The following is a 121,881-nucleotide window of genomic DNA, read 5'->3' on the forward strand; positions in this document are numbered from 1 at the left end:
GTAACATATATACTGATATTTACACATCTGATCAAATCTCACATTTTTTTTTTTATTCTCACATCAAAATTATTAAAATAGACCTTGTAGTTACAGAATTACAGTCTCTTGAGTATGGGCATGCAATTTTCGAGAAAAGGCCTAAAAAAAGGCTTAGGGTCCAAGAGTTTATCTGGAGCCCTTTTCCTTTCTCCCTCCCTCAGTTGAATCATTTATAACCTTTTGTATTTTTTTTTTATGTGTACAGAGGCCTATTTATTTGCCTGCTAACATGAAGTGAATGCGGTTGTCATCTCCCTTCATGGATCTATTGGCTTTGACATATCAAAGGTGGAGTCAAGTGATCTGATTGGCTGCTGAGACTCCCTCAGCCCTTTGGGAGTTTTCTCCTGATGCATCAAACAGGCCAGATGGATCATCTGTCTGATTCACTTCCCACTGTCTGCATGTTCATGGAGGAGATATGTTGTACTGTTCCACTACCTGTTGGGCCTGGGATTCTGCAGGTTGCATTCATATGTCTAGCCTGCTGTAAATCACTACGACGCCGGTGGGAGGCTGGAAGACATCCAGTGAATTATACACACTCTTAGGGCCTTATGAGAGGTGATTTTAGGCTAGGCCTACCATTTAGGATCTGTTTGATCTCCGAGGAAAATGTATTTGTATTCCTTTGCTTTGCCCTCAAAGACCATTCATATGTAAGCACATCGCGTTCCTTTCCCTCTTGAAGCCATGTTAGGGGGCGTTTTCACTGAATTTTCCCTCTACTGATTTTTTCCCCTTTGCAGCATCAGTAGCACAGAGCCAGCCTCCAACCAGACTACGCTGTTCCTGCTCGCTCTGTGGGGGTTTCCTGAGGTTGGGAAGCTAGAGTGCGTACAAGGACAGCAAATAAAGCGAACCAAAACAAAGCGCGCCGTCTTCCACCGGGGGATTCGTCTGTCTTCCGTGCAGGAGCATCTCTGACACGCGCGAAAGAGGACAAAACAGGTAGAAACTTCGAAGGTTTGTCTTCATTTTTCCGTGCGGAGGCGCACAACCGGATTGACAGGAACGCTTTACTTTCCATGTCTGATGTGATTACACACATGCAGAGGATTAGGCTAGCTACATGAAAAGAAGGGGGCGGGGGGCTTGTTCGAAGAAATGGGCCGTTATGGTCAATGTCTATATGAGAGCACCACGCGAAAGTGACTCGTGGAATGTGTATCATTTTGTGAAGCCAAACGGTGATGACCTGGCGGAGCTAACATTCACCCTTGGCTTTATGGTCTCCCTCCCGGCTGACGTAGAGCAAATACATAAATTCAGCTCCCCGTTCAAGCTCGCGTCCCCGTGTCGGGCTTTTCTACTATCCAAATAACCGAGGAGTCGATATTAACGTCTGCGTAGCGACGTCGAAGGGGTGTTGCTCGCTCCACTGTAACGTTGGGTACAGTAACGCTAGCTAGCTTACATAGCCCCCGGTGACATTCCCGTCTTTTTTCCATTCGGCTCGTGCACCCCACGTCGCACGCACGCACGCACCATATCCGTCCACCTTAAACGCCAGCGGTGAGCTCCCCGTATTCATTATTGTCTACGTGTAAATCATGCGAGTTCCAGCGGCACTGCTGTAGGCCGCAGCCGCCCAGAGCGCTCACTGCTGGGACTTGTTTACATGGACACCTCGGGGGGAAATGTTGACCTCCCGTCGCAACATGCTACAAAATAAATACAATCCGACTGGCCTTCATTATGGCACCCACAGAGACAGATAGTGGACGTGACGTATGTTGTTTGTCCTCCAAGCACAACACTGACAGCCAGCCCCCCCCCCCCCTCTGTATCAGCTGTGGGTCGTCATGGTGATTAGGCTGATTCTCCTGACTGAGTTCATCATGTGTTACACTGCATATTGAGAGAGGCTGTGTGTACTATTTGACAGGTGAATAAAGATTTAAGAAAGACGGGGAAAGCATCGATTAAAGTCACAAGTTGTCACATTTTATTCAACCCTCGTAACTCATTTGTTAAAGCATATACGTATGCTTCAATGGAATTCATTCTGATGCAAAAACAAGTTAATTGTCCAAGCAGAAGGGTTTGTGGAAGAACTAGTTAATTTCCTTACTTTTTGGCAAATTTAAGCACTTTCAAATCCACTGATGCGGCACTGTGGTCGTGTCTATTGTAAAAGGCTCCGTTCACTTTCGCTACTGAGAGCTGGCTGGGAAATGTGCAAAGTGAGCTGCTGACATGACGTTTTGGTAATAATTGTTTAAGTTTTGAAATTTGAAAACCTAAAATTGAATCTACAGTTTTAGTCAAACTACTTTCAAAGATTTAAAAAGCCCGTCTGTTCTGTGGATTGTCCAAAGAGACCTGGGCCCTATTCCTCGTACGTGGCTAACTGAGTTAGCCGGATAATGTTCAGGATGAGATTATATAAGTGAGGCTTTTCGGTTCCTCGAAGCAAGTTTGGAAAAATCACCATAGCAACACATCCATAAGCCTGAACCTGCTCCAGAGCAGGCTTGAGCTAGATCCGCTGGATCAGCTGCCACTCCCCCGGAAAAACATGTCAGCTCCCTTCCTCAGAGATCCATCGATGAGGAAGCGATATTAGTTAGATCAGCGTTTTATAGGGAGAGAGTTCTTCGAGATCGCCAAGATCCGTTATCACATCATGACTTCCTGTACGAGCGCTATCGATTCTGCCGACAAGGAATCATTTATTTAAAGACCTTCTGGAGCCGTACATTGAACACCACACGCCATCTACTGTCTCACAGACTGATGCAGCCTCGCGCTGTGTAGCGATGGTTCATGTTTGTACAGTGTCGGTGATGTGGAGAACATCGGGAAAGCCACTACATGCCGTGTTGTTCATAAAGTTTATTTGGCGCTTAATAAACTTCTGGATGTGTTCATTACATCACCATGGCAACATGTTGTATTGACTCACCATTCTGGATAATGTGTGTGTGCTTAGTGTTTACTTGCTCCCGTGTCCTCTTGATGGCTGGTTGAACTACATGATGGTTGAAAGCACTCATAATGATGTGACAGTATTATTAGTACACCATAGATATCATTATTGTAGCACATGATGAAGGTGGACTCATGATAAGAAGAGAGAGAATTACACACAATTTATTTTCACTGCTTATTATGAATAATACACACACACTGATCCGCCCATACACAGATTCACACACATATTCAAACTCCTATTCTATATAATAATCTACACATACATGTATATACACATATATATATATAGTACATGATACATAAGTGCATACACCTACATATATCCTCATAAGTATCTATTAATTGGTATCAGTTAGATACTCTTTGGGCTTGTTTTTATCTACTTATTCTGAAAGAGTTGAGATAATTATTTTCGCTATAGATCTCATTTGATGATGCGTTCCATGAAGCCTACTACCAGCAGCACATTTAAAGAAATATCATCTGATTGATTGAGGTGATGAGGCTCTTAAAATTAACCTATACATTTTCCCAACACTTGCGCATTTGTCTGTGATGTGTCGCCATGCTTCTCGTCTAGCCCTCGCAGCGGTGGCGGTGTTAGATGTTGCCATGATTATGGTCTTGAATTCCTCATACGCGTTAAAAGAGGCTCTTTCTTTGACTTTATTTGCCGTTGTACTGTTAGAAAATCATGGGTTCGGTGATCGACGCTTCCCCCTTTTGAAGTAGGACGGGCACGCGCAACGATCCTGTTGACTGACGTCTGGTTCAAATTAACGAGACTGTTTGAGCGGATCAGCCTTTGAGGAACCGAGATAGCCTGACGTCAATCATCGAGTTAATTTAAGCTGCTAATAGGACATTTGATCGACTTAGTTGAACCACGTACGAGGAATAGGGCCCTGATACATTTTTAAAATGTAATCATTATATCGTGACCAATACAAACAAAACTCCATCCATCTCCACAGTATTATGGTGGAGGCAGAAATCCAAGAGACAGATGTCAAAACCTGGACAAATACATTCACAACTATACAGTATGTGGACTGATGCCACATTTTTGCTTTCTTTTTGCAATTTAGGAGAAGTAACCCTTCCACAATATGTATGTTGTTTGTGTGCTTAGCAGGATGTCAGCCAGAGGAGGAAAGAAGAAGGCCACCAAGCTGTCCCGTTCAGCCAGGGCAGGAGTCATCTTCCCTGTGGGAAGGATGATGCGGTATTTGCGCACCGGCACGCACAAATACCGCATCGGCATGGGGGCGCCCGTCTACATGGCAGCAGTCATCGAGTACCTGGCAGGTAGGGCGATCACATGATTCAAGCTTCATACTGTTACACACGGTACACATGTTCGCTGGACTGTTGCACGTGTTAACTATGTGTTGTATGTAAACTTTCTCCAGTTCTACTGAAAGCGTGCAAATAATTCTGTTACACTTGTTGTAAAGTCGCTTATTCAAATAATTGAAGTAGTTTAACATATAATGTGTCCCATTATCATGTTTTACTACTTTAAACCTTAAAGCCAGTAACACAAAGAGGATCGGAGAAAGAAAGCAACAAGGCAAGCTTTATTTAGTGTTTTTTTATGTCCACATGACTCCAAGTAGAGTTGAGTGTGAACGTCTTGCCCGTTATATTCTTGTTCTTGACGGACTGGGAGTCACACGGTGAAAAGTTAACAAGTTTGAATACCACAACAACCACTGTGTGTTTGATTTGTTTCCACACTGTGTTTTCTCTCGAAGCTGAGATCTTGGAATTGGCAGGAAACGCAGCGCGGGACAACAAGAAAGGCAGAATAACTCCCAGGCACATCAAGCTGGCTGTGGCCAATGACGAGGAGCTCAACCAGGTGAGAGTGCTCCACAAGTGGCTGATATTTGGGTGGAGACCGTCACTCTTCAGGTTATCCCAATGTGTTGTTGAGGAAGAATAGATCATCATATTCCTGCTAACCAGGTGTTTTTGTTTGTTTGTTTGTTGTCTTCTAAACGAATAAACCCGTGTTAAACAGATTTCTAACTCTGGGTCCTTGTGTATCAAAAGAAGACAATGTAGTTCTAACAGTACACAAGTCACTTCAGAATATGTCTCCAGAATAGTGAGGAGAGGCTGAAATGAGCTGCTGGTAATGTAAAAAAATGAGTGCTGAGCAAGTTAACGCATTAATTAATTAACGACGACAATTATACTATCACGCGTCAACGCTGTTTTTTAAATTGAATTATTATGCGGACATTTTTAATACAAGAGCCGGGCAGCGAGCGGTGAACAGCTGTTTGTGTGGCGTCACTTCCTTCTCTTCCTGTTGCTCTAACCCCCCCCCCCCCCCCCCCCCCGAGTGACACGCCCGGTCCGGAACCCCTCTTCACCCCGTCACCGTCGGTCCGTACACTACCTACTCACAGTACCCGAGCAGGTAGTGTACAGATTTTTCTGACGATATGCAATAAAAGCACAGGACATACACAACTTTTTCATGAATGATGCAGCAACAACAAATGGTGTCAAGGTTTGAATAGTGATAGTACGATAGAACTCACGATAATGTGAGTTACAGTCTTGTCCCTGGAGTTGAGGCACATGCGTGGTGATGGTGAAGGTGTCAGCTGACAGCAGATAATGTGTGTAGCCGCTGATATTTCAGCAGGCGCGAAGGATCCCAACACTGTGTTTAACCTCAGGTCACCGCTTCTCAAAGAGAGCAACACTCGTGTGTTGTTGTGTGTTGTTTGACCGTACATAGTCAAACTCTTTGTTTGGGGAACACTTCCTCCATCAGCTTCTACGGGGGGTGACCATATCAAATGGAGGCGTCCTGCCTCGGATACACCCAGAGCTGCTCTCCAAGAAGAGGGGGGGCAGGGTGAAAGTCGACAGCCAGGCGTCCATTCCCGAGAAGAAGGTAGAACGCTCGAAGAGCAAGAAACCCATCAAATCCTTCAAAAAGGTTAAAGGCAAACGAGGACGCAAGCCAAAGGTCAGTGGACTCAACAGAATGGAGATGGGGGACCATTCAGGCCTCAGTATGCTTCAAGTGAAATGCTTCTCAGATTGTTGAGCGCTGTCTGAACCCACCTCTCTAACAGTGGAATCATTTATTTAGCTTTCTGAAACAAATCGGAGTGCCTTGGTAGCGGATTAGTTACAGCACATACCGGGTTCCATGTCATACCCCTTCTCTCTTTACTGTCAACAGTCCAATAAAGGCTGAAATCCCCAAAATAATGAAATAAAGCAAAGCGATTGACCAGGCCACTTGTCGAGCCCCATTTGTTGACTTCATCAGAACAGGAAACAGCTTGGCTTTAGACATGGTTGGGCAACATGTGGTGAACTAGTTTGTTGGTAACATACAGAGACCATTAGTGGACTAAGCCACACATCTCAAGCTGACATGTCCCTATATATTTTAGTACCTGTAAAGTGTGACAAAACCAGTCAAGGTCCACTTATCAGCTGTTTGTGGAGCTTTCTACCACTTCTCATGGAAGGTCCAACACAAGACCGAGTCTGAGCAGCTCCGTGATCCAGTCGAGTTGAACTTGATTGTCTGTCGAATATATTTGCTTTAGAAAACCATAAGATATGGTGGAAAGCTACAGAAAGAGCTAGTAAGTGGACCTTGAGTTAAGATTATTTGATCAACTGCGTCCAGGAATGAACTATCATGCACAATGTGTTTAACCTTTATTTCATTTAAGGAGAAATGCCACACTGTCAACGAGTACTGAGGTGTGATGCTCAGCTGTCTTATTATCTGTTTTAATTGGTTTAAATCTGCCATTTTTCTCATCTGGCAAAGAGCACAGACAACGAGTCTGTACCGAACTCCACAGTGGAAGACGGTCCTGGAGATGGGTTCACCATCCTGTCAGCAAAGAGCCTGTTCCTTGGACAAAAGGTAATGTAGTGATATCTAATGAGCTGAAGCTGCTGATGGATAATAAAATGATCAACTGGAACTTATTCATGTTAAGGTCTTCTAGGTGACAATCTCGGTCTACTCTAGGACATTCACCACATAGACTAAGTTAGAGAACTACAGCAGCTGTTTCCTCTCTCTGTGTTGACGACCTTGTGAATCCACAGCTTTCACTAACGGAGAGTGAAATCAGCAAAATTGGAACAATCAAAGTGGAGGGGATAATTAACCCGACAAATTCGGAGATGGACCTCAAAGACGGAGTAGGTGAGGAGGACATGTTCATGTGTACTCTATTTCTTCTTCACAAGTGTCCACGCTTCCCTCTACCCAGCCGGCCTTGTGTTGACCTGCTGCTGTGCCATTTTCAGGCAACGCGCTGGAGAAGGCCGGAGGCCGAGAGTTCCTGGAGGCGGTCAAGGAGCTGCGGAAAGCACAGGGGCCTTTGGAGGTGGCATCAGGTACAGAATCTTCACACATGGAGCAAACTGTTTGAGATGCTGTTTCAGCTTGTTTTTAATGGAGCTGTAGAAATGTGCTCACCCATCCCTGTGCTACCGTCCAGTATTTCCATCTTTCTTCAACCTTGAAGGACCAACAGCTTTCACATAGATCTGGTTTGGTTCCTCTTTGAACTTTTGAAGACTTATAAGTAATGAGTCCAACGCTGTTCATGCTACAGCATTCTGATGGAGTCCTGATGCCAGAAATCAACAGAAACTCCTGACTGTGGCTCAGACGTTAGTGCGGGTTGTACCTCAATCAGAAGATTGGCGGTTCGATCCCGGTTCCTCCAGTCCATGTCATTGGCCAAAACCAAATTTCTCCCGAAGGCCGCTGTGCCATCGGTGTGTGAATGTTGTATGAATGTTAGTTAGTCCTGGTGGATGTATGAATGGGTGTGAATGAGTAACTCCACATAGGAGTGAGGCAACAGTGCTAACCACTACACCACCGCGCCGCCCTACTCAGTTTGTGTTGTATTATATTCTAAAGTGACTCTGTGCAGAAAGCTCTAGGCCCAAAAGCATCTTAAGGCTAAGATGATTGTACAAACCGTCTTCAGCTTAAAGCTAAATGAAGCTCCGCCCATCGACTGGAGCAAACCGTCTCATGTGTCTGCTGAACCTTTCACCAAAGTAAGTTTGGAGGAGAGAGAAAGGCAGTGCAGTAACAGACATTTTGATTCCTTTGATCAGCGCTGCTTAGTGTGATCGGAGCTCGCGAGCAATCATTTTCAACAGCTGCGACTGAATTATAAAAAAACAAATAGTTTGAGGAATGCAAGGGGCCCGAGGGCTCAAGTGAGTAAAATGAATGCATTAAACAGGGAGTCTAAGGGTTAAACTCTGTGTCTTTGCAGTGGCAGTGAGCCAGGCCACTGGGATGGCAGCCCGCTTCATCATCCACTGTAACGTCCCTCAGTGGGGCTCAGAGAAGTGTGAGGACCAGCTGGAGAAGACGGTGAAGAACTGCCTCTCGGCGGCAGAGGACAAGAAGCTCAAGTCCGTGGCTTTCCCTGCACTTCCTGCTGGACGGTGAGCTCTACTCTGACACACTGCTCACTTCAAACTAATCTATTAATCCACTGTGAGCTGACACGCAGGTCACCTGAGCTTATGCACTGAGTGGGAACATGAACGTCTCATTCAGGCTGTTTGACTGCTTAGTGTCCATGCACTGAAACAAAGAGGTGTTGTTAATGATTAGTACCATTAGACCCAGTATCATCTCCCAACTCTGAAGTGAAAGGCAGTCGGCTCAATGTTACGACCACAGCAGCAGGTACAACTATCTCTAAATCATCATCTCTTATGTACAGAGAAAATGTATCAGATTCTTCTCCATCAGAAAATGATTATATTTATTCTCATGATTTTGATGAATAAATGAATATCCAGCAAAACCAGAGCCCCAACTTAAATTATCATCATCCTCTGCTTTACAACCCAGAACCATTATAAAAAGATGATTATAAAAGATGAAATAAACTCTGTGGATGCACCGTAAGAAGTGGTGATCGATGGTCATTAATAAACCGAAAACACTCTTTTTCCAGCAGTGACACAGGAGGCCCACATGTGGAACGCCTTGTTACAGATGTGAACCCTCCCATTAACCAGACTGAAGACTAAAACACGTCACTTTAACAGATCGATGAAAGCACCAGTGTTGTGTACTGTTGCTGTGTTTTTGACCACACAATCAGTTATTTTGATGTGTGTACTGCCTGCTGGGGTTAAGGCCGTGTTCAGACCAACAGCGGGGGGGCTAATGCAGGGTCCCCCGGCGAAAGGTTGAACCAGCCTCAACTTCTGCTGCAAAACAATATGACGTCATCCAACAGGTGCTCTGGTGGATAATTGACATATGTGGTAGAACCCCATATTTCCACTTAACCTCGGGATCGTCCCAACAAAGCATGAAGCTACACTGCCTCGACAACTAAAGGCCTCAACACAGCAGTTGTAACATCCTGGGAGCCGTTACAGACCGCAGGTGTGACGAATAGACAACAGCAAATGCAAAATACTCACCTGCCAATAGTAAATGTCTTGGGCTTTTATTGTGAAAGGTAAGAAAGGAAAGGGTGGATCTGGTCTGAGCTGCTATGGTCAAGGTTTGGACCTCTGAGTTACATTAATTAAAAGGTGCAACTCAACCTGTTTCTCACAATGTGATTGGTTGATGCCTTTGTTTTCAAAAGCTCAGAAAAACCGACCTCATTGAGAAAAAGCAATGTTGCTTTTTTTGTCTTTTTTTATCCACGTTGTGTGAGACAAAAACAGTTGTATGTTGCCAGCGAATTAATCGCTTGAAAAAAAATATATTTAATATATATTTTCAATATATTTACGCAGCAAAACATTTATTTTGAGCTTTCGTTTCCCAAATAAAGGCATTGTAGACTAGATCCACTTCTTCTGTTCATACCTTTCACAATAAAAGCCCTAGATGTATAATATTCACAGGCCAGTATTTCCGTGTTGTTTGTTGGTAAAAGCATTTAGAGCTTTTGAAACTGCTGTGTAGTCTCATAATACTTCAGGCTCTGGTTATATTTCTTGTCAGTCCCACTCGGCCTCTGTGTTTCACTGCACTGCTGTTAACCCTTCCAAACTGAGTGATGTCTGATATGGAGATGATTAGTCTGATTGTCAACTCACATAAACAGACTTAACATATTTTGTTGGTTGTAATTGTCATTTTATCTGTATCAGCAGTAGCCTAGTGTCAGTCTTATAAATCAGTTTACTTCTATTTACGATGACATTTCTCAGCACTATGGTTTGATGCTTCAGATGCTATTCATCAGTCTCCAGCGGCCTCTACTGTTACTGTTCTACATGAAGTCTTGGTGCAGTGAGATTTATCTCACCACCTCAATCTTTCTCACAGGAACGGATTCCCCAAACAAACGGCCGCCCAGCTCATCCTCAAGGCCATCTCCAACCATTTTGTGTCGTCCAGCAGCTCCTCTCTGAAAAACATTTACTTTGTTCTGTTTGACAGCGAGAGCATCGGAATATACCTTCAGGAAATGGCCAAGCTGGACGCCAAGTGAGGAGCCTGGCTTAAAGGGGTTGTTTTTTAACTGTTGTTTGTTGCAGATGGTGTAGATAGTTGACAAGACCGTGTGTGTGTGTGTGTGTGTGTGTGTGTGTGTGTGTGTGTGTGTGTGTGTGTGTGTGTGTGTGTGTGTGTGTGTGTGTGTGTGTGTGTGTGTGTGTGTGTGTGTGTGTGTGTGTGTGTGTGTGTGTGTGTGTGGGGTGGGGTGGGGTGGGGTGGGGGGGTTGATGTGGAATCTGTGTTGGTTAGAGAGGAAAAAAAAAATCTGTGTGAGTGGAGTGCTGTTCACCTTTATGTCCCCTCATGAGATTGTATTCTTTATAGATTAGGTCCTTTCAATCCGTACAGTTTGACATTATGGTCCCTTGTTTCAATGATGTTTTTACATTCCATGTACAAATAGAACCGTTTTGCTGGCCTCTGTAGTTTCTGATACACTTAGTTTACTAAAGAACTGTGGTTCTCATTCTGCTTTGAAATAAAACCTCAGATGTTTTACACCAGAGATCGGCTGTTGTTTTCGGAATGTTAAAGTTCTACTTTCATTCAACAGACGTTATGTGCAGACTCTAACCAACTATGTGTCTCTCAGTACTTTGACTTCTCCACACTGTACAAATCACCATGTAGACGTTCCACATGAGAACATGTCACATTTAATGGGAAGATCTGAGGAGAATGCAGCTCCAGGTGTCACCAAACAGACGGAGCCTGAGCCCCACCAGGGAACCTGGAAGAGGACAGACGACACAAACACAAGGAGAAGCACAACTGAAGCACATCATTCACACAGATGCAAGAAGAGAGGACGGGGAGTGTATCCGGTTCATCGCTGTATTGACCTAGCTCTGGTGGAATGTGATCCTTTGGGTCCAATAACAACAAGAAGGTGTCGAAGAGCTGAAGAAGTTAGCAGAAGTCTCTGGTCGCATGCTCTATGGGCGCTTTACTGAGCGACTCATACAAACTCAAATCACAAGCTACCATCTCTACAGCACAGAGGGGAGAGAGGGACACAAAGCTATTACCTGTACACTTAAATGATACATTGAGGCTGAGACCAACATGAAACTAATTTGACTGAAGGCTGTCTGAAGTTGGTCCAGTATTGAAGGAGAACGCTGCAGACAGCAGCCGCTCAACGGCCTGCAGTGTAATCGCATCTGACAACTCCTCACTGTCTGTACGTCCACGAACACACTGACTGACACATTGTTAATCTAAGTATCTGGTAACATTATGGGATACACACTCTACAGAGGATACAAACCTTTTTCTTTACCTTCAACTTGATCTGGTCTGTTAGTCCCGCCCCCTGGTGGACCACCATGGGACTTTGTTTTGGAAACATTATGTACAGTTGTCAACGGCGACAGACAAATGATTTCTCGATCCCGTTTGAATTGTGCCATGAATTACACATTTGATGTTTGTTACTTTAAAAAAAGTCCAGAAAGTCGCGTTTTGTTGTAAAAGTGTTGAAGTCTTCATTAGAGTGTCTAGAAGGACTGCACACCAGAAGTCTCTGTGTGTGAACTCTCACACTGTTGCAATCAGACAAATATTCAGCCGGGACGTTGAAAACCTTTTAGAGAACACTGGGCTTCACTTTCTGTACTCCAACACAACAAACTGTGTCCAGCCCGGTTCTCGTCTCTCCAACTCATCACATGACACAATAACAAAGCCAGAAAGCAGAAAGATGAGTTTAGACTTTGGATTGAAAGGCATCAACAGAATCAGTCTGACGTCCGGAGGGAGGGAATGCCATACAAGGGGGGGCATGATGGGAAAAGGCTCTTTGTCCCCAGAGTGAACCCGGCTGTATGTTGAGAGCAGAGCATTCTGACGGTAATATGAGGGTTAAGGAGATCAGGTAGGAAGGGGCGTGTCCAATGATAACTTTGTAAGTCATCAGAAGCACCTCAAAGATTCACCTCACATGGTTTTAGTTCAGATTCTAGTCGCAGTGTTCTGAAGCATTTGAAGAAATCGAGTGTTAGCACGAGGCAGACCTGAAAACAAGCCCCGACAATAATCCAGACCTGGTCCATGTGATGCAAAGGTGAAAGATTTGGTGTGCTGGTGAAAAGAGAGGGTTGAATCAAACGGAACACCACTCGTGTGTCTGACGTTGGGGGATCACAGAGCTGTGACTGTTACAAGATCAAACTGGTGTGTATGTGGAGCAGAGCCAAAGACCAGCATCGCACATTTATCAGACTTTAGGAGCAAGAAAGCTTTTCACAGCAGACAAGCAGGACTTTAATTGAATACATTTAATAAATTAATAATTTGGCCAAGAGGTGACCTATAAAGAGAGAAGAGCAGAGGCCCAATATTGTTATGAGAACATATTGATGTCATTTTATTAAAGGGAACAAGACAGAAAGGATAGGTTAGATAGAACCACTCCAGAGTATACCGTGATCAATAGTGTCAACAGCTGCCCTGAGATCAGTAGATCATTTACCATTTTTGTCGGCACATTGTCGGTGGAGGGACGAGCTCTGAACACAGACTTTTTAAGAGATGGTGTGAGAGTTGTTGAGACACGACCTTTTCTGGTACTTTTGAAAATAACTGACAGTTAAAGACTGGATAGTTATCAAGGTCTGGTTATTGAAGAAAGGGTTTAACCACAGCAGTCGTAAAGCCGTCATAAGAGACAAGTTGACAATGTTCAGAAATTGCCAGAGATCTTGAAACTATTCAGCTTGTAAAAACATAATTTATATCATATCTCTTCTCTCGGTCTTTGTCTTTGTGATAAGATCCACGTGATAAAAAAACAACAAACAACACAATGAGCACTTTCTTTACATTATATTTATTACATAGTAAAAAGTACATTACCTTTCATTTATATATATACACATTATATTCATGTAATTTCCTGTTCAAGCAGGACTCCGCACCTGATAAGAGTCCCCTCCAACAAATAAACACAGCTTACAAAACGTCTCCTGTTGGCGGCTCTATAAGGCTGTAGTGTCACCTAACAGCTGTACTGCAGTGGAGAAGTCCTTCTTTCACAACTCAATAAATAACATGTCACATCACCGAGAGGATCCCAGGGCCACACTGAGCGGATGCTAAGCTGTCCACGTCTACACCTTACTCTACGTCATTTGGCATTAAAATGGTGAATTAGTCTCCATCAGCCGGTCAGGCTCCATGTCATTGCACACAAGGCACAATCAGCATGCGACAGCGGCCTGCAGCAGCTCCACACCTGCAACGTAACCACGACTGAATACCTAGGAAGGAAACGGTAGCACTTCAACATGTTCCTAAAACTATCTGAACTCATGGGGTCGAAATCCCACTCTGCTCAGAAGGCCGGACAAAGTGGTGCCACGGAAAAAGCTTGATTTGAAGTTTAAGTTTATGTTTTGTATTCAAGGTGCTCAAATGTTATCAGCCAAGCTCTGACGTACAGATCAAGTCCGGTCATGAAATCATATTCACAAATGTCATAAGTCATAAATAAACAAGGGAACAGTTACTGTGGTCACTGCTAAAACATCGTTTGGACTTTTATGATGATCTGGTCAAATCCCTGTACTCACATGCTAATATGTGTTTCCATGGTTACCAAATGATGACACACAACACAGCTCTCAGCAGGTGGACTTCCTGTGGTTAACAGCACTAACCCTCTGCACCAGAGCTCCACTGACAGCTTTCACACCCAAATAAAGAGTTTGTCTGAATCAGACTTCATGAACAAACAATGACCCTGAAAGAGGCGGAGCAGACCTCAGGTCAGTCACTTCACACAATGTCATTTGATCCGTCTAAACTTGGCAGACCAGATGTTCCCATCTCAACTCTCTCATTTGGAATTTCAGCACGAGTTTCTAGATCAAATTTGTGCAAAAAATGTATATATTCTTTAGTTTTCTATCTGAATGTGTTAACTCTGTTATTACGCACTTCATATATTTCAGTATTTACAAAAAGTGGATAGTATTATGTTGTCCTAAGTGTGTAATCTGATATGTAGCCTTTGGCCCCACTACAGGTGAAAGCTTACTGAACTCAAATCACTGAAGAAATGAAATGTATGGAGATGGCTGATTTTCAATGTTATAATGTTTGGTAATGATTACATGTATTAAGTTACTGCTGTTACCATTATGACCTCCGTGTGATACGAGTCTACATGAAGGCCCTGGGGATTAATCATGTGTGCACAAACATGATCAAATGACATCAATACGGAACTCTTTCATTATGTGTTCGACTGATCATAAAGCAGTGAAGTCTACATGGATCACTCGCTCTGCTCCATTCAGTGGACTGAGCTCACTGCACGCTCAGTATCTCCATTCTGGAATGTGGTAGATGTGACATCTCCGTCCATCATGTGCACACAGCCCCTCTTTGTGGGGTGGGAGAGGAACTCAGAAGGTGCCAGAAATCAAGGCTTGTGTTTAGTCGTTGGGGGCAAAGAGCTCATGCAGAGTTGAACAGAAAGAAACAGAGCGGGCCAGTGTGTCCGTCTTTAGCCTCTGTGAGGCACAAAGTGATTGCTAAATAAATATAGTCCTTTTCTGTACAGCTTTCAATCAGACACTGATCAAACAGTGGTGATACAACAGCTCTGGGAATCGTATTTAATAAACAACATGCAGTACCTCCAATCCCAATAACTTACTTCCTGTCCCCGCCTGAAGTCTCTAGATGAATATGAAGCACAGGTGTGTGAGCAAAGCCATGAGGGCAGCCTGGTCTATTCAAGTTCACATCTATGCAAGAGAGGGGGGGGGGGGGTGTAATGAGAAAACATGGGAGTGACGGTGCTAACTCTAGACTAAACCCCAGTTTGGATATACCGATCCTTTATATCACACTTTTATTCAACGTTTATCCTAAATACATCAACCCGATGGTGATCAGATCACAATATTCCCACACATGAACACCAGGGCTGTAGCCTCAACAGACCTGTAGAAGTCCTGAGACCATGTCCCCCAATGCTGGTGGTAGTTTCTATCTGTGTTACCACCAGCAGAGCCCCGCTGACACTTCCTAACAAGTCTAGTGTGTGTACCACAGCCTGATGTGTGTTCTTCATCAGTTCAACTGCTGCTCTGGATGGTCCTTCATCACCATCAACACACACACACTGCAGTGAATTTGGACCCACATTCAGATACTCACTAGAGCACCACATGTGGATTCATGGACTGCCTTACTAATGGTTAGCTTTGGGTCAGAGCTTTGGGAGATTTTAAAAGAACTGACACCTGCCTTACATTCCCAAGAATAAAACGGTGGTGGGAAAACAGAATCAGAATTTGTATTTTATTGTATTGGTCTAAAATATATATGATGCATTGAGTTTAAAAGACTGGAATCAGCCGATAAAATGCTCGCCATGTGTACAGCATAAAGTCTCTCATGGTAGCTACAGCCCTGGTTGTTATCGACAGGTATGGTCAACCCACTTAACCTCAATCATATTTTTACTTTTAATACTTTTCATAGAATGACTCTATCCTGCACGTTCTGTTCCCGGATATCTGCACATACAGGAATAAAACAATGTGCACCAGAAAACCTCACGTCTTTTCTCTTTGAATAAAATGTGGTATAATTGAGGTGGCACATCTATTTTGTCTTCTCGCACATGTTACATCATTTAAAGAACCTTGTGACAAGCTCTTGAAGCTGTAGTTGAAGTCTGTGGGATCCAGTAGTTTAAGGGGTGGTGGTCTGGAAAGAGGACAGAGTGTGTGTGTGTGGGGGGGGGAGCTCTCCTATTTGACCTCGTCAGAAGGGCTCGTAGGCCTGGGACCAGGAAGCAGCGGTACAGGGGACGTGGCCTCGATGAGAGCGGGGTTCAGGATGATTGGCAGGGACATGGGCGGGACTCCCACCTGCAGGGGGGAGGCGAGAGGCTGCAGGATGAGGGGGGACTGGCTCGAGGGTGAGGGAGCCTGGGCACTAGGGGACGTTGTTAATGGCACGGGGGGAATCAAGGGTGGCACCGGAGACGAGTGGTCCGATCCTAGAACACACAGAGGAGAAATGAGTGTTCCCCCACTGCAAAGCTGGGTTTCTATTAGACCTGGGCTCATAGTTATCACACTGCTAAAGTTAGCATGAAGTTATTCATCATATTTCTTTGAATAGATGTTCAGTCCTAGAAATGTCTTTGTTCCCATTATTGCCACTAGGCTATGATGTCATCCTCATGAATGTGGTTGGAGCATACTCCTTTATTTGATGGATGTTAATTCATATGAGAGATATGAAAGAATTCATATGTATAGAATCTGTTAATATATTGTATCAGGCTTCATGGAGTGAAGCAATAGATTCAAAGAATGAGCAAAGTTATCAGCAGTTTACTCACAAGTGTCCGTGCTCTGTAATAACAGACTCTGGCTCAGCGAGGGTTAAAGTGCTCCCACATTCACTCTCATTATGGAACGAGCGGTGCACAACATTTGCTCGTGCTCAATAGCCCCATAAAGAAACAAACTGATAACACAGTATGGTGGCGACCACTTCACCTGCAGATGAAGGACTGACCTAAAGTGAAATGATCTACCTTTATAAATATCTTTCATATGTTATTTATATGTACTTCTACTCTGACAAAGATCAAAGATATAATCTCTGGCCATGAAAACGCTGAGAACTGGCACCGTATCGGCTGTGTGCAACAGGAGTCCCATGCTGTGACTGTAATGCATGTGCATAAACGCCGTGGTGATCACAGAGTATGTGGTGAGATGTGACTGCTGGAAAGCGTCAGTGTTTTACCGTTGGCACCGGCTGGTTGGGGCTCCTGGGGTGATGCTGGCCTGCTGGGGGTCCGTGTCTCTGCAGGGTTAACTGGGACTGGGGAGGTTGGCTGAGCAGCTGGCAGAGACACTTGAGGGGATGAAGGCCGGCCTGCCGAGGGTGTCGGCTGCACAGGCTCTGCTGGAGGACTGGGCACTGGATCTAAAACAAAGATGATTCACGAGAAACATCATTGTCAAGTTCCTGGTACCACAACAAACTATTATGCAAATGTTGTGGAGGCATTGCATCGAGCTGTTCACCCTCTACATCCCTGCATGTCTGCTGAGTACCTTGTATGACGGTCTGTTTGAAGAGCTCCTCCCTCAGGTGAGGCAGGAAGCACACAATTCGTTCCCAGGTTATTTCCCACAGGTCTGAGTATCCTGTCCTGGAGTCAGCGCTGTGGAAGATCCCTGCTGTGTCCATCACCAGCAGCATGTTCTTCAGGGACTCAGGGATGGCCTCCAACTACACAACAGAAACCAGAGGCAGCCCATCAGCCAGGTCATTAAATACCAGACCTGAAACCCTGGCAACCCAGTCCTTCTTCTTCCACGTTTGGTGATCTTTACATTTCTGGAGAACTTGAAGGATTACATGCTGCTGCAGCCCTGATTCCCATCTTCAGACTACTCAGCGGCTACTGACATTTCTGATGTATGAATCATTTACCATATGTATGTGTCATTTTCTTTGATGCCAATCACTGAAGTTGAAGCATATTTTCTAATAATTTGCCATATTTCATGGTTTAAATTCACACTTGACTACTAATGCACCGATCCTTGTCTTACACGTTTAGGTACATGTATAGATGTCTGCTTGGGAGATATTTTGTGTTGCTAAGATTAATAAAAATGTACAAGCTAAATAAGCAATATAAGATTTTAGTTTTTTTTCTGTTCACATTTATTGGTCATGACAAAAAACGGAGAACTTTTAACTCAAAATCCATGAGGGTATTGTCTTTGCAAAAACGCATTTAATAAGTAGTGCCCAGGTTGTGGAACGAAAATCACTTTCTAGACACTTTTTCTGAGTTCACCCTTTGGCCTTCAAACTGCATCCCATCAGAGCAGAGAACACAGATGGGCTCATGTCCACAGGTGAATGAAGGCGTCAGCTATCAGTGAGATACGTCAGTGAGCTATAATCACATTACAGTACAGTATGTTAGTAGTAAGACTATTCTCACCAGCAGGTCACTGGATCCTGCGTGCATGTACTTGTCCATGAAATCCAGAATGGTGAGCCAGAGGGCAGCAAAGGTGGGCAGGGACAGCAGAGGAGAGAGGTGCTGGAGGAAAACCTGGACCGCCGGAAAACAAGCACACATGATCAGTCCACAGCTGCTGCCGGGAGACAGAGCTCATGTGCTGCATGTTCTCCACTTCAGTGGAAATGAGATCTATCCAGATTAAATAAAGATCTTCCTCTTGGTTCCATCTTCTTGTTTTAGAGTTAACTGGGAATTTAGCCAAGGAGAATAGGCGTGTATTTGTTGTATCCTTAACTTCATGCCAATCACATGTTGGCCAAAATCAAGTGCGCACACACACACACACACACACACACACACACACACACACACACACACACACACACACACACACACACACACACACACACACACACACACACACACACACACACACACACACACACACACAATTATCATAATATAATTAGTGTTCTCCTTCAGGACCACTACAACAGGTTATTGTATCAGTAATGTGTATATGTTATTATCACCTGTTACATGTACATAAACATCGAACAAAAATTTCAGAAATCTGTGTTTGGTAGATTATTTCTCTGTTGTAACGATGCTTCTTGGCAATAAATCCTATATCATTGGAAAGCCTGTTTAGTTCCCTTTTCAACGGTGCCCCATTTGTAAGGAACATGCATTTGTGGGGTGAGCAGCACAGCTGAGTATGTGGGTTGCACCCATGAAAAATGTGCCAAATCTTCTCTGCCAATGCAAACAGCTTATTCTGCTGTTGCTATTGACTCTTGTTTGGTGGATTGGATGATTGAAGTCTATCACTAACAAGGAAGAAACAAGATGTATTTGTGTCTTTGATAATGCAATCACACTGTAAGTTGAACATCTTTTAATAAAACAAGTCTTCACCACAAACAAGGAAATACAAAAACAGCACGGAGCTCCAAGAAGAAGGGTAACACAAGCTAAACACGTCCATGTGTCTGTGGTGAAATGTGTGACAGCTGGTGTGAATGCTCTGCTCCTGTGGGAACATGTGCTGGTTGTTGTGTGTGTGTGCTGCAGTGTGTATTGTTTAAACCTTTGACAGCAGGGTGCAGGCTCTCATTCTGGTCTCCTCCATACCGCCCACATCTGCTGGGCTTATATTGTCAAGCAGCTTAGTCAGCAGCGGGAAAAGCACCTGCAAACACACACACACACACACACACACACACTACATCAGGAAGTACAAACGGACCGAGTGAGGAAAGGGACTGCAGATAAAGGAGTTGGTTTATAAAATCCAACTTCATTAGCACATTTGTATCAACCTGCTCTGTTTAATAGAAGAGCAGATAGAGGATTTGAGAGCAGCAGACATGTAGCTCTCCTTCTTTCTGACCTTATTGAAGCAGGACTCCCACTCAGTTGCATCCAGTGTCTGCAGATCATGGACCAGCAGCGCCCTCTGGAGGTAGGTGAGGGCCTGCATACGGACCTGACGTCTGGCATCACAGCACAGCCAAGCAATGCCTGCAGTGGGCAACCATATGACAGACACGAGTTATTCTCCACCTCTCATCAATCCCTCTTGATCTCCTCAGAACCAGCTACAAGCATATTGTACACATGTATGGTGCACGGAGGTGTTACAGGCAAGAACAAAGTCAAGTATATTAACATCTTACTGTCCATGTTTGAGCCTCTAAAAAACATGATCCCCCTGGTTTCATAAATGGTCTAAAACCTGGTAAAGAGCTTGTACGTTACAACACACTGAAGTTGATGAAAGAGATCATACTGACAATTCCAATTAGAGGATATCTTGCTCACATACTGTATATTGGTCACACTTCTTTCAACAAAAATAATTTGAAGGAATGACTTCCAAACATGTTTTTGCTGAATGTGTGTGTGTTAAGAAATGAGTATCTGCTGATACATCAATGTCTCGTATGTTTTTAAACTCTGTCTCTAGCTATGGCCAGCGGTGGTGTCTCAAATGTCAGGTGTGAGTTTGAAAGGTCTGACCTCTGATTGAAGAGGTCTCCTGCTAAAATATGAAGTGATACGTTTCATGTGATGTGTGGAGCAGGATTCAGCCGATTCCATTTACTTTATTTGCTGTTAAACACCAGAATGCAGTTCATCATGAAGATGGTTTATGTATATGCTGATTGTGAAAGATATGTTTTGACCTCATTTCAAACAGGCACAATTTAAGGCCTTGTGTAAAAAATAGAAATGTATTCCCGAGTCGAAGGTACTTTGTACAGGACGCATTAGACGGTCCTCCTGCATGTTGTGACAGCGGCGTACCTTGCAGCAGCGGGCACCAGCAGCTGGTCCACAGGGTCTGGGAGTCGGCCTCGATCTTCCTTCCTGCAGCCTCCAGGTGGCGCTGCTCCTCTGCCCAGGAGCTGTAGATGCTGGCAGCCCGTGTGTGCAGAGTGTGCATCAGGTCTAACAGCTGCAAACACCAACACCAATGTTAACAATACCAGGATGTACGGCTTTATATCTGCAGTAGAAGTCTAAATGTCAAGTGAAAGTGAATACAGGGTGTGTACACTCAAATATTGGGATTTTGAGGTTTAAACCACATGAAGTCAATTACACAAGTCCTTAATACATCTATCTCTTTAAATTATTTGATACAATCAGTATCAATACTGTATATTATAGACATGAAATGTTATAGCTGTAACTAGGTGCTTGTCATTTATAACCTAAATGTGTTTTTGGAAAACAGTCGAAAAACTGTATTATAATATAATAACGGCATATTATCCTTTAACCCAACACTCCATCCAAACATCACACCAGAAACAGGAGGAGGAGGAAACCAACAGGGTGGGTGGACATGATTGGAAAAGCTACTTTGTTCCACATGACAGCTGTAAGGAAAGCTTCACTATGCAACACGGGGGGAGGGGCTAAGTGACTTTAAACAAATCATTTTAGTGCTGCATGGACTCAAATGCTCACCTACACTGAATGTGCCCATGTGTGGGTGAAAGAAGATGCTGGGCTCAAATCAGAATAAGGTAGAAGTGTAAAGAGTGCTGTTGTACTTACGTCCTGACTAACCTGTAATGACACCGTGTGGTAGCTGGCCGGGACACCCTCGTCCTCCTCCTCGTCGCTGTGAGAACGTGATGGACGCTGATTGGACGCCCGGTTGCCACCTCGCCTCGTTCCACTTCCGCCCTCCTTATCCCTTCCCCCTGCCTTCTTTCTCATCCGGGACTTGGAGGAGTCGTACTTGTGGCTCTTCTTCTTGTCATGGTTGCGGTAACCTGAGGAAGCAAATTATTCAAACAGAAAACTAGAATTACAGCTTTGCGGTTGTATGTCTGCCTCCGCTAACCAGTGAAGTTACAGCGTGTCTGTGCAAAATGTCATCACTTCATAAATTTATGCTATTAGACGTTTGTGTGAAATCGTCATAATAGGCATTTTAATTTGTGAATTATGTCCAAAATCCTGTTTTGTGGGGTCACAGTGACCTTTGACGATCCAAATCTTATCAATTCATGTAGACCAGGGGGAGGTCTGTGCCAAATGTGAAGAAAACCCCTCCAGGTGTTCCTGATGTACCATGTTCATGAGCCACGTCTGTCCCCGGAGCAGAGGAGTAAGATCAGTTCAAGTGAAGACTGGGAGACCCACCGCCCCAGAACAGCACTTGTCGTTTGTTCCAATGATGACCTCCAGTAACAGAGTGAATTATGACAGCTCTCTCTCAGAGGAAAAGGTGGAAGTAGTGGGAGTTCACTACACCCCGTTTTTACTGGCAGCCGTTGGCCACGCCCCTCTGTTATGTGGTATGGCCATTATGAAGCCTAAAGAGCTTGTCATGAACTAATCACACCCACGATGGCCCGGTCCTCAAAACAACCACAGAGCGTTGGGCCATTTCCAAAACTTCCCATTTATCTTGAAACTACCTTCAACAAAACAATATGAAGTCAGACCACGAACGCTCAATCGAGTAATGGCAGGTTCTGCACTTTCTAGTAGTATCTCAAAGAGATTAGCGCCGTGCCTCAGCCCAGTGCTTTGATCGACCCATCACTTTTGTTCATCTGTGTATGTTTCCAATGGCCTGAAGCACTGCTGTAGCAGGAAATGAATAGGTCATCAGCCATTCCAAAGCACAAGTGCACCACTGCCATATCTCCAGCTTAACCCCTGTCATTGTGTAGATCACACACAGCAGGAGGGATGAATGGAAAAAGAGGAGGAAGACGTTTTGTGGGCAGATGACAAGGAGGTGAAAGCACAGAGAGAGGAAAAGAATGTCGGGCATGAGGTGCAGACTGAAGGCACAGGGTTGCTGCTGTAGTTTGAATCAAACGTTTCTACACGCTGCTAGAACATTTGATTCATAAAACAGTCTTTTCTCAAATAGTCGTCCGTGCTGGAGTAACTCGGGCAAACCATGGCAAATATAGAAAATAGTAGATTTTTAGGAATTAGAGAGAGATTGATGGATTTGTGTAATATTTGCTTGGCATACTCCTCATGTATGCACAGAGATAGAAAATAACAGACTTGAAACATAAAGGGATGCTTTGGGTCGCAGCTACGCATGAATAGCACATGTGAACAGTGAGCCATTACTCCTGTGTAGAAAGTTCATTCAGAAGTGACAGAACTAACCAATATAAGGTGATTCAGTGCCCGAAAACAGGAGTTACAGATATACCATCCATCTTCATGGATAGCAACATCAGAATCCCAAAATAAGTGGAAGATATAAAGGTGTGAATAGGACACAGAGGGTCGGACCTCTGGAACTGGGAAGTATCACATTTTGTGTAAATCTATAAGTCTAGAGAATTAGAACAAAAATACCTCAAAATGATATGAAGTTCATTTTGTTATCACACACATAAGCCACGAGTTCTATGTAAATGAACAAATTCTACCTTTATCGAAATAACAGGAATTGTTTTGTTATTATTGCTATTGTATGTCCAAACCATGTCATCATGTCCAGGCAATAAAATCTGAATCTGAATGAAGGACCTGATAAAAAGGGCACTCTCTTGACATTACGCATCAGGTGTACATCGTTATGGATGACTTCCTGAGCAGAGAATGAAGTCTGTTAGTGCTGCTCTGCTGTTATCAGAGCTTCTCTTTCTTTGCTGACATAGCCGTCCGGCCTCCAGCCTTTTAGTGCATGTTAGTACATGTGAGCGTGCCCTACTGGTTAGCTCAAAGCCGCCACTCTGCACTGCTCGCATACGGCGGTTACAGCTGATAACACCGTACAGACAGCAGCAGAAGAGTAGAACCCACCCTCTGGTTCCCCCTCAGGTAAACACTGTTAGCTCTGATAGCACTTCCGCCGTACTCTGCACTGTTAGCACTGTGAGCTGCGTGCCTTCAGTTCGCCGTCGACATGTTGAGAAGCATTGGGAATTACCCCCAATTTCGGATCCTGCACCTTGACGTTCCTAGTATATCTAGATTTCTTAAAATAGCTCCTATGAAATTTTAAATGTCTCACCTCCATTGAGGCTGGCCTCCACAAACACTCGTATGGCTCTGACACACAGCTCAAAGTTGTCAGGGGTGACGTGGGCGGCATCACGGACGATGAACGAGAGCGTCTCTACACACTTGATGAGAGACTTGGTGTCGTGCTGGCCCAGGTCCTGACCCAGCGTCAGACTGTACTGGTTTACAAGGGGATGATTCAGCTGAGCTTTGGAGTTTACTGGCGAGCTCTTACTCGTCTCCAGGTCATCTTTACCAACCTGGACAAAAGTACAAAACACAGACACACAAATATGCATCAGAGTTTGATCAAACGAATATACAAATATCATTTATTTTGAAGGTTAGAAAATGTGATCCTAAACACGTGACTGAGGATGTTTCAGTGACTGTGCATGTACAATATACAGTATGTCTCGCTGCTCATCATTCAGGTATTTTGTAAGTGTGTGTGAGTGTGTGTGTGTGTGCGCACGCTGACCACGAGCCATCCACTGCTTGCTACATCCACATCTGTCGTGGAGCGAGGGATCCTGGTCTTGCTGTGCTCCGTGTAGATCCCTGAGTCAGACGTGTAGCCCCGGTCTAAATTCACTTCACTAACATGATGAGACGGCAGCTCGCTATCTGACTGGGCTCCTGGAGACACAAAGTACAGAATTATACTTTCATTTTCTTGACTGCATGACACAAGACAAAAATGTGGGTCAAAATCAGTTTTTGAAAGATGCCACTACTTTGTGTTTGGTGAATACTCAACTTTTATGAGTTCAAAAATAACTTTTGGGACAATCGCTGAACTGTTTCGAGGGATAACAAGCAACTAATTGTATATTCAAACAGTCCAAAAGAAATATGTGAATGCAAAAAAAGACATTCCTTGTAAAATATTAACAGCATTGCATTAACAAACAAGAGGAGCGTTAGGGAGCACGCACTTAAAAGTTTGAATGTCCACATTTCAATATCAAAGATTCTTTACCACCATTACACTGATTGAACTGCAGTTTGTATTTAGATATTAAAACCAACCTGTTCTCCTCAGTATCACCAGACACAAGAAGGAGATATATGTATTTCCATACTTTATTCTAACTGTTCAATAGTCATTTCTGGGGACTTTGTTATCTTTCCTACAGTGCTAGGAATATAATGCTGGTGGGGAGATAGAGAATTCCTCATTTGGCTTGAAAGTAGTCAAATATAAACTGTACAAAGTAAACTTTCTAAAGGAAATTTGAAGAAAGTGTTGAGATATCGCGTTCACAAGAACGGGACGGACGTAAATGGTAAATGTACTGCACTTGTATAGCGCTATTCTAGTCTTCTGACCACTCAAAGGGCTTTAACACTACATGTCATTCACCCATTTACACACTGAAAACAGGGCCTACCATGCAAGGTGCCACCTGCCCATCAGGACTAAATAACTCATTCTATTTCATCCTTACTGACCGCCAGAGGCAGTGTTTAACACTGGATATCTTCTGTCTCGCGCCTGCGCAGGTCGATTATTTATATCAACAAAGTCACCTGTGACCTCGGATGACCCCCCGTCGTCTATAAGTTCCGGTGTCATCCTGAGTTCAGTCCTTTTTCATCTTCTCGCTACGCAGGTTGGCTACCATGGTAGCATAAGCTTAAACAAAGATGTGTCTACGATCAAGACATATTGGAGCTTGTCGCTGTAGCCTTGTGACCACCGGTCGGAGTTGCGGATCTCGCCCTCCAAAGGCTGCGACAAGCTGTCCCTCTTAGGAGGGAGTGGCGTTTTGTCGCCGTTCGGACCATTGAGCCCCGGACTGGTGGACGCCCCTATCATCGGTCATCACCAGTCTGATAAGGGCCACCGAAGTCGTGAAGACAGCAATCGGTGAGATCGATTAACATTGTTCTCTATTACAGTTGTTCGTTTTCCATGGTTGGCAGAGCGCTTCCGCTCTAGCTAATCGAGTGGCATACCGACGAGAGCGTAGAATTACGCCGTCATTCCGCCCTTCACAGATACGGCTATCACAGTTAGCAGTGTCCTCGCTCAGGCTAACTTGATGAGATGCTAGTTCGACTAGATCGGCATTAGCATTGTGTACACTGATTTTGTAACATTACGGCTATCACAGTTAGCAGAGTGTTTCCGCTCAGGCAAACTGGGTGAGAGACTAGTTCCATTAGATCGACATTGACATTGTGTCCATTGGGATTTAATTTGACATCTGACAGATTTCACAGTTAGCAGCGTCCTCGCTCAGATGCTAGCTAGATAAAGCTGGTACTGGGACTGTGTCCATTAACTTTGTAACCTTACGGCTGTCACAGTTAGCAGAGTGTCCTCACTCAGGCTAACTTGGTGAGATGCTAGTTATACTAAATCAACACTGATGCTGTGTCCATTGATGCTTTTTATGCATTACGGCTGTCGCAGTTGGCAGTGTCCTCACTCAGGCTAACTGGTGGGACACTAACTAGACTAAGCTAATACTGGGATTGTGTCCATTGATTTTGTAACATTACGGCTATCACAGTTAGCGGAGTGTCCTCGCTCAGCCTAACTGGTGGGACACCACTAGTTATAGCGACTGTCCTAGTGAAGAGAGTGCCCTCGCTCCCCTCTCACTGTAAGGACTGTTTTTTTGGCCTGTTTCCACAGTGGCAGAGTGCTCTCGCTCAAGCTAACTGGTGGGTCACCAATATCTGCGACTGCCCAAGTGAAGAGAGTGTCCGTAGAGATCACTCCCCTCTCACTGCCCCCTGCCTGTTCTCTCAACATTCATCAGAGCGCTCCCGCTCAGACTGACTTGGAATTCCGCATCAACTAGTGGGACATGGGTTCCCCCAGAATCGCGGCCATGTTAAACTCTCCCGGCTGTAGGACCTGTATAGCTCCTCTTCAGCCTGGGGACGGCCATGACCTCTTGCCTTAGCCTCGAGTATCTGAGGGAGGGCCTCTCGGAGAACCCAGGCAGGACCTGCGGCATCATGCCTTGAGCAGTAAGGTCTGCTAGGCTGGCTGAAATGGAACACCTGATGCTTGAGTTTTACCTCCCCCTGTCAGGACAGCTGAATCCAGCTCAACCTACCCTGATCATTTTGCATGGCACTGGCACGCCTGCAGTGGAATACACAGCAGCCGGAACTTCCGCCTGCGAGTGCCTTCTTCAGGCGCCTTCCCGCCCTCACCACCTTTTTTGTTCCTCCCTTCGAGGAATATCTAAGGGAGTTGCATGCATGCTGGAGAGACACCAGGGCTCTCTCCTGCCTTACATCAGATGGCCGAACCTGACGGCCATGCAGGAGCTGGCAAAATTTGGCCTTGCATGTATGCCAGCCATTTAGCTGACTATTGTGTCCCTCATAGTTTTCCCCTGAGGAGAATCTGAGGCCCGGTGCCAGGTGCCCTCGATCCCAACATTGGGTCAAGGATGACCTGCTATCCAGGGCTTATGACACAGCAGCACTGTGGACTGTATCGGCAACTCCCTGTCCCACCTCATGCTTGCCCTCGCAGCTTCTCTGCAGCAGGCTACTTTCGACGCTTTCGCCTCCAGCCTAAGTGAGGCTTCATTACAGGCATTTGCGCTCATGGACTTGGATGTATGATGTCCACCCTGGTCCAGACTCTCCGCCAGGTTCAAACCTGGTGAGCTGTTCGGGTCAGCTGCTATACAGGCGCTTCAGCGAACTGCTAGCCAGACCAGGCAGCAGTTCTCTTGTCTTCACAGGGACATGCCTGTACCCCGCAGACCTAGGGGTCCCACTTGGTTCCCCAAGGCCGTTTTGTCAGCCTCCAGCTTACCCCAGTAGCCGCCACAGGCCTCAGCGTCTCGCTGAGAGGCCGGCCAGCTACCAATACAACCCTACCTAAGTCCCCGCCGGGCAATCTCCGAACTTGGGGACTGACAGTCACCTCCATAACCTCCAGAGGCAGGGGGGCCAGGAGACTGGGTCTCCGGGCCGGCTGTCGGTTTTTTTCTCCCAGCAGCAGATTCCCAAGGGAGAGTGGTTCACGTCTGTCGACGCCTATTCCCATGTTCCCGTGGTGCATCACCACAGGCAGCTTCTTCGTTTCGCCTTTGAGGCCGCCACTTTCAGTCCAGGGTGCTTCCATTCGGACTCTCCCTTCTTCCCACGGGTGTTCAGAAGGTGTGTTACTGCTGTCCTTTTCCCCTGCAATCACAGGGCGTGAAAGTACTGCTGTAATTAGACGACTGGCTGACCTGTGCGCCATCCCGGCTTCAGGCACCTCACGACACTGCTCGCCTTCTCTCACGTGGCCCGGTGGGGCTTCAAGGTGAACATGGAGAGGAGCTACCTGAGCCCTCTTCAGAGCATAACCTTCATTAGTGTGGCCCTATGAGGGCCTATCTGTTGCCCAAGCCTATGGACAAGATCCCCCACAACCTCTTCCGGGGGGCAGACAGTTGCCCTACATCCTTTTCTCCGCCTATTGGGTAAACTGACAGCTGTCTCGACTGTCGTTCCCTTGGGTTTGCTGATGGCTGAACAGCCTTCACTTGGATGCCAAGTGGCACAGACAGGGCAATAATAGTATCAAAACAGTGCCTACTCACTCTATCCCCATGGAGGGAGAGTGCATATCTGGCAAACAGTGGCCCCATGGGCTCGGTTCCATTCCGCCGGGAGATTGTCACAACAGATACCTGCCTCTCAAGGTGCAGTGTGACAGAACAGGACTGCTTGGGGGCAGTTGTCTGCTCAAAGACCTCAGGGGCAAGCCAATGTTCTAGAGCTAAGTGCTCAAACACTTCCTCCCATATTTGAAGGGAAAGCATGTACCTCTGCTGTGTTTTCACATAAACCATCAAGGGGGCACCAGATCTGCAGAAGTTGCTACAGGGATCACCGTGCCCTTCTGACTTGGGCGGCCCCTCGCCTGACCAGCCTTCGGGCAATGTACCCACCAGGAGAACGGAACCAGGTTGTGGTTTTCCTGTTCAGTCACATGCCTCCACCGGGAGAGTGGCGGCTACATCCAGACGTGATGTCGACCCACTGCCCCCACTGGTTCTCCCTGACGGAGAGGACCAGTCCTCTGGATCAAGATGCCCTGACTCACACGTGGCCAGAGGATCTTCTTTATGCCTTTCCACCATACCCTCTGATCTTGCCAATGCTTCTCAGAGTTCTTCCCCGACAGGAGGGACCTCCTGTTGCAACTAGAAGGTCGGACTTGGTATCCCAATCCCTGCCGCTTTAAACTATGGGTCTGGCCCGACCAGATGCTGAGTGGCTGCATAGAACCAGTCAGACTGACTATTCTGAATGCCAGGGCGCGATCTACCCATCTGCAGTACAAAAACAGGTGGAAGCTGTTTTCTGACTGGTGTGCCGCTCAGAACAATGTCCCAGTACAGTGCCCCGTGCCTGCTGTACTGAGTTTTTTACAGTCCCTTCTAGATAAGGGCCGGTCTCCCTCTAACCCTTGGAGGTATACGTGGCCGCTATCTCGGGGCAGCATACTAAGGTCGACAATGACACAGGAGAGAGCCACAGACTGGCGTTCCTCTTCCTAAGGGGCTCTGCAATTGCGTCCCCCGAAGGCCCCTGCATGGGACCTACCCTTGGTACTAAATACCCTATGCTTGTCTCCTTTTGAACCCCTGGCACAGGTGGAGCCGAGATGGCTATCGGCCAAAATGTTTTTTTCTCCGGTGAAAGAATCAGGTCTGAGGTGGAACTCAGATGGCTTGGGTGTCACTTTGTGGCCTAATGCAGCGTTTTCTCCCAAAGGTGTTGACACGCTCACATATCAACCAGCCTATCCAGCTCACGCAGTTTGACCCTCCCATCAGGAGGGGAGAGGTCAAGGCTGCTGTGCCCAGTGCGGGCTCTCAGAGCTTATGTGGAAGCCACCGCCGGCATACGGCGGTCGGAGCAGCTCTTTGTCAGTTATGGTGAGCCTAAGAAGGGCTGTGCTCCTTCTAAAAGAAAAACAGCGCCTATCCCACTGGATAGTGGAGGCCATTGCCTATACATACAAGGCGAGCGACCGTGCTCGGCCATCCAGGGTGAAGGGCCACTCTACCAAAGGTGTCTCCACGTCAGGGGCAACACTGAGAGGTGTGCCTGTGGAGGATCTATGTGCTGCGGCCTCATGGGCATCACCGAGCACATTCACCAAACACTACAGACTTAAGGTTGCCACCCCTCACCCACTGGGGAGGGTTCTTTGGCCAATTTCTCTGCCGGAGCTATACGAGGTAGTTATGGTGATTCCTCATGACTCTGTTGATATAAGTCATCCAGTGTTAAACACTGCCTCTGGCGGTCATCCAGGATTCATAGAACCGTAGTTACATTCGTAACTTTCGTTCATACACCACAGGCTCAGCCTACAGGTTAAGAGTCCTGCCCAAGGACCAAGGACACATCGACATGGACAAGGACAAGGACGACAGTCTTCAGTGGTCACCAAAATCGAATGAAGTCAACCTGATGATGTGGAGAGAAGTATTGCACCTGTGTCGTTGTCAGAAGTGGTGGAAGCGAGCTGGAAGGAGGCGGGTGGTTTCACTCCGGCTCCGATGCACTCCAGCAAGGAGAAGAGCGTGAACCAGTCGTTTGTGCTGTGGATGTTGGCTGCATTAGTCTTCAGCAGCTCATGGAGGCCAAAGGCCACCTCCCTACTGACCCGGGACAACACGGGAGGTTTCATCATCAGCAGGAGACGCAGGGAAAGGAGAACCTGTGGGTGTAGACATGGAGAGAGAAGATCAGGGCAGGAATAGAATCTGGTCAAATATCAAATTCAAACATTTTCATTCTTTCTTGTTTTTTCTTTATTACTTGCAAACATTACAAACACTCTTCTAAGTGAAAATGTATTTTGATAAATCAATCTGAAATATGCATGTAAAAAGGTGAAATACCATGTGACTAAATGGAAATGGTAGATCCCCACTTTTATGACTTTAATAATAACCTTTTTGTAAGCATTCTGTGAATTTGACTTTTATATAGGAATAAGATTTCAAACACAACAAAACACAAAAACAGTGTTGAGATGCAAAGCTGATTTCAGAGTATTAGATGATGGGTTTAAATGTAGGTCACCCTCCTAATATGAGGTCAGGTCAGCTCTAGATTACCTGCTTATCAGCACATATGTCTCAGTCTTTGTTTGGACCCAATGGAAGAGTTTTCATGATATCAGTGCTCAGACAGGATTCTATTTGGAACAGTAGGGTGGATACTAAACATCAACACCTGGATTATCTGGTGCAATCCAATAAAAATGAGTATGAAAGCCTCACTATATCATACTGTAGGTCATCAATGTTATCATGACAACATGACTGACCCGTATTGTCAGTGACCCCCTGACTTAATGACTGAATGCAACATTAGCTTAATGACCCTGGTGACAACCCACCTGAAACGTCTGACTGTGTCTCTTTTACGGTTGTTGTGTCATTGATGTAATCCTGTTAGAAGAAAAGGCTTGCTGTATCCCATCAACAGACCAAAACCAGCAGTGTCTCAGTCCTTCTCCCCGTGGTGCTCCAGTGAGTATTTGTGGCAGGACGATGTGTGTGGGATTGAGTTTAATGATCTACAGAGAGTGCGAGTGTGTGTGTGTGTGTGTGTGTGTGTTGAAATGTATCATATCATTCTTTTAGTTATAACTTATTATCGCTTAAACCTGCATTTTTGCAGACGCCGCCAACAATACTAATGTGCATATATACTCAGTTTTAACAATTCATTGTTGTTAGACCTCCGAACCATCTGGGGGGAAAGAGCTCTATCCATTCAGCTGAATTATTATTAGTGTCTGTTCAATAGATATGTTTTTATATTTAAGAGTTTTCTCATCTTGGTTATTTCTCACAGGGAAGCTAAAAAGATTATTTTCCACCACATGTGTGTGTATTCGGGGTAGGGAAGGAACATGTGCAACAGAGTGTCTGATTGATCAAACAGCCATGTAGACTTGAACAATAGCTTTATCAAGTGTGTACTGTTGCTTGTACTTCACAGAGGGCAGCAGCATAACTAACTCCTCTACTGTCCATGTGAACGCTGAGAACATCCTTCAAAAATCGTTTCCAGCTCAGGTGATGCACGCTTGGTTTAGTCTGTGCACATTGGGCTGCACAGTCACAGTCTTCCATTATGTCTAGTTCACACTACACGACTTTAGCCTTGATTTCCCGCTCGCCAATCAGAGAATCTGTGGTCGCACATCGTGCTCGAGCGCTACGTGTCAACTGTTGACAGACGTGAGCCGAGAGACTCGTCGACGCATCGATGGCACATTCTAGATACGTAGCAGACTCAGTATCTGGACCTGTTGGGGAGTCTGTCAGCTACAGCCAATGAGAGCGTGAGACACGGATGGAGGGGAGTCCTGGAGGAAGGGTCACCTGTACCTCGTTGTGCTATGTGTTGCATTTGCAACAAAGACCAAAGTTACTGTTGCAGCTAGTGTTGGATGTTTGCATGAACAAACATAACACAAGTCATTACTGATCTACATAGGGAAAATAGTAAAGACCTGTGGAAACAGGCTACTTTGTGAACATGTGCACGCCAACTATGACATCAACAAACCCAACTACGCTATAGCCTAATACCACAAATGTGTGATGTTGGGCTGTATAAATAAAATTGAATGGAATAGTGTGAAAACCACAATGAGCTCAAGAGATTACAAGAAAGTAAGTTTCAAAGTGAGACCAGTTCAGCGATCTGAACACTTTCAAAGTGGTGTTGGGTGAACTTGGCTTTTCTCAGAACTGCTCTGTCCTAAGACAGTCATTGGATAGCTTATTGAACATCATGCTCCACTTTGTTGACAGAAGGTCATTGTCAGAGCAGTTCTCCTGACCAATAGCAGAACAGGAGGTGGGCACCAATCAACGTACATGCTTACTCAAGAAGTCCGAGCATTGAAATGGAAGCAGTGTATTCAGCAGCATTTTGACATGAGTGTGTTTGGGAAATAATAAGAAATGAGATAAAAACCCACTGAATCAGCTGTGAATCAAAGCCAGACCAGAGTTGGTGTCCTCAGGCTGCAGAGACTGCCTGATTTAGACTTAAAAGATAGGCTTGAAGCAGACAATCAATCACAAAGTCAGAGTGTTGGTAAAGGAGATCAACAAGACCCGTCTGCGGACAAACACAACCTGCTGTTCGGATGTAAGCTGACCTTTCAGTCTGACCACTGTGACAGTCTGCTGACCTGAGATGATTATCTCATCCAGTAACATCACACCAACTCTGCTGCAGTGTTTGAGTCCAGGTGTGTGTGTGTGTGTGTGTACCTGAGAGCTGATGTCTTCTCGTCGTAGCAGGCGGATTGCGAGCCGAAGGAGTCCCACCACAGCCCTCTCCACTAGGAAGCAGCTCTCGTTGGGGTGGACACAAAGATGGCAGAGATGGTCTCGTACCATCTGCCACACACACGACACACGGTCTCTACACACACACACACACACACACGGAGAGACAGAGATGTTCAATGACTCAGACAACACCTGGGACTGTGCTGTGAATGGATTATTGACAGATTCCAATTCCTACCGGTTCTCCAGAATGATACGCAGCAACATCTCCAAGCAGAAGGCAGCATCCTCTTCATCATAAGTCTCTTCATCTGGGGTGACTGATATCAGAGCCTGCATAGGAGAATCTGGTTTGCTTTTATTGTCTTTATGACCTAACCATGATATAAATGCCATGTATCCATACTAGCCTGAACTCAAATCAAGACACACCCAGACAAGAGCTACATACATGTTGAAAGAAATGTTGGTAAGAACTAATAAAAACCTTCATTAGCTCCTGTAGAGACTCCAGCTGGAGAAATTTACTCTCTGTGATCAGCTTCTCTGGGTCACATTGCTAGAAGGAGAGACAGAAATATCAGTGATGATGACACAATCTTATACTATTGGAATGGGTGAAGTCATTGTACAAATAATGCAGTCATTTAACTAAATCACAAAATCGTTACAGTCGTTTATGTGCATGAAAGAAAAGTCATGTAGAAAAATATAAAATAATGACATTTTAATTTACAGTTCTATGAATTTCCCTGGAAAGAAGAAACATCCAGTTTCAGTCTTGTGGAGCAAGTCCTTCTGTCTCTCATAGACACAAATGATGTCTTTCCAATCAGTTCACGGTATTTCTGGCTTCAGCCAGAAGCTTCAGAACTGTGAATGAACTCCTTGGTTAGATCCAAGACGGTAAACTTCAACCTTGACAAAGGCAGCGCAGACCGGATCCACTCCTTCCCTTCTTACTTTCACAATAAAAACACCAACACTGTGTCACTGTTTACCAGAGGGAACTCAAATTCAGCTTTGGCTAAAAGGAAACTCAATACAATAGTTAACAGTAGCTCAGGTTATACATCCATTTAGCCAGACAGACTGCCAGAGGCTGCTCTGGGTCAGTAGGATCCTCGTCGTTGGTCCACAAATCTATTCTGACCTTTCATTGAATATTATTGGTGTGAATAGTTGTGATGCAAGATATAATCAGGCAAGGCTTTTGCATTTTCGTATGGTTTATTTATCACACCCCCTGTGTGGGACAGGCCTTAATAGTCAAGAACAATATTTGTAGTTGTGTCTAGTGAAGCAGATATGCACCTGGCTGTATACCTCAAACACTATTCTGCATTAATACAAGTGATCATGCAGCAAGAAAGCTGCAGTATCACAGACAAAACATGAGACTTCTAATTACTATCTATGGCATTTAACTACTCTTTTCTTTTGAAATGTATTTCTCAGATTTAACACAAATGTTTTATTATACATCATTCCTCCTCCTCGACTTTTGAATTTTGCACCGTGGACGTTTACGGGCACGACACATGTCCTAGTCTTTCTTTTTGATCATCTACTTTAAGGATCCAGCACTCAGTCTTCTATGTCTAATCAGGAGTTGTGCACGTTGTGTCTTCATTTTTCCTAAACATCATTAATCAGAACTTCAGATCGTGTCAAGTGTTTACTGAGTAGTACCTTTATGCAGAGGACAGCAGCCTGCTTGGCCTCCTGGTTTTCCGTGGACGGTCCTCTAAGTCCTGACTGCTCGGCTCCACTCAACGTCAACCAGTTAACAAAACTCAACACCGCCGACTCACCACTGACGTGCAACAAAGGAGACATTTAAGTTTTACTCTTGGCCCTTTCGGTCAGGATTGTTTTTTTTTAAATACATTTTTCGTATTATAGAAAGCTGGTCTCTTCTTCTCGGAATTAATGAAAACATTTTATTTTATGAAAAAACGAGAAAGGAACATGGCTGGAGGGATGCCACAAACACACAGCAATGTAGCTATATCTGGATAAACATCTCACTGTGACACCGTGACAACATTTTCCCATTAGCCTCTAATGTAAACATATGAACAGATGGCAGATGAGATTTGCACGTACCGATTAGAAGGCGTTTCCTCTCTTTGAAGAGAAATCTTCCCATTGGGCTCCACAAAATCCTCCACCTGAGGCAACAAGCATAGTGTTTGAGTAGTGAACAGTAGATGGCAGCAGAACATGTGGGATGCACCCTCTGCCTGCAAGCCACAGTATCTGCAGTGTTATCACAAAGCACTGACAGAGTGGGAAAAGAGTGTTTTGAGTTTGGTAGTCCTGACCTCCACCATGGCTTTGGGCAGGAGCTCGGCTCTGAACAGCTGTAGCATGGAGTCCATGATGTTCTTCCAGCCCTCCCTCAGGATGTTGCCGTGCCGATGGGAGAGGTCAAACACCGTTTTGGCTGCTGTCTGTGCTTTATTATTGCTGCCAAACACTGTAGGGAGGTTTTCCACAGACTGCACAGGGAGAAGACACACCAACACTCAGTCAACAGACATTCTGACACAGATACTGTCTTTATATATATTAACTAATAAAGCTTTAGTTACAAGAGAGGATTTTGTTTGTCATTACATTCATTCATTTACGGTAGGTGTTGATGAATACGTCGTCTTTATTGTCCCAGGAGGAGCCGGCACATTATCACGTCTAGACATGAAGTCTTTATTGCCATTACCGAGCCACATGTGTGTGTGTGTATGTGTCACTATAAACTAGCATTTCAAATGTAGCTCTTGCCTTCTACAGCTGAAAGGTGTTTGGTTGCGCCAAACACCTTTCAGGTTTTGACAAACTGATTCTTAATTACGAGCAACTTCTTATAAAATTTGATGAATTCATTCAAATAAAAAAAAAAAATGACATTCTCTGTTGCACTACATATTTGTATTTTACTATAACAAAAACACACACACACACACACACACACACACACACACACACACACACACACACACACACACACACACACACACACACACACACACACACACACACACACACACACACACACACACACACACGCGCACACGCACACAACCGTTCAAAAGTTTGGGGTCACCCAGACAATTTTGTGTCAATTTTCAGTTTCTTCGCAATTTCTCGCATGGAATAGCTTCATTTCTAAGAACAAGAATAGACTGGCGAGTTTCACATGAAAGTTCTCTTTTTCTGGCCATGTTGAGAGTATAATCCAACCCACAAATATGATGCTCCAGATACTCCTATGTAGATATTTCATTAAAACCAGACGTTTACACCTAGAATAGTCATTAACCACATTAACAATGTATAGAGTGTATTTCTGATTAATTTAATGTTATCTTCATTGAAAGAAACAGTGCTTTTCTTTGAGAAATAAGGACATTTCTAAGTGACCCCAAACATTTGAACGGTAGTGTACGTGTGTCTGTGTGCATTTGCAACCTGTGTGACTAAAACAAAACAATTAAATATATACCTTACTTTTTCTGTCTTGTCTGTGTTTCTGAGCCACATTAAGTACAGCATTGATCGATAATATTTAACCAAATCTAATTAAAGACAACATATCAGAAGGTCACCATACTTAGCTCAAATTATAATCAAAACAATTTATGATTGTTATCTCTGGAGCTCTTAAAATAACATTTCACTGCACTATGTTCCCATGTGAAAAATGTCAGCTTTAACTGCAACCGGAAGATTGATGTCCACATGACAACAACCCTGACCACATCAGCACAACAAGCTGTTGTGGACTGCTTTCTCACCTCGCTGCTCAGAGTGGTAAACTTGCAGAGGGAGATGATCAAATTGTCAAAAACATCACTGAAGCCATAGTGAGCTGCTATCATGGCACACTTCCTGCAATGAAAGAAAGACACAGAAAACCTAAAACACTGAATAACATTTTGCTTTATATTTCATTATTATGGATGTAAAATGATTCATGTTTTAACAACGACTAGATTTCTGTGGATACTTAAGTAAATATGAGACAATACTTCCAGTAGAGACAAACATCTCATCAGGCTGAGGAAGAGTTTGATTCTCAGCATCTACTCAGTAAACACGGTATGGTTGGTCAGACAATGTAGAAGATATGGAGGATGTTTATATGGCTGTACATAAAGCAGTACACGGGGAATGCACTGCACCTATATAGCGCTTTCTACCTTAAAGGACAAAGTGCTTTATAATTTGCCTCTCATTTACCTATTTGCACACACTCACACACAGATGGTGACGGAGCTGCCATACAAGGCGCTGGCCTGTATCTTGCAACTTGAGGTTCAGCGCATCGCCCCAAGGACACGCGGACATCAGGAGCCAGGGATCAAACCGCTCTACATGACCCTCAGTGGCCCCAGACTTTGAGGTCCTTATTCAAACTATCTCCCTGCTCCGCCACTATTTTAAACTTGTATACCTGAAGCCAGTGATGGCCTTCTGGATGATGTTGTCGTCCAGGCTCTTGTCAAAGACGTAAGAGAGGGCAGCGATGGTGGGACCCCAGGTCATGGTGAACAAGTCATGGTCGTAGCTGCCGGGTGGCAGGTGGAGGAAAACACCTTCAGGTGTGGCACCGCGGTGGAGCAGCACACTCCATACATAGTTGTCCTTCACTAACCCTGACTGCTCATCTGGCATCACAATCTCCTCATTCCTGCAGAGGACAAATATCTCAGCTCATGAATTACGAACCATTATGTCTCTGACCAGACATCCAATACCAGCTTTTGGTTAGAGCTGAAAAAATGTGACAATTAATGGATTTACACAAAGTGTATCTGCAAAATTTAGATAATCCATCAATTATTTGAGTCATATATTTAACAAAATTGACAAACATTGTCATTTCCAGATTCTCCAATAAGAAGATTATATATGGTTATAGAATGACTATCTTTGAGCTATGACATACATATATGATACATACAGTACATACAGTTGTGTGATGGCAGCTTACTTGATAGCATTGTAAAGATCCTCCAACATGTCCTGGTCAAAGTCTTTATTTCCATTTACTCCCTTCAGATTTTTCTTGAATTGCTATATAAAGAGAAAAAAAGTGCAGTTAGCTGTGGAACTAATCTGCTTTATTTCTCTGGCAGAAACTTAAATCAAACACCTCACATGATTCTAGGAGACAAATGGTCATTTCTCCACCATCAACATGTCAGTCAATGCATCTCAACACGGGAGCTTAGCTCAGACACCAAAGCCTCTGGCATTCAGTGCTTCGTTAACTGAGCATTCAGCAACACACAATTAAAGGGCTTTGTGTGGAAACACACTCGCTGTGTGTCACTTAATACGCTTTAGCTGCAGCGTTAAGAAAACAGGGATTAGAGCCAAGAGCCTCCTGTAAATAAACAGAACCACCCTGTGATGACTGACGACCTCAAGGCTCGATTTTATGCCTCGACAAGTCCGGGTTTGTCCTACTGGCAGGTAAGAGGAGAGGAAACAGGAGTTTCTCTGCAGGGAAATAAACACCGGCAGAGAGAGCCACAGACAGCAGGAGGCCTCCGAGGATCAGAGCTCTATTATCTATTTCTATCCGTTATGCTCATACAGTATCAGGGACTCGCACTGTCTCACACTCAGAGCAGCTCTTGGAGCAGCTGCTGGTACAAACAGGCTGCAAAAACCCAGCAGCGTGCTGTATTTTATGGACCAAATGAAGTTTAGAGACTGACCTTACCTGCACCTCACTGAACACATGCCATCTCTTTGTCAGATGCTCGGGAATAGGATCTGATTTACACAGTGATGCTGGGCATAGTTTTCCCATTTCAAAAATAACCCCACTGCCGACACATGCTCTGGTGAATACTACACATTGCAAGCTGCTAAGTAACTGCAGTGCTTGGCGCCACTTTTATTGGCCCTCACCAAACTATTGTGTGAAAGCCTCTGCCTGTTGTCTGAGCCTGGAGGTCAATGAGCCTTCTTCATCAAACCACAACTGACCTTTTAGGAATGTGTAGGGATCATTTAAACACCATACAACACCAGCTGCGTGATGAGGTATGACTCGACTCAAGACAGAGCATTTCTACAAAGTATGTGTACTTAAAAGAGAGCGAGACGGAGAGCAAAGCAAGTGCTTGCTATTGTTGGTCAGTGAGAGTGGCCCACCCACAAACTGTTCACAGGCTGCCCAGAGGCTCTGTTTAGTCTTCAGCCACCGTCAATCAAGGACAGAGAAAACAGAGACAGCAGATGAAGAGAGACCGAGAGAGAGACCACCCCCCCCGTTTAGGATGAGTTCTCCTATCAGACAGAACACCTCTGTCTACAGCTGTTGGCTTTCTGAGCAGAGGAATGCCCAGTGAGAGAAAACATACAAATATGAATTCAACACAGCTTTGATTCCTTTTCTGAATTTAATCTGCAAACTAACATTTGTTATAGACAAAGGTACAGTTGTATGCCATCCAAAGCTTAGTTTATACATGCCGTAGTGAAGCTTACGATGCCAGAAATGACGTAATCACAGCTGGAGGTAAGGGGTGGAGGCGCTTGCTCGTGCACCTCTGAATGTTTGTAACTTGGCGTGCGTGATTACATGACTGTCACAAATAGTTCACTGATAAAAACACTATTTACAAGTCTAGGGATTATACAGAGAAGACCAATTCACTTTTAAATGATTTAGAGACAGGAGGTCTTAAAAATCTACGTTTGAGGAAATATTTTCCAACCAAATCAAATTGTTTACAGGATATTAAACCGTTGCTTCTTTATAATACATGTGATACTTTACTTTTTCTTTACAGGGCTTGTACAAAGACAGTAAAGTAGTCCATGAATATGAGTTTACAGATATGGAGGTTGGTTTATATGGTTTTGCCGGTAGTCTATGGTCATATCTCTGAGTTACACTCGCTGTCTTTTTGATTCTTCACAGTACATTTTGTTTGTACACCCTCTGGTGTTTCGGAGAATAATGCAGCCTATAGAGTATAAACTCCTCCAGCTCGCTCACTGTCTGCAGAGGCCAAGCGCGAGCTGATGCAGCTTTGACAGGAACAAAAAGTCCTGCAGGACACGACCACATCAAATAAGAGTGACACTTTCATTACGATAGAAGACGACTCTAGCCCAGCCTCTATCTCACACCAGAGGTATTTCTAGTTGAACTATTCCCCAAAGTTCAGAGTATATTTCGCATGACTTAACAGAGCACATTGGCAGTGACTTTTCACAGCTCCTTCATCACCAGCATATTCTTACACTGAAACGTTCAACGCTTATTGACCAAAGGATTGGAAATGGAAATACGCAAGGCAAATTACCCAAATCAAACACAAACATGTTCTCACTTCTTCCTGAGTGACGTGAGACTGGATGCTTTTTGTACCCAGGTTTTGGAAGAAGCACCTCTGAAAGTTGGGCCGCAACATAATACAATGGAGGTCTGGTCAAAGATTTTTCCAAAAGCAATGTCGTAGTAGGTAGGTCTTCCACAGAAACCTGAGTGTGTGTGTGAGAGTGAGAGAGAGATCACTCACCTCTATAGTCATGGGGATATTCTGCTTGCGGACATTGTTGTTATGCTGGTCAGTGTTCAGCATTATGACAGCGTAGGCCAAGGCGAAGCCTGCATCGTTGGTCATGAAGGGAGAGCCGTTGACTTTCTACAAACACACACACACACACACACACACACACACACACACACACACACACACACACACACACACACACACACACACACACACACACACACACACACACACACACACACACACACGGGATAAACAGTGGGCTACATGTTTCACTGTCCATTACTTCAGGACAGACCACTTTGTTCCTAGACAGAATCTAACCTTGCACATGCTGCTGACATGATCACAGTGAGCCCATAGAGTGGAACATTCTTTTACAGAGTCGCCACCTAAAATGACTCATCAACTCTCTCAAGGCCACTTGTATGTAGTCAGCCTAAGAAAAGGACATTACTTGAAATAGTTTCCAAGTCACATGGCTCCTTCTGCTATTTTCAGAAGACAAATGTTCCCCCTTGTGGAGATGGCCCATCATTGTGTATATGTGTGTGTGCGCCTGTGTTAACACTTATGTCATCCTCCCACTATAACCTGCAGGGTCAATCATGTGTCAGTGTTTGATTCATATGTTCACCAACTTTACACAGCTGGAATTAACTGATGAAGGAGAAGTCCATTTGTAGACTTAGTGTTTGGAGTCCTGAACATGTGATAATGCAATTAGAAATGGCGGCAAAGTTCGGCTCCCTCTAAAGCTGGCCACCCATCGATGACACATTGTTGGTTCACATTCAGGCAACAGAATACTGAATGCAAAGATTTCGTTACCTCACTGAATGTGTTGGCCCATTGATTTTAAGTTTGCAAAAGTGAACTACTAAATGCTATATCTTAGCTAATGTTAGCTTAAGCCATAGCTGTGAAAAGACCATGAATGCTACATGCAAATAACCATTTCTGGAAGCCTTAAAAGGACAAACTCCTGCTGGTTTGATTTAAAGTCAGAATGTTGTGAGAGTGGTAATGAGCACAAACAGGACCAAACCAGGCCGCAAAGTCAAATCAGTACAGCAGGAAAAATCATAGGCACTGACCAAGAAATAGCCCCTAGCATGTACATCAAACCTTCACTCCAATTTTAGACACAGCAGCAACCTGAGCCGGGGAAAGAGACCTCTTCATTAAAAAATCGGAATAAGTAGACATACGAACTCCTTTACTCCTCAAACCATCAGCCTGTAAAACATGCACCTTCATCAACAGGCCTCTTACCTGGTCACTGGCACTTTTATATCATATACACTCACCGGCCACTTTATTAGGCACACCTGTTCAATTGCTTGATAACACAAATAGCTAATCAGCCAATCACATGGCAGCAACTCAATGCAGTGAAGACGGCTTGCTGAAGTTCAAAGCGAGCATCAGAATGGGGAAGAAAGGGGATTTAAGTGACTTTGAACGCACCATGGTTGTTGGTGCCAGACGGGCTGGTCTGAGTATTTCAAAAACTGCTGATCTGGGATTTTCACGCATAACCATCTCTAGGGTTTACAGAGAACGGTCCAAAAAAGAGAAAACATCCAGTGAGCAGCAGTTGTGTGGACGAAATGCCTTGTTGATGTCAGAGGTCAGAGAAGAATGGGCAGAGTTGTTGGAGATGATAGAAAGGCAACAGTAACTCAAATAACCACTCGTTACAACCAAAGTATGCAGAATCCCATCTCTGAACGCACAACACGTGGAACCTTGAAGCAGACGGGCTACAGCAGCAGAAGACCACACCGGGGGCCACTCCTGTCAGCTCAGAACAGGAAACTGAGGCTACAGGCTCACAGGCTCACCAACATGTGACAATAGAAGATTACAAACATTGCCTGGTCTGATGAGTCTTGATTTCAGCTGCGACATTCAGATGGTCGGGTCAGAATTTGGCGTAAACAACATGAAAGCATGGATCCATCCTGCCTTGTATCAACGGTTCAGGCTGCTGGTGGTGTAATGGTGGGGGGGATATCTTCTTGGCACACTTTGGGCCTCTTAGTACCAATTGAGCATCGTTTAAACACCACGGCCTACCTGAGTAATGTTGCTGACCATGTCCATCCCTTTATGACCACAGTGACCCATCTTCTGATGGCTACTTCCAGCAGGATAATGCAGCATGTCACAAAGCTCAAATCATCTCAAACTGGTTTCTTGAACATGACAATGAGTTCACTGTACTCCAATGGCCTCCACAGTTACCACATCTCAATCCAATAGAGCACCTTTGGAATATGGTGGAACGGGAGATTGGCATCATGGATGTGCAGCCGACAAATCTGCAGCAACTGCGTGATGCTATCATGTCAATATGGACCAAAATCTGTGAGGAATGCTTCCAACACCTTGTTGAATCTATGCTACGAAGAATTAAGGCAGTTTTGAAGGCAGAAGGGGTCCAACCCAGTACTAGCAAGGTGTACCTAATAAAGTGGTGAGTGAGTGATTGGTAATGTGGATTTTTTATGTTTTTTTTTTATTGTTTATTCTGTCTCCGTTTCAATGTGATCAAATACGTTCTGTATAGTAATGCTGTGGTCTCATGGTGTCTGGAGCACTGGACCAATCAATAAAGTTGAGAAACAATGATATAATTCAATGCACAGTTTTGGGTTTGGTCATTCCACGTCAGAAGTCCAAGTGAAGCCACTGGAGTAAATGTCAAAGTAGAGTTGCAAGTCCAGCTTGAGTCTGACTCAAAGCCAAGTCCTGTGACTTGAGTCCACATCTCCGTGTGTGCGTCACAAGACACAAGTCAACACAGGCAAATCCTAAATCAGCACACATTGGCTGGTGGTTGTTTCTCTAGTCTCATCCTGACTGGGTCCTGTAGATCACCCATCATGTTCTGATTATGCTGCCGTCAGTCAAGATTACTCTGATTCAGCTTTTGTAAGTTTGTTGTAACCTTTTTGTCCATAAAGCTCAAGTTTTGTATACAAGTCAGGTCTAATGTAATCCAATCCATTATCATCTCCACCAGGCATAAGCCTGGGGAGCGGTTATGTGTGGCTCTGTGTGACTCACTTTTATTGTTATTTTTGGACGCTGTGTTTGGCTAACCGCTAACCGCTAACAGCTAACAGCTAACAGCTAACCACTAACAGCTAACAGCTAACAGAACTACCAGTGCACACACTGCTGTGCCTCTCCACTACTCAGCTGCTGCTAAATGGACAGACAGCTCGGTGAGTTTCCCTTTGTGTTTTGGCTCGATTGTATTATATGATAATACGGATATGGAGTGATTGTGCAAGAGTTGTTACTGGCTTTATTTTCCACACTAATTTCCACAATCTACAAAACTAAACTAAAGCCATACGTGGTAATATTTAAAAAGGTTTGACAGTCTGTTCTGCAAGTCTTTGACACTTTATAACGTTATCTCCACAGCTGAAGATACAGTAAGTGTTGGTGATTCGGCCCTGTCCTCTCCTCTGAGGAGAGCAGAAAGCGCTGATGAAATATTGAGTTGGTTTATATCTTTTACAATTGAATGGTGCGCACTGAATAGTTATAGCTCATTAATACATTACATACTGTTTATGATAAAGAGGAGTTATAAGTGCAAAGTACACATGAGGTATGAAGTGACATGTGTGAGAGGCGTCATTATACGTATAATGACGCCTCTCACATTTCATTTCTACTGTCTGGCTTCATTTCACCACGTCACCTGCGTCTCTAAAATGTTCGTACACATTGGTCAAAGTTTCAGGTGTGCACATTCTCCTGTCAAGTTTGTTTTTATAGATCACAACTTTTGTGTGGGAAGTGGACTACGCCTCTTTCAGGTTTGGTTTTGTGCGTACGCAACGATGATAAATGAGAGACATGCACTCTACTGAGTTCACCTTGGAAGTTAAAATCTGACTTGAGTCAGAAGTATAACAGGTCCACAGCTCTGGACAGTTGGGCTACGAATCTTGTTCTCTAATAATCTGAATGTGCTAATAGATTGTAATAAAGTCTGTAAAATTAAGTTGAGCAAATGTGCCTTACATGCCAGTTGTCTGTGAACGTTTCCAGGAGTCTCTGGATGACAGGAGCCTCCCCAGGGAGTCTAAAGGCCTCCAGGTAGAGCCGCAGGGCCTCATCGATACGAAGCCCCTGGAAAGCGAACGTGCTGCAAAAACAGATCGACATTATCAAAACCTAACATCTTTTAGCACTTTATTAACATGAAACACACCAATGTTCATAGAAACCAAAATCTTCAAACCAGATTGGAAAATCACACTTGAATGATAAACAAATGGGCAATAATCCCTGGAACTTCACCATACTTGACAAAGCTGTCCAGGAGCTCCATGTTCTTGCGATCGCTGACGTACTCGCCGATCATCTTTTTGTCCAGTCGGGGGTTTTCTCTGAGCCACTGGGCCACCTGGTTGTTGTCTAAAGGACTGCTGAGCAGACCTTTGTCCTGCAGAAACTGGATTCCCTTCTTGGGCTTCTGGTTAAACTGCTCTGTGCCAGTGATCAGCAGCTGGAAACACGATAGAAAGAGGCGGTTTGAAGGTGTAGTAACAGAGTTTATAACTAATTGTCGTTGTGTAATGTTACAACAAATCTAAATCAATCGATATCGCTCACCTTTTTCTTCGTTCTAATGTCCACCAACTCTTGGGAATTGGGTAAACATGACGAGAAACGTTGAGGCTTTTTCAGGGCTCTCTTCTCAGCTGGACGGAACCAAAATGTAAACATTTAAATCAGCTTCCATCTCAATGCTGAGGAAGAGTTTTAAGAAAAACTGTCCATAAGATCAAAGTCTCACCAGAGTCATTGTCCCCTTGATCCTGTCTACCCAGTCTCATCTTCTCTGCCATCAGATGTCCACTGGTTGGTGGACACACTGGTGCATTCTCAGCTGGTGGAAGACTCAGATCATTGGTACTGCCCAGTCTATTTAGATCTGTAGACGAAAACAAAATTCATTCGTAAAAAATAAAAAAAGCAGAACTATCAAGGGCAACACTCTCTAACATTCAAGTTGTTATTTTAGTATTTTGACCTTAAAGATGTAGTAATAATCATTAGTATTAGTAGTAAATAGTAGTGTGTGTGTGTGTATACCAGCTGTAGTGTCTGTTCCGTTGATGGTGGAAGCTTCTCCCTCTTCCAGCAGTGTTTCTGACTGTTGAGCAGAGCTGTTGAGCACCTTGGCCTGGCAGTGGGCTTCAGTGCTGTCGATCACTGTGAGCAGAGCCTCCAGTGACAGGAGGTGGGTGGTGTAGAGCTGTCCCGACACCGGAAACGCATTCTGATGGCAAAAAATGACTTTTTAATGACACATAAAATACAATGTAGTGTTTTTTGCAAGTCATACAGGTCAAAGAATAGAAAAGCAGATAAAAAGTCAAATAAAAAGTTGATTTACGTTCTGATGGAGCTGACTGAAAAAAAAACGGACTAAAATAAAGGCTAAAATAGCTTCCAGCGTGCACAATCCACTATAACCAGCTGATTCCAGATCAAAGTTCCGAATCAGCTCGTACAGTAATGTAATTCATTAAATAACTATTTCAACAGAGACAAAAATCTTTTATTTACACATGAAATGTGTCCTATTCTATCTGAAGAGACTTTCTACAAGATAAAAGCATCAGAGCCATTCAGACATAATCCAGTAGTCCTCTCACACACCTGACTGGACACAGTCAGGTCTTTTGGCAGAAGATTCCAAACTTTTCAAAGACAGTGTATAACAAATGTTACCTTCTACAGCAGGAAAGAAAGAATAGACCTTCGTAAACTAAAAAGTTAAGACTTAATAAAACCTGCAGATAACCTAAAAATGTAATGTCTTTAAATCCATCACATCAGTGGTGAAGAACACTAACTTTTAAAATGACAGAAGATAAAGTGGACAGCAAAACTGTTCACCACCCACAGATTTTGCTTTAGTTCTTGTACTGCGAAATGTAGTTAAAGATTCATGAATAAAAGCTTTAAAAAAAAAGAAAGGAAGCACTTGGATTGAAGTTTGGCCTATCCAAGAAGGACTTCCACATTCTTCTGTACAACAAAGTATTCGTGAAATAGTAAGACGCTAAAAGTGATCTTATAAGGATGTTACCTTGGACAGCAGCTTGGTGAGGTCCTCAAACAGATTGGAGAAGTAGAAGTCACAGTCATAGTTGATGTACAGCTCAGTGACGAAGCTGGGAATCCTCCACAGCTGGACCAGTGCCTCCAGAGCCATCTCCTTCATCTCATAGGGCATCTTAATGTTCTCTGACGTGATGATGTCCATCAGTTTCTTTAGGTACATCTGCCAGGTCAGCACAAATGGCGATGATGATTATTAGCTCCTCAGGATCACTATTACCATTTATATGGATGGCAGTTAACTGACAAAACAAAAAGATCATTTGATGAATAAAAAGCAAGACGATCAACAAACTAGTTACATATTTACCTCAAGCTGAAACTTAAGGTGCACTCTCATGCTTTCAAAGAGCAAGAAGCAAACTCGTACGGAGGAAGCGTACAGGTTCATACGGTCCACATTCAGCAACTGCAACACAGACACAATTATCAGAAAAGATACATTCAAATAATAATATCAAAAATCAGTGCAGTTTTCTCCAAATACAACTTTTGGTTTTTATCTTGATGCTAGTTAAACCATTCGCTGTCATTACCGCATTGTTCCTACTTTGACTTGGAATATAAGACTGAAGGCAAAATGATTGTCTGAATGGATTCAACAAACCTCTTTCAGCTTATTGCTTGACAAACATGTAATAGATGGAGAGGTGAGGGTGTCAGTCCTCCTGGTATGTAACCAGGACCAAATCATTTAGCTTGTAAGTAGCCAACACACCCCATCATATCATGGTTAAAATAGTAAGCAGAATTCCAAGGTAGACAAAACACAAAGCAGAGGCGATGAATTTTAACTTATATCTGCTTTGGATTCCAACAAAACAGATCCCACAAGTTTCAGCTTAGAGTCAACCAATGCAAAGAGGCGCTGCAAGTTCCTTAGTCACAAGTCAAGTGCTCACAGTTTCTGATTCAGATAAAACTGTTCAAAAAGCTTTTAGAAAAAAAAGGTATTTCTCATAGTAACTGTCACCAATGCAGGGAAAATATCTTACTATTACCAATGTGAAAACAAAAAACACAGGTACATTCAAACACTACGAGCATTGGTTTCTACATTGTACTTCACCTGGAAGAGATGTCTGCAGAGCTCATCTTTGACCAGTCCGAGTAATGACTGGTAGTTAGTGATGCGTGCTGACTCAAGTGCTACAGTCAGCAGCTGCAGGCCCATGTGCATCATGGCGTCAGTGTTGTGGCGGTCGTGTGGGTTGGTCAGTGAGATCAGGAAGCGAAAAAGCTCCCTTAGACATGGCAGGCCATAAGGGATAATGGACGCTCCTTTAGGAGAGACAAGAGGACAGAGGTTATGAAAGGACTTCGACTAGATCCACACTACTACGTTTCCATTTAAAAAGGCATATCTTTTGCTATGTTTACATCTAGCATCCACACTACTCCGGAGTTTTAACCCCCCAAAAACGCCTGTTTAGTTTGAAGACTCTGAGATTGAGTCGTAGTGTGGACGGCAGAAATGTGGACCTTTGGAAACGAATGATGTAGACGTGGCGACTGTGGCTAAGTGGAGAGCAGGGTCGTCCTTTAATCAGAGAATCGGCGGTTCGATCCCCAGCTCCGCTAGTCGATGTGTCCTTGAGCAAGAGCTGTAGCTGTGCCTACGGTGTATGAATGTGGATAGTCTGATAGGCAGGTGGTGCCTAGCCCCTTCCATCAGTGGGTAAATGATGACAAGTAGTGTGAAAGTGCTTTGAGTGTTTGGAAAGACTAGAAAAGCGCAGTCCATCTACCATTTACACTCGCTCATTTTACGTTTGCTACTTAATTGGGTCTTAGCAGTCATGACTAGTCCTACCCTGATTCGTCACACCGCCAGAAGAAAACAAACAGCAGCATTGATTATCGATCGACTACCAGGTTAATTCAACATGGATAACATATTACAGGTGTTGCTGTTCTTGTTGTCTTTACTAGCAGCTGTTGTGCAGTTATATTCTGCATTTTATAACTCTACTACTGCCGACATGCGGAGGAAGCAGCTGTTATTAGAGCGATCAGTGAGCGGAGTGTCTAGCGGCGTTAACAGCCCTACGGAGTGGACGTCTGAAGTCATGGTTTGCAGCTTTGAGGAGGACGGACACAAAACGGAGGACTTTCCTTTTCTTATTAATGCTTGTTTTGTTCTGCACAACTATTGTGAAGTTCACAAAGAAACTGTAAACGAAATGCTCTCCAGTGCAACAGGGACTTCAGCCACCAGCAGAGCTACGAGTGTGAGCACAGACAACAACGAAACGGAGGAAACGAGTGGGAGACTTATGTGGACATGGATCGTTTTTGTTTTAAAACCCCGGTTTTAAACGGAAACATATTAGTGTAGATATAGTCTTCATGTCTCAAGACAATGTTCTCAGTGTGTAAAGAAAACACCAAGAGCTCTCAAAGTCAACTTGTATGCACTGATTTTTGTAAACTGTGTATCAAGAGTGCCAACTTTTCATGCAAGGAAACAGTGGAATGCAGCAATACAAAACAAACAGACGTGAGATTAAAAGAAGAAGAGAGAATTCAGAGTTTTAAAATCCCTCATCATCCTTACCGTCTCTTTGTGTGGACTGTGTGAAACGCACTCCTCTGGGATTGACATAGTCCATGTCATGGATAGAGGTGCCATCTGATTGCTCTGTAACGGAGTCTTTGTCCTCCAGAACCTCAGGGATGGACTCCACTGAGGCCGAATGAGCCGGTTCAACCTGCCTGTCCTCAGACTAGACGCAAATGGAAACAGAACACAAATCATTGGTCGTCATAAAAGTTAAAGTCACATATTAGTTCCAAAGAAATGGTAGAGGATCATTAGAGCTACTAGAATGCACACAGAGTCACCAACAATAGACACCATTCCATAAAGTGAACATGGAGATACGGAAAAACTGAACATATATTCATCAAATAAATACAATGTTTGTGATGCAAGAACCGATCCACACCTGTGCATCCGGAGAGCCGGGCTCAGGCCCAGTGCAAGGGGTGGTGGCAGATGAGTTACACTGTTCCAGGTCAGAAAGGTCTTCCCTGGAGGTGGCTTTGGAACAGGTGTCCAGGCCACTGTCTGTGGTAGGGCTGGAAACGGACGAAGCAGCGCTGTCTGAAGCTGCTAGGCACAAGGTGGACAAGCCTTGCTCAATGAACGGGACGCCACCTGACGGGAAAGAGATGCGGTCATAGCATGGTATAACAGGATGTGTTTTCACCAAATCAGCAGCAACATGTACAGAAAGGTCCACCACAGATTCCTTATGCACTGACAGAAAATGGGGCCAACATTAGACAATGCTCCATTACAAGGTGCACGTCATCCTTGTCTACGTTTGACCCCACCAAGACTTTTAAAAGAAGAGAATAGGCAACTGTAGAATTTGATAAGACCTGAAAGCTGAGGATGGGTGTACTATCACAATAGTCTGTCTCTTACCTAAAAGGTTGTTGTTGCTGAGGGTGCTGGACTGGGTTGAGTCCATCTGACCGGAGGGACTTCGGACCATGTGGCGAGGCGGCCTTGGCGAGCGTTTCTGCTTCTTCCATTTGGATGACTCACTCATCCCACCGGCACGCATCTTCAACTAGAGGAAACAGAGTGGATCACTGAGTAGGGCTTCTCCAAACTCGCTGTACGACTGGACCATCATTACAGATTAAGGCCATGATCAGAGAGGATGATTTGTTTCTCTGAAGATGCTTCTTTTCTTCTCAGAAAATGTGAGCAGCTTAAAGGGTGCAATCACAATAAATGCCATGTAGTCCAACAATGTTTAAGCTACTTGTTTAGCTTTTTCTTAGCTTTGCCAAAACATGAAGGGGTATTCTCCAAAACTGTACAGCAAAGTGTGTTTCCAGGTGTTGGCGAGTAAGTCAGCTGTAAAAAGCCCTCTGTGGCTCCAGAGGGAGATGTGTGAAGTCACTTGGGTCTGAAGACTACAAGGAGATTTTGAAAAGGAAGAAGAATGCATGGAATAAAAGAAGACATCTGTACTTGTGTTGACTTTTTTGTCAACACAAGTCAAATGTCCTTCCTGAGCCTGATCATGTTATAGGAGTGCAATGCTAAATAGGTGGAGTACTGTTTGAAATGAAAGACATTGTCAAATAAACAGCTGCATATTTTCAATCCAACAGCATTACTGAAGCTACATACTGAACTGTCCCAGGGCTGCTTCAAACTAAATCTGGAATTTGCTACATTCGGATTTATTACACTGTTTCCCTTGTACTACATGATAGTTAATCAAACAAAAAAAGCTAATTTAAATATCTGAAGCAAAAATACACCAGTCATAATCATTGTGTATAACATAACTGGGACCTAAAGGGTAGATGCACATGGAAATCCCTCTGGTTATCAGTGGAACCCTGAGTGGTGGGTTTCAAAAAACGAACATCCTATTTGATCATGGCCTAAAACCAGCCCAGCTTCAGCTGTGGATTAAGCAGTAGGTCATTTCAGAAGAAAATACACGGAGACAAAAAACAGCTCTGTATGTTCATGCACACAATTACTGTAAGCTAAGAAGAGCCACTGCCACTCCCTCTGCTTTGGTGTGATGTGCTGTCTTTTTAAAGGTTCTGCTTCAGTGAGAGTGTTGATGTTCATTTATTCAAACCATTCACAGTTTTAGACTCTTTTTTTTATCTGCTTATGTTGATTTAAAAACTACTGAGACATGCTCAATCCTGCAACAGCTGAGAAGGTACATGGGTAGCATGATACACAGCAGCTGAAACATGTGCATGAGGGTGTAAGCCAAAAAGAAGATACAATCAAAAACTAAATATTAAATAATAATATTAAAGTAATGTGAGCATTCACAAGCACAGACATGTCATAGTCAACTATGTTGACTTGACAACGATTCGTCTACATCAGTTGATTTGTTAACATCTCTTAAATACAGCATATTGCTCCTTCTAATCAAGTTGAAAAAATTGGGAAGTTAGTGCGGTCTATAAAAAAGGACACGGGAAAGGTTACAGGGAGAGATTGTCCAGCCTAATTACTGAAAGTCATCTTCCTTACCTGCACTCGTTTGTTTTTCCACAAGATATTGTAAGCCTCAGAAGAGAAGGGGAGCGAGCAGGTGCCCGTGATTAGTGATGGGTAACATGTCAGCAGTGGGACAAATACAAAACACACCGGAACATACACTGTGCATGGTGGGAGGGGGTGGGATCCACAGACACAGCCGCTATGGGCTCCAACCACTAGAGAATGTGCAGCCAGCTAATGAGCAGTGTGAGTGGACGGGCAGACAGACCATGCAAAAAGCTAAAACTGCTGGAACAACTGCCTCCAGCTCGATATTCAGGTCTGATATAAATTTGACACGTATAACTGCAAAACAACAGCCATTCAAACAAAACGATAAAAAGGGGAAAGTTGACTTAGTGTGAATTTATACAGTATGTAGCTTGTTTTCATTATCAGCCAACAATAGTAGAAAAGTTGAAAGAAATAAAACAGACAGAAACCTTAGAAAAGGCACAATGACAATGAGCAAAACCCACACAGTAAAACTAGAAAAGGAGCACACAAACATTCAACATTTCAGAGCTTTTACCTTCTTCATGTTGGCACCCACTAAACTCTTGGCCTCCTCTTTGAACTGTGGAAGTCTGGAAGTAAAAGAAAAAAAAAGAACCAGAGAATTTAGTTAGGACAGTCTTTTGGGGAAAAGACTTCTGACATAACTCTATTGTCAAGACATCATCCTTATAGGTACAGGCAAATCTAAATAATGAATTTGTTGTGTCTCCATGAATAAAAGTCAGCAGGGCTGTCACTATGATTAATCAACCATTTTAATAAGTAAGCATTTGTTCCATAAAAGCAAAACGAATAGTGAATAAAACATCATCATAATAGTACAACATGACGTCTTCAAATGTCCAAAAACCCAAATAGATTCACTTTACGGTCATAACGATCGACTGATTGATTAATTGACCAATCATTTCAGTTCTAAAAGTCAGTATCTCTCTAACTCTAATTTTGTTTTTATTCTATAAATTAGAGTAGATTAGCCTTTATGGTCCCCCGACTCAATGGAAGTGCAATACTGAATTGCCAGAGTACCTTTAATGTGTTTTGTTTTTTTATAACCCCAAACAGAAGAAATACAAAAGGAATATACAACATGTGCTAAGATGAGAGGCTGCTTTACAGCCAATATCCTGGTGGGAATCTCAACATTTTAAACCTGAGCCATAAATAAACCTTTCCAGCATTTGATGAGCAATACTGGCTGCTGTTCGTGTGCGTGTGCGTGCGTGCGTGTGTGCGTGCGTGTGTGCACGCACCACTAGGTTTCTGTGGAACCTAAAGCTTTGCCGGAAAATGAGATGTCACCACCAGTCACGCACACGCACACGCACACGCACACGCACAAACAAAAGGATCTGGCAGCCCCCCTCCTGACATTAACTCAGCGTTAATAGAGCGTTGTCTTGCCAGCACGGTTATTGGATGATCTGTAGGTCCAACAGATTAACATGTCTAATACTATCAGCAGGCAATCTAAGACTGCTTCTGAGGAGCTGAAGAGAGCTGCTGTTCATCATTCTCTGATGGGAGTATGGTGGGGGGGTTGAGACCCTCTCACATCTATATTATCCAGGGTCTGTGGACAAGTGGGGGGCTGGGGGTTGAACATGAGCAAAATGAGATGTGGGGTGTGTGAGTGTGAGCAGAATCAGAAGGATGCAATAAAAAGCCCAAACTAAATGTACATCTCCTGCTCACGTGCAGCGATGCCTCTGTTTACGACTGTTTCTATATTTCCATGCTCGCACAGTAAATTCTTCTGAGAAGAAATGACAACAAGGTGCCATACAAGAGTAAGCCAGTAAATAAAAACAGGCCAAGAATGTTTGGAGGGAGCGTCGGTAAATGGTGACAAGCTTGGCAAAATCCACCACTGGACTTCACCGGAGGGAAGGTAACCCATCACTTTGTGACAAATCCTGCGTCAAATAATCCTGTTGGAGACAAACAGGCCTTCACAGAGTAGGTGGATGACACCAGAACTTTAAATCAAGCTCTATTTGTTTTGCAGGTTTGCTTCACATTCAGATGAGCAGAAAGATTTTTTTTTGATTTTCATGATTGCTTGATGTCTGGAGTCACTGGCAAAGCTAATTCTGTATGTGTGCCTGTGTGTGCGTGTCTGTGCCTGTGTTGGTGTGCGCACGTGTGTGTGTATAGGTCTGCGTCTCGGTATTTATGGGGCTGGGAGCTTTGCTGTTGAAGCAGAGACCGGCTTCATCTATATGCAGATCATGTGGTGTGCAGCTCAATTGGCTCATCCCCTCGTCTGTGACTGAATGTGACTGGCACTCTGATGCATCTGGACGGGGTGGTTTGTGTGGAGGGGTGATGTGGAGAGAGGAGCTCTTATGCTAAATGGCAAAGGAGAAATCATGTTATGGCATTAGTAAATCAGTGGCCCATTGACCCTGTGCACAGTGCAAAATGAAATTCATGAGCTTGAAGGGGAATAATGAGGCCTGAGAGACAGATGTATGCAGAAAACCAACAATCTCTAATCCAGAGGAGATAAAGGAGTGCAGCAGCAGTCCGGCCTGGTTCTTCTGTGGACAGACAACTAAGATTTGAGGTTTGAAACGGCTCTTTATTTTCCTGTTCTTCATAAAAAAATCACTTTTTAAAAATATAACATACAGCAGGTAAAATAAGTATTGAACACGTCACCATTTTTCTCAGTAAATATATTTCTAAAGGTGCTATTGACATGAACATGTCTGTAACAACCCAAGTAATCCATACATACAAAGAAAACCAAACAAATACGTTCAGAAATGAAGTTATGGGTAATAAGATGGAATGACACAGGGAAAAAGTGTTGAACGCTTACTGAAATATATTTAATACTTCGTACAAAAGCCTTTGCTGGTAATGACGGCTTCAAAACGCCTCCTGTGTGGAGAAACTAGTCGCATGCATTGCTCGGTGTGATTTTGGCCCATTCTTCCACACAAACAGTCTTCAAATCTTCAAGGTTTGTGGGCCTCTTCTATGAACTCTGATCTTTAGTCTTTCCATAGATGTTCCACTGGATTCAAGTCAGCTGATTGGCTGGGCCATTCTAGAAGCTTTCTTTTATTTCTCTGAAACCAGCTGAGCGTTTCCTTGGCTGTGTGTTTGGGATCATTGTCTTGCTGAAATGTCCACCCTCGTTTCATCTTCATCATCCTGGTAGATGGCAGCAGATTTTTATCAAGAATGCCTTGGTACATTTTTCCATTCATCCTTCCTTCAATTATATGAAGTTTGCCAGCATGCTGAAAAACAGCCCCACACCATGATGTTCCCACCTCCAAACTTCACTGTTGGTTTGGTGTTTTTGGGGTAATGTGCAGTGCCATTTGACCTCCAAACATGATGTGTATTATGGCACCCAAAGAGTTCAATTTTGGTCTCATCTGACCAGACTATATTCTCCCAGTATTTCACAGACTTGTCTAAATGTTGTGCAGCAAACTTTAAACGAGCTTCAACATGCTTTTTCTTCAGCAATGGAGTCTTGCGTGGTTGAGTGCATTACTTCTTGTTTTTTTTTGTAAACAATTGTACCATTGTAAATGATGTTCTTTCCACTTCCGGATTATGGCCCCAACAGTGCTCACTGGAACATTCAGAAGTTTAGAAATCCTTCTGTAACCAATGCCATCAGTATGTTTTGCAACAATAAGGTTGCAAAGGTCTTGAGAGAGCTCTTTGCTTTTACCCACCATGAGGCCCACAAACCTTGAAGATTTGAAGACTGTTTGTGTGGAAGAATGGGCCAAAATCACACCGAGCAATGCATGCTACTAGTTTCTCCACACAGGAGGCGTTTTGAAGCCGTCATTACCAGCAAAGGCTTTTGTACGAAGTATTAAATATATTTCAGTAAGCGTTCAACACTTTTTCCCTGTGTCATTCCATCTTATTACCCATAACTTCATTTCTGAACGTATTTGTTTGGTTTTCTTTGTATGTATGGATTACTTGGGTTGTTACAGACATGTTCATGTCAATAGCACCTTTAGAAATATATTTACTGAGAAAAATGGTGACGTGTTCAATACTTATTTTACCTGCTGTATGTGTATATATACACTCACCGGCCACTTTATTAGGTACACCTTGCTCGTACCGGGTTGGACCCCTTTTGCCTTCAGAACTGCCTTAATTCTTCGTAGCATAGATTCAACAAGGTGTTGGAAACATTCCTCACATATTTTGGTCCACATTGACGTGATAGCATCATGATTGAATCTTGGGTGCTGCTTCAAACTACAATTACCGCCTTTGTTCTGTCAACCAGAACACAAAGAAGTCCCATTTCAAGCTCAGCCACTGGTTTGAAATGGCAAACACTTCCTGTCTGCTTAGTGGGCGTGGTCCGCCTCTCCATCCCCGCACCTCGTCTGGAAGTGTTGTGAACGTCGTGTGGATGGATGTAAGCAGATTGGGTTATATACTGTATTTAATTCTTCTTTTGCTAACATAAAGTATTAACACAGCCAACAGCCATGAAAATTAGTGATTTGGGGAGTTCGCCAATGTTATTTGCAAGAGAGAGAGTGTGTTAATAACACAAAGAAGGTCTCTGATGGAAGTGGACGTATGTGCCAAATTTGAAAAAATGAGCTCCAAGCGTTCCTGAGACATCACGTTTAGAAGAATGTGATGGACGTGAGGTCACAGTGTCCGTGACATAACCCGGAAACATAATGCCTCCAGCCACGCCCGTTACCAGCGTGGAGGCATAATAAACGTACTGTTAACGTACTGATTCCTAACCATTTCAGGAGTATTAAATATTATATACATATTAAGGTATAGCTGAACAAAAGTCTAACTAACACTGCACCCATCTCCATCCACCACTGTCCCATTCATTTACCTAGAGAACAGTAGCTGCACCATGTCAACCAGTGTATGTTCAGCTGATTTCCTAAGGAGTTCTGCAAACACAGGAGAAAAACAGACATTAGAACCAAACACAATGAAATAGAGAAGCAGGTTCAGCCGAGACAAATACATTTCAACTAACTAACTAGTCTGTACAAGCTAGAGCTATAAGAGCAGAAGAGAGAGAAGTGCCAACTCTGGAAGAGAGTTTAAACTGGAAGTGGGCTTATGCAGGCTGTTTGGGATATTTGTAATTTGTGTATTGTCAATCATTCATTATTAGACCATTTTAATGCAAAGAAGACTACATGCATCCAAACCTAAGGGAAGCCAGTGTGCCGGTTAATGAAACAGAGTAAATAAGATGTTGTATAAGATGTAAAGGCAAATTCCGTTCTTATTGACCAAGACCCTTTGGCTTGTGTCCACTTCAAATGAAGCAATTCATTTGACCCTTTGTCAAAGGTCTACTAGATTGAGCATTGACTAAGGGATTTTTCCTTCTTAGATTGTTATATTTGAGTAAAAGGTATTAGTATTTCATATTAAATAATTAAATAAATTAGAAATGATTGTATACAAGTCTGAAAATCATTGTGTGTCACACAGGCTTGTTAAATCCAATCAGTCATGAACCTTCAGCCTGTGAACCACTGTCTATGCACGCAACCCATACTTGTTGCTTCAATACTTTGTAGTATGAGTTGATTTGAATGGAAGTGAAGTAAAACAACCCAACATCAGCTTGATAGTCTTCATAGAAATGACTATCCCATCAGAAATAGAGGTTGATGACTCACCACTTAGGCGCATCTCAAAGCAGATCCTGAAGCAGGACTGCATGATCTCACAAACGGACTCGTTGGTCAGATGGGCTCCAACGGGTGTCAGCAGCAGAGTCCTCAGGACCTGAAACAATGTAGAATATGGCTGTCCTTACATCTAAGAAGTAATTATGATAAGGAGATTAAAACTAGTAATTGGCGAGTGGAATCCTACTACAAATACTTGTTCTGCAACATGCATATTTTATCAAAAGGAGCTTAAAAAATGTGCAGTTTACTTCCCCAAGCTGTGGGATGAACTCTGAACAGGAAGGGAAACTATGCACACCTCTGCCGGATCTGTGCCCAGGTAGACAAACATTTACAGAAGCTCGTCACCCTCATGGCAAAGTAGTGAACTCAGCATTCTCTTCCCACAACTTGTGCCCGGTGATAACTTTATGAAAGATTGTCGGAGGTAGAACCGACACTACCATTAAGAATGCCCTTCATGTATTATTTGGTCATTTGTGGTATAGTACAGGTATAGGACTGCATCAAATTAAAAGGTTCATTGACTTGTTAATCCATTACATGAGAGCTAGTTTTTTTATTTAATTTAGTCGAAAAATATTGACAAACACAATATAAATAAACACTGTATGTGTTGTGCGTGCCTCTGCAAACTGAATGATATTTTTTTTAAAGAGACATATTGTTTGAATTTACATGTTCAATCTTATATGTTCTACATGAAAATGTTTCCACGCTTAATGTTCAAAAACACATTATTTCTCTCATACTGTCTGACTGTATACACCTGTAGTCAACCAAGCTGTGATTAGTCAGAGTCTCTGGTTTTAAGTGTCTGCTGTCAGCATCATCGCATTGATCCGTAAAACTGAGTTTGTCCACAAAGAATCACACAAAAGCACCACTTCAACCTTGTGTTTACCAGAGAGGTGCTCATGACTTTCTAGGAAATGAGTCATTCAGCATGAAAAAAACACAAAAACATGAAGAGTATTATACATAAAGTAATAACATTTCTTTTTTTTTGAATAAAATGCCGGAAATAATCAAATGTAGCCTTTTTTTCTTTTTATTCGATTAATGATCGATTCATCAAAGTAAAAATCTTTTTTTAATAATCGGATTAATTGATTATCAAAATAGCTGTTAATGGCAGCTCTACAGGGGACATATTTATGTTGATAAGCTATGAAAAAGTGCATTTTTTTACAATATGTCACATTAATAGGAACATATGTAGGACTTATGGAGAATTATTGGCAGAAATGCAATATAATATTCATAACAATGTTTTCTTTGGTGTATAATGTGTTATAGGGAGCAGGTCCTCTGCACTGAGTCCGTCGTGTTGCACCGTCATGTTTCTACAGTAGCCCAGAACGGACAAACCAAACACTGGCTCTATGAGCCTTTTGGGTTTTTATGTTACCTCAAGGCCACCGTAGTTCTCTACACGCTTGGGTGAGCGGAGGGGTATGCAGTTATAATAATCAGATAGAATCTCAACCTCACCACTAGATGCAGCTAAATATGACGCACTGCTCCTGCTGTTCTCATAGTAAAAAATCATTTGCACTGATATTTCTGAACAAAACATGTATCAATATCAAAATATGCATTATAGTCAGAAGGCTGAAAAACAGAGATATTATGTTGTGGCCGTCTCGTCTAGCTCTTGAGACCTGGACCTCAGAAAAGTGTTGTTCCAACTACATGTTCATTTGAGAGTCCAGAAATTACAATAAATGACCATGAGCTTAATTTACAGCTCAATACACTTAATACACTTCACTGTTTCAGTCTCAACAAGACATCAGCTATACGTCTACAAAGGTCTCACTGTGCTGGATGAACTTGTCCAGGTATGGAGACAACATGAACCCTATTGGTCAGGTCTATCCGGTCAGTGCCAGGCCTCTGTGGTTACTACTAGTAAACGTGTTTTACCTGTAGAATCTTCATGAGGACCACTTCATCGCTGGCAGGGTCTGTTCCCACAAACCTAGCGTGTGTGACTGCATCTGCCATGTTCTCAATGGCTTCTGCTGCTGCTTCATGGTTAGCATCTGCAAACAGACAACAAACAAGGTTTTCTCAAAAGGCTGACTCAGAACATGTAAACTTGATAACGAGAGCTGTTATCAGTAAAGAGCACTGAAAGGACACCATGTAGCTGCAGCTGCAGTCCGAGAGTTGAGATGGATTATGATTGTGGAAAATGTGACAAATTATTTGTATTCATTCATCTTTAGTTCATGTTTTATTCAACAATTCAAAAAGTGAAAGGTGTAGCAAAAATATACAAACATTAACATGGAACCTATGAAAGAGATATTATGTGAATATGGTACCCATTTTTGGTTGCTCCTGTTAGTGGGAGGATTGTAAGTGCTTATATGCATGTATGAAAGTGTGTTGTTTAAGTGCGTATTATTCATATATTCCTGCTGTATGTGAATAGTTGTGACCAGAGGTTTTATGTCCGAGGAGGCGCAGGACAAAGAGAAGAGGAGGAGAGAGAAACAAATATATTTTTATTCTAATTTTGTTGAGAGTAAGTGATATGATGATACTAATGTTATTCTTATTATTATTATTTATTAATTCATTATTGTTAACTGTTATCTTTTCTTTAACCTTAGAATTATCATTAGTGATGATAATTAAGTGGAAATAAATCAATCAATGAATTGGGTGTTCAGTGCAGAAAAACTATCCTGTGGCAGATATGACAGAAATCTGGATGCGTCACCATTCCAGCAGTAAACCTAGGCTGTGATTGTTAGTAAACTCAGCAGCCAAGAACACAGCACGAAGGGCTCAACACATAAACATAAGGGGACAAATATGGTACGGCCCGTCCACATTGTCCTTCAGACCCTGGGATCTAATGACCAGATGTGGCCTTTTGTTGGGGGCAGGCTGGGACAAATTGGCTGTCAGAGCAACAGCAGTCAGTGTTTTTGAAACCCGAGCGGCTGGCCAGCTCTCTGCCTGGAGCCAGCCTGTTTTCCTTTCCCATCGCCCTCAGGGACAGCAATTCATTAACTAATAAGCACAGGGGAGAGAGAGAGAGAAGAGCGGAAGGGTGGAGGGAGGGACGAAGAAAGGGAATCCAAGAACAATGCAGCCGGTCAACGTGGAGAAGATGAGCAGCTCAGGGTGTAAAGGGAGACTGAGCATGTGACTACTAGTAGACATTAGGTCAATGACGTTACTTCTTAGGAAACTACGGAGCAACTGTTCAGGACATTTTGTTAATTGGCAGCTGTTGTGACAAGCTGAAGTGCAGACAGTATACCGGTCAGAAGTTAATGGCTCAGAACTAGTGTATGCGTGGTTGGGGCCATTGAGACGGAGCAATGCCAACATCCCTCCAGAGGCGAGGGCGACAACAAGTGTGGAAGCTGTGCTGAAATCAGCCAATGTCCAGACACAGAAACTGGAGCCACAGGGGGATCCGGCAGAATGTCAGAAGTGATATAAAACACTAATCCTTCTCTTGGCACACAGTCTATACAAGCGGCATCCAAAGGAAGGGTTGGGGGGGCATTGTTAAAATAACACTGCGGAAAGGAGAGGCTCAATATGTGTGTGTGTGTGTGTGTGTGTGTGTGCCTGAGGGTATGTGGGCAAAGTCAATAGGGGTTTAAACCAGCTGCCACATAAAGCAGTTTAAGTACTATCAAACTCTGGTCACATAAATTCAAAGACGTGGCGTGAGTGAGAGCAAGCAGAAAGAGCAGAGTGGCTGCTTTCTGAGGGCGACACACAAAAAGCTCTCAGGCTGCACTCTGCATGAGGGCCAATGCATCTTTAGAAAGCAAACAAAGGGACCGCTGCTTTTTCCATCGCCAGAGGAGAACATGAGTTTGTTCACCTGTTCATTTTCTGAATAGCAAAAGATCACCTTTCAGCCAGGCTGCTCTGCTCTCATCTTCAGCTACAGCCAGTGTGCACAATAGTAAATGAATGCAGATATTTAAAAGAGTCTGTGGTCTTGATGGTGTTTTTGCATTTACTTTTCCAAAGAGTGTTTGGTTCCCCAGGACAAATCCATGAAAAAGCAACTATGAAGTTCTGAAGAAAGATAGAAATAGATGAACAGCTAAAGACAAGAACAACATGGCTGACATAACTAGATCAATCACAGACATAGAACTAGAACGCTGTGACCGCCCACTTTTACAACAGCTCCGGTTCCAGAAGGGGAATTCCCATTTATTCACTCCATGACGTTCATTTTGTAATGAAATCCTTATACACAGAGTTTAAAGCGTGGAACTGAGAAAACAACTAGAAGCTGTCTCGTGACCATAAAACATTTCATTCGGAGCAAATAAAAACTTCTAAAACGAAAATGAATGAAGAATGAAGGAACTGCTCCTCCCATAAACCATTGCAAATGGCAACTCGCCACCTCGGGAAACCCTTGAAAAACTTTAAGCTAACTGCTGTTGAATACAGATTGAGCGGTTTCACCTCGGATATTTTCAGAAACACGTTTCAGAGAACCGTTTCTGAAATATAAGAATAGTCTCCAAACGAGCCGCCATGTCGTTCCGCTTTGAAATCCAGGAGCAGACCAGACGAGCATGTACATTCACTAGCAAACATTTCCATGGTAACAGCGAGGTCCGCCAATCGGAGACGTCGCTGTGACACTTTAGGATTGTGGGTAGTGTAGTACTTCTCACTTTAGCCATGGTTCTTTCCATCCCTAATAGTTTAGCTTCTGCAGGAGCGCTGAGCTCGGCTCACAGCAGCCATGACATCATCAGCACGATAGATTTACTGAACGTCTGTTCAAGGGGAGCGTTCAATTCCAATATGATGCTGGATAGTTTCATAATTAATAATCATCATCATATTTAAAATTGTTGAGTCAAATCTGAATCTGCAACGTAACCAGTAACATTTCTGTCAGGTAAATGGAGTTCAATGGTTTCCTCTGAAGTAGAAGTACACAGTAGTCTTCAGTTAAGTTGTATATTTCTTACGTGCTTTGGGGGGCTTTTGTAAGTTATGTTAAGGTACAATAAGTTTCAATATTTTTCATATCAGAATACATCTATATCTTTGGGGCCCTTTTAGTTGGGGCCCTGGTGGTTTTCTCTGAACCGGAGTGTATGAGCCGTGACTCATCTATGACGTGTCAGGTGTGTTGCTGAGGACCAGAGGATCAGCAGTGATCAGTATGAACTTGTTTGTATGAGCAACACCACAGGCCAAACGTTCACATTCACATATGCACCAGTGTGCATAAAGTAACTTCATACAGTACCCATTTTCAAATTTCAACTAAAGACCAAACAAAAAGAAAACTTAAGTACAAATCTCTTCATACAAATCCACAATCAGAGTTAAGAACACAGACAAGCTAGACAAATATTGTTATTAAAGTGTGCTGGTTTTGAACAGGTTATTACTCATTTCCCAAAACTTCAACTTGTAAAAAAAGAAAGTCTGTATAGACGGACTAAATATTATGGCCAAGTATTGTTTAAATTCCTTCAAATGTAAACTTCTTCTGTAATGTCATGTTGTGGACATCTCACTCTCTCTGGAGGCTTCTCAATGTAGACCCTGTAGATTATGATCCATTTCTCCTTCTCATTCTTTATTTGACATGAAAGAGGAACTTAGTATTGTATTGTTTTTAGTATTGTTAAGGGGTAACAAGGTTAAGGGACCTGCAAAGAGGGAAACCTAAAAAGGACATCACTGAAGTATTTTCTCAGACTTTTGCACCACTTTAGTCAGTAGTATTTCTTTTACAAATGTGTATTATCATTCTTTTTTCTTTCACTTTGACTGTGAAGTCTTCTTCTCAGATTTTTCATCCATGGAGTTTGAGTAGGAGGGCTTTCTCTTTCATTTGTTGAAATACATAGGTTTCTGCTTATGCTAATTATGTACCTTTTTCTTCTATTAAAATAATCAGGAATTACAATGTATTCAGGCCTAAAATCAGAGGCAGAATACAGCTGTACTCTAAGCTGAATCTCTTCTGGCAGTGACTGCAGGTAAAGCCTGCTGAACCTCGCTCTGAGCCCTGTGTGGGCTAGTGACCACGCGGCCGCGAGCAGCACAGTGGGCTTTGCTGACTCTGCTGGGCCGGAGAAAAAGAGGGAGAAGGAACGAGGAGCAGGGGAAGAGAGAGGATAGAGCAGAGATCTGGAGATCTGTCAGCACCGAGGCTTAGTTTACTGCTCCCTCCATGCCAGTAGACTTCGGGCCACAGATTGAGAGGAATTACCTCAAACTAAATGAAATGGCTTAGGGCAATGAGTGGGTGTGTGTGAGAGACCATTTTATTTTATTTTCTCTCGGGCCCTGGACAAGCAGAACATTTAAAAAGAGGACGGGGCAGAGGACATGCTGGAGGTACACAGGGGACATGTCCGGGGTGACCCACTGAAGGAGAGGATCATATTCTACACAACACTCGAGATAAATTGGAACACACTGCAGGCTTAGAGAGGCGTGATAGTGTGATGTGTGCAGACCTAAACGGACCGCGGACGTCAACACACACTCCATCTATCGCTGAAAGCTTACAAGACATCGAATGGTGACATGAATCATTCAGCAAGTATCACAATGAAGGAGCGACATCGTGTCTGCTAGCAGAAGCACACCCAACAGCTTCTGTCTCACTGCAGGTACAAACCAAAGACAGATCGGAGGACGATTACCCTCACATGAAAACCCAATGCTGAGTGACATTGTTTAATGAAATCTAGAAGAGATGGTCATGAAAAGTGTTCACATCAGACTTGGTTTTTAGATTTGTTCTGGCCAGGAGATGGCAGTACTTGACAAGACCAGTGTTGTTGTACTCTCATTTCTCTCACTCTCTCTCTCTCTCTCTCTCTCTCTCTCTCTCTCTCTCTCTCTCTCTCTCTCTCACACACACACTCTCACACACACACACACACACACACACACACACACACACACACACACACACACACACACACACACACACTTGCTTGATAACACAAATAGCTAATCAGCCAATCACATGGCAGCAACTCAATGCATTTAGGCATCTAGACGTGGTGAAGACGGCTTGCTGAAGTTCAAAGCGAGCATCAGAATGGGGAAGAAAGGAGATTTAAGTGACTTTGAACGCACCATGGTTGTTGGTGCCAGACGGGCTGGTCTGAGTATTTCAAAAACTGCTGATCTGGGATTTTCACGCACAGAGAAAAGAGAAAACATCCAGTGAGCAGCAGTTGTGTGGACGAAATGCCTTGTTGATGTCAGAGGTCAGAGGAGAATGGGCAGAGTTGTTGGAGATGATAGAAAGGCAACAGTAACTCAAATAACCACTCGTTACAACCAAAGTATGCAGAATCCCATCTCTGAACGCACAACACGTGGAACCTTGAAGCAGACGGGCTACAGCAGCAGAAGACCACACCGGGGGCCACTCCTGTCAGCTCAGAACAGGAAACTGAGGCTACAGGCTCACAGGCTCACCAACATGTGACAATAGAAGATTACAAACATTGCCTGGTCTGATGAGTCTTGATTTCAGCTGCGACATTCAGATGGTCGGGTCAGAATTTGGCGTAAACAACATGAAAGCATGGATCCATCCTGCCTTGTATCAACGGTTCAGGCTGCTGGTGGTGTAATGGTGGGGGGGATATCTTCTTGGCACACTTTGGGCCTCTTAGTACCAATTGAGCATCGTTTAAACACCACGGCCTACCTGAGTAATGTTGCTGACCATGTCCATCCCTTTATGACCACAGTGACCCATCTTCTGATGGCTACTTCCAGCAGGATAATGCAGCATGTCACAAAGCTCAAATCATCTCAAACTGGTTTCTTGAACATGACAATGAGTTCACTGTACTCCAATGGCCTCCACAGTCACCACATCTCAATCCAATAGAGCACCTTTGGAATATGGTGGAACGGGAGATTGGCATCATGGATGTGCAGCCGACAAATCTGCAGCAACTGCGTGATGCTATCGTGTAGGGCTGCACGATTATGGCCAAAATCATAATCACGATTATTTTTGATCAATATTGAGATCACGATTATTCATTAATTTTAGTGACATCTTTTTATTGCACTTTCACGTTTAAATGAACAAGAACACTGCTTCCACTTCCATTGTTGTGCTACATTCTGGCTAATGTACACATCTTTGCATCAGACTGGTCCTTATCACAGTGCATCTCGTAGAAGGAAAATATAAATGAAATAGTATCAACACTTTTTACCCAAAATTAAATCAACAGAGCACTGCTTTCACTTCCATGTTGTGCTACATTCCAGCTAATGTACAAGTCTTTGCATCAAAATAAAACTTATACAGTTCTTATTCACCTGAAGCAAAATACAAATACAATTTTTACCCAAAATAAAGGACTAACTGTTGTCTGTCTCTCTACTCTTCTACTAATACCGGAGTCGACTGCAGACAGAACCTTTTTTGAGGCTGCCGCGCACCGCATGACACCTCCCATCTCGTTCTCCCCCTGGTGGTTGGCTGACTGTTAGTTGAGGAAGCGCTTGATTTGATATGTAGCAGAGCATTTTAAACGTCAATATCGCAGACGATCATGCTCATTTAATTGTGGCAGCCAAAATCGTGATCACGATTAAAATTTGATTAATTGTGCAGCCCTACTATCACGTCAATGTGGACCAAAATATGTGAGGAATGTTTCCAACACCTTGTTGAATCTATGCTACGAAGAATTAAGGCAGTTCTGAAGGCAAAAGGGGTCCAACCCGGTACGAGCAAGGTGTACCTAATAAAGTGGCCGGTGAGTGTATATATACACATACAGCAGGTAAAATAAGTATTGAACACGTCACCATTTTTCTCAGTAAATATATTTCTAAAGGTGCTATTGACATGAACATGTCTGTAACAACCCAAGTAATCCATACATACAAAGAAAACCAAACAAATACGTTCAGAAATGAAGTTATGGGTAATAAGATGGAATGACACAGGGAAAAAGTGTTGAACGCTTACTGAAATATATTTAATACTTCGTACAAAAGCCTTTGCTGGTAATGACGGCTTCAAAACGCCTCCTGTGTGGAGAAACTAGTCGCATGCATTGCTCGGTGTGATTTTGGCCCATTCTTCCACACAAACAGTCTTCAAATCTTCAAGGTTTGTGGGCCTCTTCTATGAACTCTGATCTTTAGTCTTTCCATAGATGTTCTACTGGATTCAAGTCAGCTGATTGGCTGGGCCATTCTAGAAGCTTTCTTTTATTTCTCTGAAACCAGCTGAGCGTTTCCTTGGCTGTGTGTTTGGGATCATTGTCTTGCTGAAATGTCCACCCTCGTTTCATCTTCATCATCCTGGTAGATGGCAGCAGATTTTTATCAAGAATGCCTTGGTACATTTTTCCATTCATCCTTCCTTCAATTATATGAAGTTTGCCAGCATGCTGAAAAACAGCCCCACACCATGATGTTCCCACCTCCAAACTTCACTGTTGGTTTGGTGTTTTTGGGGTAATGTGCAGTGCCATTTGACCTCCAAACATGATGTGTATTATGGCACCCAAAGAGTTCAATTTTGGTCTCATCTGACCAGACTATATTCTCCCAGTATTTCACAGACTTGTCTAAATGTTGTGCAGCAAACTTTAAACGAGCTTCAACATGCTTTTTCTTCAGCAATGGAGTCTTGCGTGGTTGAGTGCATTACTTCTTGTTTTTTTTTGTAAACAATTGTACCATTGTAAATGATGTTCTTTCCACTTCCGGATTATGGCCCCAACAGTGCTCACTGGAACATTCAGAAGTTTAGAAATCCTTCTGCAACCAATGCCATCAGTATGTTTTGCATCAATATGATTGTGAAGGTCTTTAGAGAGCTCTTTGCTTTTACCCACCATGAGATGTTTTTTGTGTGACACCTTGGTAATGAGACACCTTTTTATAGGCCATCAGTTGGGACTGAACCAGCTGATATTCATTTGCACTGACAAGGGGCAGGATTGCTTTCTAATTACTGATAGATTTCAGCTGGTGTCTTGGCTTTGCCTTTTTAAACCTCCCTTTCTTCATGTGTTCAATACTTTTTCCCTGTGTCATTCCATTTTATTACACATAACTTCATTTCTGAACTTATTTGTTTTGGTTTTTGATTACTTGGGTTGTTACCGACATCTGGTGAACATTTCATGTCAATAGCATCTTTAGAAATATATTTCCTAAGAAAAATGGTGACGTGTTCAATACTTATTTTACCCGCTGTATATATATTATATACATACAGTATATATTTAACAATCTGCTGATGAATGACCTTAGTACCGTCTTCAGACAGATATGTTTGTTATGAATGTTCTCATTAATAGTATTATGAAACGATTTCCATGATTTGCTTTATACTAGAATTATGGGAACACAAGGAAATTAAAACAACAACCCAACTTTTGTGTTTTAAGGGTTCCGTTTTCCTACTGTATGGATTATGGTTTTGCCTGAATGGATGTTACAATATCTAGTGGACTTGCAATACCAGAGTACAGTATATTATAGGCTACTATACTACCAATACAGTTAGTTAGGGATTGGTCCTAGTGTTAACCTTTAGTCTGTCTGTCCATCCATCCATCTTATCTATCTTCCTATCTAACCTTAATTTAGGAAATGAAATGTATTTTCCATTTTGAGTTGCAACTGGCAAACATGATAACACTCAGATACATTGTGTTGACTGTCAGCGACACAATTCAGAAGAGAAAATGTAGCAATCAAATATGTCATGTGTTTGACAATTCTGCAAAAACAAAATATAAAATCACTGTGGTTACTTAAAATTAAAAAATGAAAATGGACATTAAAACATAACAAAATGAGCACTTTTTTAAAAACTCATTGGAAAGCTATGTGATATTTTGCAGACTTGACTTTCTACAGTGCAGCTCTCCTTGAAAATCTATATCTTAGACAGTCTCTGTACACTTTCATGAGAAATGATGTCTTAAATGTTGTCTGGGAGTCTACTACACATTCTTCAGATCGGGTTTCAATACTCTTTGAACTCGCATTCAATATCACATGCTCGTAGCCCTACCCCACCCGCACCACCGGGACAAATGGAAGCATGGCTGGGTAAAACGAGGAGAAGCCAGCTTTGTGCTGTTTGAGGAACAAAAGCCAAACTGAGATGCGACGGCGTTTATAAAGTTGTGGAACTCTTGTCATATTTCTTCTCTGTCATCTCTACAACAACTGGAGAGTGAGCGCCGTACGTGTGCTGCGTCAGCACAGTTGTACTGCCCTTAGAACAATGCTGGTGACACGCTGGTGGAGCGATGGCGTCGGGGTGGGGGTGGGGGGGATTAGGGGAGCTGGTGTCGGGTCTGGAGCGACAGAGCGATCTGTGAACAGATACTGTGAGTACATCTATGTGAGCTTTGGCAGACAGGATTTCTGTTCCACAGAACATTTCACATAAACATGCATGACGTTTTTGTTTTTAAGAGATTTCAGTTCCAACATGAACATAGTAACATATACAGTAAAAAAAAAACTTCATGTTATTCAAAGGGCCCGTTAATGAAAGGTATAACCCCAGAAGCTCTGACTGCAGACTGCTCAGACTGCAGCTTCTGTGAGCTCTTATCTAGCTAAGCAACGGCTGCAGCTGTTTTGACAGCAATGTATCATTGACTCAACCCCTGCTGTTTAGACCAACATCTGGTGATGCATGCTCATTTCACAGTTAACTAAACAACTGGCAGACACGGCGCCACATTTCCAAAATCCGAGAGCGCAAATGAGATCCATGCGTGCGCGGAAATCAAACAGCCGCGCGCGTATTTTACTTTGACGAGCGCTTTTACATCACTCCGCGAGCAAAAGTCGCTTGCGAAGCTTAAACCTTAAATCTTTTTAAACTTCGCGAGCGACTTTTTCTCGTGCGAGAGTGAATTTTGCTCGCGGAGTGGTAAAAGTGCTCGTCAAAGTAAAATGTGCGCGCGGCTGTTTGATTTCCGCGTGCGTATGGATCTCATTTGCGCTCTCGGATTTTGACAGTGATTTGCCTTCATAATCACTCATCTGGTTAAAAAAACATGGTTTCTACAGGTAGGTCTCTGTGTGACCATCCCCAACACCTTGTCTATGAGAAGTCTGTAATTGGTTGTGTGTGGTAAGACTTCATTGGACATTCACAGATTATTGCCAGGTAAATTAAACCGATATTTGGACCAGGTACCTGGAAAAAGAACCTGGTTTATTTTCCATTTTTACCATGAAACCATGCTGGTTCTCAGCCATTAGTACGACCAGTGTCTCCAGCTTTTCACTGGTACTGTAGTTACATATCCATAAAGATGATGGTTAAAACTGATACTACCAACAATTAATCCACCTATCAAAATGTTTGACGGCCCAGTGCTTTTAAAAACAGATGTTGGTATACTTTTAAGGTAAAACTTGACCACAGGCATCCTAGCACCAAACATACAAGCATCCTAGCACCAAACACACAGGCATCCTAGCACCAAACACACAGGCATCCTAGCACCAAACACAGGCATCCTAGCACCAAACACACAGACATCCTAGCACCAAACACACAGGCATCCTAGCACCAAACATACAGTCATCCTAGCACCAAACATACAAGCATCCTAGCACCAAACATACAGTCATCCTAGCACCAAACATACAGGCATCCTAGCACCAAACACACAGGCATCCTAGCACCAAACATACAAGCATCCTAGCACCAAACACACAGGCATCCTAGCACCAAACACACAGGCATCCTAGCACCAAACACACAGGCATCCTAGCACCAAACATACAAGCATCCTAGCACCAAACACACAGGCATCCTAGCACCAAACACACAGGCATCCTAGCACCAAACATACAAGCATCCTAGCACCAAACACACAGGCATCCTAGCACCAAACACACAGGCATCCTAGCACCAAACATACAAGCATCCTAGCACCAAACACACAGTCATCCTAGCACCAAACACACAGGCATCCTAGCACCAAACACACAGGCATCCTAGCACCAAACATACAAGCATCCTAGCACCAAACACAGGCATCCTAGCACCAAACATACAAGCATCCTAGCACCAAACACACAGTCATCCTAGCACCAAACATACAAGCATCCTAGCACCAAACACAGGCATCCTAGCACCAAACATACAAGCATCCTAGCACCAAACACACAGGCATCCTAGCACCAAACACACAGTCATCCTAGCACCAAACATACAAGCATCCTAGCACCAAACACACAGGCATCCTAGCACCAAACACACAGTCATCCTAGCACCAAACATACAAGCATCCTAGCACCAAACACACAGGCATCCTAGCACCAAACACACAGGCATCCTAGCACCAAACACACAGGCATCCTAGCACCAAACACACAGGCATCCTATATATATATATATATATATATATCTTGTGTAATTCATGGCACAATTCAAACAGGATCAAGTAATTATTTGGTGCCAGCCATTGACTACTGTACATATTTTATCAGAAATAAGGTCCCATGGTGGTCCACCAGAAGAGGCGGGACTTTGCCTCTATTGCTGATTTCTTACCTATAAGGCCATAGGAAAGGAACTTGTTGACAGAAGTGAGGGCGAGCCCTGTGATTGGTCCAGTAGTGTCCTCGGAGCGGACCACTTCTAGGAAGGGCCTCAGAAAAACGTTTGGCTCAACATCAGAAAGCTCTGTGGCAAGAGAAAGACACACAACACACACAATATGAGATCTCTGAAATCTGTTTTGATATACATGTGCTTATTTACCAATTACTAATAATAAATCAAATCATATATACAATTTGATGATATATATACACAGCAGTCTTTAAAGAACACCCATAAGCCTGAGACATTCATGGGATGACGAGTCAGACGTGTCTGTAACAACAGCATGACGTTTATCGACAGCAGCAAAGTAGATCATTTACTTTAGAAGAGCGTTTGGTGACACGGACCAAACCAAGTGACAGTGATGGAAGTGCTTGCACTGCTGCATTTGTTGTTTTTTCATGAGCGCTGTAGCTTTTACTGTGCTCACAAAGTAATCGTTGTGTTACTTTTAATCACAACTGCTTTAATTAGCTGATTTTAAGGAAAAGTTCACTTTCTCACTTCAAGACAATACTTTTATAAAGCATTTTCGATATAGAGATGAGAAGACAAATAAACATGCATTTTTACAGCACCTTACTAGTTGAGTGACCACTCAAAGCACTGTACACAACATGTCAATATTCTCTCTCACACACACACACACACACACACACACACACACACACACACACACACACACACACACACACACACACACACACACACACACACACACACACACACACACTCTGATGGCACCATTGCCCATTCTCACACACACACCATCACACACACACACACACTGATGGCATGGCCTTCAGCAGCAGTCTGGAGTTCAGCATCTGGCTGTAGGACACTTGGACATGCGGCCAGTGTGGCCCAAGGAAATGCGGACTGGAGGAGCCGAGGTCAACTCGCTGATTTATTGAAGTTCCTTTTCAAAGAATGACTGACTGTCAAACTAGAAAATAAATTAAAGTTCTATGGCCTTCACTGTATGTATTTGTTCATGTTTTACAAAGGGTTTAACCTGATCCAGGCCATACAGTAGTGACTGCAATCAACTCACATCCTTACAGGGTGAGTAGCATATAGCTGTTAATAATATATTTATGTTTTTTAGACACACTGGTATCGGCCGATACGTAGGTATTGCTCCAAAAAGTATTACAATTGGCCGATCTGCCAGTGTTATCCACTGTTGTCATGGTAAACTACCTAACTGCTGCTGACTTGTCCTCGAGAAGCAATGTGATGTGTCGGAGTACGATGTTTTCCTCTTAATGACTTGCTATAACATTTCATTCAGACGTTCATGCTCAACATTGGTGATTCGTAACTTTTCATCCTGCCTATTCCTCAGGTCAAAGGTTGAATGTCCAAATACTTTAGTTAATGAGCAAATAACTGCAACTTCCATCAGCCTAAACTAGACTTTTGTCAGTGCTAGTAGAGCAAATTAGTGCTGGGCGGTATACAGGTTTTAATTTCCCATATGATGTGAATTGTGCATAGCCGAAACAACTGCTGTCCCTCTTCAACAGGCAGCAAAATACATTGTTTGCCAGAGATTACCGGAGATGCACCGATAGAGTCTGTGCCCAAGAGAGGAGCTGGGTCTGCTGTTTAGAAGTGTTTTGGTTTTAAAAAACCGGAGTCCAAAAGACTATAGTTTATCGAGCCGCTGGTGGTAACACGAGCAACTTTCTCCATCACCTCAGCAGAAAACATGTGTTGGAATACCAAGAGTGTGATGACGGCCGTCAACCGGTAACGTTAACGCGAGTGAAACAGTGAAGCCAAAGGGTCACACATCGCTTGAAGAGGCATTTGCTCGAGGCGCTGCATATGACAAGAAAATCAAGCGGTGGAGCGACATTACGAACGCAACAACGATCCAGCTATGCAAGGACATGGTCCCGCTACAGTCGAGTAAGACTCAGAGCAACGATTAAAACACTGGATTCAAGGTATGTCTTATATGGTAGGTATGCGACAATACTTCAGCCAAACTGCTATCCCAACATTATACTAACAAACGAGCAAACCCTCTAGTAAGCAAAGCCTTTATACATGATGACATTAAAAAGTTGTTATATTCTATGTACTCCTGACAGTAGAGTAAGCCACTATAAGCCTATATAAAAACACAGTCAAGGCAAAAAAAAAATGCCGCCAGAATCTTAAAAAATACCGTGATACACATTTTTGGTCATACCGCCCAGCACTAGAGCAAATATTAGCATGCTAACACACTAAACTAAACGGTAAACATGTTAACATTACCATGTCATTGAGAGTAGGTTAGCATGCTCATGTTAACTCAAGCTTAGTTTATACTCGTCATAGTGAAGCCGGCGTGCGCGATCACATGACAAATAGTTCACGGATAAAAACACTGGTTTTTATTTCTAAGGATTATACAAAGAAGACCAATTTGTTGTGACTTGCTTTAGAAACAGGAGATCTTCAAAATCTATGTTTGAGTAAATATTTTGCAGCTAAATCAAATTGTTTACAGGATATTCAACCTTTATTTCTTCATAATGAATTTAATAATTAACTTGTTTCTTTACAGGTTGCTTGTAATAAGGCAATAAAGTAGTCCATGAATATGAGATACGAGTTTACAGATAATCACAATCCCTCTCCTATATAATGACCCATTAGATAATTGGCCCGGTAAAAGGTAATCTATCCGAAGCAAACCATAATAATCAACATTAGTGTCTACAAGCTGACCAATAGAATAATAGGATCCAACAGATCTTCCTCTGGAATCAGTTCCCAGAGGAGGGAGCTTCGCTGAGCATTCCTCTCTGGGAAACCACCACTTCAATAGTGCCTCTCTTTCTCTGGAGAATTCAGGGCAAAAGGGGGTCAAGAGGGAGGGGGGCAAAAATACAAAACAGGTAAAACAACAACGGGGAAAATTAGTGGAGTCACGCATGGCGCTGTGAAATGTTGAGCCCGGAGTGCTCGCCGCAGCAATACCATGAGGATTATGGCTTTCTTAAGAGCACCTTCACTCCAGACAAGAAAAAACAACTTGGACTTCAAACGCGAGTGTCCAACCATTTTCCAAAAGTGCACATGTGACCGTCGTGCATTAGTGTGTGGTATCCAATACCCCTGCAGCTTGTTTAGAAATCAAATATGGAATAATTTGGAAATTTAGTCTTCGTATCTGCCGCCAGGTCACTTTCAGTACTCGCTTTCAAAAGCAAATCTATTACTTGCTGCTATATTGCATATTTTCCCTTCTGGTGTTTAATTTAGTTATTGTTAAAGTTGAGAGCTTTTTTTCTGAGTGTAAATTTAGCAACAACTGCACAAAAACAAACACTTGTTCCCCTGCAAGATATAATAGAAACATAGACTTATGAATGAAGCACAATAAATATCAGTGATAACTTCTGAGGGAGTGAGACAGTGTTGGTTTGACCGGTCCATCAGCTGCCAGAAAACTTTTTAAAGAGGCTTTTTGTGTGCCATTACTTTACAGTGTGGTGGGGGGGGAGCAGGGTGCTCAAATGAATCTGTCAATAGATCCTGATGAAGACTTCATCAGAGGCGATCACCCTGTAAGTGCTACGGCTGCGTTCCCAAAGACCACAGATTGGAAAACTCAATTGTGTTGTATTGATCCAGCCGGCCATCGGTGAACAGGAGCGGTCTGTCGGTGGCCACCACCAATCTTCTTAAATAAAGTCTAAATACAGGCTCAGTACTGCGACTCAATCTACGGAGCTTGTGGAGTGGCGTGAAATAAATAACGCCAGCTGCAGGCGTGGTGAGGCAATCATTCTATAACCAGGTTAACCTCTGGCTGACATTGACCAAAATAAAAACTGAGAAAGAAAAAAACCGCAGGATTAAACGGGCTCAACCAGGCGTGCATGTTGCCATCTAAGGGCCGAGTCTGCTGGGTACAAGTCCTCATATAAGAGTGCATACAAGTCAAACTCCAGGTCAGCTTAATTGGTAAAAAAGGAAAAAAAGAGGTTTGTGAAATGAGCGCATTACGATTCACCATGAACCTAATCCTATGTACCTTCACCATGCTGGAGCTCCATCTCTGTGTTAGAGCTGTAGTGACAGTATCCAGCCATGTGTGGATTACCTCTCCAAATGACCCCAGCAATGAGAGAGAGGAGAGGGGGGTGGACCTTTGCCCCAGGAGAGCACCATCTTTAACACATGCACATCTATTGGCACTGGAGCAGAAAAGGCTTAGAACACAGGGAGCACCAGCAGGAGATGAATCTGAGCTGCAGATGCTCCGTATTGTCCAGAAAACAAGAGGAGAAACAATGAAACACAAACAATACCTGCAGCCAACCAGCATCTCAAATGAAAACATACAAACATTTCAATGTGAGGGCCACAAAGATCTTTGCAGGGCTTTTTAAGAGTCCAGGGTTGTGCAAACAGAGTCACAGTGTGGAGGAGCAGAGCACTAGAAACCGAAGCAGAGGAAGATTACATCGAGGGCTCTGGCATCGCAAGAAAGCAAGTTAAACAAAGAACATGCTGAATGTTGTCCAAATAGTATGAGAATGTTGCAAAGCTTATATGACTTTGCATATGCTAGTAATATTCAGGCTGGGCCAAATGATTTATATGCACCTGTGAGCTGACGCCCAGGTAGCAAAATACGTTTTAATCTTTATCCTCCTAGCTCTGTAATAATGTAGTCACAGGTGTGCACCTTAATCAGACTGCCATTCAAAATTATTGATATAGTTTTGAGTTTTGTTATGTATATTACTATACAAAGTGATGGTGATAAATGTTATTCGTTTAAATGGTTGAACTTAAACTGTGCCCTTAAAAAGACACTAATAATATGAGTTAAGTGGTCTGAATTTACTCTGCATTTTCAACACTGAAGAAGCTGAGAGAGCCTCTCTGTGTCTGATGCTACACAAACAGAAAGAGGAGCACACTGGAGGAGCTGACCGTCCTTTTGGTGGAGCAACAGGCAAAGACAAAGAAACAGCAAAACGCAAAAGACTCTTGAAATAAAAGGAGCACACATTCATTAGAAAAAAACACTCTCAGTGCGTTTTGCCGTCGTTTGTGGTGGGAGCATTGTGTGTGAGTGGAGTCAGAGCGCTGAAGGCCGCTGCACTTGTTGCGTTGCTGTGCATGAAAGCTTTGCGAGGACAAACACGTGTGCGACAGCTGAATGAAATACAAAGGAAGGTCGGGTTGTAAAACGGCGCTGTAGGGTTTTAGACTACTAAACAGACATGCGATAGCGATGGTGACATAGCCGGACGTATAAAGTCGATGCATCTATACGTGCAGACAGCAGCAGAAGAAATGTGTGGAGAAAGCACTGTAGCAGACACCTGTGTGCTCTCAAGCTTTCAGTGAAAATGGACAAAACTACATGACACCTTCTATGAAAGGTGTACCAGAGGCAGAGGGAGGGGAGCAGCAGATGAGGGAGGGGTGAACCCCCCCCTTTGACCGACGCAGCGGCCCAAAACCAAACACTGATGGTTATTGATCTGGACCTCTTCAGCTGCTAAAATTAAGAGTCAGGGTCCTTGGTTGCGATGCTGAGGAGAAAGGCAACACTCTAACAAGAGCAGCAAGGCTAAATGAAATCCAGGGAGAATCTTTCTGTTCATCTGCCGAACAAAGTCCTGCACGACAGTATTCTGATCCATCTGTCAGGAGAAGTTTGATGAATGTCGGCTTTCCTTGGCCCTTGGCCCCCACCCCCCTTTCATTCAGTCTTCTTCCCTACCCTCGGCCCCTATATTCCACTGAATGAAATTGACACTTGTGGATGGGGGCAATTAGGATGAAACAATGCTATGGTGCTCCATACGGTCATTTCATTGGGCCACAGTGGTATTTTATAGATGCTTGGAACAATGCCTCTGCACAACCTAAACAGGCAATTTGAAAGCCCTGGAGAAATTAAAACTTTCTAAAATGCTTGGGAGGACGGCTGTAATGGCTACTGCAGGGGAGCATTTCCTAAAGGGCTACATGGACTATAGTTTGCATTTGTATTTACAAGAACACGGTTACTGGAGTGTTCAAGAAGCAGAGAACCAACAGCCTTCCAAGCACTCATAAGCTCCTGAAGTCAATCAAAAGACGTCTTCACATCGCTTCTTCAGAAAAGTAACAAACGTAACAGCTGCTGCTTCTTTTATCTCAGTGAACACATTCAAACTCAACCTGTGTGGTTCTGGTTCTGTTATTCTAATGCTGGTGTTTGAGTTTTAGTTGTTGAATAAAAAGCATTTCCCAAAATGTTTGGTGTGTTTTATGCACGTTTGTAATCCCGAGCCGGAAAAAAAACGGAATTCTCGCCAAACAAACAAATAAGCGCAGTGTACGAATATTAGCGGTGTAATTAGTAATAACAGCTTTAAGATGGACAAGTTGGTAAGACTAATTCAAAGAACGTCAGCCTGCTACGGGAATTGTTAATTTTCCAAACAAAACGAAAATTTTGTGACAATATTAACATGTCACAAAACGTCTAAATTAGACAATTACACTGTTAAAAGACTCCACGTCGCCCTTTAATGCCGGGCCATCATCCACACACTGTTACTGCAATCCCCTAAAAACCTATTTAGACACAATTTGAAATGACTGAACTAAAAACAAATTATTTCTGAATATGGAGCTTTAATGAACAGCTCTAAGTTTCACCTGCATTGTCATTGGAGAAAGAGTATGCATCTTTCAATGACATGTTTTACAAAATCACAGAACTCCCACCATTCCATCCTTTGCCACAACTGTTAAAGACGACTCCACTGAAGACACACAGCGCTGGTTACAACCTCTGACCCAGAGGGCTCTGTTCAAATTGTCCTTTGGGCTTCATGCTGATCATTAACACAAACTGGAGCTCCTGCCACTGGAATGAGAGAGAGAGCGCGTGTATGTGCGTGCGTGCGTGCGTGTGTGTGTGTGTGTGGATAAATGCGGTAGATGGGGCTGCTGCACAGAGTTAAGGAATGTAGGCAAAAAAAATAAACTACAACGTTGAAGTCTCTCCCTCTGTGTGAGTTGTTATCACAGCTTCTGCTCTCTTTGTTCACATAAATGACTGGCCGCGTGTCTTTTAGTGCATGTGAGCGTGCCCCACTGGTTAGCTCACAGTCCCAGCTCTGCACTGCTCTCATACAACAGTGACAGCATGGAAGCATAGAACCCACGTTCCGGTAAACACCGTTAGCATCGTTAGCTGCGAGCCGTCGGCTCAGGCGTCGCCATGTTGAGAGGCTAGTTAGCTATATGTGCACCTATGGCACTGTGAGGGACTGTTGTAACTAATGCTGGCTAGCTGGTTCCGTCTATCTTGTAGTGGATCGTTGCTTTGCTTCCGTGTTTTCGGTGAGATGTTATCTCAGCTCAGCAGAGGTGAAGCTCTGGAAGTCAGATGAACAGAGTGGAGATTCTCTTTTGTTCAGTCTGCCCGTGACGCCATATAACCACGTAGCTAATGCTAACAACAGCTGCCTGGAGGTATCAGGTTGATGGGAGCAAATGAATGAGTGGGCTGATTTAGTTTCTACTGAAACTGATTATTGAATGGTAGGTCGCCCCCTTCCTGTTGGGGGAGAGAGCCTCTGGAATGACTAAAGGTTTTACCAAAATGCTTTCTTATGTTCAAAGACGCTTCTTTTCAGCAGCATTGTGTTTCACCGCAGAAAAAAAGCAGAAGCAGTAAAAATAAGTAGGTGCAGTGAAACAGCATGACTTCACCACCAAACCCTGCCTGGGTCAGAGCCTGCCAGCCACTGTGCTGCTTTGCACCTGTTATCCTGTACATAAAATGTATTTTCTATGCTGCATACTTTGCACAGAGGCCACATTATTCCACTTAATGTGTTCCACAGCCTGCTGTCCCCTCATGATGGATGGACATACTTTACGCTCAGTGTACTTATAAATAACGGATGTTTTATCATAGTGAATTCAAACCTGAGGAAGTGCACATGAACACCAATGTGTGCTGTATAGGAGGGAAATGTGTTGTAGCACTATGAGCTCAAAGAAGTAATTCATCAGGATTTCATTCATGTCAAATAAGTAACAGTCCTCACATGAATTCTCTTTCATGGTTAAATATATTTGTCCTTCATTGAAACTGACAAAACATCAACTCTTTAAACACTTCTTCAAATGACCTGCCTTGCCATGAGTGCAGCCATCCAATCCAAATCATTCCATTTCATATTGATGCATAAGTGTTTGCTTGTAGTGTCACAGTGACGTGCCCTTCAGATGAGGCAGGCTCGTATTATCACCTCTATTTCCAGAAAAACAAACAGTGGAGAGCAAGACACACAATTTCCATCCCATCCTCTAACCATGTACCCTTGCCAATGTCAGCATGTGTCTTGGTTAAGATGATGGGCGGGGAGAAAGGAAGGGGGGTGAGGACAGGATCAGGAGGCGGGAAGGAGGGAGGAGGCGCACATTGGGGTAATGAGGTTTGGAGGGCTAGAGGTTGGGTACAGTAGAGGGTTAAGTTGCAGATGGCATCCATACGGCAGGATAACCCAGCACACATGCTCGGGGCTCCGACTGGATTTCACACCCCTCTTGATGAGAACCGCCATCCACAAGTGCAGAAAGAATAAGAGACGGAGCGCCGGACACGTATGGTGAGGTCGCAGAGCAACTACTAGGTAGAATTTGCCAAGTAAAACTGGAGAATGCCGTTACAATAATTCACACAAATGCGTGGAATATGGTCATTTTGGCTGACATGAGCCCCAGATATTAGCAAAGGCCTTTGAACTGGACACAGAAATGACAAATTAACCCACTTTTAAAGCAAAACATGCAGACCGCTGAGAAACTGAAAACCACTGTTTGCCAACCAGAGAGCAATTACTGAAGCTGATTTTGTAACTGTAAAATGTCCCGCTCAGCTTATCTTGGTCACAAGAAAAACAGGAATCTAAAGGATCAGTAGTTGTTTGGCTGGGCTATGTTTTAAACCAAATAACAGATGGTCATGCAGTGGGGCTTTTGTCTGTAACAATAGGGAAACAACCTTGTAACTAGCTGGTCAAAGAGTTTTTCTGTTTCTCATTTTTTAAATAAAGGATGGTCAGTGGAGTCTATAATGTCAATTACTGGATAGTATAAATGTTCATCTGGTGTCAGTGCAAGTTGTTCTTGAAGCAGCGTATCACATGATGTGCTGGATGAGCTTCATTTGAGTCAATAGTTGAGGACCGTGTGAAGCCTCTGAGGAGATTAAAGCATTAAGCTTGGTTTATGCTCGATGCATTGTCCCTGGAACACGTATCAAAAGTGATATCATTGGGCCTCCGAAATGAAGGAGTGAAATTATGAACGGATTTTTAGAAAGCTGGCTCAATCATTTTGTAACGCCTCAAAAACAGGAGAACATAAAAATCAACATATGAGTAAATCAATCAAATTGTTAAGATATTCAACCTTTACTTCATTAGAATACGTATGTTGTTCAATTCCTCCTTGCTTTTGAGCAGCAGTATAGCAGAGGTTTGTCTACGGCGTTCTTCTGGTAACACTCGTTGACTTCCTGCTTCTTCACTGAATGTTTTGTTTGAACGCCACCTGGCGTTTCGGAGAATACTGCAACAGATAACGCGCTCATAGCTCACCACGGTGTCTCCTTCAGCATGAACCAAGCTTCACTAAGGACTGTTGCTCTTATTCATTTTGACAGAGCTATGGCCAACGGGGAAACTCCAACACTTGAATGACCAACGGTGTGACTTCATCACTCACTCAGGAAGTCGGGGCCAGACTTTCGTGTTAGTAGTCCAGCCCATCATTTCCACAACAAGGATACAAAGAGGCATCAAAGAAAAACAGAATGTAGACGGACACAAGGTGATGAGAGAAAGCAGGCAAGAATACGTCAGATGTGGGGAGAGAGAGAGGAACAGGCAGCGAACAAAGAGACAAAGCTGTGGTGTGAGGGTGTGTGGAGTTATCGTCCTTATTTGTTTCACCTGCTGCACTCCTTCAGCTCCCACTAATGGCATTCCCACGGGGCCGGAGGGATTCCAGAAAGCACACACTGTACAGGCCCAGTGTGCTGTGTTCACACAGGACACAATGCACCACTGCCAGAGGCTCGCACTGCAACTTCACTCTGCCGGGTCTAACACACAGCCACCATGAACAAGCTGATAGTGTTTATTATTATTTACATTAACTGGGTTTTTAGACTCGCACAGCTGCTTTCTACATCTATATTAAAGTCAGCATGACACATACGTTCAATTCTAGGAAATGTACCGACATCTGAAACAACAACAATCCTTGGTTCTTTGCGTTGCCGAAAAATGACACAAGTTGGAAAGGGCAAAACTGGTGACATTCTTGATATTTCAGCCAGTAATTATTATCAATGGTTATGCCAAAGTTTTAAGACATCCACAGTACCAACTTTATGTACTTAATTGTCAACACAGAAACAGCCGCCCTCCTGGGACCTTTGTGCAGAACGGGGTCTTCAGTTTATACCAAAAAACATTACATCAGCAACAATTCTTGTTAATGACCCAAATCACGGAAGAATGGCCAAACTCGGTCAAGCAATGAATTTCAAAATAAAAAAACTCTGAGAAGGTTGATGATGTCTTGTGTCACTCCTGTCTGCAAAGAACCAGAAGATGAGGCTACAATGACACGATCACATAAACTGGACAGCAGGTAAGTGTTGGCTTTTCATTCCATTTTGGAGCAAAAGACCCAAAATGATTGACTCAAGATAACTAATCTCTTATCAGACCTTTTGTTTCTTCTCCCTATTTTTAAGAGCAAAAAGCAACATAGAAAACATTCAGATACCTCTCATTTTTACACACTTTCACAAGTTGAAATGACAAACTTCCCTGATGGCCGTTAATGCCAGAAGTGACTTGACGACAGGCCAACACTAAACTTGGGTGTTGTCTGGTCTTTGTACTCTCCAAAGTAAAGGGGAAGAGAAACATCACTTTAATAAGCAAGTGTCCATCCTGGGAGAAGGATTCCTCCTCTGTTGCTCCACCTGAAGCTTCTTCCTTTTTTCCCCATTGAAGGGGATTTTAGGGGAGTTTTTAAATGTTCCGATGTGAGGGTCCTGGGACAGAGGACGTCGTATGTTGTATACATTGTAAAGCCCTCTGAGGCAAATTTGTGATATTGGGCTTTATAAATGCCATTGAATTAAATAGTAGAGTTAGTAGAAATGTGACTATGATGCAACATGACTCATGTGATCAGACAATATTACTCTAATAATATCCTAGTTGATACCTGCTTCCATATATCTATATAAGTAAGCAAGTAAGTAAAATGTATTTATAAAGCGTGTTTTTTACCGACATATGTCACAAAGTGCTTAACAGGGCAGAATTACAAACATAAAAAACACAATGTGACCATAGGGCCAATAATTTACATACACAAAAAATACAAAATGAAAACATGGTTTAAAAGCAGGTCTAGGACATGGGTTTTACCCAAACGGCAGTCTAAAGAGGTGAGTTTTGAGCTGATTTCTGAATGCGTTCACAGAATCTGCAAAGTGTAGGGGTGCAGGCAGAGCATTCCATAGCCTTGGTGCTACTGCCTCAAAAGCTCGGTCACCACAAGTTTTAAGGCAAGTGCGTGGGACAGACAGAAGACAGATGAACTTGTACCAGAATGATGGGAAGAGTGGAGAAGGAAAGGAACGGCTCATGATCTGAAACAAACCACATCATCTGTCTAACATGGTGGAGGCAGTGTTATGACATGGGCACCTATGGCTGCCAATGGAACTGGGTCACTGGTGTTCATTGGTGATGTCACAGCTGATAGAAGCAGCAGCATGACTTCTGAGGTGTGTAGGGCTAAACTATCTGCTCAGATTCAGCATAATGCTACAAAACTGATTGGATGGTGCTTCACAGTGCAGATGGATTATGACCCCAAAGATAATGTGAACACAACCCAAGAGCTTCTCGAGGCAAAGAAATGGAATATTCTTCAATTGGCGAAGTCAGTCCCCTGATCTCAACCCGAGTGAGCAAGCTTTTCACTTTCTGAAGATAAAACTGAAGGCAGAAAGACCCACAAACTGAAGGAGGCTGCATTAAAAAGGTCTGGCAAAGCATCTCCAGGGGAAAAAACTCACCGTTTTTGGTGATGTCTATGGGTGCCAGACTTCAGGCAGTCACTGACTGCAAATGATTTTCCTCCAAGTATTACAAATAATGATTATATTCACAATTATGTTAGTTTGTCCAATTACTTTTGAGCCTCTGAAAATGTTCCTAAACGGTTATTGTGATTTTTTGTTTTATCCATTGAATTAAAGCTGAAAGTCCACAATTCAACCACATATTGATTTGTTTCAAATCCATTGGAGTTGTGTAAAGAGGCAAAATTAGAAAAATTGTGTCACAGTCCAAATACCTTTGGCCCTGACTATATGTTGGCCAACTCAAACAGGTACCATGACATGACTGTACCGCTCCACCAGCCGCAGCACCAAGCAGTTGATACAAATCACATCAAGAGTTCCAAAATTCTGTTCCTCCTCCAGACTGAAAGCCTTTCAAACTTCTACTGAGCTATCTGAGGGCCATGGTCCATGCCCCTCACATCACAGTCACAGCCAGCTGTAACATCACTGGTGGGCTTGAACTGCTCTTGAGGCTGGGTGAGGATGACAATAAGCAACAGATAAGTAACATCAACAGATAAGCCCTGAAGTTAAGAGGCGTCCCTGTGTGCTCTGAAGTCTAGGAAGCCTGTTTGATGGCCTTTCAGATTTAGGACAGAGTGAGGAACTAACCATAAAAAGGTAGTTTAGCTTCTTGAAAGCTCTAAACTCTGGATGGAGATGTAGTTGGATTTGACATGTAGTTTATTTTACACAGGTCTATGTTACAGAAAAATAAGATATGTGAGGTTCTTGAGGACTTTCAACAACATGCAGGTAAGCAAGATTCAGTGGAGAGCCTGGTCAACTCTGCCTCAGTGTACAAACCTTCACATGAATGTAACCACAGCTCATCTCATCAGCACCAACAGGCTGATACTACTGTATTTAGACATGAAGCTCGCTTTATACCCACCCAGCACTGACAGCAAATCCTCTGTGTGTGTTTAATAAATGGCAGCAGTTAGGTACGATGGCTTAGTCTAAAGTCACCTAATGACTATATTATGAGCCGCAGCATTAAGAGGGATTAATACTAATCTTGGCTGTTCCAGTTTACCTTGGGCTGAGGGGGTGGCTGCTTTTAAGGGTTCCCCTGGCCAGTAGCTAGTCAGCCACTTCCCAAACAAGGCAAACTTACATTACAATGTTGCTTTTGCATGCTGATCACTGCCAAAGGCCTGGCCGATGATCCATCTCCAGGACTACCTGCTGTTTAGCTGGTCCGGAGCACATACACATTAATAAAGAGCCTCCCCGACATATAGCACCTCAGCCTGTGCTCTGTATGGCTGGGATCAACACCCAAATAAACAGAATGCGAGGCTGAGCATACACAGCTGAAAGCCTCAAGGTCCACTCGGTGACCACTCCTGAGCCACACGAGCTATCCTCATTCTACCAGCAGAATGAAAGCTGATACCAACTACAGAGTAGCAAGTAAATGTAGGAACGTAAAAATTTATATTATAATAAAAATATTAATAATAAAAAAAACAGGGGAAAAACGGCAGTACAGTAGAGTCCTTTTTGTCCCACAATTGATGTCACAAGACACATTTGTATTAAATTCATACAAACTGCTGATAGTGACCACGTCTGTCCCGGTCAAATTGATTGATTATTTTGGACAAATTCTTTTGTTTTTCATGACAATAAATAGTATTAATTTCACTGAGTCCATTTCAGTATTTGTCGTGGCGTAGGAGCCGGGTTAGGACACATTTGGGGCTCGTGCCTCTTGTTCCTCTTTGTGCTGGGACTTCTAGGTAAGATTGGAGAATGTGTACTTCTGTGCTTCAGATTGAGCTCTGGCACGCGTGTGTCAATGCACTGGATCTTTTTTTTTTTTATGTCACATGCATTTCACAACAGCTCTTTCCAGAGAACACACGCATGCGCAAGCCTTAGTGTCACGTAAGCTCTCCATATGAAACAGGTCGCCCTCTCCATGGCAACACATGGTGACTTTCAAACAACATAGGCTTACGGGGGACATTTCTGACGACTGATGCCACACAGGCTCCATGGCGGGGTGACATTAAAGCCTATCAGGTTTATCCCCACTGGGGCACTGAATTGCCCCGCTCAGGAGTGGTTGGAGATGTCCCGGGCTGGCTTAGCAGACCAAGGCGACAAATGTCATAAATGACTCCCCTGTGTGCCTGCATGTCTGCCATACTAGAAACAGCTTTAGGGAAACTTGGGGGCCACAGGCCTGGATCTAATCAAGCATAGTGCCAGAGGTCTGTCCGTCCGGCCGGTCACCCCCCCCCCCCCCCCTCCCCTAACAGTCATACCTATAGATAAAGGAGGTGTCAGCAAGAAATTGACCAGGCATTTTGTTTCGTTTGCTTTTTTCATTTGTACATCTACATACAAATTCTAACAACATTGGTAGATAAGTTACTAACAAGCTTTCCGACAGTGCAGCCTTCTCCTTTGCGAGATCCAAGTTTCCTCGTTCTTCTCAGCGTGTCAACTCGAGGAGGAGGCTGAGTGCTTGAAGAGGGGGGAAAAATGAGCCACTTCACTGCTGTTCACATGGCAGCTCACTTTCACTGACGTATAAAGTGCACTTCCCCAGGGCTTGCTGTTTGTCATAAAACATCTCTCAGCACATAATTTAACCAAACTTGAGAGGCAAAAAGGAAAAAAATGGAATACAAACATCATTTAGTAAAGGGGTGTTGGAGTCTAATACTGAGGCTGTTTGCCAGGAGTGCAGTAATTCTAAACCATCCTGCAGTAAGTGGCTCCTCACAGACACTGTGGGGTAATGTTAGACAGCTGAGCAAATGGGATGGGATCCAGGGAGTGCATTATCTTTATGAATTCAGGACTCAATTTTACACTGAAAGTGACAGGGACGTAGGTGTTCGTAAACACATTGTCTCGTGGTCCGCTCTCACAAAAGAATGTTGAAGAGCATAAAATGAACAGTGTACAGCAGGCTTCACTGCGCCTTCATGTGTTCTCATTTAACCTCTGCCTGCAGTATCACGGAGTGAAAAGAGAAACTCAGCGGCATCGCTACTTCACTAAATCATTGGTGTCGTATAAAAAAAACTTTAGAGTGAACAGATACCCAACAGTATTTGGTTTCCAGTTATTTTGGCATACACTACAGACTTCCAAGGATTAGATCCAAACCACAAAATGGTGGGCCTCACACTCTTCAATGGCCTACACTACAAAAAGTGTCAACATCATAAATGTCCGAGAATTACACTGGATTGGGATAAAGACTCAAAATAATGTGTAATACAAAACTGGCAAATGTGCAACGCTCATGCTATTCCTGTTATTTTTGTTTGCCGTTAGCGCTTTCAAAACATGTAGACAAGTTATTTTCCATAAAGTTGGTTTCTGCAGTGCAATGTGTCTCCCTCACAGCGAGCTCGTTCTGCACACGCAAGGCTGCGCCTATCCAATCCGACTGGCATCACGGCCATGGAATGCTGAAGTCCACATTTTTCCCATTCAGCAAGGAAAAACGGCCTTTCAAAGCCAATCAGCTAGAAATGTTGCTTTGTTTTTATTTTCGACTGAACTTCCTGGAACCTATTATGGAGCTGTCAGGGATGTATATTTAGCTATGGCAACACAGGGCCTCCTCGCCCCCTTGCGCCACTGGTCATGTCACCTCTGATAAACAGAAAAACAATTGGTTATCCCTTTTGTCACCTTTAAAGAAAATGGCATGGGTAGTGTGTCTGTGGGCGTAAGTGACAAATGCCGTCTGTGTGGCTAAACACAGTCGATGGATGTAGGATATATATTGCATATACGTACTATAATCACACCTTGACTTAATCCACTGGATTCTTCAGAAATGACTTTCTTCTAATTCACAGATACCGTGATAATATAACAAAACTATCACATCTGATGAGATTCTCTTACAATCTGTCCAACAATGGCCACATAGATCCATTCAGAGGCAACCGGCTCGACTGATTTAGCATCTATACAGCTGTAGCCTATATCGGGGGTCCACTGGCAGTACAGGGGTGGGGAATAGTCACAATAGCTCATAGCCTAACAACTTCTAGCAAAGAAATGGTCATGTTGGCACCTGTGATGCTGTAATAGCCTTTGGAAAGAAAACCAAACTGAAGGTGGAAATGAAAATGGTTATGGTTGTTACAGGCTCACAATGGCAATGTTCACCATGTGGACCATGTTAGTTTAGTGTATTAGTACATTTGCTGACATGTGAGTTGGCAGTAAACACACTACAGCTGAAGCTGATGGTAATGTCACTAAGTTAGAGTACACGGCTAAAAGGTGAAGAGCTCACCACAAGCCACCAACAACAGTGTTGGGCTGTGAGGAAATGTAGTCACCAATGACTTCCTGCTGGCCACCGACGCAGGTCTCTCATCCATCTTAAATCTCCTCGACCTTAGCTCCGCCTTCAACAGAGTGGACCACAATGTCAGCCTTATGAAACACTATGTTGACGTTCATTCGGCTCTGCATTGGTTCAGCTCTTATCTGTCCCTTCTCTGTTTTGCTCGGAGATGCCTCCTCCTCTCATGCTCCTCTCTTTTGTGGGGTCCCCCAGGGATCTATTTTGGGTCCCCTCCTATGCTACCCCTAGGGCAAATCATATACACATCATATCAATTTTATGCAACTTAGTGTCTCAATAAAGCCTGATACACCAGTGTATCCTGTATTATGTCCGATCTCTCTGAAATGACTTGGATGTGCAAACATGTCCTGCAGTTGAACTAGCAGCATTAACATTATCTCATCTTACCTAATGATGTTAAAAAAAGAGGCCAGAAACCTTGGTGTACTTTTTCCTCAACTTGTCACTAAAGGTGACAGCTGTGGAACTCCCTCTTTTAAATCTCTTATTAAAACTCAATTAGTTGTAATATTTATAATTATTTTATCTTCTTATATATCTTGGTTTTGGATTCTACTTCCTTTTATTATTTGTTTTTACTATAAAGAACTTCATAACTTTGTTTTGAAAGGTGCTGTATGTGGGTATTTGAAACTGGCCTAAAACTACTTTTTCCATACACAAACCCTGTGAAATCCTAAAGCTTGGTATTTGGGCCAATCCTTACATAATTAAAATGGATCCATATTGGCCAAAATAAAGCTGATCAAAGTGTTTCAGCACTGCTCTCCTTTACGACAGCCAGCCTCGATTTTCGAGTCAGACTTTTTTTTCAGCACTGACGGCTATGCCATCGATAGACTACCGAGTCTTGATTCCTAAAGATTAACGTAAGAAATACGGTTCCGTTTTCTCTAAATGTACTGCAGCCAACATACCGGTATTTTTGGACAGCAATGCATTCGTTGTTTACATAATGTACAGAGAAAATATGACATACCGGTGTCTTTGGGAAAGCAGGATTATGTTACAGTTCTATTCTTTCCCCGTCATCTCAGACTCGGCAGTGGCCATGGTGTCTCAGAGTGCAGCTGCAGTTTACTGGGAAGTTAAGCAATGTTTTTCTTTATGTTTTTGTCTTTGCGGGGCTGGAGAAAATTCCAAGCCTACTGACTTCGAAGGTCAAAATCAAAATCAGATCAATTTAGTGGATTCCATTTCGAATTGAAACTGTGACAACCCTATTGCTAATAAATCTCTCCTCTCTCTATATAGGAAAGAGCAGTGCGCAACACATTCAGATAGCTGGTCTCATGTTTAGGCAGCGCTGACTGTCACTTTCACTGGTTAAAATGACAAACATCACTGGAGGCAGATCACATCAGCGGTCAGTAATAATGTTAAAAAATAATGATAATTCACTGAGTAACCCTTGTTAGCTGTCTGCAAGCCAGTATCTGTGCTCATCAAAGTTCATTTGTGAGGAATGAACCTCTTTAACACCACTTTGTGGTTCACAGACCTTCAACAGACTGATACTTCTTCCCTTTAGCGGATTAACTCAATTTTGGGAGTCAGAATCTAAGCTTATCATTTTGGAACTAGGACCTTCAGTATTTGGATAAGGTAGCTCGTGAAAAGTAAGCTGAGAAAGATGTAGTAGTCCACAGCTGTTATGTGGCAGATCAACATTTAGGTAAATAGAAGTATTGGATCGGACAGATTTGCATTTACCCAATATCAAAGGACTCACATTTGGATCGGTCTATCCTAATAAAGTAGAATAAAAGATTTTTTTTTTTGTATCATTACAATTGAACCCATTAGGTTCATTACAATTCAAAAGGTCTCAAAAAGCTGAATCAGTGGACTATCTAGGGGTCATGAATGTTTATTTTTAGATATTCCACTCAGGACGGAAGTGGTGTATGGGCTGACTAAGTGAGAAAAGACACTCAGATGATTCTGACTGTCACCATCTTATGCATATTCATTTTATGTTCACTGTAATATTGCAAGATTATAATATTATATAGATGGAGGCTTCAAATAAGCCCAGTTGGCTTTTTGTCTCTTCCTGCAGTGTGATATTATTTAACTGTGTTAGGTTTGTTTATTTTGATTCTATTGTTTAAATTGTGCAAAATAAATAAACTAAACGAAACTGGCTTTTATAGACCAGCTTGGGCTCTCTTTTGGCCTAGCTGTAGTGCACCACAGTGTAGTTTTCTTTTCTTTAACCTGCCTTTGGAGTTGCTAAGGACAGACACAATGCTCTGCAACAGAATTTGTTTTCTATGGGAAACATCCATTACTTCATGTATGTTGATATCAGTGTGGGAACCATCCAAATATGTCCAGTCCGAATACTTGATAGTCAATGAGCAAACTGTTCTCACTACTTCAACTGTGTAACATTAAATCACAATTCCTTCCTTTATTATGTCAATAAATTACTGACTTATCCTTTTCTGAAAATGAACAGCCGCTGTATGAAAGAGTACAGACGTTACAGTATCAGAAGTCGTTGTGTACTCTGTTTTCTCAGAGTAAACACAGTATGAAGCCCAGACCAATACATCTGTCTTGTTGAGTTGAGAGGAATCTGTGCTTTGAGCCCTGGATTAGTTTGACCTATCATTGACTTCAACATTGATGCCCAGAAGTTCAGAAGTTCATTCTCCCTTGACCTCTGCGTCTGCCTGCCTGCCTGCCCCCCCCCCCCCCCCCCGCCCCCTTTGATCACTCATAACCTGCCCAGCTCCTGCCAGTTTAAGAGGAATACTTAGAGTTAAAAACCAACATAGACATATGTGCATAGCTGGGATGGCTGCTAGCTGCCTCATGCACACAGGCGCTGGACAGACTTGGAGTGTGGCCGTCTCACACAGGGATCATCAAGCACAATGGACAAATCTGATATTCACTACATTGTTATCGGCGCTTTCTGTAGCTCTAGTCTAGCGTCTTGATTTTTTAATTAGAATATTATTTTCAATACAAATTCTAATCTTAATATTAAAATGAAGGTAGAGCCTGTAGTGCCTTTTTGTATTTGCATCAGGAAGAATGTAAACAGTAGTGAACAATTCTCTGGGTAACATGGCCGACATCCAAGCATCAAAATAAATGAAAATGTAATTCAACATCAGCGATGTCCATCACCTGTGAGTGACTATGTTTGAGCACTAAGCATGATTGAAAATAGAGTCCTGTGATCTTGGATACATTTATCAATGGTACCATTTTACCATTGATAAATGTATTCATATCGAAACAGTAGCCTAATGTTGATATTTAGCCTTTCTAAAGCTATCACCAGGACACTGCTCCTATGGACCTGGATATTTAGATTTAGTCTACATGTTATCACTCACACTAAAGAGATTAGCAGAAGAGTTATTTTCAAATTCCTATAAACAGTATTATTAATAGGCTGATAATTAATCCAAAATAGGCTGGATCATGATATATTGGGAGAGAACCAAGCAACTCTATGTAAAATCAGACATTCAGCACCCCCATATAGCCAGAATGGAACGATTCTGTGATTCAGAATTCATTTTGCCACCAATGGGATAATTCAACTGTGTCGAGTCAGGCTCATTCCATTGAAACTTAAAATCTTTGAAATAATAATTATTCCATTTTAAAATGTAATAATGATTCAAATGTGATGAGCAGATACAGTGCAAAGTTGTGATTATCTGAGGCATTAGCATCATTAGATAGAGATGGTTTCCTGTTGTCTGCTATATGAGATGTTGTGCCAAACAGTAGACGGATAGGATTTTGTGTTTAGGGTCTTACAAATGGGAACTCTATTGTGAAAATTGAGCCAAAGCATCATGACCTACGTTTGCTCTGGTTTATGCTTGTTTAGCAAAGGAGATGCACTTATGACTTCTGGTGACTAGCAGTTCTCTTGAATACCGATGTTGAATACACTTATTGTAAGTCGCTTTGGATAGAAGCGTCTGCTAAATGACTGTAATGTAATGTACGTGCCGAATATACACTCACCACTTTATTAGGTACACCTTGCTAGTACTGGGTTGGACCCCTTTTGCCTTCAAAACTGCCTTAATTCTTCGTAGCATAGATTCAACAAGGTGTTGGAAGCATTCCTCACAGATTTTGGTCCATATTGACACGATAGCATCACGCAGTTGCTGCAGATTTGTCGGCTGCACATCCATGATGCCAATCTCCCGTTCCACCATATTCCAAAGGTGCTCTATTGGATTGAGATGTGGTGACTGTGGAGGCCATTGGAGTACAGTGAACTCATTGTCATGTTCAAGAAACCAGTTTGAGATGATTTGAGCTTTGTGACATGCTGCATTATCCTGCTGGAAGTAGCCATCAGAAGATGGGTCACTGTGGTCATAAAGGGATGGACATGGTCAGCAACATTACTCAGGTAGGCCGTGGTGTTTAAACGATGCTCAATTGGTACTAAGAGGCCCAAAGTGTGCCAAGAAGATATCCCCCCCACCATTACACCACCAGCAGCCTGAACCGTTGATACAAGGCAGGATGGATCCATGCTTTCATGTTGTTTACGCCAAATTCTGACCCGACCATCTGAATGTCGCAGCTGAAATCAAGACTCATCAGACCAGGCAATGTTTGTAATCTTCTATTGTCACATGTTGGTGAGCCTGTGAGCCTGTAGCCTCAGTTTCCTGTTCTGAGCTGACAGGAGTGGCCCCCGGTGTGGTCTTCTGCTGCTGTAGCCCGTCTGCTTCAAGGTTCCACGTGTTGTGCGTTCAGAGATGGGATTCTGCATACTTTGGTTGTAACGAGTGGTTATTTGAGTTACTGTTGCCTTTCTATCATCTCCAACAACTCTGCCCATTCTTCTCTGACCTCTGACATCAACAAGGCATTTCGTCCACACAACTGCTGCTCACTGGATGTTTTCTCTTTTTTGGACCGTTCTCTGTAAACCCTAGAGATGGTTATGCGTGAAAATCCCAGATCAGCAGTTTTTGAAATACTCAGACCAGCCCGTCTGGCACCAACAACCATGGTGCGTTCAAAGTCACTTAAATCTCTTTTCTTCCCCATTCTGATGCTCGCTTTGAACTTCAGCAAGCCGTCTTCACCACGTCTAGATGCCTAAATGCATTGAGTTGCTGCCATGTGATTGGCTGATTAGCTATTTGTGTTATCAAGCAATTGAACAGGTGTGCCTAATAAAGTGGCCGGTGAGTATATGGTGTTTATATCAAAGGGTAATGGCCGAGAGAGGCAGTGGGTCCAAAGTTGGTCAGACCTCAAAGCTCACTGCTGTTTAGGAAACACTTTGAGTTTCACTGCTACCATATGAACAAAGCTTCCTACTGGTGTTCATACTCAACAGAAAGTCTTCAGCTGTGCACTTATTAAGACGGGCTGACTACTGAAACTTGGGCTGATAAAAACAACATGTGTTTCTACATAACATCTTGCTGAGTAACAAGAATGAATTCCCTGCACATAAAATGAACAAACTGATTTGTGAATAAAATATTCATAATCTTCTCCAGTCTGAGCACATACACAAAGCAAAAATAATTCATATTTCAACTGGAAATCCTTTGACCTCAGATTTCTACAACCCTTGTCTCTGTGAAGTCCAAAGCTGTGAAACAACAGTGGGCCAGCGAACAGGGAGTGAACATGGTCATACATATCGGCGGGTCTATTTTGCTTGCAGAGCAATCAACACCTTCTTTTTGTCCCAGGTTGTTAGCATGTCTCGTCGTCAGCTGCACTGGGCCACACCGGCCGGCTCGGCTCCCTCCCCTGATCCCACCCTATTTAAGAAGGGGTGCATCAACAGGTTTAAAGCACTCCTGCTGAATGTGTCACCTCTTTTTCATTCAATATTTGTGCTGTGAAATATGGCCAGTTGTTTAATCGCCCCTCAAACATGGCCATCAGCAGGACTGTCCTCCTCTACCCGCCAGTCACCCTCCCACCATCCTTCAACAAGACATTTCTGACCCATGTCACCTTTACGGCACACACTCATTTCAAAGCCCCAGCTGCAGCCCAGAAATAGGACGGCTTTTTTTAATTCTGGGTGTTCACTCAAGAGGCGAGTGCTTTGTGCCAGTGTCCTGTTCCAAACTCCAACAGGAGGGGGATGACAACCCAATGGATGTTGTGCAGAGTTTGTCAAGTGACTTCACTCGAATCAGCCTAGCCATGTTCAGTAAGCCTGCATGTCGTCAGTGTTCATTTCAGCAACTAAAACTATGCCGGAAAATATTTGACAACCTTTTTCTAGAATAAAATGTACCTTTGATCATAAAAACTATGGCTATATGTATTACTATTTTTCATTATTATTTCAGTCAATGAAGGGAAACTGAATAACAATTTGAAAGACAAAAATGATCGGGTTGACACCCTCTGGTCGGTTGTCAGTCAAATATCTCATTGGTCGGACAATTGCTGGTGTTACTTCAATAAGAAGAAAAGTGCTTCTTGATCCATTATCTCTTTAATGACGGGGTGATGGTTTTGCTGCTATTCAACAATAAGGAATTATATTACTATTAGGCTACATCTTCGAGCGCTGCACATTTAAGAGAGGGTCGCAACGCTCAGTGTCCTTGTCTCTCAGTCCTCTATGATGCTTATAGTTGGAGGAGCAGAATCCGATGAATAACACACATTCTGTACTGTTTGGCTCTCAAAGCAGGTCGACTGGGTGCGGCGGATATTTATAAAAGCCGGACCCACACATCACTTCATGATAGGCTTTGAACATATCAGAATCCGCATATTTCAATGTTTGGTTTAATGAATAGCCTCATTGTTTTGTTTATGATGTAACTTCAGGTGCGTGCAGGTCAGCTTAGATTGTTGCTAACATTTCAGTACAAAACAATTAGGTTAGAAATACTTGAATATGTGGCAAAATGCTTTTTGTTTTTTTATGAATCATTTTGGCTACCAGTTAAAATGTCAATCCTGCAGATTTTCTATCAATGTAGTAGTGAACAACACATCTTTGTAGACATCAATGAACACGTCATATTGATCCACCTTGGACCTCCTTGGAAATGAGATTCAAAATGTCATTGGGATTAAATAAAAGGCTAAATAAAGGCTAAATAAAAATAAATAAATAAAACATACAAAACATAAACAACAACATGAAGTAACAAGATAAACAGAAAAAATGCCTGGAAGAAACAGCTACAATCTGCTAAAATAAATGATACAACTACACTGAGCGAAATTCTGCTCCAAATAAAAAGCACTACTTAGTGATGAGAAACTAACATGAAATACATTGGAAGTCCAGCACAAGAGAACATGTATGGAACTGTGAGAATCCCAGCTTGAGAGCAATGCGCGATGCAATGCTTAGCTAATTGGATATGTGTATTACAATGTCCGTGGTCACAGCACCCTTATGGGGCATGAAATAACAAGCAGCTGTGTGTGTCAAGAGACTCCACATGTGTGTGTGCTCGGTGTGTCTGCCTGTGTGTGTGGGAGGGATGGTTGCTGAGAGGTTTATTAACCCAGTCCATCAAGGCAGTGTGGGATTCACACTGAGACACCGAAGGCTTAAGCATGTGAGCGCCACACAAGCAAGACGGTGCCTCTCCAAAATACTAATATGGGCCCTTATTTTCTACCACAACAACCACCACACACACACACACACACACACACACACACACACACACACACACACACACACACACACACACACACACACACACACACACACACACACACACACACTGGACTGTGTGCTTTGATCTGACCAGCTTTGCTGTTCTACTCTGGAGATTATAAATGGCATCCTCGATTCTTTAGCATTGACTGTGATTCACACTGCAGAACATTGTATGTTTATGGTAATGATCAGCAGGGTGGTGTGAAGCCCACTTTACAGGACTTTACCCTGTATAACTGTCAATATGGAATTACAGGAATACGGATTTAAAAGACCTATTTTAGTCCGTTCTCACAAACATATTGTACAACCACCAGCATGACGACATACCAGACATCAGAATGGTCGCGACGCCATTAACTAGCCATGACTTATGCACTGTCCACATAATACAGCTCCCTGACAAGTCAAACCACAGCTCTGTGACATTAGCATGCCTAGCCATATGTATTGGGTTGTGTTCCAGCAATACACTGCTACGCTAAGCTACACAAACAAAGTGGCTTACACGCTAGCATGGCTAGCAAGATTCAAGTTTTTTTTTCAATACCAAAATTAAATGTACAGCATGAACCTTTGTTAAGTCCAAAGACTGGCAACTCAAGCTAGTTTTAGCTTGTATCACGATACTGTTATTTCAATTCTGTTTCCAAAATTGTTAATAAAGGTAAAACATTTTAGCCTACTGGTTTACAGCAAGATGGGGGATGTACAATGTTGTTTGTACTTGTTCCTGTTGTGGGGACAATGTACAAGATGGACGGACAGACGGACATAGTCGTCTAGTCCTTGAGAATATAAGGACATTTTCTGTCACCATATGTCCCGTATGCTCACAATCCACGGATTGAAAACATTGAATTGGGAAACAATGAAACTTGGACTCCATACAAAATCAAGCAAACAGCAGTGAGCCAACGTCTCACTTTAAAGGAAAACAATGCTAGAGCAGCAGACGGATATTGCTGAATTGTCATGTTACTGATAACTCTTGAAAAACAGTGACGACGACCTGAATTACCACAGAGGCTTAGATTAAAAATAATGTCAAAATAATTATTTCACCAACTGCAAAATGCGTATACTACTCAAACAAGGCACACAAAAAAGAAATAATAATAATAATCAAAATAATCCAGATGCTCACTAACTGTCTTCATTGGAGGCTAAACTTAGAGACGCACTCATTTGTACATTGAAAACGGACACTTGGCATCTTCAGCGATTGTCAATACCAGCTTGTAGTCGATCTTGTGCGGCCAATCACTATGTCACCACGTGCAGACCACCAGCCTGTTTTTAGAGCAGACCTCCGGTGATGAGCGGGGGCTAGCGGTGTTGATGCATCTCAGACCCTTCATCAATACCCCCTGCTACATAAACGCTCAGAGCTCAGTGTGAGTAATTAAAGCAACAGTTAACTCAAAGCTCCCTAGCACTGCAGTAAGCTGCAGTGAGGTGGGTGTGGGTTGGGCTGTTTCGTGCTGAACCCCAATTACCACCTCATAAGAATATGCTTAACAGAACATTAAAACAGAATCCACGCTGTGCAGAGGAACACACTAAATCTTCACCATCGAGTCACAGCTGACAGCACAGAGAAGGTCTAGACCTGAACTGATTCGTGACTCAGTGGGCCAGGCCTGGAAAAGAGAAATGGCCAGCTAAACACAAGTCCAAAGGGGTCTGAATATGTAGCTAGAAGGTAAAACTACGACAAGTGCGGTGGTCAAAGTTGAAGCGTGAATGATAACAGGCAGTTTAGTGTGTTTTCTCTTCCGTGGAACCAAATCTAACAAGTGAGAGTTCTGCCTGGAAACTTGTAGCGGTGCTATCCAGCAATATTTGATAGATTGGCATGAGAGTCGGTCACATTATGGTGAGCTCAAATTAAATGATGGATCTGTAAGACCCACCCGATGTTTCAAATCAGCTGCAACAGCAAGAGAGACAGAGTTGTGTGTAAGACGAGGACGGTGTGTCGGCACTGCTCCACCATTGTAGCAGAATGTGAATGAAACACATCAAACATGCGAATACATCACTCAGATGTGCCCATCATGTGGAGGAGGAAGAAGCAACCAGTATTTAGTATTTTCAAGTTTCATAGCATTAGAGATGCTATCCAGTTTTATAGCCTGTTGTGAACCGTTGCTTTTTGGGAATGTGTTTGTACAGTGTAATACACAAGTGTTGCTTATTCTTATGATGAAAATGTTCTGCTAAAGTTGCCAGTGGGCTCAATGTTACTTCCATGCTACTCCACCATCCAGCAGGAGGACTGTGTCCGTCTTTGACACTTGCATAATAAATTAAAGGGAACATATCCTTTTTATTATATCCCTCATTTTTATTGACTGTACCAAACTCCCACCAACCCGTGACTCCTCTACGGTACTGAAGCCTCTGAGTGGGTTTTGTACAATCACAAGTTGAGCAGTAAATTGTGTCGATGCAACTAGGTTAAATAGTTTCACCAGTGACTTAGTTTAGATGGTGACAAGAACCACTGGGGATTGACTGACCAATCAAATATCCTAAATAAAAAAATGTAAAATGGCGAGGAAACTGGTGTTTGGTTGCTGGAGGCTTTAGTGTGTGTGTCCATGCCCTGGCCCAGCCTGCCCTCCCCCTCCTCTCTCAGTGCTCATGGGGGCTAGTTTGTTTTGCTCACATCTTGCCCACTGTTCCTGTCAGCACATCCATATCCTCCGCGGCACCCTGGACCCTCTCTTCCATCTAGCCCTCAGCTCTCTGTCCGTGCCTGAGCCCGATCCCCCTCCCACCCAACAGACACCCCAGCCGGCATGATTAATAGCCCTCTGCTGGGACGCTCCATCCACTCAGCACATTGTTGAGAGCCTCTGAAACAGTACAACAGTTGCATCCCCTCTTCACACTGGGCCTAAGCCCTGCCTGTCAGTCCCCGGTTAGGGCACTGTTAACTGGCCAGATTTACAGCTACTAACCAGTACTAGGTGGCAGCCTGTCTGGGGAGGGGGAGATACTCCTATTAATCATAGCTCTTTTGATGGGGGCTGTTACAGCCGGTAGGCCGAAGGCTTGCACTGTATAACACCTGTATAATCCACGGCGCCTCCATCAACCATCAATCAAAACTGCACACCAATGCAGCTAGTATTTATATTCTCTGTGATGTGATACCATGCCATGGCATTTAGCTTGATTCATTAAAGAGTAACAGGTGACCTGAATCCTGCTCAGGTGACTCTGCAGTCAGTCCAATTCACTAGAACATCTCCAATAACAGTGATTTAAAAAGGTTTGCTTTTCATTTAATAACAGTGCTACATTTTTAGTCAAATCAATTAGTCAGTCGACCGAAAATGAATCACCAACATTTCCGATAGTTAAATGATTCATTCTTTCAGTAATCAACATTTGGTGCTAGTTCCCTCCTAAATGTGAGGCGCTGCTGCTTTTCCTTGTTTCATATGGTCACCTTGAGCTCTGAGAACTTTAGACGGGAATGGTGATGATTTTTTTTCACAACTTTCCTACATTTTATAGACAAAACAAGAAAAAATAATCGTTAAATGAATTATTAGCCAAATTAATCATTGGTTGAGGCCTATTTCATAACAGTGGAAAAATCATGCAGTCCAAGATTAATATCATTTAGTAATAGATAAAACAAACATTGGCACATCACTAGAGCAACAGTAAAACAGACTAAAACAGACTCCCATAATGGGTACAATAGTTTCAAGGCATACTGACATCTTGTAAACTCAAGTGCAACAAATTTAAAATGAAAAGCTAAGCATGTGCAAAATGCTTGCCTTTCATACCTGATGGTGATTGTAATCAAGTCCTTTAATGTTGACAGTTTTTAGGTTTTGCAACATTCTCACTGTGTACCAGGCTTCTTACACTAGACTAAACTGGGACACACTCAGGTCTACCATCAGCATGAATGAGACACTGACAGAACGGTCCTCAGACAATGTGATGAAGCATAACTGTCAATTCATCTGAAATGAGAAAGAGCCTATAGAAAAAAAGAAGAGCAAGCAGCACATCTTTAGCCACTATGACTAAATTGAGGTCAAACATGAATGACTTCAGGGAGATTTATTTCTTAAAACTGGCATCACCAGGGTAAAATCAGACAATCTGTAAGACAAAACTACACATAGGAAGACCAGTCTGCACAATAACTCAAAGCCTTGACAATGACATAACTTGGCTAACGTTATACTATGTTAAAATAAATATTTTTTTTAATTATTGTCATTGACTAAGCTTTATTTTAGAGCTCAAACAATTAATCGGTCCCTAAATTGACAGAAATTCCAATAACCAATGAAGCATTCAAGTAATTCTTCCAAGCAAAAATACGGGCAGTTCAAGGCTTTTAAATGCAACGGAAGAATTGCTGCTTTTCTTTGTCTTCTAAGATAAGACGCTGAACATCTTTGGCATTTAGACAATTTGCAATTTTGCAATTTGAAGCCATCAACAGGAAGCGTGAACAGCATGTTTCATTATTTTATGAACCCAATGAATAATCAAGAAGATGAAACCAAGCAGATTACGCAATATTGTAAAGAAATCATCAGTTGCATATTTTCCTCTGTGCATTCACAAATGTTATAGCATGAATGTATGTAGGTGCTATGCCAAGCCAACGTGAAGCCGAGGTAGATCTGACAAGACATTGAAGTGACAGTTTATTGTCTTCTGACCATGTCATAAAAATAACAGACAGCAGGACACAGAATTTAACCCGTGATCTCATGCTTAAAGCTACGGGACACCGGGGCCACGCGGCCGACATGTGAAGAATTGCCGTGAGGCAGATTCTCCTTGCTCAGAATGCCTTCATGAGTAAACATATTTGCATAAGTGGCTGAGCGACATGAATTATGGTTCCTCTTCTTCAGCTTTTGCCAGCTGCCTTCTGCTGGTTCAATTGGGAGTGATATATGTGTGAAGATCAGGTGGCCGTGAAGAGGAAGGGAGGGGTGAGAGGGTAAAAGGCCACAACCAGATCCCAAATGCTGGGGCCGCAACCCCCGGAGGCCCGCCAGCGCCCGCCTGCCCACAGCTGGGGACCAAGACGACACACACTCAGGCTTGACCTTGAAATAACACCGACATAGACGGCATGTGTGCATTCCCTCTCGATGACTGACATGACGGTAAAATGTGATGAATTAGTGAGGTTGTCAGTAATGGATGGATTAGGCTGTGTGAAAACAAAAGGAAACATGTATCATTATACTGGTGCCACTGAGCACCTTCACTTCATTGCAACAGATTAAATCAACCAATGAGTTCATACAATGGCCGTCACATGTTGGGGCCTCAAACTACGTGGTTACAAATAGATTCTTTTTGTCAGAATTTTACTATTCCATGCCAATTGAGCTCTGTTTCTACTTTGCTTTGGAGAAAGCAGGATAATTGTTGTAAAGGTCAGCTGGAGAGTAATCAAATCATCCTCCACAATGTTCTTTCTGCAAATCCACGGCCATGCCCCCTGATATCTACCTCTGGTGCTGTGCTGGTGATTCGAGTCAATTAGAGGTGTGCTTGTGAATTTCGTTAGTGTTTGGATGAAAAGAAGAAAGCTGTCAGTCAAAAGGCCACTCTGGCTTTGTATCTGGGGGGCTGCAAGGGGCTCTAAACCTGTATTTGTATGAATAAAAATGAAGGGATTTAGGAGAAGACTGTTTCTTCTGCAGACTTGTCAAAAATCTGACCTTCGCTGCAGCAGAGGGGGTTGATGGGAGAGGAGGGTTGAAGGAAAGAATGGAAGCTTTTTGAAAAAAGCTGAGGCTCAGTGACTCCTGGATAAAAAGGTGCAACTGAAAAAAGAAATAGGTGAGCAGGAGAGGAAATCAAATGTATGTCATACTGAAAGGCTGTTCTCCAGGCTCTCTACTCTCTGAGGTATAGCCCAGCAATGGAATAAAGCCACAGAATTATTCAACAAGAGATTGAGACAGATTTGTCTGTGTGATGACAATCCTGTACGGGAGAGACCTCCTGTCAATGTCACATAAGAGACAAAGACTCAATCTGCAGCTCAAAACAATGTGGCAGATGTTAGAACGCCAAACACAATAATACTCTCTGTATTTCTGTCTTCTTTTATTTGGTAGTTGATAATGGGAGTTCATGCTATGCAAAGACAAATCAAATCCGTCACTATCAGATGCTTGTTTGAAATTCCAGTGTAGTGCCTGGACCAGACAACACAAGCGACAAGCTAACTATTCATTACTCATGAGGTCATATCACACCACAAGGCTTCTTAGATTTAGGTGATCAAAATAATAATAATCAAACTAATATGAAATTATGAACAGTATATAGACACAACATATGGACTTAAGTAACAAGGCGTAATTATTGATCAATCACGTTGTCTATGTTCAATCGTACGCACAAAAGGTCAGGTACCTAGCTTCATTTAGTGGTGTACATTTTTAAGAGTTCTTGTCGTTCCTCGTTTGGAAAGTTTGAGCGTAAAAATTGTGACACTCAAACTTTGTAATGTATGGTCAGCTAAAAAAAAAAGACAAAAGGAGGACCAGCTTCGGAGACAGACCGTCCCGGCTGGAGCAACTCAAATTCAGCCAGAGCTAACCCTGGAGCTAAATCTCCTAGCGGTGGGGAGCAGGGACCCGTCCTGCCAGCACACCGTTTCTCTCATTCTCTGTAACCAGTGTAACGAAACAAGGTGGAATTAGCACGCTAACGTTAGCTAGCTCACTAGCCAGCCGCTAAATGAGTCAAGTTAAAAGACTTAATGCTTCATCTACACACTGTTGTCACAGCGTAGAAAAGCACATTGGTATCACCAGATAATAAGTCATTTACACTGATTCAGCAGATGTTTCAATGTGCTAATAGTACATTTAATGTCCACAGAAAGGAGAGAGCAGCCTTGTGCTGTTGTGATTGTAATGCTACACAGTGGTTACAGAAAAAGTCAAAATAATAGATGCAGTGTGGAGAGGGCTTTAACATTCTTTTATTTCATTACGTAGACTATCTCAGAATTGGCCTTGAAGATTAGGACTGATTTAAAACAATAGATGGCATTTTAAGAACATATTCAACCATGAAAAACAGATTGTTTATGAATTTGTTAAGAAATGTCAATATTAACACCAGCATTGATGCGTTTCATCAAATTCGTCATATTGTTTAGTTTACAGCTTAAAAAGCACATTTAGTTTTGCAGTTACTCTTTACAGACATGTGGAAAGCACTCAATTCTCTGGGTCTAATGAGGTTAGGGATGGGGCATTAGATATCAGGCTCCATCCAAACCGTCAGAGTTTACCGATTACCCCGACTGACTGAACAAGGTGGAGCTGAAGCATCACAACACATGGCCCACCGTCGGCCCAGCTTCTTCAACTGTGCTCTCATTGTTCAGGAGTCCAGAGCAGAGGACCTTACATTTTTTTCTGCTTCCAGAAAAGAGAGACAAGACTTCCTTTCCCAGAACAATTTATCTCTTTGCTTGACAGGACTCCCCGCTATATTTACCCAACTAAAATTGCAGATGATATACTTCCAGCTGCACTAGTCTCCAGCTCTGTGGCACATGGTCCTGTCAATCACAGTAGTTACAACAGAACAGGAGCGCCAGCACAGTGAGAGCCTCAGCTAGACAGAGAGCGACAGAGGAATATGGAGAGAAGAAATAAGAGGAGAGAGACAGACGGACTGGGAAACCTTGTGGGGACTAATTCATATTTCTTTTGCTGGTTGGCTTTAGTTGTTAGAGACAGCGGAGGAACACACCAGAGTGAATGGAATTACTGGGCTTTCATTAAGCAGACAGCTGGGCCTCAGTGAAGCCTCAAAGCAGCAGCAAAACACAGCCCACCCACAACATGTCCTAACAAAATACTGCTGTGTTTCTGTATGAGAGCTCTATTAGGTTGTTATGCTGCTGCAAAAACAAAACAAATTGATCAGTCTGTCAAGCACAGAATTGAGCTCTTCTGTGGTTATTTAAACTCCATTTTGTCTTTCATCAGGGCATGGATGTAACATTTCAGAGACTGGGTGCACGGGGGATTTGGGCTTAAGGATGCAACAAGGCTTTCAAACATCCTTGACATGGACTCATTACTTCATGCAAATGCCCTAAAAAAGCTGGGGTAAAGAATTGAAATTGATATTCGACTTCCATTCTGGTCAAATACAGTAACTGTAATGGAATCAGTTTAAGTAAAGGTAACAGAGGAACATGGGCCTTTGGTGATATGAGGGCTAAAGGGAAAGGGTTATAGGAGAGGAAAAGGCCAGAGGAGGGTTCACCAGTCCGGTGGATTCCTCCTCAGCCAGCAGTGCCTGTCCATCTCACAGTGGCAGCGACATTCCCTGGAGGAAGGCAGCAGCGGGGGGGGCTCAGGCTGTTCAGCTCCATGTGCTGCATCTTTCCCATTGCTCACAACTTCTACAACTGGAGCTGTGGGAGCTGCCAGGACTCTCATTGCAAAGGCATGACAACATGCAGGATTGTACTCAGAGCCAGCTTGGCTCTCTCAGCAGAACGGGTGCTGTCAGACACCACCGCTGCATATATACACTGTTTCTTCACCCTCATTTCTGTTCACCCCACTTAAGCGCTCAGGGCTGAATACTAGACTACTCCTGAATAGATAAATGAATAAAACCTGGAGTATTGATAAGGTCCGGAGTTAACGGTTCTGCTATCGCTTAAGTTACAGAGCGAGTTGTCCTCGTCTCAAACCTCTTCTCTCTGCTTTACACACACACACACACACACACACACACACACACACACACACACACACACACACACACACACACACACACACACACACACACACACACACACACACACACACACACACACACGATCCAAAGTGTGGCTACGTTCTATATTTCAGTAGATACTGAGAACGCTCGTTGTCACACATGCAATAACACCCTCACAAGTAAGTGAAGTAACACCAGCAGTTTATCACAACATTTGGCCAACAAGCAGAATATAAATGTGCAGAAATGTTCAGTTTTCTACTGTTTGTGGAGCAGCCGTCTATCCTCGTCCACTGCAGCAAGCGTTAGCGATACCATACGGAGTTTGAGCATAACAACAGGCTAATCAATGAAAGCTAATCACTCAGCTAATTGTATTGCTGCTCAAGAAACACTATTTGTTTACATACAATAATAATAATAAAGCCGTGTCGCTTCTTTTCTTAATCAATTTTCACTAAATAACCAAAAACAACCAATAAGAGTATCCGTAAGGAACCGAACCCATAAGCAGCATCGATAAGAGCACTAGTGTTGATAACATCCTAAGGACACCCATCCCTAGTCCTGACCCAGACCCTGGTATAAACTTCCTTTATTGCATCCAATGTGATGAATACATCAGCTAACAGCACTGTCAAAGCCGTTATAGGAGAGTAATACTGTGAGGATCGATTAGGATTAGGACTACGGCTGAAACTAACAATTATTTTCATCATGGATTAATCTGCCAATTATTTTCTTGATTCATTTAATAAGCATTTTGTTTTTAAAAAAGTCAGAAAACAGTAAAATGTCCATCAGAATGTCTAGTTTCGTCCTACTCTTAGCTGAAACAATGTAAAGTGTCATGACTTACCTAAATCTGTGATATATAACATCATAAAGCATAATGACTTAAAGAAACAACGTTGACTCAACATTAGCTGGACCGGGCGGCAACCTCCAGATGTGAAAAGTGAAGCCAATGCAGAAGAGCCTTAAAGCTGCATTCTCTCTCATGGCAGGGCTATTGAGAGGAAGTCCCCATCACGGACACAATGAAAGAGTGTGTGCCATGAACGGATCGGGGAGGTTTCACTTCAGACATTTCATCTTGCTGGATATGGTATTGCATCATTAATGAATTAGACTGAAGATAACTGCTGCTCTGTAGAAAGCATGCCATCTCTGTTTAGCTAGCAAGCATGGTCGTTATCATTTGGCTAGCCGTAAGTGCAAGCCTAGCACAACTATAGGCCATATCTCATTTCTGTTGAAATATTTGTGTGCATATGATTCAAGTCCTGATATCTGCCGATTAATTGGCTATCAGCTTTTTCCTGCTCCAAACTATCTTTATTATATCGGCCTTTACTCATGTATCGACCTCTAACACTGTGTGAAGTATCCCTGAAATCACAGTCTTAAGTCGCTGAGGTTTATTCGAATTATGTGTCACAAGGAAAATTGGAAGACAGTCAGTTTCTACTGTGCAATCTTTGATTAAAAGTGACAGAATCCAACTTAATGTATGTTCTGTATTTTTGCAGATTGAGGGTGCTTTCAAACCTGACCTCCTTTGTGCTGTTGGGTTCATTTTGTCTCGGCTGGTGTGAAAGCTATCAGTCAAACTGCTCAAACCGTCCCATCACCTTACACCCACCTACATCAGCCCCACGTACCTTTTATGTTGTTGAGTATTTCCTTGAGATGGCCAAAGCTGTTCAGTAATGGGTCCTGTTCTTCATCCTGGGAAGAGAGAAAAACATGATAAGAACATGATGGGGGTGTGGAATGACATCTCAGACTGCTGTCTGTTCAATCTAGTTCATTACTTTAATGCTCAGTCAGAGGACGTATTGAGAGTGAATGTATGGTAATACCTACAGCACTTTGTTAAAGTGTAAACTCTGATAGTCGGGTTGAAACGGTTAACTTTCACTTCAAATTATAGCAGCCTCTGAAAATTTTGACGTAACAAAGAAATAGTTTTAAAAAAATGAGCAGCATCTCATACTAAACAAACTCACTGCAGATTAGAGCCAATGGGTTTGACCCGGGACATGTATGCTTTTAGAGTACATGCAGCTTTTCAAGAGTATAATTCAACTAACCTAATCAACTTAACATTAAATAAGCAACATTACAAACCTGACAAATACACTATATGAAACCAAATAAATGAGTCTGCACTCATGACTTGATGGGTTTCTTTAACAGACAGCCTTCTTTGATATGTATAGATGTTACTTTGCATCAATGATATTGGATCATCGATTATAGATCCAGATGGATGTATGGTTACACCCCTACTACGTCCATCCAATGTCCAACCTCTTTCCTACAGAGCCCAGAAATAAAAGTGTCAACTCATATTTTAGTCACTTTTTGCAAGTTGATATAAATGTAAGTGATTGTGTTAAAAGGGAATATGATATCATCTCATATCTATCACAGGCCCCTGATTTGAACTGAAATTGTATCTTAGCAGATATCATATGATATCAGCAAATAGTGTACAACATCAAAGGTCAGAGGTTGAGAGAAGGAGTCCCCATGACGCAGCAGACCAGAACAGGAAAACATCCCTTTTCAGTTGGGCGCCCATGTTAATCTAGCTCCGCTCTGCGTCCCAGCAAACAAACATGACGACAGGATCATTTCATCTCAGATATTAATACATTTTTGGTTAACACGAGTAAGTGTGTCGATGAAGTACCGGATTATGTTGAGAAACAAGCATTCTACAAGGGGTATATTCAAATTCAAGCATACTCCTATCCTAACCTTGAAAACATATCCAAACTTTCAAGACTATGTACAAACCCTGTGCTTTACAAACTCAGCTCAGCTTTCACATGCCAGGCATACAGTATGACACCGAGCCTAATTTATGCCTACACGCTTAATGCATGACGATGAAGATGAGTCATGTCGAGAACTGTTGAACACTGTGAGCGGATCTTTTATCCATATTTCAAATGTTTGCAACAAAGCGGACAGTAGATGCAAGACAGTGTTGTTTTTATCATTGTTGGCGAGATTTCCACTCCTGTTTCCTTTATTGACGTTTCCTGCCCCAATTGTCCCATTTTCAGATACTTTGTCCCAATTTCTGTTGAACAACTAGTGGACATTGTGCTTTATTTGAAACCATCCTCTAGTCCAGTTGACGTCATGCCCTCTGAATTTGTATAAGAAGTTGGGATGTGGTTTCCACCTGTCTGCTCACTACAGTGAACACTAACCTTTCTACTGTCTGTGTCGCTGACTATTTCAAAAAACCTGGCCTTGACCCTTACATTCACAATAACTACTGAGCAGTTTCCGAACTTCCATTCACTGCCAAATTCTTGGAAAATATGTTTAATGTCAACCTCTGGGAGCTCTGAGAAACAAGTGTGTTTTTAAGAACTTTCAGTCAGGGTTTGGCAAAAATCACAGCACAGAAACTGCACCTTTCAGAGTCACAAATGATCTTTTAATGAATGCAGATACCGGAGATTGCTCCATTCTCATTTTACTAGACATAAGTGCAGCTTTTGACACAGTGGATTGTGGAGTCTTGAGTGGGTTGGTGTATGTGCTACAGCCTTGCAGTTGTTTTCAGCATGTGTCAGGTTGAAGCTTTTGTGTTTCAATCGGTGACAATGTCTCCTCTTTTAACATGTAGAGTGCCCCAGAGTTCAATTTTAGGACTGATCTTAAGTTCCTTGTATATGCTTCCCTCACCAACCTGTGCCCATCCTGAGGTGCTAAGAAAACCTGCTGGCTGTTCCTAAATCTAGACCTAAGACCAGAGAGGGTTGTGCCTTTGTTGTCCGGTCAACCAAGCTCAGCTGGTGCTTTCTTTTAAAGCACTTCTCAAAGCTCAATTTTATCGGTTAGCCTATGACTTATTTGTGTGTCTTATAAGTGAGTTATCCTATGTTATATAAGCTGCACATATTGCACATTGGACACACAGTTTTCTAACTTTTCTGAAAGTCTTTGGTTTTGTATAATGCATGGCACAATGAGGCAGGTCAATATCCTTGATCATGAGTTATCAGCAGTATAAATCATGAGACCATGTTGCATACGAGGCTTCACAGGAAGCTGCTACAGGACTTGAAAAGCCCTTAAACAAACTTCATGAATTTGTAACAGGTGGACTTCAATCAAGTTCTTGATACGCATAAGTGGTGATCAAAGGAAAATTAACATTGTAAAGAGTTGTTTCTGTATTGGGATTGGACTTCATTTCTACGAATAGGAGGGCAAAACAAAACTATTTTTACAATAACACCACAACAAAATTAGGAAAGAAGCAGCAAAAACCTACATGCTGTCCCTTCTACACCAGCGCTGATTAAAATATGTAATTGGATGTCATAAGTAAACTACATAGAGATGGAATGAGTCAGCGATTATTGTGGCCTTTATATCAATGTAGTAGAAAACATTTCATCATCACAACATCAGATTCATTATAAACAGCTATAAAGTAGCAGTTTGACGTTATTGTAAATCAAGTCGCCAAATTAAAATTTGAAGTTAAGTTTGGCCATACCCGCAATTCAGTTTTTATATCTAAAGTAAATCTAATCTTAACTCAGGTAAAATTATCAAATATAATAATAATAAATATAACTTACCAGTGGAGTGTGGGTATTCCATCTGGAGTTTCTCTTGATCGCTCCAACAACGGTGCCGATTTCCCCCTGGACGATGTAGATATTCTTGTCCACCATGCTGCGTTTCTGAGAGAAAAACAGAGGAGGGGATGCTTGGTTTGTCAGAAACCTTCACAGCTTATATTGCCTCTATATAAACTGTACAGTTACAAAATCATCATGACAAGATATCATGATTCACAGTTGTCAGGTATAAAATGCATTGTTTTTTGAATATATTGTTTTATTACAGTGTTTTTAATGTCGGTAACTCATCCATCTCACAAAACAGATACACCAGTTTGTTTTAAGCATTAAAATCACTCGCAGTCTATATGTTGTGAAATGGTAAATGGACTGTACTTGTATTGTTCTTTTCTAGTCTTCCCACCACTCAAAGCGCTTTAACACTACATGTCATCACCCATTCACACACTGATAGCAGGGGTTATCATGCAAGGTGCCACCTGCCCATCAGGACCCTAACTAATCCTACCGACATGGAGCCGGGGATCGAACCGCCGATCCTCTGATTGAAGGACAACCCTGCTCTACCACCGAGCCACAGTCGCCCACAATACATCTATAATGGCGGATCAAGGTTCCCAACTATGGGCATAATAAGAGCTACAGTGGGCAGAGGGGGGAATGGGATGATCAACTAAATAGGACGAAAACCATTTTCCACTACATAAAAACTATTTTTGTGCATTGAATTCATTATACAGTCATCATAGGTATACCTCAACTATGAGAGACAAAATGAGGAAAAAAAATCCAGAAAATCACATTGTCTGATTTTTAAAGAATTTATTTGCAAATTATGGTGGAAAATAAGTATTTGGTCAATAACAAAAGTTCATCTCAATACTTTGTTATATACCCTTTGTTGGCAATGACAGAGGTCAAACGTTTTCTGTAAGTCTTCACAAGGTTTTCACACACTATTGCTGGTATTTTGGCCCATTCCTCCATGCAGATCTCCTCTAGAGCAGTGATGTTTTGGGGCTGTCGCTGGGCAACACGCACTTTCAACTCCCTCCAAAGATTTTCTATGGGGTTGAGATCTGGAGACTGGCTAGGCCACTCCAGGACCTTGAAATGCTTCTTACGAATCCACTCCTTCGTTGCCCGGGCGGTGTGTTTGGGATCATTGTCATGCTGAAAGACCCAGCCACGTTTCATCTTCAATGCCCTTGCTGATGGAAGGAGGTTTTCACTCAAAATCTCACGATACATGGCCCCGTTCATTCTTTCCTTTACACGGATCAGTCGTCCTGGTCCCTTTGCAGAAAAACAGCCCCAAAGCATGATGTTTCCACCCCCATGCTTCACAGTAGGTATGGTGTTCTTTGGATGCAACTCAGCATTCTTTCTCCTCCAAACACGACTAGTTGAGTTTCTACCAAAAAGTTCTATTTTGGTTTCATCTGACCATATGACATTCTCCCAATCCTCTTCTGGATCATCCAAATGCTCTCTAGCAAACTTCAGACGGGCCTGGACCTGTACTGGCTTGAGCAGGGGGACACGTCTGGCACTGCAGGATTTGAGTCCCTGGCGGCGTAGTGTGTTACTGATGGTAGCCTTTGTTACTTTGGTCCCAGCTCTCTGCAGGTCATTCACTAGGTCCCCCCGTGTGGTTCTGGGATCTTTGCTCACCGTTCTTGTGATCATTTTGACCCCACGGGGTGAGATCTTGCGTGGAGCCCCAGATCGAGGGACATTATCAGTGGTCTTGTAGGTCTTCCATTTTCTAATAATTGCTCCCACAGTTGATTTCTTCACACCAAGCTGCTTACCAATTGCAGATTCAGTCTTCCCAGCCTGGTGCAGGTCTACAATGTTGTTTCTGGTGTCCTTTGACAGCTCTTTGGTCTTGGCCATAGTGGAGTTTGGAGTGTGACTTTGAGGTTGTGGACAGGTGTCTTTTATACTGATAACGAGTTCAAATAGGTGCCATTAATACAGGTAACGAGTGGAGGACAGAGGAGCCTCTTAAAGAAGAAGTTACAGGTCTGTGAAAGCCAGAAATCTTGTTTGTATATAGGTGACCAAATACTTATTTTCCACCATAATTTGCAAATAAATTCTTTAAAAATCAGACAATGTGATTTTCTGGATTTTTTTTCTCATTTTGTCTCTCATAGTTGAGGTATACCTATGATGAAAATTACAGGCCTCTCTCATCTTTTTATGTGGGAGAACTTGCACAATTGGTGGCTGACTAAATACTTTTTTTCCCCACTGTATCAGTCAGCCTGGTAAAGACGGTCTCATCTGCAGCTGTTGTTTCAGATCCTCAGGAGATGTGACGCTGACAGTGTGAGTCAGAGTCCGTTTGGACAAAGGGATTGATGCTTCAGAAGCATTTACATGCCAGCGATGTCAGGTGTGAATTTGAGGTACAAAATGATTACTTAAATTACTACTACTTGACTCAAAGAACATGAGCTTATCTTTACATGTGACAAACATTAGAAAATATCTTTGTTTGGCATAGATCACCGCAAATATCACACCATTATCATTTTAATATGTTTTTCCATGAAAAAAGACCATTCCCTCTAATATCGCAAATCGTATGGCAATTGCAATATCAGTCAAAATAATAGCAATTACATGTCTTTTTTTTCAACGTTTAGCCCTGGATTATTATCAGAAATCTAAATTTTAGCAAACATTACTATGGGGCAGATAATCTAAATATTTGAGAGTGGGTGCGTGAATCAATAATCCAACCAATAAAACAAATCAATGAATGAAACCTTTGAGTCAACCTTACATCAGCTATGTAGAACATATGAGGTACTTAACTAGCTTATACGAAAATACAGAATTTACAAGAGAGACTGGCTGGCTACTATAAATAATGGACTTCAGACCACTGAGCCATCAAGTAAAACCATCTGATATTGTTCCTCATGGCAAACATATTTTTCTAGGCTACAACAATTCCTGTACATACACCGGAATGAATTTTAAGGTATGGATACGCAATCATTTAGATTTAATATTCTAGGAAAATCTGCAAGAAGTATATGAAAATGAAGTCACCAAGCTTAAAGTCAAACTAAGAACTATCAACCTCAAATGGATTAAGAATCTAACAACCAAACAGCACATTTTCATGTGTACCTTGACAATGCCTTAAACCAATAAGGATAACCAAACTAAATCAAAATGACGTGCTGTTCATATTTGACAAGCAGTACACCTCAAAATGGTTGGATTAACCTGCTTCCTTGTGTCATGAAAGCCATGGCAGATAATACTTTTACTTTACAGGAAGATTTAAGAATGTAGAGACGGGTGGCGGGGGCCACTTTCTTTAAAATTCATGGTAAGCAGCCTATTCACAATACTAAGAGGATGGAGGTTTGACAGACGGAGGCCAGGACGTAGAGACATAGTGAGGTGAAAAGACGGTGATATACTGTATACGAGTATTCACTAGGGATTACGTTTTTAAACCACCCCTTCCAATCTGAATCAGTAATATTGAGTCCTGGTCTGATATTATATTTTCTAAAATAATACAGCTGCACAGTGCACACAGCAGTCACAGTAGACTCAGTAAAAACAAGTGAGTAGGTCAAATGTTGGAAAACTAGCCTAAATGGCCTGTGTCAAAATGTACCTTTAAGTGTTTAATATATGTTTTAAAATAACAAAAATAAATCTCTCTTTGTATAAAAGAAATGCTGTCATTGAATTAGTATAACATACAGTCACTGTGTGTTGTCTCACTACAGCTACTCTGTAGTAGGATACAATGAGCAGGTTCTGCAGCGTTCCTTTGGAATGTTAAGACCATTGTGTTGTATGCCTGGCTATACAGAAAAAAATATCTCATTCTCAAAATGTTTTCCAATAAATACATTCTACTCATTTAAACCGTAGACAAAATGCATGTCTCCCATTCCAGATCAGAAGCTTATACTACGATTGAATGAAAGGTCAGGGGATTCAGGGCTCACTACTCTTCAGCAGCATCTATCGCTCTATCCAGATTTAAGTGTTTATGGAACAGTTCATTTTGGAAGGTAATGATTTCTTCCATCTGTCTTTGCAAGAGCTTTTGTGACGACACCGACGGTCAGGCTGGTAATGAACACATGACGACTACACGTTGTTGAGTAATCTCAAGACGTCCTCCCTTCTCTTAGATATTAATGCTAACAACCAGCTGGTTAGCAGCTGGATAGGACAACACTGTGCCTTTAACACTACTAACGATACAGAGACAAACTGGTACCAGAGCTCCAGACATTTCAAACGTGAATCTAACATAGTTATAGGTACACTCTCAATGTATGTTATATAAGTGCAACACAATACAGTCAGACAACAAAGGCAAGTGGTACAGTTAAGTTAGTTAGCTGTCAGGTGAGCTAGGACGATGGTTTGTAGATAGCTAGCTGATTAGATTAACTAAGTTAGCTAAGTCAGTGGCGTCTTTCAAAGGCAGAGCTAACAGGTTCTCTCTCCACCACACTACGAGGTTGAAAGACTGCTGAGTGATGTGGTAGAAACACAAACAGAATAAGAGTACACATAACTACTTACGTTATCTAAATAATATCCATTAACGGACTGAAGAGTTAACACATTACAATATATTAGGGTTAGTTTTGCATATATTACCTGTCAAGAAACCTCACAGCTAACTGCTTAGCTAGCGTGTCAGCTGGCTAAGGATAGGTGTCTTCGGTGTTTGTCCTCTCAGACAACAGTCAAGTATTTCCTTGATTTAAAAAAGAAAACGCCTGTTGACAAATATACAAGTAGACATTTCTGCTTCTCTAGAAATAAATGTATTACCTGTGTGTGGCTGCTATTCCAAAGATGTAGCCCTGCTGTAGCTAATGCTAGCTTAGTCAGGCAAGCTAGCAGGCTAGCCGGCCAACAGTGAATGAAGAAGACCAAAGTTCAATTCAGTACGACAACAGGACAAACTAAAAATGTCGGACATTCCACTGCGTGATAACTTAATATTTCCAAACTCCACCTATGTATGCACTATTCAATAGAATGCCCCATAAGTGAATAAATTGAACACCTTCCTGCAGCTGTCAATCTGGTCTTGGTAAACACACTGACGTGGAAAAGCTCTGCGGTCTCAACCTAGCCTGATGTCAGCCTTTTGATTGACAGGCCACCAAACTCATCGCTTTACGCGTAATATAGGACTTTAGAATACCAGACAATTAAAGTTTTAGGTGTGTTCGCGTTTGTGCAATTTTGTTATCATATAGCCTCTTAGGGATTCACCGAAAGGAAAATATCGCTATGCTACAAAGACATAAGGGCGGGACAAAGGTAGCATGTTCGTTGTGCCGGGTTGATGACGAAAGCACGGTCTGCAGCTCCATTGAAGAGACCAGTCTCACACTAACAGCTGGACTACAACTTTCCCTTTCAGTATCCTTTCACAGACTGTTGGCCGAGTAAAACCGGCAACTTTATGGCATCAACTCAGGTTATAGAAATGTTTTTTAACAATAATTTGATATTCTGTAGATCAAACAATGAATCAATTTATTGAGAAAAATAACCAACCATAATAATCAATGATTAATAGATAACAAATAGTCGTTAGTTGCAGCCCTATTTGGGTTAGACTACAAAACATTTAACATAACCTTGCACACTATATATAGGCCTGTTCACTGGCTGTATGAGTGAAAAATGAGATGTCTTGTTCATCTAAGTACCAAACAAAATCAAACAACTCTAAGCGGCAACAGATTATTTGACACTAATAACCACTCTGTTGAGAAACACATTCCCAGGTGTCTCGAGAAGGTGGATTCACCCATCCAAAACTGTCCCTTTTGCCCTGCATCGAATGGAGAAGACAGATGAGTTCTCGTTTTTTACAAGGATCTCTCTTGTTTTCTTCTTCGAAAGCCATTTCTTAACTGTAATGTGTATACATGCTTAAATAATTTAAGGCTAACATTGAATTTTACAAAATGTATCCAATACTTTCATATAACAAGACAATGAGACAGAATTGAAATCCTGGTTTCCTGTGTCACCGTGGGTTTTCTCCAGGTCCTCCAGCTTCCTTACCCAGAGACCTGCAGGTTAGGTTGATTAGGTTTTTGGTTAACTCTCAAATTGGCCGGAGGTGTGAATGTGAGCGTGAATGTGTCAGCCTTGCTAACTGATGTCCTGTCCAGGACGTACCCCGCCTCTCAGCAGCCCCCCAGCGGCCCTGTAAAGGTAAAATGGTCACAGATGATGGATGGATGGTAGCTGTTACAGTAAAAGACACAGGTTGAGAGGGAAGACCACACATAAGGAACTATTTGGATGAAAACAAATGTGTGCAATTATTTTCTGATTCAAGTTTAGTCTTTTTATATGAGCCTGTAGAAAAGGTTTGCCAAAAAACATTAACTCACACTTCTCAGACTCACAGACAGCTGATGTCTGTTCTTGGGATTTCCAACCGGATGACCAAGCATGGCACAAGGTTTGGTATAACAGAAAAAAGAATCACTAGGTCAGATAATTCACATGAAAGACAATATAAGGTTAACAACAAATTGCACTACCGTACTCCTGAAATAAATTATAAATATTGTGCCAGAAGTGTCACAAGAGATTTATGATCAAGTGGGATCATCATTCAGCACACGAATGAGCAGAGCTGGATGGTTGAGAGCGTTTGGTGCATCTGGAGTTAAGAGAATGTTGCTGCATGAGACCCATTGTCCAAGGAATTGCAAAGAACCTCTTGACAAGTATTTTGGTTGTGAGTGGCCAGCAATAATGTTGTGTAGTACAATGAGCTTAATGATCTTAGTATGCCTATCATGCTTTGTTTATCTGTAAATGACGTATTTCTCCCCTCTGATGCTGCTGATGTTGTGTTTTCAGGCTCCGTTTTGGATCACCTTACACAAATTGCAAAAAAACAAACTATTGTCACTTGAGCGAATGCCATTTTGAATTTCCCTGGTTCCACGAACACTTTTAGTACATCAAAGAGGATATAGAGTGCGATACATGTAAATTGGCTTTTGTTGCAAATTGTGTGAGGTCAAGTTCCATTATTACTGGACTGTAAGGAATATGTCTACTTTGTATTTGTGTTTGCTTTTCGTAGTTTCTATGTTTATTGCTTGCTTGGTATGCTCTGTTAAGTCGTTTCAATAACAAAAAAGAAAGTAGGGGGAAAATGTACTGTCATGCATAAAATGATTTTAGAGAATGTACCAATTTAACAGAGTGACCTGACAATCAGTCGCAAAACAATGGATGTATGTGTTTCCTCTATATTTGGAGGAGAGCTCCATGCACTGCTAAAATCCTAGAATCTCTTATCTCTCAGGGGAATCATGAGCAGCCATTTGCTCAACATCTACACACAAAGTACTGCTCTGTGTTTAAAGCATATGGAGTCTATGAGCGTCAGACCTCTGTTTGTTCTTTGCAAAGTATTTGATCACCTGTAGGATTTGTAATTGCAACATTTCATGAGCCAATATACACATGTCATTTTCAACATGTAGTTACAGTACGTCTAAACCTCTGTGGCAATAAAAACATCCTTTACTTTGTTTGTCATGCACATGTTTTTGCAATGTTAAAACAAGCATACGGTCACAGATGGATTTAATCGTCAGTGCCTAAAGAACCAACTTTTTTCATCAATGAAAGAGCGTCTTTCTACAAAATCATCTTTAATATCCATGAAGTTGTTTTGCATATCCTCAGTTGGTCCACTATATCCCTGTCCAGCTGCATATGAAACAGCTGGATGTCTCTTGATTACATTTCCTTCATCCAAACTGAAAATATTTATGTGAGCTAGTGTCTTTGACGTGAGTCTGTACATCATTAATTACAGACATGAGAATAAGAGCAATGAGTTTCTTTTCATTCTGATCATCTCATTTATCTAAAATCTTAGGATAAAACACCAAAAATGATACATTTGCACCACTCTGCAGGCTCCAGATGAGGGTTCTATGCTTCAGTGAGTGATGCTTATGTCATGTTGCTTTGCCTTGTAATGTAAGTTCATAAATCTGTCCTGTTGTCTGGTAAGAAGGCAAAGAATCAGCATTTTGGCATTTATGAAACATACAAACATAAACTTAAACAATATCATATGCCTTGTGTTGCACAATGATTGTGTCATATTTGGCGAGTATATTCTTGTTTGAAAGATGTGGAACTGATAAATTGAGGCTTGTTTATCACAAGTTCCAACATTCTTGGATATATTTTGGAGCCCTTCTTGAGGCCTGAGGCTATGAAATGGCTATGAAATGTGTACAAGACAGGATATGATAATAGTCTATCCTATCACCAATCAGTAGGAGTGTTTTCCCCATTCAATATTTCCATTTCAATCTTTTCTTCCAATGATATCCTAAATGTTACTGGACATATAACACAGGACCCTCCTATTTAATGTGAATAATGTGTCCAATAGGTTTATGTTGTGGCCAGTTGGGAACAAAACATGGCAACGTAATTGTTAAATGTATCCACAGTAAACTCTGAAATCAAAAGGAAATTTAAAGGAAAACCTGCCAAGCTGCCAAAGTCCAAGCTGCAGAAGTGCTCCAACTGGGAGTCATTTAATATTGTCTCTAGGACAAATACATTTGACTTTTACCTCTGGAACCTGGAAACCATAAATGCATCTCCAGCTATTGCCATACATTTTCATTTTTACACACGTCTTCCTGAGAGCGTTAAACAAAAGAGAGAGAGAGAGAGAGAGAGAGAGAGATTGCTATTTAATGAGCTTTAAAGAAGTTGGTTCAGGACAGCGGTTTCCACCTGGTATCAGTCTTTATGCTAAGCTAGAATAATTTACCCTTTGCTAAGTCCCACCCTTGGACGCAAACTGGCCAATCATAGTGTGCCATCAGCCAGCTCTGACCAGGGTCTGACTACGACACAGCTCTGCTCCAGAGACTCCTATCAGTGGTTTCAGAGTTCCTCAGGCTGGTTCAGTGGATTTGGAACTAATGGTGAAATGTTATCTATTAGTGATACTCATTACACAGAGAGGTTAGAGGGATAAATATTTCTGTGGAGCTAACATTAGCAGAGTATCTTACGGATCATTAGCACCTCTCTAATCTCTCCCACCGATTCCAGTCAAACTAGAACTGTGTACTGGGAGTCAAACTGGAATTTGATGGAGATTTGTACAGCATATGCGGTCTGGTCTTCATCTAGTCACTGTATGTTGGACTACTTGCACTGCTAGCAGCAAGACCAAAGGATGACAATGTAGGATGGTTTGATGGAAGGTCAGCACCTGCAGAACGTCGACCAATTACAATGTTTTAATGATGGTGGTGGAGAGTACAACCAATCTTCACCCCAGCCCCATCACATGGCCCACTTTTACACTTTAAATTGAACGAGTTGTCTCCCGTTCCTCACATTCCTTGTTCTCCTCTATAACATTCAGTATCGCCTCACCTGTAGAATGCTGAACACAGTTTATCAGTGCTGGCATGCAGCGAGGGCTCTTTTACACACACCAGGTGTTCCAGAAAAACAAATACACCTGCATTTGTGTTTTGGTCATTTTCATACCTAATCTGCTCTGTCGGTGGCTTTAGAAAGCCTCAGAGTTCCAGCGTCACAAGCAAAGGTCATTGAAAGATGACAAATGTTAGCGTTGTCGACACTAATATTATATCTCAAAGCCCACAGCTGTGTTAAGAATGTCTAAACACTATTCAAATAAGTGTGTTTCATAGCTTCTTTTGAAACTACAGAACGATTACTCGCTCCCAACATTTCTACCAAACACTTCCACTGCCCTCACAATAAAAGTCCCAGTGAGTTTTCCTTTTTGCTAAAATAAAAGGGCAAAACAGGAAACAAGCACAGTCTTTGAAACAGATATTTCCCCTCGTTATGGCAGTGGTTAAACATTTAGATCTTTTTCAAAAGCATTATTTTTACTAAGATTCTACAGCCATGCTAGCAGCTCTGTGAGGCTGTATACAACGGTTCTGTGAGCTAACATCAGCATGCTAACATGCTCACAATGATACAGTTGACCATCTGTTTACCAAAAAGGGAAATGTTTGACCAATCATTACAATTCATCCTGAAAGGAAGATAAATGTGTTCACCAAATTGAATGGCAATCAATCCAACAGCTGTTGAGACATTTGCTCATCTAGCACTATCTAAACTCAGAGGATTAGCAAAGCCATTCTCATGCCGGTACAAAATGTAATGGCACTCCATCTAATAATAGTTGAGATACTTCAGTCTGACCAAAGTGGCGGACCGACGGACTGACAGACCGACATTGCAGTCAGTTTAGAGATGCAGGCACAGGTTGAGGGGAGAAGGGTGAGAACTCCACATCATTTCCCACAAAGCCTTTCTGCCTCAAACACTACAGTGTAGTGTGGAGGGTGTTTCATTTTTCTTGTATTCCGATGTCAGTCGTATGACGGGGTCAGTGTCCATAAGAACCAATCAGCTTACTCCTATGTTGTATCTAAGTTGCAACTCTTATTGTAGTCTTTCATAAACTTGAGGTGGAATTGTAATCAACACGCAGCTGTGCAACTCATGTTGTAGTGCACATTATAAACTATTCATTAGTCGTTGTTATTCCACTTTTGCCAAATATTAGTATTGAGGCAAAACATATTTCATGCACTGGCTAATTTTTTTGATTTTTTTTTCAGGCTAGTGGAAAGAAAACATCCAAAATACGCATTTCAGAGTTTATTTTACTAGTTTGTCTATTTGCGTCTGTAGATTACTCCTAAATTGACCAATAGTTACCATAAAGTACTGCCTCATTAGCATATTCACCAAAGCAGTTTTCTCTAAATGAGTTTTTTCTCAGACTCTGAGCTCTGAGCTGTATGTAAGAGCTACTGAAGTAGAGATGTGTTTCTCTACTTCAGTAGCTCTTACATACACCAAACTGTACAGTTTCATTCCTCTCTATATTCTAATGGTATGAAGGGATTTGTATTATTCAAATCCGGATTTATACAACAATTTAGTACTAAAAACATGGAGAAAATCGATTGTTATTTATGGCTGTTGACAATATTTTCAGATTTATGGAGTGATACAAAGACATATCCTAAAGTCCCTCTGTAAATACCTTTGACTCTATGTCCACAAAATGAAACATGCATTTTGAGCCTAACTTTGAGCCTCTGGAAATCTATGAAAATCATTGCAAATTTAATACGATAATGCATCATTTGTATATTTAAACCTACATTTTCGGAAAACTTGTAATACAAAAAAAAGTGTCCTGCATCATCTTGTGTCTGTCTCGTAGAAAGGCCCCAAATCAAAGTCAACAAGTCCTTCAACTCAAATGACGACACACATTCTTTGTAACTGCTTAACGACACTTTTAATGATCTGATTGATTGTCCTACCAACGATGACACCGTTTGTCTGTTACATCCATAACCGTTCCAAATCGCTGTTGACAAGTTGTCTTATGACAACACTGTGGTTAATGTTTGGTAATGTTTAGATACAGAAACAACTGTTGGCTTTTGGGAAGGTCATGATTTGGTTTAAAATAAGTTCTGTGGAGGTTAGGGCAGCGTTGTGGATGGGTTAAAATGGGTACTTTGTTGTCCTATAATAATGTCATCTGACTAATAATTACCATGCACAGCCTCAGGGAGAACGAGAGGCGAACTAGAGAGAACTTAGCCCCTTGAAAGTGGTTTTGGGGCTTCTGCTAACAACTGATTCTGTCTTTTGTTTTAGGGCGATCTCATCAAAATCTAGTTTACATTGTGCTCACATGGTGCATATTTCTACATGAACTTGTGTTTATCATAATTATCACAAAGTAGCACAAACTATCATTCCAGCAAAAGAGCACTGGTTAATGGGCTTACTGGGAAAATGAAGGTTGGAGGGTTGGAGGGTTCAGTAGGAGGGTTGGAGGGTTCAGTAGGAGGGTTGGAGGGTTCAGTAGGGGCAGGTTGACCCCTCTGTGTTTAGATCAGTGGTTCAATTTAGCAACATCTCGAATTAAATGATTACTCCCTCAGCTCTCTTCTCCTGTATAAGCTCCATCTTTTTAAGAAGTGTTGAATTGTTTGGGGATCCTTTTGATCTTTTTACCTGGCAGTTCCACTAAAGTTTCAACAGTATTGTATTTATGCACCACTACTGTCCCTCCGTTGTGTATTGGTTTCCTGATTCAGAGAAACACTGCCTCCTAAAATGTATGTTCCAACTAAACTGTATTCTCAAATACATTTCGAGGGAAATGTATTCTCTCTTGGTTCACGGTTGCAGTTTGAAACAGTGTGAAACGTGTGGTTAACATTGTAAATTGAAACAAAACAAAACAAAAAGCTCTACAAAACTACTTGGTTATGTTTAGGCAACACAAGTACTTGGTTCACACTCCACCGGCAGTCAAAGCACCACCTCGACCTCCACAGACTACTACAGCTCATTTGAAAACTGATTTGTGATGCGTCAAGAGCAAATGTAAACCAAGACGAAATATGTTTCCCTTCAAATGTATTTGTATCTGCTTCCTTTCCATGTAATGAAGACACATCTCTAGGCTATAGCTCACTTTATGTCCAAAAGTGTCAAAATGAATACAGGGAACTTTGTTTCTTTCTTGTGTCTTATTTCTCCTGCAGGTGTTTTCTTTTTTCTTAAAATGGATTGTTTTCTAGAGATATCTTTACCATCAAAGTAATTAATAAAATAACAGTAATAAAACAAAACAATGAAATAAAAGAAGCCATAGGTCCCGACCCTTTTGCAGTTCTAACCTACAACAGTGCAGGTAAATAAAAACTACAAGCTGCAGGGAGAAGGAGATGGAGAGAG

At 42.6% G+C, this 121,881-nt stretch overlaps 2 protein-coding genes across 4 annotated transcripts; one reads left to right on the top strand and one right to left on the bottom strand.

The window, feature by feature from the left end:
- The first annotated feature begins 842 nt into the window (after nucleotides 1–842).
- On the top strand, nucleotides 843–10,606 carry macroh2a2 (macroH2A.2 histone). The gene is made up of 9 exons (XM_079169421.1): nucleotides 843–993; nucleotides 4,112–4,287; nucleotides 4,737–4,843; nucleotides 5,774–5,971; nucleotides 6,797–6,895; nucleotides 7,084–7,183; nucleotides 7,288–7,377; nucleotides 8,280–8,454; nucleotides 10,316–10,606. The coding sequence occupies exons 2-9, from the start codon at nucleotides 4,116–4,118 to the stop codon at nucleotides 10,479–10,481; spliced, it is 1,107 nt and encodes a 368-aa protein (XP_079025547.1). The 5' UTR covers nucleotides 843–993; nucleotides 4,112–4,115; the 3' UTR covers nucleotides 10,482–10,606.
- Nucleotides 10,607–13,349: 2,743 nt separating this feature from the next.
- Nucleotides 13,350–114,109, bottom strand: gbf1 (golgi brefeldin A resistant guanine nucleotide exchange factor 1). 3 transcript variants are annotated; one of them, XM_079169071.1, is made up of 40 exons: nucleotides 113,857–114,109; nucleotides 109,015–109,119; nucleotides 106,060–106,126; nucleotides 71,345–71,476; nucleotides 59,701–59,819; nucleotides 57,757–57,865; nucleotides 56,949–57,009; nucleotides 52,599–52,653; nucleotides 50,459–50,606; nucleotides 49,974–50,185; nucleotides 49,583–49,751; nucleotides 48,095–48,306; nucleotides 47,336–47,434; nucleotides 46,994–47,188; nucleotides 45,991–46,177; nucleotides 45,692–45,829; nucleotides 45,508–45,596; nucleotides 45,198–45,400; nucleotides 44,914–45,037; nucleotides 40,870–40,995; nucleotides 38,319–38,401; nucleotides 37,779–38,015; nucleotides 37,120–37,213; nucleotides 35,647–35,823; nucleotides 35,429–35,493; nucleotides 35,012–35,135; nucleotides 33,807–33,878; nucleotides 33,558–33,652; nucleotides 33,299–33,452; nucleotides 30,489–30,714; nucleotides 24,493–24,650; nucleotides 24,022–24,271; nucleotides 21,591–21,799; nucleotides 20,820–20,970; nucleotides 19,903–20,033; nucleotides 19,600–19,701; nucleotides 18,486–18,599; nucleotides 17,581–17,758; nucleotides 17,267–17,449; nucleotides 13,350–16,505 (listed from the first exon to the last, which is right to left on the bottom strand). In XM_079169071.1, the coding sequence occupies exons 2-40, from the start codon at nucleotides 109,108–109,110 to the stop codon at nucleotides 16,255–16,257; spliced, it is 5,595 nt and encodes a 1,864-aa protein (XP_079025197.1). In that variant the 5' UTR covers nucleotides 109,111–109,119; nucleotides 113,857–114,109; the 3' UTR covers nucleotides 13,350–16,254. The 3 variants fall into 3 exon arrangements, with proteins under 3 accessions (XP_079025197.1, XP_079025195.1, XP_079025196.1); XM_079169069.1 differs by having other exon boundaries at nucleotides 21,579–21,799; XM_079169070.1 differs by lacking the exon at nucleotides 113,857–114,109 and adding an exon at nucleotides 113,680–113,745 and having other exon boundaries at nucleotides 21,579–21,799.
- Between the last annotated feature and the right edge of the window lie 7,772 nt (nucleotides 114,110–121,881).

This window comes from Pholis gunnellus (genome assembly GCF_910591455.1).
Source record: "Pholis gunnellus genome assembly, chromosome: 11".
NCBI classification, from domain to species: Eukaryota; Metazoa; Chordata; class Actinopteri; order Perciformes; family Pholidae; genus Pholis; species Pholis gunnellus.

Excerpts from the sequence above, each read along its gene's own strand:
- macroh2a2 (XM_079169421.1), top strand. The coding sequence starts at position 4,116 with ATGTCAGCCAGAGGAGGAAAGAAGAAGGCCACCAAGCTGTCCCGTTCA. Across the intron at positions 7,378-8,279 it reads GCCTTTGGAGGTGGCATCAG|TGGCAGTGAGCCAGGCCACT; the intron begins GTACAGAATCTT and ends GTGTCTTTGCAG. Across the intron at positions 8,455-10,315 it reads CCTGCACTTCCTGCTGGACG|GAACGGATTCCCCAAACAAA; the intron begins GTGAGCTCTACT and ends TCTTTCTCACAG.
- gbf1 (XM_079169069.1), bottom strand. The coding sequence starts at position 109,110 with ATGGTGGACAAGAATATCTACATCGTCCAGGGGGAAATCGGCACCGTT. Across the intron at positions 17,450-17,580 it reads CAAACAGACCGTCATACAAG|ATCCAGTGCCCAGTCCTCCA; the intron begins GTACTCAGCAGA and ends TCTTTGTTTTAG. Across the intron at positions 16,506-17,266 it reads CCAACCAGCCGGTGCCAACG|GATCGGACCACTCGTCTCCG; the intron begins GTAAAACACTGA and ends TGTGTGTTCTAG.